We start from the raw sequence: 121,896 nt of genomic DNA, 5'->3' as shown, positions 1-121,896 counted from the left end.
ATTCACTCAATAGACCTTGATAGTTTTGTACAACCCCTCAGCCTGGACAAGTTGTGTAAGAGTTCTATGCCCAAGGCAGCATGTTTAAAATAGAGATCAGGCCTTTTTTTTTTTTTTTTTTTTGATAATGCTTTGGTAAACCTCAGTGGAAGGTTCTTTATGTATGACTAGAATACAGTGCCAAATTCAGCACTCAATAGCATAAGCATAACATGTGATTTATTCCTCTGAAGTGAAAATCCATTCCAATACATCACAATAAACATTTCTACATGCTCTTTAAACTAGAACATACTTCATTCCTCATCTTCTGTTTTTCTGCCCTCATTGTTTACTCATCAAGTACCAAATAAGAACATGTGCAAACCTCAGCAGATTAGAAGCAAGAAAACTGCAGCACCAGGGCAAATATAAACATTCTTTGTTGAGCTAGGCATTTAAGAATATACAGAAACAAAAGACATGAAACATTAAGATTAGTAATAAAATAATTGCAAAATCTAAGTTGAATTTACAAGAAATTACTTCTTTTACACATTACTCTGCAAGGTGTTTTAGACACATATCAGGATCTGATTATTGTACATTTCTGTGGCCATAAAGTGCTACATACAGCTGCTACCAATGTGTATTAGAACAGATATGTAACAATCTTGCATCAGCTTTTTTTAACATGAATTTGCTTTCAACTTCTGTTAAAAACTGATGAGTAAGGACTTACAAACCATCATACAATGATCTTTCACCAACAGAATAAACATTTAATTGATATGCACAGACAAGAAGTTTTTAGTAATAGTTTCTAAGTAGGCAATTCTTAATCAAAGAGAAGCTTTGTCCTATAACCAGGCTTATTTATTATTGCTTACCTTAAAAAAAGAATACATCTATTATCAGAAAGAACTAAACTATCTTGTGTCATAACACAACTGTAAGCTTAGCCTTGCTTGCTTAAACTAACAAATTTAATTTGCTCTTGTATATATTGTAATTCCTACTATTATCAAGAGAGGCTATAGCATCATAGGTAAATTATCAGCTTTGCTTAGTTTCAAAGCCTCAGCACAATAATCAAAATTCCCGTGGAGGATGAGCATGTGAGGTGAATATTATAAAGAGCAGTTAAGACTAAATCAGAGCTGTATTTAAGGCCCAGTACAGTATCCAGCAGATTAAAAAAAAAAAAAAAAAAAAAAAAAATCGCCTCAGACCCTTTGTCTGAACTCTTAGATAGAAATCACTTAACTCAGACATAATGTCCTAAATATTACAACAATACTGCATCAGTGATGCACTGTGTTGGGGACACATGTACTTTTCTGCACCATTTGGAAAACCAAGCATCTCTTACAGCTCTGTGGAGACCTACCCTAACTGAAGGGTTACAAGTCACTCTCACACATTTATATTTCCATGGTTAACAACTTGGGAAAAAAATGTCCAGAATAAAGCTTTAAGCTAAGAATCCTGAACAATCAATCTTTCTAGCAAAATTTGGAACAGCACAGAAAGGAGACAAGCTTTGAATAGTACTTGCTATTGGGTCCTCAAAACCCTGCAGAGGGTATTGCAAATTTGTGTTGAAGAGATTGTTCTCTGCATGAGTGCAAAAAGGCTTATCCCAAAAGAAACAAAGTATAACATACAAAGGGAACTAATATTGCCACTGGAAGGCTGTACTGAAGAAAACAAAGTTCTTTTTCCCTCGGTCTTCAGTCAGTAACATTACCCACTGAAAAAAGTACACTGCTACTTGAAGCTTTGTACTAAACTTTAAAAAAATCAGCTTCTAATGTAATTGTTTATTTTTTGTTAGTTTTGATTTCCAACCCAAGTCACCCACAAAATATTAGCTGTAAGACGCTCCCCAGAAAAATCCAAGAGATCAGAGACTACATCATGCTCCTTCCTGAGAGTCTGTAGTCCCAGGCTGTAACTAGTCTAGAGTGAAGTATTATTTGGAACACAAACTATAGAAGTTTTACTGGCAATTGTTCCCATCACCTTCCACAGGAAAATGAAGCAGATCACAGTCCAATAATCAGATTAAACCAAAATAATCCTAAACTCAACATATAATGCCCACAGATGCATTAAAAGTACTGCCTGAAAATACAGCACACGAGTTTATGCTGACCACAGTTTACAATCAGATAAACATAAATCTTTAGAGAAGTCAGTTGGCAGCATATGCTAATCTCTGTTTTGAAGCTTAGCTCCAGTCAACTGAATACATTTTAAAATAAGCATGCTTATTTTATCAGTGATTCAGTGTCGCAGGTATCTAAGCTTCAAACCTACAGGTGCATAATTTTATACAGTAAGTTAGTTACACATTTAAAATAGGCACAAATCCAAACCAATGAAGAAAAACAGACTTTGGATCAGGTTTCCATTTTGAAAGACGTATTATGTTTTAATATTTTTTAACTCTTACTTCTCCTGTAAATATACCACTGTATTACAGAATTATAAGCAATTAAATGACCCGGTTATTTATATGACATAGAAGAAAACTGTGCTCTCAGTGACCTGAGAATTGCTAGAGCATTAACATTACACTGATTGTTTAGCTGGAAACTTAAATTACTCATTTACCAAGTACAAACTTTTCACCCATTTCTTTTGTGCTGATTTTGCTTGGGTGGAAATTAAGGGCAGCAAACAACATACATGACCATAGTTACTATGGATTTGCTGGGTGGAAATAAACATACTGGCATTGATAAAATATGCAAATGGCAAGTTTTGCAATAGCTAGTGAAAGAAGAGTAATTGGGTGTACACTTAAATAAAAATCAAATACATTCTTATTTTTAAGGACAGCTAGAATCTGCGTACCTAAAGAAAGGGGAAATTCAATTTGATACTGCTGTTTGTATGTAAGCATAAGAAATGCATGCAGTTACAAATATCTCAATTTTACTGCATATTTTTGATAGAGTTAGGCTAGAATATGCACAATTTCTTAACTGCAAGTTTCAAAGTGGCTCACTTTTTGATGCACAATCAACTTCCATTAATATGAATTACTTTCATTATTAGGAAAATACATAAAACTCCCAATTTTTTATTTACTTTGGTCGGGATCCGAGAACAGAGATGGGGTGCTGGACTAAAAATATTAAGAAATTGCTTCAAAAAGGAAAAGAACAATCCTTTCTCCAGATCCATGACAGGGAAGATGGGAAAAAATCAGCTTCAGTTGTGCCAAAAATTATTTGGGGTAGACATCAGGCAAAATTTCCCAGTCTTTCCTCACTGGGAAAGACATCCTATGTAAGTTCCAAAATGAATGTTCTCAGTGCAAGCTTTTTTATTTTTCTCTTTGTTTTTTTTTGTTAAACAGGTTAAATAAATCTGTCAGGATCAACTTAAGACTGCTGCTTCTACTTTAGAAAAAGGACACAGAATGATCTATTAATGTCCTTTGTAGCTCTGCTTTTCTACAACTGAAGAATATCCCCCATAAGCACGTATTTTGAATGAAACAGACCTGCAAAGACATCTTAACTGTTGCCCTGCTTAGCTTCACCTGAAGCCCTGCTTAGCTTATCTGACAGTGTAAAAATATTGCACTTCAGACAGGTTCATTGTGTTCCCAGAACAAAATTAAGTCAAAGATGACTAATTCTTTCCTCTGTAACATGAATTTCAGAGTATGATATGCCAAATATGGGTACGATTATCTGCAGACATTGCATTTTTGCTCCAGAGGCAAAAAAGTCTCAAGTGTACTGCAGAAAATCTAACTTTCAAAAAATGGAAAAATGATCACCAGTTCCACTGCATAACCAGCATCTGTTCTCATATAAAAAAATTAAAATGTTTTCATTAAACTTTATTGCACCATCAACTTTTATTTTAAAAATATCCCCCATTCAAGTCAAATATTAAATTATTTTTATGAAACAAAATATAAGGTCTTCTTTAAAACAGCATGTAGATACAGTATAGGCGCTATACAGAAAAAGAACAGTCTAAAGGAATGACATACGTCAAATCAGAAGTGACAGAAAACAATCACTATGTTCTTTCCTATAATTAAAAAAAGATTGCAAAAGGATTGTGTAGGCTATTTATTGTATGCAGGAAAAGCATCCCTCCTCATTCAAGGTGTTGAAGCAGGTGACACCTTCAAACTATCAAGTGCTGCATGAATTCTGAAGTGCAACCTGGACTCCATAGAGTATTCTTTGTAGTTGTTTCTGCAAAACAGAAAACTTATTTTAAGGAAACGATGTTTGGACTTGGTTGTTTCAGCTTCATATGTTTGTAAGTTAAAAGCCTTCATTCCTTCAACAAGAAACAGATATTGATAAACAGATGAGTTATGAGACATTTAAAGTTACATCCACAAATTGAGCAAAGAAGATTTATACAAGTACGAAAATTAAATGTCTGGATAAACTGAACCTCTCTTAGCATCTCCTTCACTTATTTTGATCCTTTAACTAGCCCTCCCAATTACTGAAATTTGCTGTGAAAAGACAAGCCAAAATACCACAGAAAAGTAAGGGTGTTAGCTGAAAACGAATGTTCCACCTCAGAACACAATTCAGCCAGAGGGATAAAACAGACAGAAATTGTTTTCTGTAAACCCCATCCCCCCAAAACAACCAAATAAAATTCAAAAAAGCCATGGGGGAACACTGTTACAAGACTGGTGTACTTCTCTGTGAACACAAGGGACGTTCTATCCCATGCTACAATCTACAGATGACGCAAGCATGTTGTTCTACAGTAAATTAAACTCTCAGCTGGTCTTCTGTGACAGGATGTGAAAGAAAAAAAGGGTGTGGTCAGACTGGTGTACTGGCTTTTAACCAACTCTTATTAACACCTTTAGTGCAGCAGATTTAATTCCCACAGCTGCCTTCTGGGACAGAGTGGTACAGATCCCTTCCCTGGACTCTCCAGTTTCATCCCACACATGGAGTGTAGCCTCAGCATCTCTGAAGCCCATATGAGAAGGAAACATTTTCCCTTCATACTGTGTCTTATATGAATCTACTCTACTGCATATGAATCTACTCTAGTGCATATGAAGGACAGTTCCATGAAACTGCAAAATTCAATTATATTGGACAAGTTCTCCAAATCAAGAACACAGACTTATAATTACTTATAACTAATTATTTTGTAAAGAAGCTGTCAGGAAGAAAAAACACATGCCTTCATTGCTACAAGTACCCAGCTATTCTTGATTTACAAGGTGATAAAGAAAAAAAATCCACTTACTTTGCAGTTTCTATGTATCTTATTGCTTTTTCTCTGTCATCTTGTTGTTTGTACAGAAGACCCAATTCATACAGGGTGAATGGCACCAAGTAACTGTCATATTTTATTTGCTTCTCACTAAAAACCAGAAAAATACAGAAATGGTTACTTACTCTTGAGTGACCAGTTAATTTTTAAAAGCAATCACTGCCTGTAACAATACACAGCCAGAAAAAACACTCTGGAACCTTTCTTACCGGTTAGTTCCGTACACATTATTAAACAGTCTTAAAGCACTATAGCAGCCCTAGACATGTAGAAAATAAAGCTAAACAAAACGTAGGTATGTAATTCACCAGAAAACTTTTCCTTCTTACCCATGCAAAACACACATTTAATGGAGAACTGCTGTCTTTAGATTTTTTAAAATATCTCAGCTCTAAAAGCCTGCCCATTGCCAATTACCTTTGGAAAAAGATTTTTCAGAAATAACATTCCTTTAACTTGCAACCAATCAAACCCCTCTGCACCAAAACTTGTGAAGTGCTTGACTAAACTCACATGGGATCTTAGACACGGTAAGAGAAAACAAGATGGCAAGAGAATTAAAACACATAATTCTGAATAACAAATTCTATCACTAATTAATAATTTGTCTACATTACGTGTTAGAAAAATGGAACATGTAAAAATGTTTCTTCAGCCCAAATACTTAAAAACTTCTAAGAACTCTTCAACTACAACCAGTACCTGACTCACATTGTATATAGAAAAGCTATTACAGCTGGTATGGCTCTGACACCTGAAGTATTTGGTAAATCCGTAACACAGGAAAAACAAGTTTGCAACTGAAATATATAACAACGTCTTATCTACATGGGGAAGTATTCATTACTGAAATATTAAATACTGAATAAAGAAAAACAAACAGGAAACCCATATTAATTGTCTTTGCTTGCAGACAGCTCTGCAAATGCAATTCCAAATGTATTTGGATATGGTACCTGACAGTCGGACTTATTTAGTCTAAAAGAACAGATATCTAAAGCAACAATAAGTGATACATTGCTATAGAAAAATACAAGCAAAGTTTTCTGGGTCTCTAAGTACTTTCAGAGGAATTTTAATTCCAGCATCTTAACAGAATATTTAATTATTCAAAATTCTACCATGAGAGCAAGTACCGGAGTATCAGCAATGTCACCAAGAGCAAGAAAATATAAAGGTTTAAGATCTATTTCTGTTATTTTTTTACCTTTGAATTACTTTACTGAAACACAGTTCAGCTTGCATGAGTCTTCCCAAGTGTTTCAGGCAGAGGCCTTTCAGTAGCTGCAACATGCACATATCATCCCCATAGTATTCATTGTGATCTAACAGCAAAAGTGAGATAAATCAAACCATTTAAAGACATGAAAAGGAAAATTAGATTTTCAGTAGGGAATATGTATTCACACTCAGAACTTCATTTCTCATGGTTTATACCTCAAAATGTACATAACCTTCAGGCACAATTTAAAATACGGTCTACTAAAGAAGATGTGCCCATGACATCCATACCTTTCTCTTAAAAGAAGGCATAGAAGAAATAGGAAGAAATTGAAACATCCAACAAACAGGCATAAACTGTCATTAATTAAGGATTTCTGTACTTGCAACAGCAAAAACTACATTGAGACAGAAACCATAACACTATCTCAATAGCTTCCCCAGTTATAGAGCGCTGGCAGACCTCCAGCAGCACCAGTAACCTTAAAAAAAAAACCCCACGAAACCACACCATGACTGCCTTACAGAACTCTTCAGAAGCACCATTTTGCAGTAGCAACTCAAGAAACCATGTTTATTAGTAATTCTATAATCTGTAATGTTTAAGAAGCCTCAGTAGTAGTGTACAACATTTGAAAAATTCAATAAAGCTGTATGTTCAATAGGACTAAAAATACCAGATGAGAGAGGGTGTTTGAGTTAATTCAAAATTTACTTAACAAGTGTGATCCTTTTTAGTTCCCTTAGTTTGTAGCATGTGCTGGTACAAGGAAGGAAAAGAAAGAAAAGAAAACACATATGGATAGACAGATGGCAGCATATACATTAACAATTCAGGAAGCAAAACACTCTCCCTTCAGATCGTGTTGTTTACAACTAATTACCAGCTCTCTAAGGTCACATTAATTTTTTCCTTAATAGTCTGCCAAAGAAATCCTACGTAAACAGTTCTGAAACATGCAAGACTAACGCATTTTAGAATTCAGCAAAGTGCTTTGCCACTACATTCAGCATATTTCTGTCTGTGTTTAAATCCAGAAAGTCTTGATAGATTGTAACTGACAGACTGCGCTTTTAGTGATAGCAGAAGTGCAGTGCATGAGTACTTCGCATTTCACTTGTTTAACTAGGCTAAGGTATTCGATTCTGCGACTGTCTCCTGAAGGACTCATTCATTGAAATTACTGGGGGCCTTCACTGATGTCAGTAAGGGCTTGCCAGTCTTTAACAACTTCAGCTACTATCTCCCTGTTATTTCCCAAAAGAATAAAAGCTATTATGCCAAAACATTAACACTAAATTACAACAAATACACAGGCCAATTTAATAGAGACAACCTTGCAATAGATGTGGGAAAACCATCTTCACAACTGCAGTGCTCTACACCAAAGGACATATCATTACCAGAAGAAAAAACATGCTAAAAATGAATTTTTCTTTAGTTACATATTCCTTTTTTATATATTAGAAATTAAAAAACTGAAAAATAAGATTTAAAAAAATCCTGTTAAAAAAAGAAAAAACAACAAAAACCCCCCATCTCTAATGTTTTCCATTTGTTCCTGCTACCATCTCTATTTTCAGCTCTATATAACATAAAATGACTTTCAATCCTTCAGAGATTCTCTGCTGTGCCTGTTCACATGCAGCAAATAAAGAAAAAACAGTTCTAAGAAGTCTCAATCCCTAAGTGACCTTTGTGTATAATCAACACCCTTTTTTCAGCACCTTAGCAATCCTTTGACGCTACTACTACTAAAAACTGTCTCTTAATATTATATTGTAACCTTGTCATACTCTGCTAGCAGACTTAATCACTTTTTCTTAGGGATTCAGCAGCAACTCTGGTAATCAGAGTCTTTGTCTTCTCTGATTCCGTATCTTTAAAAGCAGACCAAGGTCACATATGTGAAGTCCAGAACAAAATTACATTTGACTGAAGTTCTTGCTAAAAAAAGACACAAAGTATATACACTTCCATATTGTATTCTTTTTTGCAAATAATGAATTTCCTTAAAAAAACATGGCACTTTTATTTCCATTGCTTCTATTTTGCTACCTTGTACATCTCTACTTAGACATTTGACAGGAAATTTACTTCACTGTTCAATGGATGGGCACCTCTAGTACAAGCCTCTGCATAATACAGAACTGGATTTCCAAAATGTTCTGCCAGAACCCTCCATGTGGAGCTCACGGGAACATTACTTTATTTGCAAATATCTTGCATATCACTACACTTTCATTTTAGTATCACAACAACAAAAAAAGGAAAACATTTAAGCTTTAAAAGGCACACTACTGATTCTGGAGAAAAGTGAAGAGCAAAAAAAAATAAAGGAACTCAATTCAAACGCAGCCTTGCAAGTTACTCTCATTTAGTTTATTATGCCACCCAGATTTGACCATTATATATTTCTTGCAAGTCCTTGTACAACTTCTTATGCATTGCTTCAATTTACATCATAAACCATACTTAGATATATGTTATGTTTCATAATTGCTGTTTTAACCATTAGTAAAACTAAGATGCTAAATTGTTGGTAAGTGTGACTAAAGTCTGGGTTCAATAGAAATTATTTTTAGTGAATTATCATTAAAAAAATTTCACGTGCAAAATGATAATATTTATTCATTCTAAAAAAGCTCAAAAGAGAATTCTACCAAAAAATTAACACGACAGGTGACAGCACCCACCTGAAAAAGCCAAGTACTTGTGCAGTAAATCAGTTGCAATAATGGAATTTAAATTCTTTTAGGAATAAGTTACGGGCTGATTACCTAAATATTACCCCAAGATGCAAAATCATGGTCAAAGTTTATTTAAGTATGCTTTATTTTACAACTAGCAAACGTGCTTAATTTTGCCAGAAAGTAAAACAAAAAGCTAGATAAATTCATGCATAGCACTTCATTGTCATTTTTTATACTTCGTCATATTCTACACAGCAAGTGCTCTCTGTAGCAAAGCTAAGTGTGATACAAATTGGTTTAGAGAGAGTGTTCTGCAGACATTTAGGACATTAGCAGATTATGGTCCAAGAACACTCTCAAAGACCAGAACAGCTAAGCTACAGTAGTCATGTTCTGTAACAAATAACCTAATGTCCTTGAGTTTTCTGTATTTGTCTGCAGCATTAATTGAGCTGGATCAAGTATATATTGAAGAACCACACCTAACTTTCACATGGCTCCAAAATTTCCGTACTTGGACTTAATTAGCACATTGTCCACGTCAACACTTACTTGGCAGAATATTAGAAGACAGAATCACAGAAAAATATCAGCATTTCATAAAAGATTATTAATTCCACCTTAATTGATCACTTACTAGTTTCATTTTGTAGAGCAGCTTCTTCTTTTTCAATTGTTACCAGTAAGTTTTCAGTGAGGTCTGCTCTTTTGCCCACAATTGCAAATCCATTCCAGACATACATCATTTCCTGACCAAAAAAAAACAACCCCAAAGAAAAAAAAAGGGTAAGACAAACTCAAGGAATTGCATCAATATTGAACTAAAGAGTACCTCTGAAAAGGCTGTTGTGGAACATTTTGAGTACATAAAAGTACTACCAAAACTTGTTTTAAACAATACAAAAGGTCTATGAATAGAAAAGCAAAAATTACGTTGAACGTGTGTTGACAAAGATAACCTGTGTTTCTAAGTTTTGAATGTTTTGACACCATTTAAATGGATTCTACTATCATGTATTTTCACAGATCTTCAAAAATTAAACTGAACAGATTTTATCACGTGACAGTTTACCATAATCCACATAACACATCAGCAAAACTGGTTGGTTTAGGTTCAACTTGTGGCCTCTGCTGCATGAACTAAAGACTGAGCTGCAAGTAGTTTCTTTCTAAAGAATGGTAGATAAATTTGGTGTGCATTTGAGTGCGTGCATGTATGTACAGTATACTTTTATAAGTACGCACCCAAAATCACTCTTGTGTTTATATATCTATAGATGCTCTAATCTATAGACCATTATCTTCCATACAGAACAAAACTGGAAGTAGATACAACTTTCTGCATAAAAATGTGGTTCCAGTAGGCATATCCAACACATGATTTTAATACAATTTCTACAAAATCTTGTTGGAAAAAAGCCAAGGCAAATCCTGGAAACAAATCTTTCCAGATGCATCACTACAATAGTATGCAATATGCTAGGTTTGATACATTACCACACTGCAAAGCTTAAAGAGAATGCCAACGAAATGCCAGGGTTAATGCCAACCAAAAGGAGCTTTGCCAAAATCTTTACTCAGTCATCACAAACTAGGGTATTATTTGTTCTACTGTAACCACACCTCTGAAATATGAAGCCCAATGTCAATACAATACATTTTTGAAATATTTCCACTTGTATTTCTATTGTAAATATGTGGGTTTTCAGAAGGAGAAAAAATCCAGCTCTATGAAAGTCTGAAACAGTGTTATTAACACCACCAACTACATCATGCTAGATTTGTTTCAATTCTGCAGTCCTGTCTAACTTGTGCTTACTGAAATACACCATACACCATGTTTGGTTATGCCTAATCCATGATGGAAACATTCTTAAATCAAAAGATCCTGGACTTGACAGCAAGACCAAATATATACACTCACAACCTACAAGCAGTCTGCTGTACAAGCCCAAGACAACTTTATCACTTAGGTCCTCCACATGCAATTTAATATAGAATGAATTTTAGAACTGGTGAATTAATTTTCTTTTGACTCCTCTTTCTATATCAATGAGCGGTATTAACATAAGAAACTCATTGAATTATGTTTTTCAAGTACAGCTGTTGGTAAATGGTGGATGTACAAAGATTTTAGCACACATACGAAGAGTGTCATTGTGGTGCACATACGAACAGACTGTGCAATACTAATGCCTCTGAAGTTAAAATATCGGAAATTACAATAGATTTATAAAGTATCTTTAACTTCTGCACATTTTACTCAGACTCATTATAAGTAGAAAAAACAAAAAGACAAAAAAAAACAACCACCACTCTTCATTTTCATCAGAAGAACAGAAAGTACTGAAGTACTCCTTAACTTCCTAATGAATCCAGAAGACAAGGACTAAGATCATGCCAACCTAAAGAATGTGAACGCAGGTTTCTAGCTGAAAGGAGGTTTACAGCCTCAGGGGGCAACAGCAGTCATTCTCTATATGACTGAACTTTCAGTCATATAGAGAATGATTGCTGGCGCTTGTTTTGGACTGGCGCTTGTTTTGGACTGCTCCTAGTTGGTTGTATGATCCAGCCCAATACTTTTCACAAAAATCCCACTGCATGAATGCAGTACTTCTTAAAAAAAAAAAAAAAAAAATTAAAATGCAGACACATAATACCTGACAATATCATTCCTTCCCTCTATAATGAAGTATACTGATTTCTTTTCTGTTTGAAAAGGATGAAAACAAAGAACAAATACCAAGGCAGGTAGTATCAGCTTCACTGGTTGAGGACATGCATAGCGTCGAGCTTTCCTTACTGCAAACTTCTCAGTTGGGATAGACTTTCCTGCAATTCTCTGTTTTAGACCATCCACTTGTCTATGAGAAGGAAAAATGGAAAACAGAAGTTGTTTATGGGTATTTTTTTTATCTCATTTCAGTTAGCAAGATTTACTGTTTGCCTCTGAAGTATAACATCTTAAAATTTCTTTACAGCACACAGAGCACAGCTGTTGTGTTGTGTATATCTTTGCTGATAAAAGCAGTATTTTAAATATTTTAATGCTAAAAGCAAAGAGAAAAACTGAAAAGTTTATGGTTATAAGCAGGAAGTAAGTCACAGAAGACAGAGGCACAGGAGGAAAAAGTGTGCACATCCAGTTGCTTTATAAATGTTTACCTGAATAAAGACACTATGTCCTCACCAGTCCTCTTCAAATCATCCTCAGAAAGCATACACAGAATTGCTGCTTTCTGGAATACATATATTGCCTATTTCAAAAGGAAACAGCATCATATTACCATATCTAATTCACTGCTTTTAATCAATACACTAAGAACTTAAATCTCTCACTCCAATTGCTGCAGCAAAGTGTTTCCAATAATTCTCAGGCAGGTACAACTATAAAAGTCTAACATTCCTTTTGTCACATAGTTAATGCTTTAATTTTATTTTCAATGTATTTAATAATCTTTTTCATTAGTTAGTCAGAAGATTAAAGGTGTCTCCTGCAAAGAACAGAAGTTATGAAGCAAACCACTGTTAAGGAGAGGAAGTTGAATGATCTAACTGTTCTAAAGTCCATTACTGTTATTATATGATCTATTACATGTACAGACATGCTTGAAAAAAACCATGTACTGATTCAAGGAGAGTTTAATAACTGGGTTATGCAGATGAAAAGAAACATAGAGCCATAATTCTGTCCAGGACATTTGCACTTCACATTGAATATACTATTCTTTTCCTCTTTTACTAAGAATTAGATGCGTATTTTTTTATTAGGCATAATAAAACAGTAATCTATACAGGAGAAAACAATAAAAAAATTATTGACCCACTGTGCTTAGTTCATACTTTGAGAAACATTTTTAAAAGGAAGTTATCTGATAGCCCAGCTTTTCTTGTGTGACCCTGTCCCCAGCAGCCTTCCCATTTTGTGTCACAATGCATCTGCTGAGTAGGTGTGTCTGTTTCTAAACAACAAACACAATTTCTTCAGCCAAGTTTTACTAGTGAGTGTCAGAATTTGACTTGAAAGACAAGTTAACAGTTTTCCCATCCCTTTTCTTTTTCTCAGTTCAGGCAAGGACCTCTGTTTTTGGCCAAACCATTGCTGCTTATGGCTCTGGTGCTTAAAAACATGAAATAAAAATTCATCCTTAACCACCCAGTTAAAACATTTTGGTACCACTGTGTCTCTGCTTATGAGTTTCACAAGAAGGTAAAAGTGACACTTATTGTGCAAACTGAAAAGTAACTTTAACTGTAGAGACCACTGAATATTACAACAATGTCCACCTGCCAATTTACCTTAGACCACCTGCTCTCTTTGCTGAGCAGGTCTGCATACCGATATGCTTGAAGCCAGTCCTGCTGGAAGGTGTAGCACCACATCAGTTCCCAGTAACAGAGATGATGGATCTGTTTCCACTCTTGCTGTGCTGCTATGCAGTCTTGGAACCTCAATTGTGCCTATGAGTAGTTAAGGAAGAATGATGAAAACTGGCTCAATTACAGCTCCATGTGAGACTCATGCCTAATTACAGAGCAAATTCTTACCTAGCACCCAGGTGGAGAACACCTGACAAGTAAAATGAGTTAAACTTCCCTTTCAGTCTCACTTAGGGAGGACTGGAATCAATACACTAAATGTTAACAGGGGGAAGACCACAGTTATCAGTCCAACTAGAGTATACTTAGATGAAGTAATTATTTTTTCCCCTCAGGTTGAATATTAAACTAATAAAAACCTTAGAAAGACAAAACTGATTTACCTTTTCAAAATTTCCTTTCAGTACATCTATTCTGGCAGCATAAAATAGAATAATGGAACCCTTGAAAGGAGATGGTAAAAATAATCAGTTAGGATTTTGAGCTTAGGGAAGTACATTTCTGTTATAAAATTTACTGAAAATACGCACATTGGGAAATTTCTGGAGGTAGGGTTCAAGGAGAGTGTCTGCTTCCTGAAGGTTGGCTTCCCCTGTACCTAGGAAACATAACAAACCAACCTCAAAGCACTTAAAAACCCCCAAGTTTCACACATTAAGATTTTGTTTTCAAATCATATTATGACTGATAGATCAATGGATTATTGCTTTTATGTGAAAGCAGAATTATTTCATCATATTGTGTTTCTATAACACTAAATTCTTGTCCCAAAGGTACTAAGTGCTTTTAAGATACTAAATGTCTAAGTAGAAACAGACTAGAATTATAGGAATATTCTATAAACTGTTCCATTGTAGATCCTAGTTATATTTTTAAATCTCTTTAATTGCTTTAGCAAGTTAGGAAAGCGTTCCTCAGCTGCCTCTTCTAATTTTGAACTCAGTAATGAAATACAAGTGACACTGGAAGAAATGAAGTTCTCCTTAATTTCATGATGAGCCTGAGGGACAAGGACTAAAATACTTGAAATTTAAAGAATGTAAAAATATATGGCAAAGAAGCATACAGAATTAATTATGACTTTTAGCATTATGTGGCAAAAGCATTTAATTCTGGGTGTATAAGCTTTTTTCTGGAGACAGTTTTCACAATATCTGATGTTAATTTATGGATAATGACTTTTCTGAACTTAATACTGTTTTACAATATTTTGCTGTCACATGTTGAAACAGCCATGCAAATGGAGCAAGATGTTGGTATAATGCTATCTACCTATCTGCTATCTATGTTTCTGAAGACATAGCTTTGTGACAGATATTAATTTCAGATCATAATTAAGCATACAGCAAACTCCTATTTGGCCACAATTTTGAAATTCAATTATAAAAATAAATCACAATATCTTAGATAAGGTGTAGCATGACTGAAAAGCTACACAGTGGGTCTCACCAAGTATTAAGGAGACGTAAGTATGATAAACCAACAGGGTGAAAGTACACAGAATGGCCCTCAAACTGCTGCCAGATGCGCCTTCCCGTAGTTGGCAGAGGCCCAACTCCTAAGAAATATCACAAACACATGCAGAATTAACTATGAGTACACAGAGTTACTATTAATTTTTTCTGGCTAACCAAAATTCAGTTTTCCTTTCAGATGTAAGTATTCCATAATTCAGCACTTTATCACCTCAAATCCAACACAACCCTCTACCAAAACAGTTCTATCATAGCTAAGTGCACTCAGAAAGGAGAAGATTAATCTAACTGAATAAAATCACCCATGCATTTCAGTGCTCTGGTGAAATGGGAAATCCACAAGAACCATGCAGGCACACAGGTCTACAACCCTTCCCCATTATTTTCTGACTATGAGCCTTTCAGAATAGCACCCTTCAATCTACATTCGGTGGGAAACTACCACAGCTGTTGCAGTGCTACTTGTTGGTGTAAAGCTTCCTTCACAGAAAACCTCAATTATCCTCAATTCTCTTCCATCAAGTCAGCCACTGCTTTGGTGGTTCTGACTAAAATATTACCTCTGCTGATACATAAATGTCTAAACACAGATCCAGATTCATGGAACTTTATGCAGCTCTTAACACTAGAGACTTCCCTTACTCTCCAGTTTAGACCCACTACATAACAGTTTGACGAACTGGGGGATGTTGAGATGAGCTCAGAGCTTCCCTGCTCAAGAGCAATGACTCTTCAGAACCATAATTTTGCCTCAAAACAAATACTAACACATCAGTTTATTGCACAGCAATTTGACGAATTACAGGAGAACACAAGCATCACAGCAAAACGCCTGTGATTATATTCCAAAATAGTTTGTTCTTTTGTTTTCAGCCTTTATTGCTTTTTTAGTCAGGGAAAAAATTGTGTACTATGGAAGAGCTTCAGCTTGAACCAGGTCTTTCAGAGGGAGAAACAGAATGAACAGGTCTCTAGTGAAGTCTAATTTTACAAAAGGAGAACCATATTGTGGACAAGCTAACAGCGGTAAGACCATATGGACTATATGCTACCATATGCAGCATTAATAACTTGAAGTTTAATTATGTACAGTTCTGTGGGTTATTTTGTTAGGGGTTTTTGGCTTGGATTTTGGTTTGGTTTTTTTTAGTTTCTTATGGGCATTTAAAGGAGTTTTAAAGAGCTGTAAAATACTTAAAAAACAAGGCTAGGTTTACAGAATAAGGCTAAGGCTACAAATTTTTTTCTCACCCATGAGAGAAAGATGGATTTAGAATCCAGGCTGACACACAATATTCAGAAATTCTTTCTTCCAAAGAAATGGGCTGGGATTTTGGGTGGCAAAACACAGAACCATGATTCTTCCCTCAGTTACTGGTATGAGAGACATTAATTTCTGACTACATCAACTAGAAAAGAAAGGTGGTATCCTCTACTTCAGGATCAGCAAAAGGATAAAAAATTGCATCAGAAAAATCTCCTCTGAAGCAGTCTGGTAATTTCCCATGGTTGTTAAAGAACAGGGTATCACCCTATGTGCTTTTGTGCCTGTATCATCTAGCCCATTTATCTTATTAACAACACTAAAATACTCATAAACAATAGAGATTATACTTTTACTGTGAAATATATTACATTAAATCCATCCAGTCTTTATGTGAGAAGGTAATTTGAAAAAACAGTATCAAATCAAATACCCTATTGCCAGAAAATCCAATAAATTCTAAAAGTCGGAGGATCCTTCCTGGTAACAGTGACAGCATCTGAAATATAATTAAAAAAAAAAAAAAAAAAAGGATAATTAAAAACATGTACACTTCAAAAAAAAAAAAAGTAAAATTGCTACAAACATGAACCGAAAAGGCCAGCTACCATGTTAAATGCTATTACACTTTAGAAAAATAGTCAAACACAAAACAACTTGAAAGTAGACATGCATGCTCAGAATTCTGATGACCATCCAGCACGAAAAAAGCAAGACAGAGTCCAGCTGTGCTTCTCTAGAAAATGACAGATGTTTCTATCTTCAGCTGGTCAGAATTGCTTCAAAATTGTGGGTCTTTTGGAACACAAGTATTATATCTATTTTAGTATTATTTACAACCAACAACTGTCATCTTCCTGTACCATTATTTCATTTTACTGGTAGTATCACAAAAGTATCCACTTGTTCCTCCTGTGGGAGCACTGAACTAGCAGATCAGCAAGCATAATGGTTTTAGAAATACTGGCTGCTACTATCATCTTTTAGCCCTATATTATAAGCACTTTTGTTCCCTCTGTAACTGCATCCTCCATATCCCACACAACAGAAAATGTATAAACATTATAACCACCTTTTCTGTGAGCATTAAGCAGAAGGTCTACTTGAGGGTAAATTTTTAAAAATCTCCATTCACCCTAATACCTTCTGCCCAGACACCTTTTGTGTTAAGCCTCCTAGTCAGAAGACTCCATGAAGAATAGGAGAGATCAGAGCATTTATAAAAACAGTTGCTTGAATTTTAAAGACTAGTGCTGTTAGACGTGAGTTCTTCTGACCATACTCAAAATCGGCCATCTCCAGACTAGAATGATACAGAAATTAATATACTGGCAGAAATCAACTTTCACTGGTGCCACGACAGATGTGAAAAGGTAACTGTAGCAAATTGTAAAGAAAATGCAATTTTCTTTTGCACAATCTCAGTAAATCACTGTTCATTCTTCTAAATATAATCATCTATGTGAATCTAGAGCAAAAGAATGGGATACATGGGGGAGCTAGAATTAAATAGTCAGTCCAGGTATCCTATAACCAACAGCATAAGCATCTTAAAAATTTCTTTTACGCACAGGTAGATACAGGTGCTTTTCCAACTTCAGATACACATACGTTAGCTACTCCCAGAGAATGAAACAGCTCAGAATAAACCAGCAGAGACATCTCAGAAAGCATGCATGCCAGAAGCCTCTACTGTTTTCATATTGCATAAAACCTCCAAAGCCTGTGCCTCCATATTACAAATGTGTAAATATGCAATCAGTTGCAGTACTGTATATGCAAACAAAACAGTCCTATAGAATTATCCCAATGGACTTTCCATAGTGGAAGAAATCATACCAAGTTGAATGCTCCAATTCCAAGCTTCACTCCTCCTTCAAACTGGTAGTAAGTTTCAATTTTGCTTTTGTTCCCCTGAGTCATCTGTAGCACCTGATGACATTCTCTTGCGATGGAGAAAAAAGAGAGGGGAGGGGAAACATAACATAGAAATTATATTAAGTATAATTACTATGATTGCTAAAAATATATTTCTGTTTACTTTGGGGGCATTAATGCCACTCAAATTGCTTACACCAGTGTTGAAACTAAGTGTTTTCTAAGAGCTTACTTGTATATTTGGTAACTCGTCCTAATTTTGAGGCCACCTTTGATAAAATTGATCATATTTTCATCCTGGAAGAAAAAAAAATTAATTGTAAAATATTTTGCATTCAGCTATTACACATAACACATACAATAAAAACTTCCAGCTACATTTATATTTATTTCTAAGTTAACGCTCAATGGAAACACTAAAAATGTTTTTTGGTTACTAGATGCACCTCTAAGACTGACATTAACACTTGCTTTAAGCTGTCATGGAAACACCTCTTTGCTGCATGGTACAAATTTTAAAACTGAAGAGAGAGAGGGGAATAAGAAGGTCAAAGTGTCACTTTTAGCAGAATTCGCAAAGTATGTAAGTGAACCAAGAAAGCTCTCCACCAGATGGTGCTGTAGGAACTGTTTAGAAAATTTGGAAATGGAGATTGTCATAAACAAACCTACAGAAACTGGCAGAAGACAAACTGAAGAATCCCCTGAACAGATGAAATCCCACCGCTGATCAAAAGTAACCACACATATTAATTAATATATGTGCTTACTAACCTCTAGAAAAAATCAAAACAAAGCCACAATGTACTCGCCATCAAAACCAAATTCCTGAAAAGCAAGACTGTATCAGTTCAACAGGATGGAATTTTTTCTCCTAGAATTCACACAAAAGGGGAACATGTGCTGGCATTTCAGAAATGCAAATTTAAATACCTAGGGACTGTATAAACGATGTGCAAAATGAAAAAGCACAAAAAAAAAAGCCTCAGAACAGTGAACCAAAGGAAATTCGAGCTTTTATAGAAGGATCATCATTTCAAAAGACTTCCTCTGCTTTGTCTGCAAATCTGAACACCCAAATGTAAGTGTTTCAGTAAAAGCATTCTAGTTCCCTCTTTATGAGTGATTACATTTTTGTTATCATCATTCTCACATGAACCATGGTCAGCCAAAGATGAAAAACATGGGACAGAACAGCAATCAGCAGAGTGGGGTATTACAGTCAAAAGCAATACAGAGGTGGTGTTTTAGAGGAAAAGACACATCTAAAGGGGTTTTTATGATTTTATACAGTTCTAACCTCCTTCAACAACTTTTTCAAAATTCTTTTCATGCTTAAAAAAGATGCCACCCACCTAACAAAAATAAAGAGGGTTGCTTCCATTTGGTTAGTAAAGGAGAAAGCCAGTTATAGGAAAGACTGGTATTCCACTAATAATATTTCCTGACACTTCTGGCCAAACAGTAAACCAAGTAGTTTATAAATATTTGCCAAAGGAGTTATTTGACCTTAGTATCTGTGTTCCTCGCTTGTTTCTCTTAATTTATATTGGAAGAGATTATCTAAAATATATTGAATAAACATTTGTTAAACACTCACATATGTTTAAAAAGTATGACTAACAACTCCTGTTTTCAGGAATCAAATTTCAAATTGAATTTGAAAACTCTGTAGTATGAAGTCCCTGAACCACAACCTAAATCAATAGCATCAGACAGCATAAAATACCAGATCTTTCTGTGAGCTGTACCTTCAGCAATGATAAGGCATGTTCATTTTATAGTCATTCATCACTATATTATTCCTGACACCACAAAGTGCATAGAGAGCAAGACGGAATTGGAAATTATATGTGTGTAACAGCGAAAGGTTTGTTAGCTGGGAAGCATTCTACCCATTAGTGCAAAAAATTACTCACACTTTCAAACAACACACTTCCTCATACTTGAACATATTTTTATACAAGCACTAGACACTGTCCTATGTGATACAAATAATTTAAACATACCACCTGTATAAAATACAATATACCTGGGGGTGATACCTTGGTACCTGAATATCAATAACATCTCTAGTTGTTCATAGAAACAAAGAGAGAACTTTGATGAGCAGCACAGGATTTGCCATACTTCCAATCACTGCCATGAAATAATATTCACTAGCAAAAGGTTTGTTTTTAAATAGCACATCTATTGTTGAAATTATGTTTTACAAGTACTAATTTCTCTCCATTACACGGCCACACAAAATCAAAATTTGACTTTACCTGTACGAAGGTGAGAGCTGCTTTCTGTAATAAGCATTCAGCATAGCAGATTTCAGCATGCATTTCCTCTATATAAGAAAGAAAAGTTATTTAGTATCAGCAAAGTCATTGTCAATATTGTCTTCTTGGGGTCAATGGAACGAACAAAATGCTGCCAAGACAAGAAATAAAAAAAAAAAAGCAAAATTCTGCTGTTGCCATTTTGATAACTGCTGAGTAATAGCTGTAACACACAAATCCCAACAGAATTCTTCTATTTCCCTTCTTCTCAGACAAAGTCTTGCCCGAACTGACCTTGGTCTATGGCAAAAGCTACTTGACATTCTGGTAGATAGTCCCCTGTACTTTTCATTGATTCTAAGCTTAACTGCCTACAGCAACGAAGCCTTTCAGCCCTCCTTCCATGTCTTACAAGAAACTTCTGGACACGAATGTCAACCCTCACTGAGGGTTTTCCTGCGTCCACTAAGACATTATGAACAGGTTTTCACCAAATCATGCTCAACAAACTGAAAGCCCCAGGCAGACTTTCTGTCTTCATGCAGCACTAAAGTACATTTGATTTAACACACATGACACGAGTTGCTCTGCACCCATGCTGCAAGACCAGCCACATGCACAAGGCTGCTCTATGTACAGTGCATACGTGGTGAGTTTGATGTGTCCAAGTATTAAAGAGGATTCTTGTGCCAGGTTAGAAAAAAATGCATACTTGATTCTGCCCGAATCAGAAATAGGAGATCAGCATTTTCAGAGCCATGAACAATGTACTGATACCATTTCCCAAAACACCTTAAGGCAAAACAGACAAGCACAAAACTTGTTAATATATTCAGATTCCAATGCAACTAATGACAAGGATGTATTCTCCACATCAATGATTCTTTAACTTTTGGGAGCTGTCTTAAGTCAAAAAAAGGAAATTTCTCTTCAGTCCCACAATGTGTTGTGAAAGGCATTCCTTTCTTAATTCATGCATGCTCAGAGACAAAAAAATTGGGCTGAATTCCCCACTGAAGCTTTGCATTCAAATTAGAAAAAAAGAGATTATATACATGGTTTATACGTTTATTACTGTAAGACACTGGTCAAGTTAGAGTTAAGCAATTTTGTTCACATTGGTAGGGTAGTTTTGAGCTTTTTTCACTTTTTTATATTAACCGTATTATAATCCACTTACCTTCACTCAACTGATCCACAGTCTGTTTAGAAACTAGATTGGACAAGGATTCCACCACTGTGCTTCTCTTCCTGAATCTAAGTAAGTTGTGCACGGAAGAAAAGAAATCCATATATTTCAACACAAACCTGAATTTAATTATTGGAATTCTTAATAATTTCCAACCAAAATTTACAGAGATTCTTAGCAAAATGATCATTTGCCAACTGTTTCATTTCTTTCAGTAGTCTAAAAACTTCTATGCTTCGAGGCTAAAAAGCCTAGCAAGAAATGAATGTTTGTAACTTCAATTCATCTAGTTTAAATGTATGATAACTTCAACCCCACTTCCACTCATCAGCTGCAGAGTTGTCTCTGATGCTGGGCAAGACACTTGAGCTGGACCTTGAAGTTTTATGAGTTGCTTTTTTCTGTTTCTTAAACTTGCACTCAGAATGAAATAATCATAAGGAGCTCAGTTTTCAACATAAAAGCTTCAGTATTTTATGGTGGTTTATGCCAGATAGAATACTAAAACAATCACATATTTACTTTCAAGAGATCTCAACTGTACATGTATTAATTCCAAAAATTAATTTGTCAACTACTTACAAACAACTCAGCTTTATGAAGAAGCTAAAGAAGGAATTCTACATTCAGAAAATGAATTCACTCTGTAAGCCAGGGAGTCACTGATTATAAATACAAAGCATTAGCTTATTATATGTTTACACTACTCTTCACACTGACAATTGTGGTATTCTGAAAACAAGATTGTAACACTACACATTAACATAACGCATACAAGAAAAGAGTCAATTAATGTACACGTAGTTCTGGTAATTCTTCACCTTTGAACGTTTGATTGCCTTTCTCTTGCATTTTTATGAGTTTTGCAATAGACTAGACAGAGTACTTATGAATTAAAGTTCATATCCTGCAGAGATTAAATTCTTTATTGAAGCTCTCTAGACTACAGGGATATCTAATCTTCAGACATACTAAACAACATAGTTCAGATGAAACTGCAAATTGATAGCACTCCTGAAAAATATGAAGGAACTGCTGATCCTTTCTTTTCTTCGACAGTATCTGATAATTTTTTCTCATTTCCTTTGTTGGTTTGTTTTTTGGGGTTTTTTTGTCATTGCTAGGATGATGATGGTAAATCTCTAAACTAACATTTGGCACTCATTTCTTGGGAGACAATTTGTGAAAAATTATGACCTAACCAGTATGATGAACTGGTAAAGCAGAAATAATTTCTATTTTTGTCAGAAGTTTGTTTAACATTTTAGCTTTTACAATCCATTTCCTACTTTTTTTTTAATTAAAAAAAATTATCACTAATAACTTTTATTTTTTATTCTTTTTCATTATTGTTCAAAGAAAGACCAGAGGCAAAATGTTCAGTTGCAATAATTTCTGATGTGAGTAATAGCTCTTTAATTTTAAGGTAAGCTAAACACATTTGTAACAACAATAAAAAACCTAATTTGGTTTTTAGAAGAAATCTTAGAACAAGCTTAATTGTATTAGACAATTGGTTCAACTTTTGGAAACAACTCTTTAAAATAGATTGTTTTCATGCGGAAAGGAAAAATTCAAAATATAGGCCTTCAAATGGTTGGAAAACAAAAAGTTACAGCTGGCAGTAGCTCAGACAGTTCAATCATGTAAAGTCAGCTTATGTGTAGGTGACATAGTGAACCAAGCATTTAACTAACTTTAGCAGCTATTAATACCCAAACACGACAAGTCTGTTGTTTCCACAACACTATGTGGAAAAATATCCTCACCAGTAATAATTGTGTAGAGGGACTTCACCTTTACAAATTTAGATCACTATCATACATACAAGAGTCTGCTTTAAAAGCAGAGAACAAGAGTATCTCATGAAGAATGCTTATTGGATTTAGTATCTCATAACAGTCATTGCTTGGGCTTACCTTTGGCAGGTTTGCAAAGCTTCCTTCATTGTAGAAATTCCCATTTGTATATCCTGCTGTTCAAAGGTCATAGCCGCTTGCATAACTAAAATAGTGCTGTATCCAAGTGCATGGTACATACTATCTTTGGACCTAGGGAAAACAAATCTTGTGCATTTAAGCAACACTTTACACTACAATACAAAACTAAATGCAGAGGCACTCATATTAATTTGTGAAAAGACAAGAAAGTGAAAAGAAGAATTAAGCATGAAAATAACAGACATCATAACATAACCTAGCAATAGCATCTTCCCATGGATGCTACAGTCTGCCTCCACAGGACACTGTCACAGTAAGTTCCAGAAAATATCCCACTAGGGTTACACAAACATTTACACAACATTAAATACCACTTATATTCCATTGGTATATCTATTTAATTTAGTTAAGCCTTGACATAAATACTCATTCACATACTTCCACTTAAGTAAGGACTAACTAAGGTTCTTCTAACATTATTACATGATCCAATGACAAAATGCATTTTGTGTCATGGAAACATCAGTACACACATTTGCTCAGTTCAGCATAAAAGACTACACTGAACTAGTGTGGCTTTCACAACATAATTATACCATTACAGAAGCAATTGTTGGAAAGTGCTTAGGGAGATCACATACAATTGCAGCAGCATTATTGCCCACATTATGTCAGGCAAACTCAGGTTTTGCCTAACGAAGTTTCATGTTGTTCAGGAAAATGAAGACTGCATACTCCTTTTGCAGCCACTGTGGGTACTGTAATAGTGATGTACATTCTCCCAGTGTCCAGTTTCAACCTCTCAAGCCTCATCTTGTGGAAACTTGTCTCTTGCTTTACCATCTGGCACTTTGGAGAAGCATGCCTCTGCAACTTTCCCTCAGCAGATCCAGACTGCCACTAGATTAATGCCCAAGTCTCCTTTTTGTCAAGCTAAACCAAATCCATCTGAATGAGTCATATGTTCTAGATATAACATATCTTCTAGATATGCTGCTAGCTCTCTATTGGATCATCTCCAGTTTCCTCAACATCTTTTCTTCCTTCTAAAACAAGGAGCCAACTACCAAATGCAGTTTTGAAGGCAGAAATCTTAAGCAAAGACAGACCTCTGGGCTAAGTTTTTATTTCTCAAATACATCAACACCCTACAATTTTTACATTATTTAAGGATTTGACTTTCAATAAAAGATTTTTTCAGTAAAACAGTTGGGCTTTTTTTATTTAAGGCAGCTTTTTGTTTCTCTGCTAGGATAGACCAACCTCTGTATTACACTAAATAATAAGCTCAGAGTTTATTAGCAAACAGCAACTAAAACAAATAATTTGCTGTACATAAAAACACTAATACAAAACAAGGAGGTTTTCTGTTTTACAATGAGGAATGAAATATACAAAAAAATTTATGCAATATGTGTGTGCATGTATCTAGAAGTACACTCAGACACAATCCTTGCATGCAGAACTTATTTTGCAATAGTACCAAAAATAGTTTTAGCACACACACAAGTGCAGGTGGCCTTTCTCAAAGCATTGCTCTATTACAATGAACACTACACAATGCTCAGAAAAGAGTGCTTGACCCTACCTACAGCTACGTTCAAAAGATGATATCTCTGCCTACCACCTTCCTCACCTGAGCTCTCCATACCCCTGAAAGCAAACACTTGATAGCTGTGTCATCCTTCTGAAATTTCATTTAAAGCTGTTCTTGAACTGTTCATACAACATCAACACATCACTTTTAATCCATTCTTACTAGCACCAAACTGCAGAGCAAGAACATTACCTTGCTCTGTTAATATAGGCTACATATCTCTCTTGCCAGCACATCCCTCAATATAATGACATGCTTCTTTCTGACGCACACAGGAGAACAGCAGATGTGGTTCAGATCCCAGTCCTAAAGATCAGCCAGCCAGACTGCCTCCCCACAAAGTCACAGATAAGATAGGTTTCACTTGTGAACCTTTCCATATTCTTTAATTCCCTACATCTGCACTGCCATGCTTTTCTTCTCAGTAGAGCAAAAGCAAGAGGGGAACAAGCAGAATTAGTCAGATGAATGAAGGAGGAGCTTAAAGATAAACACACAGACTCAAACACAATATAAAACACAACAAAAAGAGTATTCTGGAGTTTTGTTCCAGTTCTTCCATATTGTCAAATGTTGCAGTGGCCTTGGCTCAGATAAGCTTGGAGGCAGATATACCTGAGGAAGGGCCCTGGGTCTGAGGAGACCTTTAGCTTAGGGTGACAAAAAGATGCTTGCCCAGGACACCTTGCAGCTGGCCTCCTTAGTATGCATCAGAAAACAAGAGTATTGGTTTTTGAATTTCTCCTCCTCTTTATCCTATATGGAGTTAATAGCTAGAATGTTCTACTCTGTTCCTTCTACCCGAGATTTACTATTGGTTTTCAAAGTTCTGTACCCTCCCTCCTTGTATCCCCATTCTGTGGCGTCCCTGCCAATCCTGCATCCCTCGCGTCCCGGGTGGTTCTCCCATGCAAACTACTCCCATCCTGCTCCCCCTTCTTAACCCCGCATTCGGCATTGTTCTGGGCTCTACACGTCCTGGATCCAGCTTGCTTCATCCTCTTCAGCCCTTCCCACATGCCCTCGCCGCCCCACTGCTCCTCAATAAACCACTGGATCCTGACCAGAGAGACTACGTTTCTTCAATTGCCTTGTCTCCTGCCTGTCTCTGTCTCAGAGCCACTCCACTCCCGCACCCGCAGCACCCACAGCAGCGCCCAGTCCGACACGCGTGAGAGGCTCGCGGTGGCAGCCTTCTTTCGTGTGGTTTCGGGGCTTGCCGCCTTTCCCAGAGCAAGAAACCACAGTCAAAAGCAGTTTCATTGTAGAAATTATTTGATCAAAGATGCATTTGAATAAGGTCTTGCTCCCCAGCTTTTCCCATCTAAGTTAGAGAAGACAGCTTGAATGATAAACACAACTCAGTGCTTCATCAACAGTTTTTGAGCTAGTGTTAACAACCCAAAAAATAAATAAACCCCAAATATGGAGAAATGCTTTTGGACAAAAGAGAGTAAGTTAAAGTTACTATCTTCAGAGCTTTAATTACTCTTCAGGGACTAGATACTACCTGTTTACAACAACTTCAGCAAATAACAGAATCTCACCATGGACGAAGCAGTTCCAATGCTTCAGAGAACTTATTGTTCAGAAATAAGTTCAGTGCCATTGAACATTCTTCCAGAGCACACTTGAGATCCATCTTGGATGCCCTAAAAAACAGATTCGTAGTTTATTCAAACTGTACATATAAACAAAAAATGGAAATGTATCTTTTCCTTATGTAACACAGAAGGTCTTTTGTAGCAATTTTGTTTTATTTCATTTTTAAAATTTAGCTTTTCAAAAACAAGTCATATGCCTAATACTTTATCTCTGCTACACAGGTGCACCCTCTGCATTTTAAGTGATGTTGACGGCTTTGTCCTCCTATTCTTACCAGAAAATTTCTCAAAATTTATCACTGTGTCCAAGCTCTCAATCTTTCCCATCAGTACAAATGCTGTTCCAGACTCTATATTCATATTGGAATCTCAAGAGAGGTGCTAATATATTTTCATTAAAAAAGCAGTAACCAGACGCTCATTCAGCAAACAGGTATACTAAAAATAGTCCTGTCAGAGACCTATAGCTATGCCAAAAACTTCTGTTCACCTTAATTCACTTCAAGTAAAATCACTTGCACTTGCTTAAGCAGAAACCCATCTAAACAAACCCTTTCTTTGGCCAGTTCTGCCTGAAAGACTCAGGAGCACTCACAAATTATTCCATGGGCCAAATTGGGCACACACTGGACAATCATGGTAGTAATGTACAGCTAGAAGTTACACAGCCATCAATGTGCACAGCTGGATCTGGAAAAGATAGTCTCTCTACAGCTTTAAAACAACAGGTTTAAACTAGATAATGGGCTTTATCCAAGTAAGGTTAAGCAGTGGTAAGCAACAGATCATGTCAATGAGATAAATATTTAAGTACTGACCAGAAGAGAAGAACTCTAAAGGAGGAATTTAAGAAGAGAACAGATGAGTGCAGCTGCTCTAAATCTAACAGTAGTACACACAGAGAACAAAGAAAGAGGTGGACATGAAAATATGACTGGCAGCTCTTTTACCCTCCACAGAACAGTGTTAAGGAATAAAAAAATACTCATTTATGAAGACCAGAAGTCTTATAAAACATTCCATTTTATTAGCTAATTCCAGGAATACCATCTGCTAGCAAATAACTGCCAAATAACTATTTTTAGCTAGATTTAACGGCTGATTTTTTTTTCTAGTACACAAGTAAGGACCTGAGTTAGTCCTTCAATAACATCCTCTCTACCCACTGTGTGTTCCCATGCTTCTATATCTTCATTTCATATTTGTGTTTAACAGAACTCCTTCACTCAGTTCATGTCTAGTTAGGTAACTCCTTCCATTTGCTCTGCCTTTCCTGCTAGGAAGAATGGTTAGCTGCTTTCAAAAGGTTTTCAAGAAGGTAGAAAAAAATAGTGGGAGGAGAGTGGGGAAGGGAAATTTTCCTTCTTTTAAATACCAGATTGGCAGTGGTTGTCTTTAGGGGAGAAATAAAAAAAAAACACCACCATCAACAAAACACCAGTAACTGACATTCGTATCTACTGGACAGCAAGAATGAGGTTTTATTCTTTCATACTTGCACACTGCAACTATTTTGAACCTAGTAGTAAAGCAGTGGCCTGTTCCAAGTGCCTCCCCATACAAACGCCAAGGTCCATACTAAGCTGTGCAGAATCTTCAAAATTACAGAGGAGAAGTGGCCGTTTTGGTCTTCTCCACCTTGCAGCATCTTTACTAACTCCGTGGTGGGCCAAGAACTCTGTCAACTATGTTAATAGAAAAACCCAATGCGAGGCCATGATCTGCTACACAGAGTATGGAGAACTACAAACAGTCATCTGAAATCAGAGAAGGAAGAGAATGGTAAGTGAGACACATATAATCATACAGTTCATAAAGCATTCTGAGGGAAGGTGGATCATTGATAACTACAGGTAATTTAACAATTGATTACTGCTTTATACACCTAGTTTCAAAGTATTTGTGTTCAGCCTCCAAAGAATATGCTTCTCATATGGGAAGAAACAGCAGAGAAATAGATTAAAGTACTCCACTTTAAGTAATAGATTACAGTACTCCACTGCTGTAGCATTTTTCCAAAGGCAAGAAGCAAGGTGTAAGAGCTATGTTTTGTTTCCAACTGCTTTACTAGGCCTCATCTGAGTGAACAGAAATACATTTCCTATACCTGTATGTTGTAAATCTCCACACTTCCTACCCTGCCATCAGCAACTGCTGGAATTTCCCCTCAAAGAAAAATCTAATCTTTACTTCATTTAACATAGCCATGGACATGATGGCATTTTAGCTGCAAGTGTGGAAGGTTTTCCATCAGGCTCCCTTTCATACCACCAGCTCTAGTATCACCACAGTATATATCAGCATTTGCAAAATTATTCCATACAACAAGGTTCCATAAACAACCTGCCACCATGTTAAAACGATGTTTTCCTAATTAAATGGGTAAGCAGCAGATGTCTCCAGCACTTACCACTTTTTTTCCCTCTATTACAGGCTAGTTCCCTGCCTATATGTGACCAAAGCCTGCACACAATACAAACACTATTCCTTAAGTTAATGTATTTACTGTTCCCTACATCAAGCACGCTTATGAAGTTACTCTGCCACTTTAGTTATAAAACTTGGGAAGCTAGTTTTCTCAAACTGTTATTTCTGATAAATGAATCATATTCTCTACAAGAGTGCCTCATTCCTGTTTCATTACTCTTCACATATATTTTCTACTGTTTTCCCACATCCTGCAGCAGAGTAATTTAACCAGAAGGATTCATTTCAACTCAGATTCATAACTTGATACCAGACCAGTCAGAAGAAAGAAGCACACTGACTCAGAAGCAACTTGGCTATCTCTGCTGGCATTTCTATGCAGAGGCTCAGAATAAGCACATTTCCTCTTCTACTCCCAAAACATCACAAACCAATTTCTACAGCAAGTTATCAGACTTATGAACAGTTCAGCCAGTAATGCTGACTCACACTCTCTTTGTGACTCATGTTATTTTCCTTCTATCTTATTTTTTTCCTTACCATTTTCCTGGAACTGTCAAGAACTTTACACATTTTATCACATTGGATAAGCACATTCTTTAATTTACCCCACAGCAGATTAAATTAACACTACTTCAGTGACATTATTAGGGATTTTACACCTAGTAATGTTACTACGGATTTTACACCTGGGGTCATGGTTTAACCCCAGCTGAAAGCCAAGCCCCACATAGCAGTTTGCTCACTCCCACACCAGTGGGATCAGGAAGAAGACTGGAAGGGTAAAAGGAAGAAAACTCATGGGTTGAGATAAAGACAGTTTAACATGGAAAACAAAAGCAACACAAGCAAAGCAACACAAGGAACTAATTCACTGCTTCTCATGGTCAGGCAGCTTTTCAGCCATCTCCAGGAGAGCAGGGCCCTATCACATGAAATGGTGACTTGGGAAGACAAATGCCACCACTCCGAAAGCCCTCCCCTTTCTCCTACTTCCCCCCCACCTTTATGCACTGAGCATTATGTCATAGGTATGGAATATCCCTCTGGGGACCCAGTTTGGGTCACCTGCCCCTGCTGTGTCTCCTCCCAGTCTCCCACATATAAGCAGTGCCCTCCCCAGTGTGGCAACATGAAAGGCAGAAAAGGCCTTGGCTCTGAGTAAGCCCTGCACAGCAATAACAAAAATATGTCTGTATTATCAACCCCATTTTCAGCACAAATCCAAAACACAGCCCCATACCAGCCACTGTGAAGAAGGTTAACTCTACCCCAGCCAATACTAACACTTATCCACCCCTTATTCTACACCCATTATGTCACACCAAGTTTTACGCTTCCCAATATCCCATCGCCTTCCCTACTTACCTGTTTTGACAGATACATACAGACATCATTCCCCTAGTCTCTGTCAGGTGTAGGAACACCTCTGTCAAATGTTCATAAAATGTCCACCAAAAACACACGTTTGTTGAATCCATGCAGTCTGTAACTTTGGCCTTCATCCTTGGTAACAGCCTTTCCAGTCAGGCGATGTCTTGCCACACTGTAGGAGCCCATATAGGTTTACCCCCAGGCTGCCAGTTATTCCACTTCCATTGCTGCCACCACCCCCACAGGGCCACCATCTATTAATCAGTACAGAGGTAAAAGCACTGACCCTTTCTCTCGCTCAGGGACATCTAAGGCCAACCAGATGGCTTTAATCTCTGCAAACAGACTCAATTCTCCTTCTCCTCCAGCAATTTCTGTGACTTGTTATAGTGGACTCCATACAGTTGTTTTCCCACAAGACAGAAGGATTCATCAGTAAACAGGGCATATTGCTTCTCGGTTTCTGGCAATTTATTACACAGCAGGGCCTCTTCAGGACATGTCTGGTGACATCCCAAAAATCTTTGCCTTTGGGCCAGTCCCTGATTAGATCTAACTTTCCTGGATTTCAAGGGTTTTCTATCCAAACTGTTTGTATGATCAGTGCAACCAATTTACTTCATGTAGCATCTGCTGCACGATGCATAGAGGAAACCCTCCCTTTGAACATCCAACTCAACATGGGTAACCGTGGTGCCAGAAGCTGTGTTTCAGTACCAATCATCTCTGAAGTGGCTCAGACACTTTAAAAGCTACCAGCTTTTCAGTTAGAGTATAGTAGCCTTCAGATCCTCTGTACGCTCGACTCCAAAAACCTAAATGTCAGCCTCAAGTCTCCCCTCCTGCTTTCTGCCAGAGGCTCTAAGTGGATCCGTTCTTCTCCAGCTGCAACAAAAAAATACATGTTTTACATCTTGCCCTGTTCAGACTGGCCTGAGGGATAGAGCATGAACTAACTCCTACTTGATTTGTTCAAAGGCTTGTTGCTGACTCAGGGCCCCATTTGAAATCATTCTTCTTCTTCCAGGTCATTTGATAGAGAAGGCTTATGATCAGACTGCAATTTGGAATGTGCATTCTCCAAAATCCCACAACATCTAAAAAAGCTAGTGTTCCTTTGTGTTGGTAGGGACATCACTGTTACCTTATTAACAACATCCATTGGGATCTGACAGTGTCCATTTTGACGTTTGATTCCTAAGAGCTGGATCTCCCTTTGCCTTACTCTGTTTTATGGCAAAACCAACTTTTAAAACTATTTGGATTATTTGCTTTCTTTTCTCAAAACTTCTTCTGCTGTATTTCCTCCCAAAATGCTATCACCAACACATTGCAGGTGTTCCGGAGCTTCACCTTGTTCCAGTATAGTCTTGACCAGTCCATGGCAGATCATACGGCTGTGTTTCCAACTCATGAGCAGTCAATTCCAGGTACTAATGGACACAGCTCCAAACAAAAGCAAACTGTGACCTACACTCTGCTGCCAAAGGGATTGAGAAAAACACAATAGCAGTATCAATTGTGACACCACCCAGCTGCCTTTAACTCCAGCTCATATTGAAGCTCCAACACAACCAGTAGAGCAGGACTCAGAGTTGGCATGACTTCATTCGGGCCACAAGAGTTTACTGTCAGCCTCCATTCTCTGTTGGACTTTCACACTGGCCATATGGGGCTGTTAAAGGACAAGAAGGTCCTGCAGATCACTCCTTTGAGCTCTAGATCACAAATTTGCTTATAAATGGGAATTAAAGAGTCTAAGTTGGTGTAATACTGCTTCTGGTGCACTGTTGTGGCAGCAATTGGCACCTGCTGGTCTTAAACAGTGGAACAAGGGAGATCTGCAATTTCCTCTACCTCCAGGTCAGGTATACCAAAAGCCCACCAACGGCCTTTTGAATCCTTGAGATACCCTCTCCTGAGATAGTCTATGCCACAGATGCACATACCTTTTGGTCCCAACACAATAGGGTGCTTTTGCCACTCACTCCAGTCAGGCTAATCTCAGCTTCCGATATAGTCAGCTGTCTGGATCCCCCTGTCACTCCAGAAATACAAATCGATTCCATCCCTACACAGCTTGATGACATTAGGGTACACTGTACTCCAGTGTCTACTAAAGCCTTGTACTCCTGTGCAGCTGCTGTGCCAGGCCATCAAATCCACATAGTCCAATAAACCTGGTTATTCCTCTCGTGCCCCTGGCTGGAGGCAGGGCCTCTCTAATACTGGTCATGAGGTTCCCCACTAATAATCTATAGAAATGGACTAGAACTTCTCTCCATAGAGTCAGCAGTATGATCAGACCTATCATTCTGCTTGAAAAACTGTTCACTGGAGACTGGAGCAGCAACTTTCCAGGAAAAACTCCCACTTATGGTTGTTTTTTCCCTGCAATTCCCACACCCGTGCATCTAGCATCATGGTAGGTTATCCATCCCACTTCCTTGTACCATTTCCATGGTCCCCCAGGTAAAACCTTAGGGCACCTTGTGGTGTGTATGTTCTATATCCTCTCTCTTGAGCATGAGGATACCTGCTGTCAGTTGTTGAAATACAGGCACACACAGATGGGGAGTACAACATATTCCCTCTGAATTGCCTGAGCTGCTGAGCCAGTTTATCAGTTAGCTTGTCCTCAGATGCAATGATGGAGGAAGGAATACCGTCTTCATATCCCTTGAGTTGCCAAACTGCATCAACCGCTGTTGGTGGTGCATCATCTTTCCAAATTACTGCTGTCAAGGCGTTTCATGTGCCCATGCTGCACTCTGCAGAAATTTCTGCCGCATGGGTAATTGACACAAGATGTGGTCTGGATCCGTGGGGACCTGGGCATTGTCCTCATCAAAATACATAATTTCATGCACAGCTAATTCTCTTAGAAACTGAGTAACTTTCTCTGTTGCAGTCCATTTGCCTACGTTACATGTAATATCATCCTTATAGGGATACGTTTCGCCCTCACAGTCGGTAAGAATTGACTACAGAGACTGAAGACTTACATCTTTTTTCTCACTGCTTTGTCAGTGTCTAAGTACCTTGAAAGTGATCCAGCCACCAGCTGAGAAGCTTCCTTAGCCTCTCATTCCACATTGTTGGCTCCATTGTCCCACCAGCAGACCAGCCAGGAAGTAATACACTCATGGATGATGGCTGAAATCTTTTTGTATCTCCCAGAGCTTGCTCAGGGATAGGGATCAAGTAATGTCTCTTCTGTCTCCTCTGCTAGTTCCTGTAATGGCCTTGATAATGGCTCTGAAAAATTGCCCTTGTGATGGTCCTGATTCATCCCCTTCACCCTCCTTGACTGTTTTTGCTAAAGCATTTTGACTGGGTGACCTTCATATACATTTCTTCTGCTTCTGTGCAGGGCCCACAGAACAGGCCCATGCTGATTCTCTGCTTCAGTGGTTTCAGTGGCAGTGCCGGTCAGTGGGAGTGGAGCAGTCAGAGTGTCTGTCAGGTGGCTGGGGCAGCTGCAGAGGCTGTTGCTGTCTCATTGTCAGATTTGTAGACCTTCTTTCCCTCCTGCAGGTACTGAGCACTGTTGAACATGTTGAACTGGGTCAGGCCCCTATACATTGTAGTGATCTGGGTCCTCTCTGGTGTGCCAGAACACTATTTTTTCAATATTTTACTAGTTGTTCTGGATTCTGCACTTGGTCAGGGCTAAGTTGCAAACATATTGAAGGTGCCAACTGTCCGAGGTACTGGCCCATACAACCCCACACACCCTGCCATGCCAAATTATCCACCTTTTGGGCAGATCTCTGAATAATGTTCTTAATTTTTTGTCTGACCTTAAACAAGACCAGAACCTATGCAACAACAACATGACTCTTAGCAAAGAGCCCAGGCTGGTTTCAAGGGTGGTCAAAGCATAGTCAAAAATCTTTGAAGTCTTGACTACTGTAACCAGCCTGGAAGATATGGAAGGTAAAACAGGAGGGAGGAAGAAAAGATATAGGAAGGAGTCTCACCCACAGGCTGTTCCTCTGAGGAACAACAACCAAAGACAGAATAATTAATTGTTCCCAGGTGAGTCCCAAAGCACAAATGTGCCTGAAATACTGAATATAGACACCAGATTGGTACCAGTGACACTATCACATGACAAGCCCATCCTCTAAAACACACCACACAGAATATGTACTGCAAGTAAGGTATTACTGATATAATATGGAAAAAATGCCACAAGTATGAGAGCAAATAAATTTACATTGTAACTAGCAACTATTAAACCAATACAATGAATGTTTATAGTAATTTCATCTTAACACAATCTGGTCAAATCTGTCCTGATCTCAACCCTTTTTACCCCACACTGGGCACCAAAAAAAGATTGTCATGGTTTAACCCCAGTGGACAGCCAAGTCCCATGCAGTTGCTTGCTAACTCTCACACCAGTGGAATCAGGGAGAGAATTGGAAGGGTAAAAGCTAGAAAACTTGTGGGTTGAGATAAAGGCAGTTTAATAGGGAAAACAAAAGCTGTGCAGACAACTAAAGCAAAACAAGGAATTAATTCACAGCTTCCCATGGTGTTCAGCCATCTCCAGGAGAACAGGGCCCCATCATGCATAATAGTGACATGGAAACACAAATGCCATTACTCTGAATGTCCTCCCCTTCCTTTTTTCTTTCCCCCACTTTTTTGTACTGAGCATGATGTCATACAGTCTGGAATACCCCTCTGGTCAGTTTGGATCACCTGAATCACAGAACCACACCGAATTAAATAGGTTGGAAAAGACATTTGAGATCAAGTCCAACCTGTGACTGAACACCACCACATCAGCTAGACCATGGCACTGAGTGCCTCATTCAGTCTTTTCTTAAACACCTCCAGGGATCGTTATTTCAATACTCCTCTAGGAAGCCCATTCCAATGCCCAATCATTCTTTTTCTGAAGAAATTCCTCCTAATGTCCAACCTGGACCTCCCCTGGTGTCAGAGACTGAAATGTTATAGTTTATGGCTTAAACATCTTCATTAATCATTTTTGCCTATTATAGTAAGACTGTACAAAAGCTGCAAAGTAAAGCCATCAAAAACCTGAATGGGACCCTGAACTACACTGCTCACTGCCCCTTGATGAAGATAAGATAAAGTGACTCAGCCCAGGACTGGGGGAGAAGAATACATTCACAGAGGGATCAACCTTAGCACCTTTGCAGTGGAGACCACAGCCCCAGGGCTATCAGCTGCCAGGCTCACACAGACCTGACACCAAAGTGTAAGGGGAGGAGAGGTTTTGGGTGTGTGGTGAGAAAGCCTCTGGTCAGAGGCAGTGAATGCTCACCCTTTGCTGTGCAGTGGAGCCAAGCTGCAGGGACCCCTTCACCCCGGGAAAAGCTTATCCACAGGAGGGACAGCCGAGGGGCTATCATGGCCCATCAAAGGCCCCCAAAGTGTCCCCAGACCTTACACCAGAGATGATGCAACAAACCCACAGTGTTGCAAGGGACAGTGTCAAACTTGCCCTCCCCAGGGGAGGCACCTGGGCATTCCCAGCTGGCCCAAAACATATATTAATCCACTGGATTCTATACTTTTTGGTGCAGCAGCAGGGACCCTCACCACCCAGAAGCCCAGATGGAGGGGAACAATGAGATGTCATTGGGACCCCTGGAAGGGTGATATGTTTCTATCTAACCCCTGTCACTCTATCCCTGTCCCCCCTACCCCCCACGCACACTTCTTTTCTCTATTTCTTTATTTTTCCTTCTCTTTGCCTCTTTTACTATTAAATAAAATATATGGAATTTTTTGCACCAACATCTAACCTCATCTGGTTTTAACTGTAGTTTTTTGGTATATTTCGAACCTTTCTGGCTTCAATCCATTTCATTCACAAATACTTCGTTTCCTTTGCTTTGTGTGTTTAAACCAATTCATAACACCTGGTGCAGCTTAAGGCTTGCATCCTCTTGTCCTATTGCTGGTTGCCTGGGAGAAGAGACCAACCCTCACCTGGCTACAACCTCCTTACAGGCAGCTGTAGAGAATGATGAGGTCTCCCATGAGCCTCATTTTCTCCAGGCTAAACAACCCCAGCTCCCTCAGCTGCTCCTCATAGGACTTGTGCTCTAGACCTTTCATCATCTTCACTGCCCTTCTCCTTACACACTCCAGCACCTCAATGTGCTTCCCAAACTGGGGTGCCCAGTGCTGGACACAGCACTCCAGGTTAAGCCTAACCTATGCCAAGTACAGAGAGACAATCCCTGCCCTGGTCCTGCTGTTGCAAAACCATGAATAAAGACTTTAGTAGTAGTCATGCTAAGGCTTGGAGGGATCAGTAGGCCTGAGTGTAAACAGTGTTGTGTAGCGAAGTTGCCAGTAGCGATCAAAAGGATCAATAGAGCATACTGATGAGGGTAGAAAGACTTGTCTAAGGAATGTAGCTATAGAACAGTTTATTTAAGTAATCTGCTAAGTGGAGTGTGTGACTTATCTAATAGGGTGTAGTAGATGAATGATGATAAAGAATGTTCAGTTAACGAAAAACAAAGTCACAATGCAATCATAAATCAGGTAGATGTGTCTAGAAATCAAATTCGTTGAGATGAAGCAATTTGGAAAGAAAACATATATATACTCAGTGATTTTGTAGCAGGTTGGGGGCTCTGACTTTTGGACGCGAGTCCCAGGTCCCCAGGGCCCTCAATAAAGCACCGCATAAAATAACTTCGGTTGTTTTGTGTTTCCTCGGTTCGGACAACACTGCTGGCCACTCTATTGCTGATCCAGGCCAGGATGCCATTGGCCTTCTTGGCCACCTGGGCACAGCTGGCTCATGTTCAGCTGCTGTCAGTCTGTACTTTCAGATCCATTTCTGCCTCTCCACTATCCAGTCACTGCCCCAGCCTGTAGCACTGCCAGGGGCTGTAGTGGACGAAGTGCAGGACTCAGCACCTGGCCTTGTTAAACCACACATCCCTGGATTCAGCCCATCAATCCAGCCTGTCCAGATCCCTCTGCAGGGCTCTCCTACCCTCCAGCAGATCAACACTTGCACCCAGCTTGGTGGCATCTGCGAATTTGCTAATGGTAGCATCAATCCCATCATCCAGATCATAAGTAAAGATATTAAACAGGACTGGCCCCAGCACTGATCCCTGTGCGACACCACTAGGGACTGGCCACCAGCTGGATGAGCACCATTCACCACCACTTTCTGGACCTGGCCATGCAGACAGTTTTTAACCCAGAGAAAGGTGCACCTGTCCAATCTGTGGGCTGCCAGCTCCTCCAGGAGAGTGCTGTGGGACACAGTATCAAAGGCTTTGCTGAAGTCCAGGCAGACAACATCCACAGCCTTCCCCTCATGCACCAGGCAGGTCAGCTGGTCATAAGAGGAGACCAGATTGGTCAGACAGGACTTGCACCTCCTAAATCCATGCTGTCCTCGTTGTGACCACTCCCAATCTCCCATGCATACCTAGCCTCCTTACTACTGTGGCAGCACAGAAAGCAGAAAAGGTCTTGGCTCTATGTAAGCCCTGCTCAGCAGTAACAAAAACATCTCTATATAATCAACCCTGTTTTGCAAACCCAAAACACAGCCCCATACCAGCCAATGTGAAGAAAGTTAACTCCACCCCAGCCAAAACCAGCCCGATCTCATTCACTTCTAAATGAAAACAAAAAACAGAAAAAATGTGCTATATTGAATATTACACAAAGATAATAATGTCACATTACAAGGAGAATAAAACACTACTGAGTTACTGTCCAGGAGTTTTAGGGATACTTTTTCCCCAACACACAGCATTTTTAAAGTTTTCCTCTCACTACTATTGCAAACCTCTTTTATGAAAGAGGAAATGTTGTGAATTCCAGCAACAGTTTGTGTATCTTGAGCTTGGTGCTGAACTACTCATTAAATTGTTCCAATTCAGTGGGGATATACTGTCCATAAGCAAGTTATTAGCAGCTTTAAGTAGGTTCTTCTAATAAACTACTTGGAACCACAAGAGAAACAAAGCATGAGAATATGACCTGAAAATCCCCAAATATATTGGAATATTCACTGTTAGGATAACAATCCTCAGGATGTACACCAAGCAAGAACATTATTAATTTAAAATGTCAAAACAGTTTACAGGTTATGTCACTTTCTTCCCCCTCTACAGATATGTTAAAAAGGGAGTATAACTACTAGCCTAAAACAAATGAAAAGTCACTGCATTAGTATGGAAAAGTTATTTAAATATGAGTAATGAGTTAGACAATGACATCTATCTCTCCCCATCAGGGCTCAGTGTTAAAGAGTATTCCTGAAAAGCCATTATATAACTCAAGTTAAACATTAACTTGGTACACGTTGCTGGTGTTGTATTTGCAGAAGATTTAGTATGCTTTTAACAATCACCCCAGGCCCAATGATTTACCAACTCATCTCTTGCAAGGGGATTCTGGAGCTAGAAATGGGAGAACTGTAGAAAAAAAAATACCTGTGATCCACCAATGCCTTCCACATTTTAAATTACACAATTAGGAGTGAGTCCCACATCATTTTACTAACATCAGCTAGACTCAAATGTTCAAGCAACACTTAGCCTGAATAGGGATTGAAGAAATTCATTTTTAAACTTCTAAACTTCCTTTCATTAGCTCTTTTTACAACACAGCCAAAATAACCAGCCTTATCTGATAACATATAATTGCCAGCAAGTTGGTTTTGTTCAGCTACTGTTCTGATCAGTGGAAGCCTCACTGGACTATAGTTACTGAAAACAGTTGTAGTCGTTAGTGGGAATAAAGGAAAAACTTCAAGTAATAAAGACCACAAAGATGTGAAACTAGCAATAACAATTTTGTTTTAACATAGTCATATTAAGATGCAAATCTGACACAAACTAAAGGAGTAAAAATAAGATTCTCTTAAAAATGCAGGGTATATAAAGAGTATGTTATTTTGTGTATAACTATCAAGAAAACAAAATGCATTGCAATTATGAGAACATTTTCCCAGGACACAAACACTTTAGCAAAAAAGTGAGCCTTAACATTTAGAGAAACTTAACCAGAAGAAGACTGTTTTAGAGGCATTTGTTTGCACAAACTTATATAAAAAACATCCTGTATGTGAATTACAGTATCAACAGGTAGGGCAGCAGGAAGCTACTATCTGCAGTACTCTTCTTGAGCAACATATATGCAAGCATCTGCTGGACTATTTACTGCCAAGCTAACGATGACAAAAGAGCTCTAAAATGGATTGCTCTCAGATGGTTCTTGTCTTCTGTAGAAAAACTGTTAACACAAATATTCATAATACACTACCAAAATCTGATAGTGTCACTATTCTGAATATTTCTATACTTCCTGAAGTAGATCTTTCCCTTCATAGCAATCAAAAAACTCAGTATTGAACTGTTTATGTTCTACCACATCAAAAAGAGTAACAGTCTTGTTGTCAGTCTTAAACAGCCAGGATATGACATCTTAATGGCAAATAACAGCTGATCCTCACTAGAATCTCTTCCATAGCTCCATTTTCTGGGCTAGAAGGCTCTGGGTATTTTTGAACACTGCTCTATTTTAACTTAATTGATCATTTGGAGTGTCCAAGAACAGCGGTCATTTTAAAGCTTTTTGGCTGATAGGATCCCTCTTCCCCTCCCTTCACATATCAAAGGCACTATGTGCAGACATGTGGTTGTTTCACACATGTGGCACTGAGCTATGTGCTGATGTGCACTGCCATGCACACTTACTGTAAAATGAACTCAAATCTTCAGCATACACCCGTGAGGGCTGGAACCCACTGTCTCTCTGGAAGACTTTTTCCCACCCAACATCAAAAGATGTACTAAACTACAGTATCAAAGGTCACAGTTTACAGCTCACAAAGATATCATTAAATCATCACTTCATGTCTTGTATGGCTTTACATTGCCAAAATGCACTTGATGTCCTCTTGCCTGGTTTTACTATATAGCAAAGATCCAAAACATTTGAAAAACTGTCACCAACACATTACTACCCTTTTTTTAGACTCAAATGACTGAGACATTTTGTCTGTTCCTGGCCTCCTCCTTTTCACTGTACATTTTAATTTTAAACTACACTTCAAATTAGAAGTATGTCACTAGGAAAAGGATACTATCCTCCTTAATTCTGCAATATTTAAAAATCATGCTTTAAAAACAAGGGAATTGTTAATGAAGAGGTTCTTTGTTGTTGCTTTCTGTCAGTCATCAGACACTCAAACACTGTAAGTCCTGTTATAGCCTACTGCTACTTCTACTGCTACTGCTACTCAATGAAGTGGAAACAGTCATTCTTTTCTATGACAGAGACACTTCCTGTCTTTCTTCCTAGCTCTGTAAAATACCAGTACAGACCCCGTATATTATTTTCTTCAACTATTTTATCTTTCACCAACACGTGTCAATTCCTCTTGAGATTCAACACCTTGCCTCTTTAAGGCGTCACATTCTTTCAATAAGCTTTAAGCATAAAATGCCAACTGTGTCTCTGTCTGTGAGTAACAAATACCATCTCCACCATGTTTGTTTAAGGAAACACCAGTGAACTGTAGTTCTTAGTACCTATTTAATGTTCATCCAAATAGAGGGCAGTATCCTATGTCTATGAAAAGTTTGCAAGTTGCTTATCTCCTTAGGAACATTTTTTTAATGTTTTGTCCTTGAAATATCTATTAAAAGGCTGCATTTGATGTTTTTATATGCACAACTAGCAACTGCAAAGATTTGAAATGTCCAACAAGAACTAGTTTCACATTAAAAGTAGCATACATCCATGTGTATTCATTATATCTAAGCAACCATACAAGAAACTCAAGTATTACTTCTGCTATCTGGAAATACTTCAAGTAACTTTCTTTGTATTTTTAAAGCATTGGACTCCTCACCATTATGTTTGTAATTTGAAAAGGAAAATGGCCTTTGTTTCTTATCCTTCTCATCTATTATTCATATACAAACCAACAGTAATACTTCTATTTTCTGCCTAGTGCTGTGCCACAGTTTAGCTTGGATCCTTTCTTAAGAGACCATATTATCTGCTATCACTTTTATCAGTTATTTGCACAGGCATCAAGGTGCAACACAAGTCATCAAACAGAAGGTAAGATACTTGCAGCAGTACTACCTACCTACCTACCAACCACAGGGCAGCGGGTTGCACTAGTTCTCATGGCAAATGCCCACCAAGAGCATTATGACATGAAGCAAAAACCAACATAAAATACCTTGTTGTTAAATCTTACTGAGATATTCTGTTAGGTCTACATTTTATGTTCTAGACAGTTTAGTGAAGGATGGCTGAAGGCAATACAACCCACTGACACATACAGAAAATGTTCAGAAAAACAAAAGAAAGCAGCCTTTTATTTGTGTTGGATTTTCCTATTACAAAGGACTACTCCTTAACTTCCTAAGTGTGAAACTTCTGTATGATTTGTTTTCAAACAAACACAAGCAGAAATAAATGACCCTTAGGAACAATTTCTGTATCAAATCTGAAACTCAGGGATTGTCATGAACATCCGTTATTCTGAGGGACTACTGACATATGCAAGAAACTGCACACACACCTCAACCCCATACCCTGCTAGAGCTGGCACATGTCTTTCAGTATCTTGTTGGACAGGTACAGAACTCAGCCTCTGAAGTGCATCAGGCAAGCCTCATGAAGCTGAATTTTATTCTTTTGCCTATATGCATGCTATGCATACCTCTCACCCAGTGAACAATTCAGAAATGAGGATTCAAATTGAGTAGCCTGTCTCACAGTTGGACATTTCTTGCTGCTAACATATTAAAGCATACTAAATCTTTGACATTAAAATGATCACAGTATTTTTAAATGGCCAATCACAGCCAGTTTATGAACAAAAAGGATTCTTAAACCTTTTTTGTTAAAGTAACCAGGGAAATACAAAATATCACGTGACCAATATTTTTTCTAATGCAAACAGAAAAGTTGTTGCAAACCCTTTTACCATTTTATCTAAAACCCAGACTTCAACACCACTTGTAATCACACAACAGAAAAATGGCCATAAGAAAAATGCCTTAAGCCATACAGCTTGGTGTTTGAAGTTATTTACCATTTATGTCAATCAGTTCCTATACTAGGCTATTACCATTAATAGAGAAAGTCTGAAAACTCCAGCCACCTGGTCAGTATAGTAAGCAGTAATTTATTGTACCCATGTATTAAATTCACTAGTCATATCTCCCCAGCAAATTCTGCACTCATTATGCATGCATCCCTTTTTATGAGAAGCATGAATTTTAGGTAAATAAAATATTTAAGGTGAGCACTGAAAAATATTTCTTGCCAATGCAAGACAAGATTTTATTCTTTTGAAGGTTCAGTGTCTTCACTGTTTCAGAACTTCACCAATGCATGCGATACTCTGTTTGCAAAATAGCCATTTAAAAAACCCCAACTGGCATCAAAACTATGCAGTGCTGTGCTAGCCAAATTTGCAAACTGGCATAAATTACTTTAAAAGCTCACCATATTAAAATGTGTTCAACATCAGGCAATTTTTGAAAAGAAGGAAACAAACAAAAATAATCAAAAAAAGCCACCAGAAAACATTCAACTGAAAAACAGCCCCTAAATGCTCATTTAGTTTAAGTTACATTAGTTTACATAGCCTGGTATTCTGACAAAACCATCAGGGTAACACACTTACTTTCACTTACCCCTCCCTGAGGACTTCCTTACACACTGTATTTAAAATCCCATTCTACAGCAGAGAGAGGCAAACAGCATTATCCTTACTGAAGTCCTTCCTGGGCAGTAGCTTTCCCTTGAATTTTTGGAGACACCTATTAACCCACAGAACTGGTAACTGCACATGATGAAAACACCATGGTAGAAACCAGTTCAGATCAGTGTGGTTGCACCTTCCTCCTCAACACTACCTGACCATGAGATAGTGGCATTTAGCCAGCTATTTGTAAATCTGTATCCATTAATTTCTGGATCATTGCTGCAATACCAAGGGATCTGCCTACATGATCCTTTGAATGATCAAGCCATCTCACCACTAGGGCATTTTCTTTTCCTTTAATAGGACTGAGGTTTTTGTTTCATTATTTTGGGGGTTTTGTTTATGGTTTGGTTTGTTGTTTGTGATTTTTTTAATTAAATTATTTCTTCTCCTTCATCTTACAGCTGTGACAGAAAAAAAGATGCAGAGCAAAAAAAGAACAGGAGCTAGGTATACAAATTACACATTTGTATACATAAAGCACTGGAAACTATTTTTCAAAAGCAACAGCTGTAGATAAGGAGTTGCAGCTCTCAGAAGAAGAGGCAGTGAGAAGTGAAGAGGTAGCTGAGGGAGTCAAAAAGAGGTAGATGCCCCTATTTTAAATCAATCATTATTAAAATAAAATGCATAAAAATGAGCTGATAATGACCTTTAAGTTTTAATCTGTACCTTAGCATTGTCAAAAAAAGGTCAAACTGATAGCTTTTCATAGACTATTGGAATTTCACTAAGAGATGATTTTAATTGATCCATTGTTATATATTACATGTAACATTATACCTGTTAAGGTAACAACAAAGCAAGGACAAGGATGGCAGATAAAGCTCTGTCTTACAGACCAGAAGCTGGGGGCAGGGGAATATGCTAGCATTTTTGGAAAAGTGTTTGCCCTCTCTTTCTTTTTAGAGATGGAAGTTCCAGTTCAGGCTCTGCTAAATTAAACGGATTTATGTACAGGAGACAACGTTTTATTTTAGGAGTTACTACTGCTCACAGCAGCAGAAATATTTGTAATGCTGTCTTATGACTGAAATGCATTGAAAGACCATCAAATACACAAAAACTACATACACAAACAAAAATTACGTGTTAGAAGTCTCATCTGATCTTGAAATTTAAATGTCAGATCACCACATGTCAGGAGACCAATAATGTTTATTTGCTTTACATTCTGCATGCAAGTTTTGTTTGCAATCTCAAACTTAGAGGGCACACACGGATTATCTTTCTTCTAGTCAGAAAGCAGCCCAGCACCCACAGCACTGCTTCATGTGAATCTAACAACTGACTACAGGAAACTGATCAGGAGGTTTAACTTCCAAACATTTCAATGACTGAGGGGGCTGGGAGGGATGATGAGACAAGAGAACTTTCCTAGTGGACTGTGTTATTTAAAACATGGATTTTGCTTATCTACGTATCTATTATCAATGCAGCATCTAAACACCGCAAGAAAATACTGATGGGTGTATCCTCACGTATTACTACTCTACAGATACAATGAAGCAACAGAATAAATGCAAAGGAAGAAAATATAAGCGAAGTTGACCATCTGCTTGACTGTCAGGTGCCACAGGAAATAGTGCCAAGACTAAGCTCATCTTGCTGGCTGACCATCAACCCACCATTGCCAACTGAGTCTACTCCTCTGCAAATAACAGAGGAGTAGACATTTCTAGCCACTTTACTGTCTTATTTGTACTTCTAAAAAGAAACATGAGCGTTGCCAAATGTTTCAGATTTTGACTTATTATTCAGATTCAGTAAACCAATAATCAATTTATTGCAGGTCAGGTGTTTTTATCATCTGAGAAACACAGGAAGCTTTATCTGAAACCAAGTTCCTAATTTCAACAGCAAATTGTACTGCACATGAACAGAGAGATCCAAACTTCCCGTAAGGACAAAGCCATATTGTGAGAGCAAGATGCATGCCAACTACTTAGGTTACTATTTACCCACGTGAATAGGCACACACAGTTCATTTGACCACTAAAATGATTACAAAATTATCCTATTTAAACATATCAAGCCACTCCAGTACAAATTTGACACAGCACTGCAAAATATATGTACACCAAGAAACTGCCAACAAAACAAGCAGATCACAGACATTTAGAATTGACCACAGTCTGACAGAGAAGGCAGAAGAATCAAATAACTGTCGGTATTGGTTTGCAGGTAGAAGAAAACTCTGATTTACACTATTCTGTTCAACACTGCTAGGAATACATACCAGTATAAAAGGTCACCAGATTTGTTTAATAGAACTCTGTGGTTAGACAGGATTTTTAGATGTAAGTTTTAACACGAGATCTTTGCAGGTAAACTGAAACTTTACTGTGTTTGAATACTCCTTATCAGACTAATAGTTTGTATCAAATAATCCAGCTGAGGTCAATACATGCAATACTGTGTACAAAAATGATGACCTGAATATGGTAGACAGCGATACTGCCAAAGCTTAATATATAGCAAGTAGATACAGACACATTGATGTTCACCATAAAAAAATATGTAATTTTGATCTGTTCAACATTTCTGCTAGCAAGTAGGTTTAAATAAGGCATACTGGAAAGAAAATAGGTTGAGAAAGAACCTCCTTGAAGAGCTAGCATATATAAATAATAATGACAGCTTACTGGCAGTTTTACATGAAGTGAATAAAAATTTCACTTATCTTGCCATGGAAAAAAAGAAAAAATAAATCATGCTGCAAGTAGGACAGCAGATCAGGCCAGATGTTTATGGGACTAACACTGCGTCACACAAATATTGGCCCAGATCCAAAGTGACAATTAGGACACCATGATCCTAGCAAGACACTCTTCCTAAACTTCAAACCAATTTACTTGAATTTATTACATAGTGAACTTACAGCCCATGCTGGAGGTATTCTGAAATAAATGAAGTCTCTAAAAGTACACGGCATTTCACTTAACATCTTGTGCATTGAAAGCACAGCACTCCATCCCATGAAATAAATTATTTATGTTTAAGTAAAAAATTATATAACCCCAAATGGTTAAATCAGCACGGCTACCAGGAGCGGAAGACTCAGTCTATAAATGGAAAAAAGTAACTGTAAATCTGATACTGTCCTTAAATTACCACATTTTAAAGAATGGCATCCCAAAATACACACCTTGCAGTGTTCTACAACCTACAGTATCTGAGCTGATTAAGCACTGACATCAGCAGAGAAGCTTCTGCTCTCTAAAAGCATTGTTCACTGCTGCAAAGTGCAGAGGAGAAACAATTATTTCATAATCCCATTGTGAATATATTGTTTTTTCTTTATCTGCAAGAGAATCCATATAAAAAAAACAATGTTGTAGTTTGACATACCTGCCAAAGCAAATCTTCACAGGCAAAATCCCATAAATCTTACTACCACATTCATAATTTCAAGGACTATTAGGCAGAGATAATATACTTACAGGATTAATTCAGTTAACTTCAGGTATGTAAATATAGTCCTTGTGTAAAAATAAGTGCTGCTTCTTTCACTCTTTTTCCACTGTGCGCACACACAGAGAAAAAAAAAAAAACAACAAAAAGACGAAGAAAAGCATAAAGAGAAAACTGATTCTGTTTTATGTCTCAATATCCATGAGGTTTCATTAATGAGTTACCAAGCAAAAAGAATAAAAGTTTCCATGCCAGCAGCTGGCAACACAGGCACTCTCCATAGCCGAATTCAAAAGAAATGTCAGTGAGAGTGGCAGCAGCTACAGTCAATGCTGGAAGCTGATGCCTCTGCAGGAAGAGGATGCTGGGAGATTCTCCCAATCTGTGCTGCAGCCTAATTCTAATCCATCACTCCTAACTGCAAGGAGAAAATGGAGACATGAGGAACGCAAAGTAAATTATATTTAAAGACAAAAAAGGAGTCACCTCAGTACTTCCTGAATATAAAAAAAAAGCCACAATTAAAGTCAGACAGAAAAGGACAAGTATGCTAATGAAACTGCAGTAAAGTATATTAAAGCAACAGCAGAAAAGCTAGATCAAATATATGAGAGTTGATAGAAAGGAATACTGAAGAAAAATAACTAGCTCATGTTTGATTTTCTGTATTTGACAGTACTCAAACATATTACCACTTTTTTTAATTAACCCTTTGACTTTTTTTCGCCCCAGAAATCCAGATTTTTAGCTAGAGTTCCATAACCAAAACAAATCACTAGCACAGAGAGGCTGCTAATAACCAGTTCTCTTCAAGAATATCAGCAGCAATAGGAGAAAGCAGGAGTCAAAAGCAAAACAGCTACAGCATAGATGTTTCATCCCCTTGGTCTAATCTCTTTAGATGAGATATGATGAAAGCATAGCACATGGGAGTCAAGCAGCAGAAAATTAAACTATGTCCTCCACTATTACCTTCAGAAAGTATTCTTTAAAGCTGTACCAACTGGACTAATAGTACCTATTTCTAGCTATGTTTACAAAATACAAACTGAGATTACAAAAGACAAACTGAGATTTACTCAAAACAGTGTCTCATACAAATCTTTTAAAGCAAAATGCAGGAAACTGTGTTTGCATTTACTTATTTCTGCTGCGTGCTAAGTAGTATCAGCAGTAATACCTCAAACCAATTTATTTAAACAACTTACTTTTGTTAAAACGTTTTTATTTGTAACATACTGGGAAAGAATTGCACAGTATTTCCGAAAACAACTGTGGAAACCAAGGGCTATGATCAGGTAAAAAAAAGTTTTGTAAACCTTGTAAACCTTTCAAAGAGATGAGATTGACAGCTGTAATTTATGGGCAACAGCACCTTTAAAATCAGGACATTACTACCTTTTCCATATAACTTCACCCAGAAGTGTTAAAGACCAAGGAGTTCAGAGATATATACATCCAAGTTCTCCACCATGTCACTAGAAGCAGTGCTAATGCTTATTGTCAGTTAATATATTAACAATATTGGGGGCAGGGAAAGTCACAGTGCCAGGATTTCTGTGATGTTGACTACACATGAAGGGTAGGTGAGTTTCAATCAAGGTTGCACTGTTTCCTAGAAATCAACTCAATTTCCCCATAAAACATACAGTGGTCTGTTTTTAACACAGCATAAGTTCCAGACAGTCCACACTTGATGGCTCAGAAACTATTTTCCAGAAAAAGCTGAGTGAGTCAGAAGCATATTTCCACAAAGCTGACAAAAGCAAGCTTTCTGTCTGCAAATATCAACCCATGCTCAAAAGTTTCTTCCCTGGGTTTCTTAATGGAAAATGAACTAATAGGCACTCACTATGCATTCTACTCTGATTGTTTTCCAAAATGCTCGGAGACAGCTTTTAATGGTTAGGACAGGTGAGGGAAGGGGTGGACATGGCACAACCAAATCAAACAACACTTAAAAATCAGGACTTTTTTTTGTTTGTTTGATGTTGTAAAATAAAGAAAGAGGCAAATCTTGGTTTCAATCTGTTTTCCTTAAAAACAATCCTCCTTCTCAACATCTGACCAAATCACAGCCAGCAATTTATTCTTTTTCTTCATTGATGAATTAAAACCCATCTTCCCATTTTCTTATCTAAAGCACTTCTGTCTTCCTGGTTGTACCCCCAATCTAAAAATCTACATCACTTTCCTAGTCTTTGAAGTTACTCAGAGAAGGCAATTCTTGAGCTGCATGACTACCAATAGTGTCATGCAGTCTTTATTAAAGCGTGGAACAAACATTACTTTCCTGAAAGACATTTAATGAAAGAAAACACAGATGTCATCATGCATTCCAGCATAATATCAAGATTCCAACATGACATTAAATAAATTCTAGAAATCTCCAGGAACCCCCACCCCAAAAATAATATGTGCCTTTAACACCATGGTGTTAATTCATAATGAAAGAACAAGCCACAGAGCAGCAAACAAATACTTAGGCTCAATTAATACAGATTTCTTTTGGTGAACATGTGATAACGGAAAACCAGGCTGTAGTATGTTTCTCTGCACCAGCCTTTCAGCAAAGGCTTGCAAGAGAATAACTAGGTGTGGAAAACATGCAGAGTTTGGGCAGTTCTGTGTACAATGTCCCTGAGATGGTTTTTTTGGCTTTGGGTTTCTATTTAACTCCTCACTTTCTAAAGAGCTATAAACACAAGTGGAATCGCAAATTTCAAAGTGAACAGAAGATATCAATACAAAAAATAGCTCAACATGGCCTTAAGTCTTCTACTCAAATACAAACACAGAGAAATCTTACACCACAGGCGAAAGGTGTAGTTGCAATAAACATGTAAATGTTCGGAATTACGTAATTACTACCCAGTCAAAACCTCTCAAGATTTAAAAATTTATAATCTTGGAACTGTTTGGGGTAAGGAAAGATCAGTGAGATAAGGCTGCTGTATCACTACTGCTGTTCCAAATCTTGAAACTGACAATATAAAACAGCTACTCTGTCGTATTTTTATATTTATGCAGCCATGAAAATATTATCTGCTAGAAACAAAAATTGCCTTTACTGAAAATTTTTTCCACTGACCTTGAGGGGCAAACATAAGAAAAATAAAATGTTAATCATTTAAATTGCCACAGCTGCTTCTCACCATTTTAAGATAATGTGAGTTTAATGTGAGTTTAAATTTATGAAGACGGGAACTGTTTCTAAAAGTTCTTGGCTCCCTGAATTAAAATTTGAATTTTGAGTCATTCCCTTAACTGTTCAATTTCATTCACTGACAAAACACTCACATGTGCAGGTATAACTGAAATCTTAACTACACTTCTGAGATTACAAGGATAACCTCCTCTAACTTCCTTAAACACTTCTGGCCCTTAATCTATCACCCCAGTAATACCACACAGAGCTGCTTTGGTAGGATCAAGGATTAACAGCATCGAGCTTTGGGTAGGCAAAGAAAATGCAAAAGACAATCAATGAAGTTTGCCCCTTTTTGCCGAAACTTTTAAAGACAAAAAATCCCAAGAATTCCATTCGTGATCAAAAATCATCTGTGTGCTTTGCCTACAGAATGCAAGTTCCCACTTTTTCAATACGTAATGCTTTAAATGTGTTTAAATGAGATCTCACTATCTTTCTACTGATGCCATAATTCAGGGTCTGGTGTCAGAAATTTCTATATAAATAGCACAACATGAAGACTTCCTCCACTTATGAACTGCTTCAGCAGTCAGGCAGACTACTGTATTCCTTCCTAAAGAAGAAGCATCTTCTATAAACATACACACACAGCAACCATAATACAGCTATCTAAAGGCTGCTATTTATTTGCATAAGCCTCTGATATCGGGGTAGGAAATAAAGCCTCCATCTTTGCCTTTACCTCACAGAGAAAGACTGGACGGCAATCTGATGAAGATTGTATGGACAAACACAAGAACTTGATGGCTACTTACTCCTGTCACATACAGATGACATTTTAAGGAACAGCAAGTATAATAAGATGGGCAGAAATACCAACAGAATTAATACTTCATACACGTTCCAAATTGAGAACTTCAGAGGATAAAATACACACAGAAATCAAAATAGCAGTGGCAAAGTCAGTACATGCTCAGCACAATACAGGGATGGTTAAAAACTGTTGAGAACTCAAACCACTTTTAATCCAGTCGTAAAGCCAAAGGTAAGATAATTTAGAAAATTATACTCTGGCCAGAGAAAAAATACATATCAGCATTCTACAAAGAGATTTTCTGAATAACTTGAGTAAAAAGGTAGCAGAAATACATTGAAAAAAATTCATAGAAGCTGAGAATTATCTTGTTCACTAAGACTAAATTTAAAGTTGTAGTTTTGCCTCAGTAGGATTTAGGTATTGATAAGGGATATTTTGCAAGTACTAAATAAAAGAATAAACCAAATAAAAATCTGTTCCATCCACACATGTTTTTGAACCTGTAGATGCTTGGCAGGCATCAAGTAACCTTGTGAAACACAACCACCCAAAACTTAGAAGTAAACAAACACTCCAGTGTAAAAATGGGGAAATACCTGGTAAAAAGCAGTCTACCAGCACCAAATCTCTTGCCAGAGGCTTGAATTTCCACAACAGAAATCACAGTCCACAGTTATTCAGTTCCTTTTACAATAGAATATGCCAATGAAACTAGTTCTGAGTTAACACAAACAAGTAATAGTGAATTTACTTTGACGTGTATCCCACCTATTCTCTTTGGAAGGTTGAAGATGCTATATCAAGAGTTATTATCAAACCAGCACTTTGAAAACTCAGTTACTTTTGTTGGCAGAGAAGACATTAAATGCTAATGCTTGCTTTAAGTAAAATGGCAGAGTGATCTACTGTAACAACCCTTCTTCAGCTTTAGCACCAGGGAACAAAATTTACAGTAAACAACTCTATTTAAAGGTTCCTTCACATTTCTACAAACAAGTGTTTTGAGATCATGACATGTTTTGGAGTTGCTGCTTACATCTAAAGTACCTACCAAGCAGAAGATGACAAAAGAGTCTAGACAGAGAATCTAATACATTTAAACTACTGGAATGAAGACTGTTTTCCTCCTGGGCCTGTCCTCAGATCCAATAGCCAGCACACAAGATTCAGGAAAGGGTTTTATCCTATTAGGATAAATCACTGGTCTTTCAACATCTAGCCTGCACAATCTGGTATCCATAGGTAAGCAAAAATATTTAAAGAATAAAGGCAGTTAAAGCCAAGTTGAATTAGCAAAACCATTTATTAGCATCTACTGGTGCAAAATACAAAGCAGTGTTACCCTATACATATTTTACACTACGAATTGAAGAGTAACGTATGAAATACTATGAAGATCTGGTTGTCATTTATTCTTTCCCGATTCTCTAAACAAACATGATTATCTGACAGAATCTGAACTAAAACTATCTCAAAAGTAAACACTTTTGTCTTTGTTGACACAAGTCCCTATGAAACAACTCCATTTGAGTTAAATTCAATTGGATATAACTAACTGCAAAAAAGCATGCAAGCCAATGCCAGGCATATGACCACAGAGCTGTAGCAATGCCACCTTCCTATCCAAAATAAGGGAGAATGAAACACTGGCACAGAAAAATGGTGAAAGTGAATGTTATCAACAGCAAAATCAAAAAAATAGATACAGCTTCCCAGAAGCTTAAACCTCTGGCCATGCATTGTTTCAATACAGTAATGAAAAAACTACTATTAATTCTAGATAGAGAAAGGTCAGGAACAACCAGTTCGGACTGGTTACATTATGTTTAGGAAAAGCTTTCCCTCAGGCAAACTACCAGCATTATCTGAAAACAACAATCAAAGCATTTCAAGAAAGATAAGATTGAAGATTTCCACAAAACATTCCAAGATTTTTTCAGTTCCTTAGGCACATTTTTTAAAAACAGCTGTATCTTCTACAGAACTGGAAAAAGGAGAGTCTAATCCAGTGAAGAATCCCACCCGTATACAAAAGTATGGACACATTCACTATGTTCAACTAGTGAAGTTAAGTAACAACATGACTTTTTGTCCCATTAATATTCTCTCCATTATCCTACACCTCTCTTCTACATAATGCTTATTACAGGTAGAAGCAATACCAGCCAGAATAAACTAACATGCTAACTTCTAACTTCTATAATGAAAAGTGTTTCTGTAAGACAGTTATGAACACAGAAGAGACACTCAGGAAGAAAAATCAAAGTTCTGCATGACAAAAATAAACAACCATGCCCAGCTAAGACATCAATAAAAAACAACAAAACCACTTTCTCATAGAAGGAATGAATGTTGGATAAATATTCTCATATAGTACTTCAAAGTCACTCTCTTCCCTGTCTCAGGGGAAACGGGGGCCAAAGAGAGAAGTTACTCAATCATACAACAACTGCTAGGCAGTCGAAGGAAAAAAAAGCAATCATTAAATTGAAGAATTTACAACCTGAACATATCAGGTTCTTTTTCCTCATGGCATGTCAGGAAACAATATTTAATTTTTCTCAATTCTACATAGAGATCAGACCTTACTACTCTAGGTAAGATACAAATGGAGGGTCTGGCAAATCCATAAAATACAATTTGCCGAGACCATGGATGTTTTGGCAATGAATTTCAGTCCAAAGCTACTGCTAGGTCTAGAAGTGTTTTAGCAATCAGGGGACATCGCCGTAAGTCCCCTTCTTATCTGCTTCATAGTACAAAAATGAAATAAAATCCTAGAAAAAACAAAAACCATTTAGTGCTTCATGGCACAAAAACGCAACAAAATCCTAAAAAAAACCTAAAACCATTTATGAACAGCATAATGTGTTTTCATCACAGTTTAAGAAAGATGCTTCATCATTGAATCTAACGTCAGAGAAGTGATTGTAGCTCAATCCATTATGGGAAAACATCTGTGTAGCAGTACATTATAAGATATAGCAATTTCCATTTGAAAATCCTGATTAGATGGTCTTGCACAATGTGTGATACAAAGTTTTCCTAATAATGTTAAGGAATTACTTTTTCACCACACAAAAATATCTAGAGCTGTCAGTACATAACTAAGTTACTATATTTCCTATTTTTAATTCTTTACAATTTTCACATTTGTTGACAAATACTTCATCACATAGATCAACCTAATTACACTTCCATTTCTCAACTCTTGCGGACTTCAACTGTTCTGAAAAATGGGAAGGTAGTCAGAGCATATAAAATGATGTTTACCTGGAATGGTGTGCACACAGTATTCCATTTCTGTATAAAGAGTTTTCATATACACACACACACATTTTAGAAAATTCTACTTACACAGGGATGTTTTCATAGGCATCTTCAAAGTTCTCCTGCAGAAGAAAGAAAACAGTTTCAATCTAAAGTGCATGTGTTTTGTAACAAAGTAGAAATTTATCATTACCAGGTAGCACTTACTTCTGCAACATACAGTAATTATCAGAATATTCACAGTCTACTGACTGTTTGTTAAGCTTTCAGTGCAAATCATTACACAGAGAGATTTCTTATGGGCCTACTACATCAGACTATAGCTAAATTAAACCAAAGATCTTTTCTTTTTTAGACTCTAAATTTCCACCATGTAACTCACAGAAGACAACACAGACTTATGTCTCAGGAGTTTGTGCAGCACATCTGATGTGTTCAGTATGCACTAGCTGAACAGTATATCTACACATGAAACAAAAAGTGTTCTGTGCATATACCTGATATGTAGGTTGGCTGAAGTACATACACAAGAGGTCTGGGATCCATGACAGATAGTGTGCATTTTTGGCCAGCTCACATATTAAAAGCAGTTCTGTGAACAGAACTAGTTGTTTCCTTCCACCTAGATTCAAAGTTCTTTCAACCTAGGTTCAAATTTCAAATCAAAATAAAGGAAGAAATGCACAAACGTGAAAATGAGCAGAATGGCTCAGCTCCAAGATCATTCATTTCTGTGTCCAGTTTCCAAAATTGGGCTGTAGATATGTGTAGCAAAGATGAACGGGCAAACAGCCTTCCCTCATATACCCCTCTCCACCTCACACTTTCCACCTTTTGGTAAATCCAGGAATTCCAGGCGTAAATACAGTTTGGCCATCTGGTGATTTTCAGGAGATCTCTGTTCCAAATACCAGTCCAATTTCCACAATCCCATATAAGACTTTGTTTTATTCATGAGTTACAGCATTAGTAAGGAACCTCATGAGTCGGGCATTCATTTTGTGCAAAGTAATGTCTACTTGAACCTGGCTCCTACTACCTTTGTTTAACAATCCCTAGCTTTATATATTCAAAACCAGTAAAGAATCAATTTGTACTTGGTCTTTCCTCGACACCTAAAATTTTGAAAGCCTCTGTTACATCATTTAACTTATCTCTTTGCCAAGCCAAAGACTGCTACCTTACTCAGTCACTTTTCAAACAGAAGCTATTTCCTACTTGTAACTTTCTGCTCTTTCCATAAGAAAAACTGGAAGCATGATGGAACAGATTTTTAACACATCCCAGGAAGATACCTCCAGGACACTGACCCCCACCTCCATACAACCTTTTACAGTTACATGTAGAGAGTCATAAGACCTCTCCCGTGTCTTCCTTTCTCCAGGCTAAACACCATTTCTCCTAAGAGAACAAACTTAAAAAGCAAAAGTCTACTTTTAACTGTCAGATACTTAATAAAGAACAGTAACGACTGGGAAGTCACATGCAACAATATCTGTGATGTGAACCCTTTGTGGGCTCTTTCAAACCTTCGAACAAGAGCAGCACCTACATACAGGAAGAAACAGAGAAAGAATTTTCATTCTGTCTAGGTAAATGCCTCCTTTGCTTGGTGGCTTCTGAATTTTGATCCCTGTCATTCACGTTGGTCAAATGGCTATCCAAACATTTAAAATGATGAAGTACAACCTTGGTGTTTTTCCCCAAATACCAAGGCACAGGGAATAGTCACAGCCTTTCAAAAGACTCCCCAAGGGAGTCAAAAACAACATCACTGAAGGCGGTTTCTATGCTAAAAAACCCAAAAAAACAAAAAACAAAATCCAAACAATAAAACAACAAAAACCCAAAAACACAATTCATAGGTTTTTTCTGAAGTTTCCCATGTCTTCCTATTCCCACTGCATGTAAAATGGGTATTAGAAAGTATTCAAATTAATATCTCAGTCCCATTTCCACAGACTCACACAAGTTTGCAGTTGTCTCTACAGACTCTCAGAGATTCCCTATGAATAGAAAAAAAGCTGGAGGCACTAGAAGAGCATAGCCATTTTCTACAACAAAAAAGTTACAACATTCTAAGGTGTGAAGAAACGGACTGCATCAGAGGTACCCAGAATAGCTTCTCCCAGATTAGGTTCTAGGACTGATATACTCCTACCAAGATATTAAAACTTTAAAAAGTACTCAGAATATATTCACTTTTTTCCAGTAGTCTGTTAAAATCTACTTGTAAATAAAGCCTGTTCAACAAATAAAAAAAAAAAAAAAAAAAAAAGAGTTAATTAAAAATACACAGCATCTTAAAGACTTCAAGATGCATTCAATATACAAATGTGTATAGGTATGCACATAGTCAATATAAAAATAAAATCAGGTTATTTATAAAGTTTGTCTATTCTTCAGAGTACAGAAGCAATCCAAAAACATGGACAGACACACTCTTGTGCATTCAATAAAAGTGTAGTAAAGTCCCCATTTTCAGGTGCTCATTCCAACACTGCAAGTTCCAGCTGACATAGCTGAAATGCCACAACAGTTTCCAGAGGTGCTCGTGCACTTTGGTGTACAGCAAAGCAGAGCACTTAACGCAAGGGAAGCATTTTTATTTAGCACCAATGAGGGGCATTGTCAGGCACCAGCCTTGACAAGTTCCTCCAAGACTGAATGTGACCTCCACACTTCAGCACAGCTAGCATAAGAATACCATTTATATTATTTACATGGCTGAAGAGACTGAGGTGGGTGCACTCCTTCATTCATTTCCTTCACCTGACCCAGCTAGGTCCTGCAGCAGGTCCAAAAGGTCCTGCTCCAGTATGTCCTTGCTATAATGGTGTCCTGTCCACAGGACATGCATACAGGAGAAATCTTCAGGAGATATGAACAGTAGTTAAATCCCCAAAAACTACAACAAAACATTTTTTCAGACATTCTAATCCGAGAAACAAATATATGAACATGTAAGTCAGTACAAAGAGAAACAGTTTAACAACTATCTCTCTCAGTACAATGCTGGCTAATGCTGCAATCCACGGATTTTTAGTGCACTTTTTCCAGAGTACACGTCAGTCCAAGAATTTAAAACACATAAATGTAAGTAAAATTGCCACTAGATGGCATGTCAAAAACGGACCCAGACTTTTCCACAGACTTCAGAAAATCATTAGCACAAAATTCAACAAAACACAGCTGTCTCAAAATTATGTTTCTTGAATCACACAGTCTTTTTTTCGGTGGATAATTGCATAATTTCTTTAAATATTTATAATGTATCCTTTTCAAGATGCAAGTGATGCCTTAGCAATTCCTAGTTTTTTACTCTTCATATATCTGTAACTTGGTGTAGTTCTGTGCTTCTTATGAAAGTGCTAAAAACCTCTGTTCCCAGTGCCTGCAGCCAAAACAATAACTCTGAATAGAAAATCCAAGGACACATTCATTGCCCTAGAGCCTGAAAATATGTAAACGACAGTGAAATGGGAGGAGCAGGCCTGGGGTGGTTAACATCATTGCCTAAGGGTGTGATCGGAGAATTGGGGGCCAATATGTTAATAGGACAGAACTTATAAAAGGTGAGGGCTTGTGACCCTGCATCCATTTTGGGTGTAGTACCTCGAGGGGGCTTTGCTTGCCCAAATGTACCTTGAAGGCCTTGAATAAATTTGTCCACTTTTTATACTCCTAATTTGTCTTGGCCTCTGTTTCAGGTTGCCTGTTTCAGGCATCACAAACAGGCTTGAAAACAATGAAGTTTACATAAGTTAGAGATACTAACGTTTTGTGAAGCAAAGAAAGTCAGAGTCAGTCAGAGACATAAATGGACACTGTACTTATGCAAAAAACTCTCACAAGGAGAGCAGAAACCATTCACCATGAGAGCAGACAATTCACCTCTCAAGCCTCTCAAAAGCAGCATGTAAGGGAGACTTTTCAACTAATCTAGGACATCTACCAGTATCTACACTTTTGTTCTAATGCACTGGCAGAAGAAGAAACAGCTTCCTGTCTTACTTATTACAGACATCCTAATATCAAATGTGAACTCTCTTTCACATTTATCATAAATTAACTCTAATTTAAAGGAAATTTCAGACTATATCCTGCAACTCTTAAATTGCTGTTTCAAGTTCACTAACTGTTTCATCAATCTGTTTCATCAAGTGTTTAAACACTGCCCTTCTCCAAGAGAAGCAGGCCAACTTGATCAATCTAAATTATTCCTTTAAAATCCAGATTTATGACACAACATGACTACCAAGTTGGGCATGAATCACCTAGGTTCTCCCCATTGATAACAACATAACTTCAGAAAACTAAATCCAATAGCATTTAGATACACCAGCCACAATTTGGAGTCCATACTGGTTGGGCAAAGGAAAAAAGCCCCACTGAAAGCTTTACCTCAAAAACATAAACACAACGTGAATAGAGGGGCTTTATTAATTCAACAGGCAAATGAGACCACAAAAAATAATCACAAAAAATACTACCCAGAATTTAATACTACTGCTATACCACATTACTTGTCCTGCCATAGCTTTATTTTGCCAGTATTAAATAAAGAACAGTTTTAAGAAGACTTGAAAAACCATAAACTTAACAGTTTAACGTAAAAAAACCCATAAACTTAACACCCTCCTTGGGAAGCCCACATATTAAGACATTGCAAAGCACAGGAATCTATGAAGACAGTTACATATCTAACAAGCATATGCACTTCAAGATGCTTTTGTCAAAACTTCTATTCAAGTACGGGTACATCTAATTACCTTTTTTTACTCTTTTGTCTTCTGTAATTCAACCCCACACTATCCTTCTTCTCAAAAAAGAAATCAATGTGAGGTGAAAATGATGCACAGCAAACCCAGTCTCTGGCCTCAGGCATGCTGAGGCTGCCTACTCACTGCCTGCAGCTGCCTGTGGGAAGCTCAGTTACCAGTTTGACAGTCAGTGACTGGTTCTACATAAAGAGAAAAGAAGGCTTCCCTGAGAAATCTAAAATTTCGCAACTGATGAGAAAGAATAACACACCTTTCACTGCATTCACATTAAAATTATCCTTCTGTATAGGGATTCATCTCACAGGATTTAAGGGATTTTAAATAAAACTTAGCTGACAAGCTCAGAAGCAGCTTTTTAAAATCACACGAGATGTTTCCTATTGACCCTGGCCAGAAGTTGGCAGACTCAGATGAAATAGCACTAGTATACACGTTACATGTGGAAGTATGGATTAAACCTCTTTTCCCTTGGTAATACTGAACACAGGAAAAATGTGTGACTATGGGAAGAGATTGAGTGAGGTATAAGAAGAAACTGACCTATGCTGCTTTTAATACAGAAGAGATTACAGAGGAAAGACCTTCCATATACTCTTCATTTCAACAAGGAAAGCAGTTTCCAAACAGCTTCTTTAAGACAGCAGTCACTGCAGTTTTATTACCAAATGGAACAGAATATAAATATATACATTCAACAGAATCTAAGTAAATACACTTTTTTTCCCCCTTTTCTGTTATGAAACTTTGTGAATATTTGTTTCTCCTTAGCCAGTACTGCACTAAAAATGATTCAAAGAAACTGGTGGCTAAGAATTTTACATTCTAGGCCCACAGGATTCACAACTTAAAATCACCGTACATTTCAAACTTACCAAAGATTACAGCAGTATGAAAGCTCCTAAGACTATTACCCAAGGATACCAAACAACAGCATGCTATTTCTCCTCTTAGTTGACTGAACTGAGAACTGCTAACAGAGGCTGAAAAATAAGAAAGAATAGCAACAAAATTTGCATAACTCCCAGATGTGCAAGTCAATAAGACCTCTGGTCAGGTGAAGACCCTTCCCTGTGATTACGTAACTTGTATGGAAATTACTAACCACACATAATAGAGGGGCTGTACTTGGCAGGTTGCTAACACTGAACTCTTTCTGTAAATAATGGCATAGGAAGCCTGGAGGGGGAGCATACTTGATTTGTGGAATGCCACTGAGCAGCCATGCTTGTACAACTCAAATAAATAAATAACTAGTCAACGTCTCTCATGTAAATTATTGGTTCATTGCACATCAGTTTATGAATCTGATTTTTGCAGACAATGCACTAAAGAAGCAAATATCAGAAATTACTACTTCACAAAAAAAGAATGATGGAGATTAACAACAGTGCAACTCAGTGGTCTTAAATTATGAAAGTTTAGCTTGCAATACTGTTCAGTCCAAAATAAATTCACTCAGCTAAGAAAATTCGGTTTGATCCACCTGCAGTTAAGGGAAGTAGGGTAATACACCTACACACACCTACAAACTTCAGACAGTACCTGCACGAACTAAAAAAAGAAAAGTAATTCTGACGACCTGACTTATGAAACATAATCTGTTATGGACACCTTTCCTGTATACTAACAATCGGATGAGAGTGTCACATAAGGACAGAATTCAACTGTTGCTTAAATGGGCAGTTGCATGAGAAAACACTATTTGCAACTGCCTATTTTTCCAGGCGTTAAGAGATAAAGCGATTCCCAGCATTAAAGCAGGACTCAAAAGCTAATTTGTCACATATCTTGAGCTAATTCATAAAATATTGATGTAAAGAATATGTATTTTGATGAGCCACATAAAACTGAGATGTCATCTCAAAAATATAAGATGCTTTTCCCTTCCTAATATTTATGCATTACTGAGAATACTTTGCATTACAAAGAGCTTAAAAAACACCAACTTTTTAGCTATGGTTTCATTAGATTTGACATAGTAATTTCTTACAGAAAAGAGCAGTGTACTCGACAAACCAGCAGAAAAGCAATGTGGAAGTTGAACTACATTTTTATGTTTACTGTCAAGAATAACCCCAAATATAGGAGAGAAACATCATTTCAATGTTGTCTTGGCAGTGAGACTACTTGGGGGAGAAAAGGAAGGAAAAGATATCCCCAACTCTTCGTCTCTGTCACCTACACATGCTTTATTTGACACTTTGACACCAGATCCTGGTATTAAGAATTAATAGCCTAGGAACAGAAACACATGAATAACACTCAGTTCAAAGGGGAAGGAGATGATGAAGCTGTTACAAAACAGGAAAATTATTTCCCCTTGCCAGAGACAGAAATAGCCTCGAGGCAGCAAGAACGGAATGGAAATGCACAAGTTCTGTTCTACAGAGTACAACCAATTTTCACATGAAAAGTAAAAAGTGAAATTCATGTCTCCAGAAGAAAAAAATGCAGATATTTTTGTGCTTACATTTGATTTCAAACTTATTTGTTTGAACTATAAACATAACTCATCTGCTTTTTAAAAATTGTTCTCAAGATCATTTGCTTAAAATACCAGTGTTTTTCCAGAGAACTGAGTGGACAGACTGTGGCTGTTTTGGAGAAGCTGTGTTTTCCTAAATGTTTTCCACTGCAGATGAAGGACTTCAGCAGTCAGAAGCCAAAGATCAAGCTTGGTAATTCAGACTTACTTATTTAATCTTATCAAAATAGAACACACAACATCCAAGACATGGTTGGAGGTCATGCTTTAGCAAAAAAAACCAAACTAAAACCAAACAACAAAAACAAGACATCAAATACCACAAACCCAAAAACACACCCACACACCAAGAAGAAACTAGGAATTGGTAAGGTAAAACCTATTTTTGCTCAAAGTTAGTTTAACTAAAAAGCTGATGAACAATTAGAAATTAGAACAAATCTCAGTGTCATTTAGCTACAAAATTAGACATCAGTAGCCACAAGAACAAAGGTTTCTCCATCATAGTGATACAGCTGGTCACCCAAAAGTTTCCAGAAGATAAAGGAAAATTGATTCTTAAAATACTCTACCCTCCATTTTTTTACAGAGAAAATACATTTGCAATGAAAACAACTGCAATAATTAAATGCAGCTTATCAACATGTTATAAATTACTACTTTGCCTTCAGCTGCACGCAAGCCAGACAATTCTTAGACAGCCATACTGTACAAACCAGGGCAGGACCAAGAACAAACCTCAGCCAAAGGAATTGCAGACAGCAACATCAGACATTGTCGGTCAGGCTGGTTGCATGCCAGAGACAGCCACAAGATGAAGATTTTTCGGAACCTACTAGTAAAGCTAGGGCACAAGACAGTCACATTTCAGTAAACTGACATCAGTTTCCCTCTGAACAACTGGATGAACTTCTGCTGTTTTAAATTACACCACTCTCTCGTGACTGAAAAGTGGAAATCAGCAGATTCAGTTACACTCACCAAGTAAAGCATCATGACTACTTCACTTTAATTGACATACAAATAGCTGCTGTCAACAGTTATTCATGTTCAGATTCATATCCAACATGGTGCACATAAAAGCAAGAATACAGCTTCAGTTAAAGGTGGCTGAACACCAAGACAGCTTTCCTTACTGTTTACACTGGCACCTTCTTGCTATTTCACCTGCAGTTGTTTCTGCACAGAAAGCACTTCTCAGAGGCAGAAGAATAGGGTAGTAGCATAGAACTCGACTGCTGCAACAAAGCTTTGATCTTCCCAGTGGATCACCTTTCCTGTCTGTCTCACGCAAACCTGGTTATCCCCAAGACCAAAGGAGTGTTATGCAGTTTCTCTTTGTTTGAAAGTGGTACCAGGAAAAAAAAAAACCAAACTGCAAAAGAACAAACAAACCACATACTCAAATAGGAGTTCAACATCCAATACATTTACACCAAAGTAAACTCCTAATTGAAAATCTATACAAACATTGCGTATGTCTCTATTCTTGGTCAACTTCATTAGACAAAAGTGATCACCAAGCAATTCTAAACTGAAAGGCAAATACAAACAGACAGTTTGTCTGGATATATCTTCCTTTTCCTATTTTAAGAAGAGAGACTTGAGAAGAACGTGAAGGCAGCTAAGGAGCCTGAAAAGATAGAGAGTAACGTAAGTATTCTTCTCAAAACACATGGGGAAAACACTAAGTTTGTCCTCCCCAGCCATATGAAAGATTATTCAATCAAATAAATTCTTCTTGCACCAGACAAGCCTCTAATTATTGCAAGAGCTTTGTGCCAAGGTCATTTGTTTTGGGTAAAAGCTTCAGTATCATTATTTAGTCATTTCACATTTGCATAAAGTGCATAATTTTGTGTAAAAATCCACTGAAATAAAAAAGAATTTACGATGCTATTTTTTATGTCTATTAAGTTGGTAAGATCTCTGCAACATCTTTTTAGTCCTAATACTTCCAACACCATAACCAATAAGTACTAGGTACATCTGTATTTTCCAGGACACTGGTTGCAAACATGGATGAGATACTACTGCTGAAAGAGAAATCTGGTGAAGACTTCCCTACTTTCAGTCACACAGGTTAAAAATAAACCTTTAGCAAATTTCTATCGGCTTCCAAATCAGTCTATTCAGCTACTATTTTTCACTCAGTAGAAGAGGTAGACACAATGAGATTTCAGAGACACAAACAGAGGATACTTTCAGACACTAACTGAAGGTAGAGCAACATAAACAGAACAAGTGTTTCTATCTTAACTTGCTTGCATGCAGTCAAGGCATGAGCGACTTTAAAGTCACTAGCCACACTTCAACTCAAATCAAAAACCTTGGTCTTACCAATTCTGGCAAGGTTAATATTTCACAGGCAGTTACTTATCATCTATTCTAGTTTAGAACTGGCTATCTTTCACCAACTTTAACTTTCCATGGCTGGGTAACATGCACAGAAACTTCAGCTCAGTTTAGTCAAAGGATCACTAGACAGTTTGCTGAAAACAAAATATCACTTCAAGACGCAGGGTATCAATGCATAAGAAGCCAAGATATCTTTTGCCCTCTCTTGAGTCAACAACCTACCAAATACAAAAAAAGTTATGTGAAGAGGAAAGAAAAGCATGGTTAGAACATCCATTTAACTAACGCCAGACAACGCTGCTCTTTTTGGAGCTGGAGTATCATGCTTCCTCCTGTCTCACAAGGGTAGGTCTGTTTAGCAGTCTCACCTAACCTTCCCACCTTCATCCCATATTTCAGTGTTCATGATGTGACTGATGAGGCAGAATCTCAGAGTTTTTAGTTACACATATCTCACACATATCAGAATGGATCAAAGACATGGTGAAAGTCGAGCTACAGCTACAAATTAAGAGACAGTCTTGAATCAACATAAGAAATAGACACAGTGGAGTCTACTTTCCAGTAGAGATAAAAGGGTAAAAGATAGATAGTGAAGAGGAAGAGCCAATTGCATTTTCCTGAATTTTACTAAGCAATTTCATATAAAGATGCTTAATACTTACTGCTTCCATAGATATATAAAGCTACCTAGAAAAACTCTAATTATGGTTCACCATGCACTTAATACAGACCTATCCAGACAAAAGCAAATTACAGCTCCCCTAGAGGGATATTTTGACAGTGTTCCAGAATGCTTACAAATTACAATATAATCAACAATCCTAAATAAGTCCCATTGAAGATGCACTACCTTGCAACTGCTGATATTAATACTTTCCAGAAATGACTCCAAGCTGGGGAACAGAACAGTTTTACCTCATATTAAAAATGATTTGCCTATAACTAATAAAGGTCATCTTTGCCTAGAACTAATAAAAAAAGAAAGATGAAAGGGGCATAAAAGTTAGCATCTTTGGTTTTACCCTTTCCCTGTCTTGACTATACAGCTGGTTACTCATTTGTGAAGAATTTAACAACAGTTGCTGTGTATTTAGCATCACAAGGTTCTATTTTATAGTGAAAAACAATTTAAGTGTTTTTTCTTAACTAGCTCATTTCCTTTAAAAGATCTTGCTGCAGTAACAGTAATTCCAACAACCCTGTTTTTGATAAAATTGTTCTCACTTCAGAACTTCAAAGTGTCTATATTTTCTAATGCATTAGCAGTACTAACTGCAGTAACAAAGGAAAGCTTTAGAAGTCAACATCATCTAGCCTTAAAAGTGGCTGTAATACACAATTAAAGCAACGACTTTTGTCCAGAGCACAGCTTGTTCCCTATGTGCAACACCAGCTTCCATTTCTTCTGGAAACAACTTTATTTATTTTCACTAACAGAAAAGCATTGTTTCAAGGTTGTAGTAACTTAACTTCATTACTAGTATAAAATTAATTATTAACTGATTTATACATGTGTTCTGGAGAGTTCATTCTTTCCACCAGAAAAAAAAGTCAGACGAACACCTAACACAGAAATATAGTGTCACATTCAGACCAAGTGTAAGTTAATGTGACCAAGTGTCACATTAAATTACACTAAGCAGAATCAGATCTTGACTTAACCAGCCAGTAAGCTAAAGTGTTAGTTCTTCCTGGTCTACTTACAGGCAAACACAAAAGGAACACAATCTCATTCAAAGTTATCATAATTCTTGCCAAGAAAAAGAAATAGAAAAACCCTACAAGTAACACAAAAATTTCGTTAACATAAAATAATAGTTAACCTAGTAATGCGCCCCTTAAATTTTCATAATGTGTCAAGTGTCCATGAGAGTCTACAGATTCCTTCTTCAGTGAATACTACCAGCTTCAATTCTTCATCCAGTCCACCCCCGAGCAGAGCATGGTGTATCTTCAGGCACTGCAGGACAGCTGCAGGATCCAGAGGAGATGACACCAAACTGACTACACATGTGCACTGAAAGCAGCACATGTTTCCCATGTAGAAGTTGTAACATCTGACACACACTGACAGACAGGTGTAGTTCCACCCCCCAGCACGCACACTCCCCATACAGCTTACTGACATCAAGGGGAATTTACAGTCTTGGAAAGTTCTAGCTGGCATGTGATAACAAGGACAGGATAAATGAACAGTTGCCACCAGATCTGTCACTCCTTCTACCCAAAGGGCCACTCTACCACAAATATAAGTTTGGGGTGCAAGTGCCTCTCAGCAACCGTTCATGCACACACACTACCTTCTCCTCCTTCTACTCCTGGGTACCCATGAGCAGTCAGAGCACTGGTTCCTCTACAGCAAGCCCACACCACAGGAGTGTCTCTGGCTGTCATGACTCATGCTGTGTCAAAGGAAATCCCACATGACCACACGATCGTCCAATCTAAAGCACTGAGCCTCCCTTTGCATGCTTTTTCCTTCCGTCAGCACCCAGAGACACAGAACACAAAAAAGCCAAACACATTACATGAGGTGCAGAGAACTTCTTTTACATTATGGAAAGAGAAGTATCCAACAGACAATCTGTCCAGGTTGCCAAGAAACTATTTATGTCAGAGCTGATCTCTCCCTGTTGCTGGTATCCTTATCCATTTTCACTAACTATAGCCCACAATCATTATATACTAGAAAGTTTTTATCAATTTGTGAAAGTTGTTGCAAAATTTTTTGAAATTTCACATGGATTTTTTAATTACTTCCTCAGACCACGCAAACACCGACCAAAGGGCGAGTATTTTTTACTTGAAGAAAGATACCATTTAGGCTAATTTCTGCAACTATTAAAATTTGAGTTCAGTAGCTACCAAATCTCATCTACGCAAACTGAAGAGACCATGTGCTGTGGTATGATCTACAAATATACAACCCACAAATCTAATAGAGTTTACCTTCCCACCATAAAGCTGCTTTATTTCCCTTACAGCAAAGACCAGACCTAAAACAAATAGGTACAAAGTACAAGAGGAGCATGTTTCAGAGACAACTGTGAAGGCAAGCTCTATATCCTTTGCCATCAAAAGATGTAACCTCAGCTTCCCCTCCTCGCACTCCGCCTGTCCTCCTAACACCAGAGGACTTCCACAAGCATCAAACACAAAGCAACACATTACATCGATTTGGAAAATAAGAAGAAACTAAGCCAAAGTATTAACAACACTGGATGTCAGCTCTTTCAGGGATGTCAGGTGACTTCCTTTCTCTGCTCCACCGGAAGGACAGACGCACAGAAACGCTGACAGGAATTCAAGGCAACCGTACAAATCCCAGTGGCCAAGACAAGCTGCTTTTTGTAGCTAATACAAGATCACAAACTACATCCCATGTTGCAACTCTTGAACTATTCACAGAAAGCACATAAGCCACTTCTACTATGCAACCTCAATTCCATGTCACCATTATATTTTTTTACTACTCCTTCTGTTGTGCCCATGCACAGCTACCTGTAGCAACACGCCAATAAGGTGAACATCCTGGATAATTCAGAACAAAACCCCCAACGCAAGGCACCAGGGACACAGGGCTGTACAGTCTATCCAGTATTTGCCTACTTTCCCTTAGAGACCTGAACATACTCCTCTTCGCTCAAACACATTAGTATTTAAAGCTACAAGCACACTTTTTCACTGCTGCAGTGTACAAACTCACAACAAGCACTAATTCAGAAAGCAGTTAGAAGGAGTCTTCCACGGTGGAACTCTGAACTTCAGAAGACAATCAATACAGAGCATGATTTCCAGGAAGACCCTCCTACCTGGGACTTAATTTGTGACGCTGGCATAACTCTGTACTTTTGTTTCCACTTAACAAAAAAGAACAAAGCTGGGAAAACCTGCATTTAGTTTGCACTTCCACTCCAAAATGTACCTTATTGAACTCAACAGCTAAAAATCCCACCATTCAAATAAGAAAAATTAATTTCTAAACAATCTACTGTAATTTTTCTTTTTACTTGGATCTTAAGACTCTTTTGGTGTCACTTGCTGGGAAATATATCCACTCTGAAGCTTAACTATACAACCTCGGCCATTCCTTCAGCATGACTTGAAATTACATAGTCCGCATTTAGCAGAAGACACAGCACTTTCGCAAAGCATCAAACCAAGCACACCATTTTGGACATGAAGGGCCATGAACTACCCCACTTTTTCCAGAGCTACAACCACATATGGCTCTTTAATCCAAATTACATTAAAAGACAGACACTGACCTGTTGCTGAATGTCTCCTTCCCAAGATTTTAAGGAGACTTGCTTAAACTCGGTAGACAACACCTTAACAGAGCCAGCTACTTCAGTGGTGTGAAGTAGGACTACACAGGCAGGTATGTTCAACTGGATTTCCCAGAGCAGCAAACATTTTTCCTGCTAAGATTCTCCATCTGGACATGGCACAGATTTAAATATTCTTTAGCATTATGCTTAAACCACCAAGTCATACCTTAAAGTTCTTCCTCTGGTCCAAGTAATACACTTAAATTTAGGTAGACTGCTTTGTGTCCAAAGCTTAGCTCCTAAGCTTTTCACACTTCCCTTGAAAAGGAACATAAAAATTAACATCACAAGATTACATCTTTATAGTGTATTAACAATAATATATTATTTAGGTTAAAATGTCTCAAACACCACTGCTCTCCCTCAATGCAGTTAACAGAATTACTTTGCAAAATACTTTTCTTCTGGTAAATACTACTTCTGGGAAAAGCCAAAAAGGTTGTACTTCATAAAATACAGTTATGCTGCAATTTAACAAAAAAGTAAAAAAGAACTTAAGCTTCATATCTCATATTATATATGACTCTTCTCAAAGTTGTTATTTTGTTGTTTTCTTGGTTTTGTAACAAATTAGTCTCCCCAAATAAAAGTGGGAGGGTTTTACAGAAAATGTGTAATACTTCAGCTTTTGCATATATCTTCAGCTCCTTCTAGTCAGATGAGCTAGAAGAACCTTGAAAATCTGTGTAGGATGCCTCACTCTGCTGATTTTGACTGGGTTAATTTTCTTCACAGTGGCTGGTATAGGGCTGTGGTTTGGCTTTGTGCTGAACACAGACTGATAATATAGAGACATTTTTGTTATTGCTGAGCCAGTCTTATACAGAACCAAGGCCTTGTGATGGGGCGCTGCTCTCCTGGAGATGGCTGAACACCTGCCTGCCCAAAGGAAGCAGTGAATTAATTCCTTGTTTTGGTATGCTTCTGTGCACAGCTTTTGCTTTCCCTATTAAACTGTCTTTCTTTCAACCCACTAGTTCTCTGCCTTCTATCCTTCTGATTCGCTCCCCAGTCCCACTGGTGAGTGAGTAAGCAGGCAGCTGTGTAGCTCTTGGCTGTCACCTAGGCTTAAACCGTGATACTCACCTAAAAAGAGGTGGATTTACCAAATTCCCTACTGGTATTTCTACTTCTCTGTACTTCCAGTGGCAAGTTCAGGTTTTGCCACAGGACCTTAGAGTAGCCGTTTAACCATAAATTACTACATGTAGTAATAAAGAAAAAGAAAAATTAACTATTTTCCAGCCCTGGAAACTTAGTGAGTTTGCAGAAAAGGAAAAAAAATACAAAGAAGCAAACAGAAAAAAATATGACATGGACATGAAATCACAGAGTTTAACTAGCTGCACCACTGGATTTGGTAACAGAAGTCCTAAGGGACAGAATCCAGATAAAACATCTTCATCCTAGTCCATTATTTCTTGGTGAAAATAAAAGCCAGTGTGATGTATTCTATAATCACTACAATCACACTTTATCCAACTAAAGCTAGTAAGAATATTTTTTTCTTTCCTCTGACCACCTACTACTAGTTACCAGTATTCCTACTCACCTACCCAACACTACACTTCTTAGAAGAAGCAGTACAGCCAAGAGGTGCCAGACACACAAATTACTACCTTTGGAAACAGGTTTTTCAGAAACCCCCTCTCTCTTTGGATGACAGACTGTCCTCATACACCCTCCAATAAGAGGATTTCTGGAAAGCAACAGTGTGTGTGATGTGGACTTCTGGGGAAAACAAGAAATCAAAGCAGTGCTGCACACCCAAACACTGGCTTGCAAAAGTTTATATACAACTTTTTTGCAAAGTGAATGCATAAGAGAGCTGGAATAAAAACATGATACACTCACTGCATCATAACAAAAAATACTATTGCTACTAAGATATTAGATTATTAGATTATCTTGCCTTAGTATGTGGTAACAGCATTACTTCCTTACTCCAGAATAAGATGAAGGCAAGTCTTTACTTGCTTGATAAGAAAACTTTGCCATTAGTACTTGGTGTTTGGGCGTAAATCCGCAGGTCTGTGATATTTAGTTACTGTTGACTTAGCAGATATGATTTTTTGAACCTCAGAGGGTTTAGAAAAGCAGAAGGAATTTTCAGCTCTCACACACAAATTCTCACATTTCTTTTTATTTAAGCAGACACTTGACCAGCTATGGAACACAGGTCTTGGCCATGCCCAGGGTCTAGTTAGAAGGCACATCAACAGCAGCATACATCCAACTCTCAGAACTGATTCTCAAGTTTTTAGTTGCAGTTTTGCTCCCTTTTCAAAATGAGTGCAGTGATCTACCCTTTCTGTTCCCTCTACCGTAATATTGTTTCTGCTAATCCCAAAGAAACAGCATGTGTTAAAATTACTGCCCACCAGATGGGCATGGTGTGCTGGCCTGTATTTCTGCCAGCCTGTAACTGGCAACTGTGATCTTATCTCCACCTCCTGTGCTGGTGTCACACGGGAAAGAAAGCCATACTAGTTGCAACAGCAATGAAAGTTTCAAATGGTTATGGTTAGGCAAGCTATAGATTTACTTAACAAGACAGAAGGCATAAGATCAGACACACCTATCACCTACTCCTTTGTTGAGTCATCCTTGTCCATGCTTCTAAGTAACACACGGTCTGACAAGAAGCAACGAAGTTCCTTTTCTCTTTCAACACACAACCTCTTTGCCAAGAGAGGGGCCCAACAAGAACCTTTATCCAAGCCAAGGTACCAACTTCTAGCAGTTTCAACAAGCTCATCAGGTCTGGAGGTTTTCCCAAGCATAGTGGTGCCAGTCTGTCAGCAAAAGAATAAACATTTGCAGAACCAAACATGCTTCCACAAAGTCATAACTCTCACACAGATGGACTGGAACGACACAAAGCAATCCATTCCCCTTTAAGCTTATATACGAAACATGAGAACTGTCTTTCCATATAGGTTGTGGAAGAAACAGAACTGCCTTTCCAGACTTGTGGATGGCCCAACTCTGGTAGTGTTCAAGGCTAGGATGGACAAGGCCTTAAGCAACCTGGTCTAGCGGGAGGTGTCCCTGCCCTGGGAGAGGGAGCTGAGTCTAGATGATCTTTCATGTCCCTTCCAACCCACAACATTCTGTGATTCTACAGTGAATGGCAAGCTTTTAGCTACAATTATCAAGACAACTGTACAATTTACACTGTACAATTTACTTCCACTGCTCCAAGAAAAGACATTAAAGGACACTGGATGCTACTTCCCATACCAGAATAGCAGCAGTTCAATACACAAAGATTACCCAAAATCTTAAGAAAAAAGCTAACTCATTACACTGGTTTCCATTCATATACAAGTCAGTATCCCCACCTAACACCACTCCTCCAAAAAAACCCAAAAACAAAACCAAAAACAAACAAACAAACAAAAAAACCCCAAAAAAACCCTCAAACCTCAGAAAAGAGAAGTAAAAGCAAATTTACTTGTCTTTTCAAATTCACTTCATAGATACATAGCCTTCCCAGTTTATGTCAGCTCTGCCTCCCTAAGAGGCACATAGTGCTTTCCACAGTAACCCCACCTTTTCCCACATCTTCTGCACCTTCTGTCTCTTGCTCTGAGAAGAAACAAATTACAGGTTAATCACAGTGAATATTAAATAAGAAAATTTAATTGGAACACTACTTACTCCTTTTTCCCTCCAGGAAATCAAAAAATACTTGTTTTTTTATCTACCCAGTTTTCAAATTTGGTCAGTCAACCAAGGAACTCAAATGCATGACCCTAGGAAGCCAAATAAGAAATGGAAAAACACAGGGGAAAAAAAAAAGCAATCTCAGGACAACATAGGCAATATATAATTGGAATATAGGTCCTTACTCTGAATAGGTAACCAAAAGGAAAAACAGTACCTCTCAACAGGTACACCCATAAGCAAAGAAAAGTTTTATTTCAACTTAAAAACCCTAGAATTTTGGAAGGAGAGACAGCAACTTAATTTTATTTAACAAAGAAGAAATTACTAGTCGTTTAGTTTTCCCATGGTCTCGTCTGTGCTGCTGAAATAACGTGCGCCTAATCCTGGATGCAGATGTGCTCTGACAGTAGGAAATACAAACACTGAACCAGGAAAAACAGATGAGCCATGTGCCAAAGCACACCACTTTGGAAAAAGCAGACAAGAGGAGTGCAAATTTTACATTCTTCAGTTGAGCAAAGTCTTCTTCTCAGGGAAACAAAACAATACAAGTCAGATGAGGATTTTCTAAAAAAAAAATTATCCTTCATGAGAGGAAGCATCCCCACTACCCCTTCCAAGCTCCATATTTCCAATACATTCTTCAGTTTTTAAGGTGAAAAAGGCACCACAGTAGCTTGCTTTCAGTTTGTTAAAGTCTCTGTGGAAATGCAGCTACGGCTGTCTCTCATCACTGAGAGCCTTCTTCCAGGCTCAAATTACCAAACAAAACTAGTGAAGAATCCTCAGTGTAAACATGAGACGGAAAACAGACAGTGCTGCACAGTTAATTAATTCTAATAATTTATTCTGAAGTGCATTATTATATTAAGCTAGTGATGTAAAGAAGCACACTACAGGCCAGTTATTTCATCAGAAGTGCAGCAGCTGCTGCAGCAGTAGATGAAACTCTTGAGTACTTAAACCAAGTACTAACCGGCTTTTGAGTTAAAGACGATGCTGGTTTCACTTGAAATTAGCTCTGAAGATAAACTGTCCAGGCTGCTAAAGCCAGCCTATACCGTGTTTATCCCTGCTTGGGCAGTTCAAGAGAGTACAACATGCATCATAAGACCTTCATTACCTAAATTTTCCTTAATAGCTTAGTTTAGAGATGAGGCACAGATTAGATGAATTGGCCAAGCTGTCCTTAATACAAGCCTGTCATGGCTTATACCCACAACTAAGCCAGCAACTAAACACCACGCAGATGCTCTCTCACCCCACCACACCTCACATCCCCCACCCTTGTCCCCCCAGCAGGGCTTTGTTTCAACCTCAGGGCAGTCAGTTCCAGGTGTACCTGACAGCTCCCCAAGTGAAAGCGAACTGTGGCATACACTCTGCTGCCAAAGGGATTGAGAAAAATGCATTAGCAGTATCAGTTGTGGTGCCACTTGGCTGCCTTTGACTCCAGCTCTTACTGAAGTTCCAACGTGTGCACTACAGCAGCACTCCGAGGTAGCATGACTTCATTCAGGCCACAAGAGTCTACTGTCAGTCTCCACTCTCCATTAGTCTTAACTGCCCATATGGGGCTATCAGAGGGTAAGCAAGTCCTGCTGATCATTCCTTGGCTCTGGAGTCAAGCAGTCAGCTCCTGGATGAGAATCATGGTGTCTCTCCTGGTGCTAGACAGCAACACCAAAAGCCCCCTGGTACCCTTTTGCACCCTGGAAATGTTCTCTCCTGAGGTAGCCTGTGCCAAGGATGCATGGAACATCTGGGGCCATCACAGTAACATGTTTTTGCCCCTCATTCCCAGTCAGGCTCACTTCAGCCTCCTACACAGTCAACTATTGGGATGCGCCTGTCACCCTAAAAGTACAAATGGGTTCTGCCTCTTTATAGCTTGACTGTGCACTGGTGGCTGCTAGGACCCTTTACTCCTGCCGGTCTGATATGCCAGGCCATCACATTCACGAAGTTAGTTGTCCCTCGCCTCCACTTGGCTGAAGCAGAGCCCCTCCACTCCTGGTCACTGGACTGTCCATTTACTTCATATAAAGAAAACAAGATTAGAATTTCTTTCCATAGGATCGGGAATAAGATAAGCCCTTCCACTCTGGGGAACTGCTCACTGGAGACTGGAAGCGAAACTTTCCTGGAAAAAAAAAAATCGTGATTTTTTTTCCCTAAAACTCAGGTACCAATGCCTCTAGAGTTGAAGGCAGGTTTTCTATGCCACTTTGTCACGTCCGCTCTATGATCCCTCAGGTAAAAACACAGAGCAACCCACTGTGTCCACCCTCTACATCCTCTCTCTTGAGCAGAAGAACACTTACTGTTAATAGCAGAGATACTGGGTCACACAGATGGGGAGTAGGATCTATCTTCTTTTTGTTGCTGGAACTTCTGGAACAGTTTTTCCCACTTTTCAAGCACTTTGCCCACCATCACTGCCTCTTTGTCTCCCAGCTTTGTCTCATCACTACCAACAAATTGGCACACAATGATGGTGTATGGTGTGCTCCACACAAACTACCACCCCATGGGTCACGTGCACTAGTTCTTACCTGGATCTGTGGGTAACCACACATTGTTCTGGCCAATAAATCATCTCTAGCATGGCTAATTCTCTCAGGTACTGACTGGACATGGTGGTCCACTTGCCTGGGTGACATATAACATCTCCCTTGAAGGGATACCTTTCCTTCCCTGTTGACAAGAGTCACCTTCAGAGGCTGATGACTTCTGTCCTTTTCCTAATCACCTTGATAATGCCCCCTTCTGTAGAAAGCAATCCCAGATTGCTGCCCTAAAATTCCAGGCTACTAGCTCTGCTATCCCAGCAGCAAAGTAGGCAGGTAACAGTGTGATCATCTGGATGATGGCTGAAGTCTCTCCACTTATCCCACAGCTCACATGGGGATAGGTATTGAACTGTTCTCTCTTTTCTGTCTCTTCCTGCTCTTGGGATAACCCTTCACCTTCCCATACTATGAGCTGATTGCTGTGTCCATTTCTTCTTGTTTATAGGAGAGACTGATACCTGTAAGGGTTATTTTGGCTACAGTGCCTGCAACTGGGGTTGGAGCCTGTCACCTTCTTGTCAGGTTTAAAGACCTTCTCTTCCCTCTGAGGGTACTGAGTAGGACTTTCCCCTCATGAAGCCATACTGGCTCTGACTGATACCTGCACTGTCCTTCAGGTGTTTTTCAGTAATTCTCAGAATAATCTTCTCCATACTTTTACGGGTCACTGAAGGGAGACTGAGAAGCCTGGAGTTTTCAGGATCACCTCTGTAGTCCCTTCTCTTGGGAAAATGTTAGACAGCTTGCAATCAACTGGCACCTTTCCAGATTCCCAAGACCATTCAAAAATCATTGAAAGCAATCTTGCAATGAATGACATCAGCCAGCTCTTTTGAGTACTCTTGGATGAATTCTGTCGCGCCCCACAGACTTTGAGGCATCCAGCTAAGAATTTATCATTCTCATAGCCCTGGTTCTCCAGGTCAGGGTGCTTGAACACCCTTAGCGCATCTTCAATGTTGAAGAGAGAGGCAAAGAAAGCATTAAACATCTCCGCCTTGTCTATATCCCTGTTTGTGAGGTGACCATCCTCATCCTGTAATGAGCCAACGTTATTCCTGCGCTGCCTTTTGCTACTGACAGATCAAAGAAAAATCCTTTCTTCGCTGTTCTGACAGTCCTGGCCATCTTTAACTCTAGCTGAGCTTAGGCTGCACAAACGTTCTCCTTACAGTAGGGAGCAGCATCTCTGTATTCCTCCCATCTCACTAATACAATGAATGCTTTTAAAAACTTGTTCTAACACATTCTACTCAGATACGCCACTACCTGCACTCATCATACCTCCTCTACTGGGCAGCAGAAAAAGACTGTTGGGGTTTAACACCAGTCAGCAACCAAGTATCACACAGCCACTTATTTGCTCTCCCCCCTTGCCAGTGGGATGGGAATAATATTGGGGAAGAAAAGGTAAAATCCACGGGTTGAGGTAAAGACAGTTTATTAATTGAAATAAAGTAAAATAAATAATAATAATAATAGTAATAATAATAATAATAATAATAATAGTATAGAAAGGGATAATCATAATAACCACAATAATAGTAGAGAAAAGAGTGATGCACAATACAACTTTTCACCACCTGCTGACTAATACCCAGACTGTCCCCCAGCCCTGTTTGACCTCTTCTAGCCAACTCGCCCCAGTTTATATACTGGGCATGATGTTCTAGGGTATGGAGTATACCTTTGGGCAGCTCAGTCCACCTGTTCTGCCGTGCTCCCTCACAGTTTCTTATGCCCCTGGTTGCTGGCAGTACATGAGACACTGAGAAAGTCCTAGGTTTAGGGTAAGCACTACTTAGCAACAACTAGAAATCAGTGTGTTATCACCAGGATTCTCATGCTAAATCCAAAACACAGCACTGCACCAATTAACTCTATCCCAGCCAAAGTCAGGACAAAGCCTTAGTTAACCACAGCAAGGGCACCAAATCACCTTCAGATCTGCATATAATCCTTAGTCTGGCTTCCTTTGGCCAAACAAGAAATTCTTTTAGGTTTATCATCAAGAAGCATCTAGATGCTTTCTGTCTAGCCACAATCCTCACATGCACAAAGACCCAGGTTGGGTTTGTGGGTTTGATTTTTTTTAATTGATAAGGAATCCCCAAGTAACCAATTAAGCTGGCTTTAAGACTTTGAAAAACCAGGGCAGCAAAGAGTGAACTTAATGGGAAGCAGATCTGGCCCGCTATTTTAAGTAATCTTTAGACAGTGGGGGGGGGATGGGAAGAGGGTGGATGGGGAGAAGAATTGAAGTTTTGCTTGAAGACTCTCCAGTGGCTGGAAATGCTACTTCGCCCTTAATGTTAAGTGTATTTGTCCTAGATTTCCAACCTGGAAAGGAATTCCAAAGGAATACCATTATGACTTCTTTTAGGGGAAGACTTCAGTTTCCTACAGTGGTTTAAGTGTTGATGGTATATCATGATCTGAGTTCACAACTGACCACACCACAGATGGACACTTCAATCACCTAGCAGTCAGGAAACTGCTTCCTAGTAGAGAATGACCACAAACACACTCCAACACCAGGGAAGCAACACTGCACTCAGGAAAATCCTGACTATAACAACCATTTGTTTTTCCAGATGGCATACCATAACACTATCTCATTTACACAGTTTCTTACTCTTAGGTCTCTGGTTCCTCTTGGTGGGTTTCTTTTCCTTTAAATAAAAAAACAACAATGGACTAATACACTTGCATTAGTTGGATTTAAAAAAAAATCCAGAGATTTATTTACACTTCATACCATTTTCTCGCCGTTCCCACCGGAAAGCCACAGCTGCAGGACAATGAGACATAAATCAGAAAAAAAAAATAAATAAATAAACATGGTATCTGGCACTTCCTTGAGCTGCAAGAAGCATAAGGAAAGGCACAAATTTTATTCAGGGACAGACTACAGCAGGGGGCAGCTACCTAGTACCTTATGCTTGGACTTTAGAAGAAGGGTTCTTGCTGGTCTATCTCCTGTTAAGCAGGAAACAACTTCAAGGTTTAGCTTAACATATTCCTCTTCAAAGCTTCAGGGGTGAAGTATTCACAAGTCACTGCAAAGCAAAATTCTATGCGAAAAGCTATGTTCATATGTACACTTAAATCAGAAAGCAGAGCTCCCATCTGCCACATTCCATGTAAACAATATTATTTAGATGTATGCAGCTCTTAAAAAAAAGCTAATAATAGTGTTCTGCTACCTCTGATCGCCAGCACCATAGCCACTGCAAACACCAAAAAAATGCTAAGACAATTATCACATGCATGAAATCACAACAAGCTTTTTAGTAAAGAGACTGGTTTTGCCTACAGGTTCACTATAGTCTACAGTCATCTAGACAACTGCTGCTAAGAAAGCAGTGACCTTCCACAAGATCAAGATGCCATCTGCTCTCCCCTCCTGAACTCTGCCATCTCACCAGGAAAAATCCAAGTACTCTCTCCATTACCACTACAGGTCTGTTTCAGACTCCAGAGAATCAAGCACAAGTCTCTAAAAAGAGCATGAGGTCTTCTAGCTTTACATTGAGAAAGCTGTACGTTTTTTGCAGAGTATCGGTCAAATAATGCCTCTTTTCTGTGCTTTTATGTCTACCGTTCCATTTTTTTGCATGGCAGCTTCTTTTCCACTAAAAAGCATTAACACTTAACAAACTCAGTGAAGCATATTCTTTCCTACTGTTCACACAGACAAGCTGGGCTACAACAAAGTTGCTCAATATCTGTTTTAACAACCATGAATTCTGACAATTCCGATCACGAATTGCTTAGCGAGAGCTAGTAAATAACTTTTTTCTCCCTACTTTGAAAAAAATCTCAGCTTCACAGAGATGACTATGATTTTGCAGTGATTCACTCTAGTACACAATGAGATTCAAGCATTTCACATCCTCCTCACTGCTGCCACGTATAACCCTAGGAAGCAGAAACCTTCATAGTATGCTCCGAAATATAGGCTAATAAACATCACAATCTTCTAACCATGAACAAGAACAAGCTAATTCCACTAAACTACACAGCACAGCAAGTCCTACATAGACATTAGTCAGCTGCCCTGTTGTATGAAACACTGCCACATCTGAGACACTGGGCACTGAATAAAACCCAGCCTATTACGTACTCATTCATAAACTGTCTTCAGCAAAATTTGGGCAGATTCGCTTTGCAAATCTTCCTGAAGAAGCTGCTGGATGCACACAACGCTAAAATCGTTCATTCTAAGAGACTGTGCAGTCAGAAATCAAGTCAATATTCCCACAAGCGCATGCCAGGACTGCAATCTACCGTGTTTAAAAGCACGCTCCAGTTAAAACTGCATCAGTTTGTCAGTACCGTTCTCAAAAGCTCATCTAGGACAATTCTTTACAATCACCAGTTTCCAAGCCGTGTTGTCAAGGAATCCTGCTACTGTATTCTTCTAGACTGACAAGATAACAAAGAAAATCTTCAAGTTTAAGCGATAGTTTTAGGGATTTGTGTTTGGGCTGTTTGAAGGACCTTTAACAAAACAAGGGCGAAATTATAGACACATGTTACATCAACTACAGATCTAACCGACTGTTATTTCCCAGACAGAGAAGCTGCCCGTGGAAGAGCCCAGGCACACGGGGCCCCGTCGGACACCCCGACAGCGAGGCCTCTTTCGGCCGCTGTGCAGACGGGGCTGGCCGCTGCCCGCACACCTGTCCCTGCGCGGGGTCGCGCCGCCGCCGGGAGGGACGCGCACCGGAGCGGCGGCGCGGCACGCTCGCACGGAGCAGCGCAGGAGCTGGGGCTAGAGAAAAATTAAAGAAAAAAAAAATGGAAAAAAGGAAAAATAAAAAAAGATAAATAAAGCAAAGGAGAGGGTGGCGAGGGATGACGGCAGGGGCTGCCCGCGGCCCTGCTGCGGCGACAACTTTCCCCAACTCCAGGCGGCAATTCGCCCCACCGGCGGCCGGGCCTGCCGCTATCCTGTCCGGGCGTTCGCCTGTCAGCGCCACCACGGAGCAGGTGGGCGACCGGGACGGCCGGGGCAGCGGAGCCCCAGCCTGGCTCTCCCCGGCCGCCGTCGCGCCGGCAGGGACGGCCGCTCGCTGCCCGCTCGCCCGGAGCCCCTCGGCAGTCGCCCTCCGTTTACCTCCTCGCCGCCGCCGCCGCTCTCCTCCGTGCCGTTTCCTACGCTCGCCATGTTCCGTCTCCGCTGCCCGCCGCGAGAGCTCTCTGCAGCCGCCGCGCCCCGTCCACCTCTCTCAGTCCAGCGGCGGTGCCGCCCCCCACCCTTCCCGGCCGCCCCCGCTCGACCCGACCCGGCCCGGTCTGGCCCGGCCCCGCCGCTCCCGCCCGGTCCGTGAGGGGCCGCGCTCCCGCCTCCTGCCGGCCCGGCCGCCCCGCGGCTCCGCGGCCGCGCCCCCTCGTTTGCATGGCAGGACCCGCCCCCGCCGGTCGCGCCCCGCTGGCCCTGGGCGCCCGCCCCCGCCGCGCCGCCCGGTCTGCCTTGGGCCGGGGCGGCACAGGATGTCTCTATCCCGCCTGGCCCCGGGGCGGTGCGAGGGTGCGGCTGGACGGCTCGGAGCGAGCGGAGCGTCGTCCCAAACTCGCGCCGAGGCCCCTGTCCTTCCTCCGTCCTGCAGCCCCACCTCCAGCCACGCTGCGGCTCCGTGACAAGCTGCACTGGCCGACCTGTCGCAAAGCTTCCCGCCGCCGTTCCCGCCGTGTGCCCTCGGTCCCCGGGTTACCTGAGCGGCAGCCCGGGCCGATTCAGCACACGTGAACCAGCGCCGCCGGACTGGTGTTCTGTGCCCGGCGCCAGCAGCCTCGGCCGAGACGTGCCGCGCCTCCCCGCCGGCTGCTGCAGGGAGCGGGCTGTGCTCGTGTTCGGAGGGGCCTCGGGTAGCACTGCGTGCACACCTGGCCGTCCGATGTTGGCTGTCAGCTACAGGTACTCAGTATCTGATGTCCGGGAGAAACTTGCACCTGCAGTCCTTCAGCTCCCAGAGGCCAGGCTCTGTGGAAGAACGACTTCATCACCAGGCTGGCTGTCGCTCTTAAAGAAAGTTCACGAAGCAACCAGCTGTCTGAGAGCTGTTGGAGTCTCCCACCCCGCCTTGTCCTCTGTTTAGTTCACAGTATCGTCATGCTCTGTGCTCAAAATCTACCATTTTTCATATTCTGCCAGCTGAAGTCAATGCCTACTAAAGGGCAGGTAGCATGATGCCCACTTCCTACTTGTTAGTTCTCTGTCACAGTCCTTATTAAAAAATACGTATAGTTTTGATAGTCTAGCTTTTATTAGAGCCAGAGAGACATTAAGAGAGAAAGAGAATAGAACAGATTCAACTAACCAGGAGGTAGATACAGCCTTAAGAGTTTTTGTAATATTTGGGAATACAGTCTAGATATACATCAGGTCCTTCAGTCTAAGAAGCAGAAGTGCAGGATTTCAGTGTAGACTAACAACTGAACTGTCCCTACTACTAATCTTAATAATAGACTGCATTGCTTTATCTGCTATTTTTACCTAGCTCAGCTAAGTGAAAATGACAGGGGAACCTAACATGAACATGTTCATTTTCTTGCAAAATTCAGTCCTTTTTGTTAGAGTACCACAGACACACTCTTCTCCCGTACTCATGTTGCACTTGAATGAGTTTCTTCACTGGTAACTTGTTGGATATTAATGTTTTCCCAGGATTGAACTGAAGCATATGAAATATACCAGTCGTGCAAAAGCAGTAGACAGGCTCATACATGCTTTGTATTTGACTCACAGTACAGTCATATCTGCCCACGTGTCAGCTCCACCTGAAACCTCTTTTTATACTGTTCACAAGAACTATTCTGCAAGTTTTCATTCTCCTTTGAAGACATGATTACCTTTCTATTTTTCATCTCCAAAGGCAATCCCTTTGAGGTATCCTTTAGCTTAGAGCAGCATATTACCTCCATTTTAAAACCAGTTTTTAACCACTATTATTATTTAACAGAGTACTGTGGTACACATAGTACATGAGTAGGATAACTAATACATAAAATCTGGATGAGAACCAGTAATGCCATTCCGTAGAACCCACATATCTAAGCAGTTATGCACTGTCAGGTCTAGCTACAGAGAATAAAAACTTATCATGACCCCTTATGTTCTTGTAAATACTGTTAATGGAACTAAGCACCAGCACTGCTAAAGTTAGGTGGGGGGAATCACACTAATGTGCAGCATTTTTAGTCATGGGTAGTTATTCTGTGTGTGGAAGATGTAGCTGGATGAGTCAGAGGTTCAGTTAATGTACTCAGCAAGCTTAAGATCAAGGTCTAGTTCAGTACCACTTTGTCAAAATTACTCGTGATCGTTTTCATTTATATTATTGTATTCTTTCTTCCCCACCAAGTGCTTTAGCTCATTTATATTCTTGGGCAGATTTAGGGCTGTATGTATCAACGGCCTTTCTCCAGTCAGACCAAAGATGTATACTAAAATAATTGTGGTAGAGGTAACTACATCAAATCATTGCTGACTGAGGTAGCTAAGACATGGAAATTGCTACTGCAGTCTCAATACAAGCCCTGTGAATGGCAAAGCCATTACTGAGTTTTGGTTGGTCTTTACAAGCTTCTGCAGTGCATTTACTAAAGTCATTGTAATAATAGTCAGAAAGGACATCTCAAAGCCCCACCCCAGCTGGCTTTAATAATATTTAATAATTCCTCCTCTTCTCACTTGAAAGGTAAGCATTAAATCTAAATTGTTAATTCCTCCTACAGTTTTCAATTCGTAAAAAAATAAACAAAATCAAATCCATCACTTCTGAAGGAATATGAACAAGAACTGATAAGTACTAATCCTCTGAGAAGCCTGCAGCAGTTCTCAGGCAGCTCTAGTTTCTATCCATTTGACTGTAGGTGTCTTTGCAGCAAGAATTAGGAAGATTACGGGCTGATTACTAATCTTTCAAAGAGCATTCAGGGAACATTCCAGTGGATGTGTGGAAAGGATTTTGCTGTGATCTGACAGAGGAGGCAAGACCTTGAGAGTCTGTTCTCCTCTCTCAGGTATAGCTGGATAGAATTCCCACACAGGAAAAGTCTGCCTACATTTTCCCCATCTTCACAGTCATCACTTGCATGCTTTTGTGTGTTAACACTATTTGGATATTTGATAACTATTCTAGTGTATCCTTTCACAGCATAGCTATTCACTGTGAATTTGCCTCATTATAAGAATTCATGGGACAATTTTGAAAAAGAAGTATCATTCTTTTTTGAGGTTTTTTTGAGCTTCAGTAATTAAATACAGATCTTACAAGGATGAAAACTCCTATTCTGCCCCTCATGATTAGATAATGTACAAAGATAAAATTCACCTCAGTGTAAACACTTGGTACTAATACAGTTTTCTTGAGGACTAGAAAATAATCCTTGAGAATAGGCTCTCTGTAAAAGAAGCCTAGGAAATTGCCTGAACATTCCTTCAGCTACTTTCCAACAGGGTTACTCTGTCTTAGACTCAAACAAACAGCAGAGCTGTAAATAACACTCATTAAACAATTAGCAGATTCCCTGATGGAGGTAGGTCAAGTGAGAAGGACAGAAACCAAATCCCACCTAGTTCCAGAAGTACTGTTTTGTAAACTACCTATTAGAACAGTGAGTACTCTGTGCAGTACAAACTGTATGTGACTCTACCCACAAAAATATTCTGTGACATTTTTTTTTGAAAGCCAGAATCACCATATTTGAGGAATACCTTTCAAGATCAAGAGAACGAAATTTCTTACTGCTGCACTGAGTTAGAAGCTGGCTAAACAATAGAAAAAGAATGGCAAACCGCAGACGTATATTTGAAGTAACTTGTCAGACATACCAATTCATAAAAAAAACCATAAGAAAAGCAAGATGTAACAACCAAGAGCAAAAACCTGCTGACAGTGTATTTCCCTTCGGATTATAACTGCCATGTTGTAACCTCTAGGCAATCAGGGATTTTTAAAATCAGCATTTATTTTGCCAATTGACGTGAAACGACAGCTTTTCTTGACAGGAATCTGTATGAAAATACTGGTTTTCCACAAGCTGAGCTAATCTGTGGCTCACAAACAGTATTTCAGTTATTACTATAGCAACAGCAGTAATCCCTTTAGAATTAAAACACATGAGAGTGTATTGATGTATATATGTAGTTGTATGAGGGTGCTAAGATAGATTCTAAGATAATTTCAATTCCCGCGTATACACACACACAGACACACACAGAGACACACACACACAGAGTCCTTTGCCACTACCCAGTCCTGCATCAACTAGTCTCAGGTTTTATCCTAAACTCTAGAAGGAATATTAATTCTCAGTGCCAGCACCCATTTTTCCCCATCCAACTGAGAGTGTAGCATGCCACAAAGCAGCCCACATAGATAAGTAAATGCAACAATTAAAGGCACTACAATAAGGCAAGTCAGTATGCTCAAAACATGCTTTGGCCTTCGGCCCCAACAAAACACCAAAAGGGCTGAACAAAGGAATTAAACCTTTACAAAAGACCTGAAAGAAAGTTGGCTCTCCAAGATACCTTCTGGCATGCATGGAGGCAGTACTACAGCCTAGAGAACTCATGTTCTGCTGACTACAGATATGGACATCAAGTAAAGCTTAAAGTGTAGGGTTGTCACACTTAGGAGTGAAAGTGCTCTACCCTTGGTGAGCTGATTTATCTAAATCGTTTTTATTAGACCTCTCAAGAACGTTTTTCAGAAGTGAAGAACCTAGGTGCAATTTCTTTCAAAAGTACATCTGTGCAGTAATTTTATTTGAATACTTGGACTATCACATTCTACTAGGCATTCTTTTAGAGTGCCAGAATGGTTTCAAACTCCCAGATCTTGCTTCCATATTTAAATGTGGTGGCTATTTTGAAGTAAAGCCTCTTCTTTTCATGAGACAGACATATTTGCCTTCATTCACCATATTAGCATGAAGCAAATATTGCAGAGGTGGAAACACATAAAAAGCCCGAAGACTGTGAGAGAGCTATCAGGCATTTACCACACACACCAGTGCAAACAGGATCTTGAACAAGATACATAAGAAAGCCTCCTCTGTTCAGGGAGGCCTTGCCTCTTTCACAGAGCCAGGGGAAGGACAGCAATGAACTTTGAACATGGTACAGAGGTTTACCTCGGTTGCCATGTGACTTGTTTCTGTATACCTAAGCCAGATTGTATAAGAGATCCTCAGTGAAAGCATAATGCAATTAACCCACCCAGAATTCTGGCAGTCTCTAGTTATTTTACCAATCTATCTACAGAGACATTGTTTGCCTGATAGTTTTAGCAGCATTTCTACAGGTGCCACCTCTAACTTACAGGCTGTATTTGGATAATGTTCTGCATGCCGTATAAGCTTCTTGAAGGAGAACCATGCAAGATGCCACTAAGAAAGACTACTTAAATTTTCTAGCCCTAGAAACGGGCAAAAGCCCCAACATTTATTTGCCACGTCTTTCCAGCTCCAGGTAGAGCCAAGCTATTCTTAGGTGGACACCATTTAAATTGGATTTATCCACAGCCAATGCACAACTTTTCACAAGAGTGTAACGAGGTAAGTGACAGAGTACCTGATCCACCCTCTGCTGAATGTACAGCCAAGCTCAAGGTTAGAGCAGGTTGCACTAGGCAAACACCTTTAGAACAGCTAATACACCACCTAAGTACAGACCTCCAAGCAAAACCTCAGAATACTTGGTCAGACTCAGCAAGATGATACATGAAGAAGTCAGTAATCCGTGCACAGTGAAGAACACCAATAAATGAAAAAGAAAAAAAAAGCCCCAAAAATAAGGAACTACAGCACTATTATCTTTTAGGAGGCTTAAAAGTCACTCTGTTTTCTGTCATTTTAGACAACCAAGACCAAGAAGTACCTGGTATTTCACTACATTTGGAAGGGCACGTAGACATCCCATCACCTACACTCTTCCTATCTTTACTGGCCAACATTCTCCCTTCTCAACATTCATATCCCATTTCACCCTTCTCCCATTCTCTGACACTCTATTCTATTTCATTCTATTCCATTCCAGCACATTCCCTTTCCCACCACCCAAAAGAAAAATGAAAAGTTCCCTTTGTTTTTGTAAGTTTTTATATGTTTTCTGTTTATCTCCCCTTATGCTCATTTATCCAACCAAAAGCATTTTCTAGCAGGTGCTTGAGAGGTCCCCCCTGTAACTCCATGCATCAGACCAGATGATCAAACCTTTCCTGTCCTATGGCTGATGTAAGTTATTTATCTTGGTATGTGATGCCTCACCTCTTTGCAATTTTCTTCCCTTCTCTTCTCTCCTTTACAGCTAAGCAGTTCTCAGCTATTTCAGCAAGATATTCAGCAAGATATTCTCCCAGTCTTGTCTCTAAGCCTCTGGCTGTTTATGATCATTTCATCTCATTGGAAGTATTTTGATGTTCTTTTTCCCAGCCTCTTGTCAAAGTGCATTTTCACACAATTATAGATGAATAGAGGTAAGAAATGACCTCTGCAAGTGTCCTCATCCAGCTGTCCTTTTTCTAAGACACAAAGAAACCACACTAAATTATGGTACTTGTTTAGAACATAAAATTCATTAATGTGCCATCACTACCCCAGACACTAGCATGATGCTTGATGTTTGCATGCCATATTTTAAATGACAGAACACCTCTTCCTGCAGAATATCTTGTTAAATAAACCCTTAAGGATGTACCTGGATTGCTGCACCAGGGTTAATTTTTAATTGGCTCTTTTTTCCCTTTGAAACCTTTGGTCCTATTAACAGTCTAAACTGTGTTTTGTCATTTGATACTTTTATTAGCTTCAAGAAATTTGATACTTTTATTAGCTTCAAGAAATTTACAGCTTTCCTGTATATCCTGTGATAACTAGAGCCAATGGCATCTTTGAAATTATATTACTTATGTAGCTGAATCCTTTCCATGTGTTTTTTTATCTCATATTGTACTATTTGAAAAGCAAAGGAAAAAGGAGTAACTGCACCTAACAGAAATGTTCTTTGCCTTAATAACAAAAGTTTTCAAAGATATGCTTGCCAGAAAATATGTCATATCTTTTGTCTATTCATTTTGTTGTTCTTTCATGGCTCTGAAGACAACATGTTCAGGAGTGAACCAGCTGAACAGATGGTTGTTATGTGTCCAAATCATCAGGAAATGAAAATGCCTGAAAGCAACCCCTTCCTTCTTCCTCACAAAAAAAAAAAAAAAAAAAAAAAGAAAAGAATCCCTGAGACCAAAACAAAAATGTCACGTGTACAGATCAATGTTCTTCCCACAAAGAAAAAGGATCCTCTCTCAGAGAGCATTTTATAATTGCTAAATTGTACCAAAAGGCGTTCCCTTCACATTGTTGGAAAATACTTTTATTGATTTATTTATTTACATAGTTGTATTTTAACTCTTCTTAATTGATGTGTTATCCATGTTATAGATGCTTTTTTTTAAAAAAAAACAGAGATCTACAAAACAGACATGATCCCTTCCTCTTGGCATGTAGGCTGCCATGTTCAGAAGCTCCTACTCTAATGCTGGGTCTGGTCCTGCTTCAGTGAAGAGATTTTGCTGCAAAGAAACTGTCTCTGTGCTTTGCAGCTAAATGCATACATTTAGCTGAGAAAAGCCTAAGGTGTCTCATCTGAGAACATAAACCTTGTTCTCTACACCATGGCATTTGGCCAGCATATTAATTAGAGCTCTTGAAGGTTGAATATAACTGTTCTGGCTTCAAAATTCCACATTAGCCAATGGAGAGAGACACACATGTTAAGAATAATGCAAGATACTGTATTCTCCTACTAATATTTATTAGAGTGAACAGTATTCATTAGTAACTTAAATACAAGTACTGTACTTTGTTTCTTGAGTTTGCTTTGAGTTTTGACTATATCCATTATTTAATTAGATAATTCAAACTACCTGTTATCTAAGAAGTTCTAAAAATGCAAGACTTATGTAACAAATTTATTTAAAATGTTTTTATTTACTTTGTTAGTTAGAATTTAATGAACAGACTATGGACAGTTATAGATAAACCCAAGCTTGCCTTGTCCACGTTTTACATTGGTTGTATCTGATCTGGCTTTAACCAAAAGCCCAGTAGGCATGTTAGTATGGTGCTGTGCCCAAACTGATATGCTTCCATGCCACTCTGGTGTGCAGCTGTTTTCCAGTGTTCCTCCATTAGGGTTGAAAGTATGCATTCTGTATCCAAATGTTCACATGGTACTTTGCGGGAGCTCACTCGTCCAATGATAGTCTTCCAGACTATTTGGAAGAACTGAGATAAATACTTCACAAAGGGATCTGAGGATAAGTGGATTTGTAGAGGACTATGCAGAAAAAACAGGAGTTGAATTTACAGTGTTTTTGTAGCTAATTTTGTGCTTCTGAGACAAATGAGCTAATACATCTTGTAGAAAGCTGTCCTGTAGCTATGCTCTTTGAGAAAATACTTCATTTAGCCATATGCTGACTATAGGCCACATGCAGACCTTGGCAGGGAAATCAGTGTATTATTGGCGTATATTTACTGTGATTTGAAAAACAGTCAAACCATTAGGAATTCTCTTGGATGGATGGAATTCACATGGATGCTTCTGTCTGCAATGAGGATAAATTCTCTCAAGTAATTCTGGCTTGATTAATGTCCTCAGCTTCTGTGGCATGAGTCTAGGAAAAGTCAAACATAAAACAAAGGGTAGATATTTCCCAAATAAGCATTTTGTTTACTGGCCACATATAACCTAAAGAAAATTTTCTGTTCACGCACATCCAAGATATCAAATGTTGAATAGCATGTAGTCAGGGATTAATAGACTGAATACAAGCTCTAAAGAAAATATTTTGTCAGTGTTTCAAGTTTGGTTTACAGACAGATAAGGGGAGAAGATTTCATCTGAGCAATAAATTGGCTGGGGCACAGAGGTATTCTGACCAAAAAAAATTATTACAATGTTCATGTACCAGGACATGAGATCCTTTGGGGGACAAGGTGATTTGTATTCCTACCGATTATGCAGAGAACGGTTTCTTTGTAAGAAAATAAAGGTTCATACTAATAAAGAGACAGCTCAGACTTTTCATGGTACAGTTTCCATTCAAAACCATGAAACTACTTTTATTGAACAAAAAAATTTTCTAAGAGGACAGAATATATTTGGTTTTCTGTATTTAGTGAGAATGTAACTTGTGAATAGACAAGACAATATTTTTACCTGTTTCCAATTTCTATATTGCTTAGCTAAATAAGCTTTCAAAATTAATTTTTACCTGGAGAACATAATACTTATTAAGAAAAAGAAATATTTCTTTTTTTATTTCATTTAGAAGGTAAAGTTTAGAATACTTTGACATTTTGTGTTAACTGCTCCAATCTCATTTCCCACTTTTAAAAGTCCTGATTTCACTTTTGGATTTTTAAAGTTCACTATTTCTTCAGTGTGCTCACTCTGAGAAACACTCCAGCATCATGTGACTAAGCCAGGATGGGCCTTTACAACTCCAGTGCATGAAGTGCCTAGTCATTCTCAGAATGTGGGTACACAAAAAAGATACCATGAGATATGAATGCAAAGTGAGTTAGTTATTACAGGACTACGCATCCAGACACTTTCAGTTGTCAAAACGGCGAGGCAATTTTCTGGTGAAGGCCAGTAGGATAAGCAGCTTCTCATTCTCCATTGTACAAGTTATTGTCACTTAAAATGTTGTAAATCATAATAGATTACAGTAATTTGCTTGCATTTGTCTGTTATGTCATTTTCTCTATCCTGTCTGTTGTTCTATTACAGAATCACACAGAATCACAGAATCAATTAGGTTGGAAAAGACCTCAGAGATCATTGAGTCCAACCTAATACTGAAGACCTACTTCCATGTCAGCTAGATTATGGCATCAGGTGCCATGTCCAGTTTTTCCTTAAACACCTCCAGGGACAGTGATTCCACCATCTCCATGGACAGCCCATTCCAATGCCCAACCACTCTTCCTTAGAGGAATTTCTTCCTAATGTCCAACTTAAACCTCCCCTGGTGCAGCTTAAGGCTGTGTCCTCTTGTCCTATTGCTGGTTGCCTGGGAGAGGAGACCAACCCTCACCTAGCTACAACCTCCTTTCAGGCAGCTGTAGAGAGTGATGAGGTCTCCCATGAGTCTCATTTTCTCCAGGCTAAACAACCCAGCTCCCTCAGCCATTCTTCACAGGGCTTGAGTTCCAGACCCTTCTCCAGCCTCGTCGACCTTCTCTGGACACACTCCAGCACCGCAATGTCCTTCCTGAATTGAGAGGTCTAGAAGTGGACACAGGATTGGAGGTGTGGCCTCACCAGTGCTGAGTACAGCAGGACAATCACTGTCCTGGTCCTGTTGGCCACATTATTCCTGACATAGGCCAGGATGCTATTGTCCTTCTTGGCCACCTGGGCACAGCTGGCTCGTATTCAGCTGCTGTCACCAGCACCCCCAGACCCTTTTCTGCTGGACCACTTTCCAGCCTATAGCACTGCCAGGGGTTGTAGTGGACAAAGTGCAGGACTCAGCACCTGGCCTTGTTGAATATCCTGCTGTTGGTCTCAGCCCATCAATCCAGCCTGTCCAGATCCCTCTGCAGGGCTCTCCTACCCTCCAGCAGATCAACACTTGCACCCAGCTTGGTGGCATCTGCAAATTTGCTGATGGTTGCATCAATCCCATCATCCAGATCATAAGTAAAGATATTAAACAGGACTGGCCCCAGCACTGATCCCTGTGGGACACCACTAGGGACTGGCCACCAGCTGGATGAGCACCATTCACCACCACTCTCTGGACCTGGCCATGCAGACAGTTGTTAACCCAGAGAAAGGTGCACCTGTCCAATCTGTGGGCTGCCAGCTCCTCCAGGAGAGTGCTGTGGGACACAGTATCAAAGGCTTTGCTGAAGTCCAGGCAAACAACACCCACAGCCTTCCCCTCATGCACCAGGCAGGTCACCTGGTCCTAAGAGGAAATCAGGATGGTCAGACAGGACCTGCTTTTCCTAAACCCCTGGTATGTCTGGTCCTTAGTTGTACTGTGGATGCCATGTGATCACTCTCAGGATGATCTGCTCCATAACCTTGCCAGGCACTGAGATCAGGCTGACAAGCATGTGTCTATCCTGTCTGTCTATCTATCACATGCCATTGTATGTACCCTAGATTTATGGCATGTTTGGTTTATTTAATCAAGCATTTAAAGTAATTTCTAAATAGTTCTCATAATTCATTAGGCTCATAATGGTTTGTGCTCAACACACTTCGGGGACAATAAAGAGTTGAGGCTTAAGCAGAGTGGTTACACTATACTTATCAGTTCAAGAAAGTCACAAATAAAGCATGTGGCAAGCAGGCAGCAGACTCTGTTGTGCTGTCCATATCTGTGACCTTTCAAATCGTATCAGTCAATGCCTAGAGGTCGCCAAAGACATCACAAAAAAAGAGAAAAGTTGGCTGACAGCAATCAGTGAGGTGCTCTCCCTGCCAGCATGCATAGCGTGCATTTGCAAACACTTGTCACAGAGATGTTTTTCATTCAGACTCCCTCTCACCAAATGCCTTGGCTTCTTCCACGGCAGCAGCAATTCACCCTCTGGCAGTGGGAGCGGTTGTGCAGTGAACAGGAGAGCAGGGCAATCCCAAGACTGCTTCAGGAGCTGCACACATGAACTCTATGACTCAAGGATATGCTGGAATTTCTTCTTCTTTTCAACAACCATCTAACTTCCTTCCTTGTTGAGTCAGTTTACCTTTGTTAGATGTGGGCAATGTGTCTTTTATGAACAGGGGTAAGCATAAGAGTATTTCCTTGTCCTAGAGGTCATAAAATGGTAAGAACTGCTGTGCTTTACATGTTCCACAAATGTTTTCCTCTTTGCTGCCTGAAATGTCTGTGTGCTCTTAACACAGTAAAAAAAATACTGAGTCCTAACTTGATCTGAATTCCATTTGTTGCCAATGACATCTCTGGGAAGTCTTGGGTTTTAAGCCTTTTGCATAATCACATTCACAAATATATGCGTAGGCTAGCAGAAACATAATGGAGTTGCAAAATAAATTTTGTGGCTGTTCGTGGCACCAACACTGATGAGAAAGACAGTTTGTGGACAGTCTGAAGTCAACTGACATGGAGAAATAGAGCATTCCCAAATGCCAAATGGAGGTGTCCCCAGCACCCCTCACACATTTGGGAATCTCATGGCTTTTTCTCATTTACATTTTGACTGGATCTTCAATACCAACTGGCTGTCTGAATATGCAAACACTGCTAAAGGTCCAGGAAGAGTTTTAGGTGGCTAATAAATGCTCCCCTAGAACTAATAAAAACAAACTCACAATCCATTCATGAACCTATATTGTAAAGGCATCTTTGAAGCACTCAGAGAACTGTTAGATACCTTGGACCTCGAAAGAAAAAGGTATCATTGCAGACAGTTATACCTGTATGGAGACACACTGAAGAGGAGAGTATATATGGAAAATGAAGGAGAAAAAAAGAAAAACTTTGGGGTTTGGTACTGTTTACAGACTAATGCATGTGGGCGATCTCTTACTGTAAACACAGATGGCTGTGAGCCATACTAGGTCATGCTGAGAAGCCAAGCATATATTTGCAGGCTTTCTATTCCCCACGGAAGCAATGATTACTCAGCAGAAGGGCATATATTTGTAGTTCTTAAAATAAAATCTTTTTGATTAGACAGCTTTGAATGAAAATAAATTATAGATCCATCAAGCTGAAGCTTACAAATGGTGTGTCTGATCATGTTTTCTTTACTGACTGACACTAAGGCCTGCAGATTTAGGTTTCAAAATTTCCTTATAAAGATAGAATAGAAAATTCAATGTCATGGCTCATGTGTTTACAAGATTTTATGCCAGCTTGAGCCAGTATGCAAGATAATCCATAATTGAAAATAAGGTAGAGCATGGGATACAGCCATGTAAAAAGGCAGATGAATAGCAAGGAAAAGACAGAAGACAGAAAACTAGTATGAGGCTTGAGTAACCAGTTCTACTGCCTTTCCAGGTACATACTGACTGGATGACTGTGTGCTGGCTACCTGCTCTTTCCATGCCATAGTACTGTAACATGGCATAACAAGACTAACTTGCATAAGCAGGGTGTTACTAGGTTTGATACTCTCACAGGTATTTGCATAACCACGTAAGACGATACAATTACCTAGAATATATATACACTACCTGCCTACAATAGGTAAGTATAGAGATAGCGCAACCTCGAAAGGTCAATGGGCTTATCTCCAGATTAGTCCTGGCTTAAAACTACATATTCCTCTCACTGGGAGCTATGAGACCACAGAGGCTGTCTTCTACCACTAGCTTTTCCCTGGGTCAGTCAAACCACAGCAGCAGCCTTTCTAGCGAATAATAACCAAAAATCTCCTAGGGAGCAGCAATAGTACTTAAACCTGTGTCTCCATACCATAAATACCTAGGACAGCTGGCATGGTACCAATTAATTTACTTTGTAGGACTCACCCCGTACACTGGCTACACGAATAAGATGCCATATCATGAGGTTTCTGCAGTGCAAAGTTGTTGCTTCTATAATGGGAAACACAGGAGAGCTCAGGGAAGCAGTTGACCAAATGGTTGGGTTTTTTTTTTTCTTTCCTTTGCATTGCTGGGCTAGTCCATGGCTCAGAGGAGGATGTGGAGAGCATCATCAGTTAAGAAGTCCAATATGACAGAGAGCCAGGCTCAGTCAGCTCCTGTCCAGAGGGCACACTGCCGCAGGGCGTGTGGTCAGCAGACATCCTGGGAACCACAAAGTGGCAGTACAAATGCAGCCAGGGGAACAGTATTTTGAGGACCAAATTAGATTCATTCTTTGAGGGCACAAACCATCTGCAGCCATGCTCCTCTTCATACTGTTTATTTCAGAGTGTCTAGTTATATACAGTAACTCTCAAACAATGCAATCAGTTGAAATTGTCCATTTAACAGAATGCAGATTTATTAGCACATCAATAAGAGATAATTATTAAATTTCATGAGTTGTAGAAAATCTTATTAATTGAAGCATCACATAAATCTGCAAATTACCATTGGAAAGAAATTGAAGCACTTTTCAACCCACCATTTAAATGTTCAAAATTTTCTCTCACATCTACAAAGCTTACCGGCATGATCAGTGAAAAGAGGGGCACAGAGAATGCCCTACTTGAATTCTTTGCCTAATTAGGCCTCCCTTGAGGCCTAGCAGTGATTGAAAACTGTAGTCCTCCATCTCATGTATTCCTCTTCTCTCCCTTTCATTGACAATAGTGCTGCTCTGGTCACACAGTAGGATGAACTCCGTGTTCCAGATGAAAAGAGTGAACAACAACAGCAACAAAACCCCCAGGAATTAGAAACAGTTTTCAAATGGTTCACATGGACCGCCTTTTCAGGTTCCAGCTGTGCCATCTGGTCTCACAAAAGATCTGATTTCTTCCAAAAACGTCATGCAATGTTCTTCCAAAAATGTCGTAGCTTCCATGGTAAAAGTGAATTATAACAACTCCCTGTTTTCCTTTGACCTAGCCTAAATCTCTTCTGCATCTGACATTCTTTATTTTAACAGGCTTTAGGCAAAAATTCCTCCTCTGCCTCCTAGAGTTCGATTTTTTTTTCAAGTTGAAATACTATGTGCCTTTGAAGTAAATACGAAACAGTATTAAACTTAGGCAGTACAGATTTCAGCTACTGAATCATATTTTTTTTCCTAAGCAAGAGTATTGTTAGAAGTTAAAAAAAAAATTAGCCTTCATGTCCATGTGAAAAACTGACATGCTGTCCCTGTTTTGGAATGTCTAAATCTAGAACACATTTGCAATTGGTGAATAATCACTAATAATTATCATCACTGGCATTCAACAGATTTGTTTAGAGGAATAGCTTCCAGTTTCTGATTGCAATGTACCTCCCTGAATTATGCCTGCACAATGAGAAATGTGTGTGACTATTGCCAGTCATGTCACTAACAGCTGGGGTTTATTTAGTAGATGGGAAAGAATTTTGCTGGCAATGGAGTGGGAAGCCTATGTTAATGGAGGTTACTGTGTATTTTTTTTTCAGAAGATATAAAGGTTGGCTTTTATACTACTCTAGAGGGGCAAATGAATTTGCTTGGCAGCATGAACTGCCTCACACAGCTGATATTTTTAATAATGAAGTGGGATGTAGCTTTCATGCCATACCATAAGGAGAAGAAGTGAGATCATCTCTCTAGTAACTTGGTCCACAGCAAGGTATGAAGAGGATGATTGGGATGATGGATTTTACATAGAATTCCAGAGAAAGCCACAGATGAAACAAAGCACATTGAAAGCAGGACAAAATCACCACAGAGTTCTTCAAAACTCACTTTTATGCTTATGGTGTTTTGTCATGGTTTAACCCCAGCTGGCAATGGAGCACCACAAAGCCTCTTGCTCATTCCCCCACCAGCAGGCCTGTAAGGAGAATCAGAATGGTAAAAGCTAGAAAACCCATGGGTTGAGATAAAAAAAAAACAGATTAAAAAACAGTTTAATAGGTAGAGCAAAAGCCGCACATGCAAACAAAACAAAACATAACAAAAAATCTGTTCACCACTTCCCATCCCTAGGAAGTGGATGCGTCATCCCTAGGAAAGCAGGGCTCCATTGTGCATATTGGCTACCTGGGAAGATAAAGACCACTCCTCCAAATGTCCTTCCACTTCTGGCTTCTTCCCCTCACTTTGTATACTGAGCATGATACAACATGGTCAGGAATATCTGCTTGGTCAGCTGGGGTCAGCTGTCCTGGCTATGTCTCCTCCCAACTTCCCAGGCATCCCCAGTCTTCTGACCAGCACAGGAGTATGGAAAGGGGAAAAGGCCTTGGCTCTCAGTATAAACAAAAACATCTTCTCAACATTTCCAGCACAAATCCAAAACACAGCTCCATACTAGCCACTTTGAAGAAAATTAATTCTACCCCAGCCCAAGCCAGCACATTCTTCAACCACCAAGTGAAAAAAATCACTTCATGGGTTGTTTTGGGTTTTTTTTATTTTGTTTGTTGGGGTTTTTTTAAACACACACACACACACACGCACAGAAACTCAAACCAACCAACCAAACAAAACCCAAAACCAACCAAAAACAAAAAAACAAACCACAAAAACAAACAAACAAACAAAAAAAAACCCCACCACCCTACCACTAAAAACCAAAAAACCAAGAACAAAACATATGCTCTCAGTTCCATGCAATGACACTGAAACTTACAAGAATGTGGATCCATTTGGAATCACCACCCACAGCTGAGATTTTTCTGTCTCTGGCTTTTTGGATACTTAAATATTGAAAAGACCCACTTAGAGGGCAGTTCTCAATATTCAGGATCAGAGGTCATAAGCTCTCAGCAGAGCATGTTATACTGTGTTCTCTTTGCCCCATCAGAAACATTTCACACTCCGCAGCTGTGGTGATTTTGCTTGGCCCAAAACATCAGTAAAGTATTTTTTAATATCTAGGAGAAATCTAGCCCTCAGAAGCTGTTGTGGTAGGCCTGGGGAGGTGTCTGAGGGGTGGGGAGTGGCACAAAGATAGCTCCTGTGTGTCCTGAGTGAAAGTTCTGGAAGTTTTTACATCAAGTCCAGCAGAGCCAATCTCTGATGGCTCTGAAGGTGATGGACATGCTATCGGCCAAGTCTGGGCCAATTAGAGGTGCTGGTTACGCCTCTGTGAAAACATATTTAAGAAGAAATCAAAACAAGGTACACGTGCACTTCTTTGTAGTTCAATGAGGAGGAGGAGGAGGAGGAGGTAAAAATATGTGAAGGGAGAACAGCATGGAGACACCAAGGTCAGTGAAGAAGGTGGGGAGGAGGTGCTCCAGGCGCCGGAGCTGAAAACCCTCTGCTAGCTGTGGTGAAGGCCATGGCGGGAGCAGGAGGTTCCCCCTGCAGCCCATGGAGTCCACAAGGATGCAGAAATCCACCCACAGCCCATTCCAGAGGAGCAGGTGGATGCCTAGAAAAGTCTGTGAACCAGTGGGAGTCTCATCTAAAGAGTTAAAACTGCAAAGCCCTTGCAAGGGAGAGAAAGGCCTTTTCCTTGCTCCTGGGATGTAAGCAGCCTGGCCTCAGCTCGGGAGAGTCTGCACAGCACCCTATGGACAAAAAGACTCATGTTGCAGCAGAATTCGGGTGGGATGTTGCTTGTGAGATTGGACCCATGCCAAAGAAGTTCCCAGAGGACTGTCTCTCGTGGGAGGGACCCCATGGCTAAGTAGAGGACCCCTCTCCCTGATAGACTGACCAGAGAACAAACCCCTACCCTGCCCTCTGCCCATGTTGTTGGTTTGGAAAGAGGGAAGGGGGGTGAGCGGAGAGACTGCTTCTTAAGAGGGTGGGGGTGAGAGCAGAGAAACTGTCTGGAGACAGAGATAAGTAGAGATAAAGAGTATTTGTAGTAGAAAAATTGTGGTGATGAATAGATTTATGGACCTACTCTGTGGACTGAGAAAATACCCCACACCCTGCCTCCCTACCCGAGCTGTTGTTTGGAAGGAAGAAAGGGGGTGAATAAAAATGGGTTTGTGTGAGGAAGGGGGTGAGTGAACAAAATGGTGTATGAAAAGTTTATTTTTCCTTTACATTTATCCTCCAACTCTGTTAGGTAATTAAACCACTTTTTGCAACTTTAAGTTTGGAGCCTGTCTGCCCTTTTCTTCCATGTGTCCTCCTACCAGTGTCCCATCTCACTTAAGTCATGAAATTGGTGTGTATTTTTACAGCTTTTTTTCTTGCAGCAAGAGAGAGTCGAAGTGCCTGGCGTTTAGTCAGGGTCAAACCCCGACAGCAGCAGTGACCTTCAAATGAAAACTTTTCACAAAAACCTCAAAATTTTAGGGTTACTTTTTGTGCCAAAGGAAGAGCCAGTATACTGTAGAATGTTGTTTGCCTATTGCTAGCATTACAATCCACGTTAGCCATGACTTTTCAGAAGAAGAGTGACTTCCCAAGCTTTGATTTTATACACTGTTTACTACAGAGATAGAAAGTGGTTTTCTTGAAGACAGCACTGGTAACTTGTCTATATGTTAGAGTTTAGGATGCTACATGGAGTGGAACACTCCATTACATCTATACAGCTGCTCAAGACAAATCAGACTTGCTGGTCTGGATACAAGGATTAATATACTTTACTGTACCTTAGTATATGGATACGAGGGACAAAGAGGGTGAGTGGTGCAGCACAGGAAACAGTCTTTCTCTGGACGTCCATTCAGGACCCAAGACAATATATCTTCGTATAGGCAAACTGGCTTGCCTTCATATTGATAGCTGTGAGGGCTCTCACTGACCTAACTGGAGAGCCTGACAGCCTCAGAGGAGCTTACTAAGCAAAAGTCTAACTGTACACAAAAGGTACTCTTATCTGAATGTACTTGAAGCAGAATTCTTCCAGTCAGCTTTGCTATCTAAACAATGCTGTTACTTTATCATCTCTCCACTCAGGGCACCTCAAAGATTGATACACAAGAAAACACAGCATTGATCCTCTTCAAAACAACTCTGCCATAGGACCACCAGGCACAAAGCAAGAAACAAAAGTTGTCCCCTGCAAAGTAAACTGAAAAATTTACACACAATTTTTGCTAGATGCAGACACTTGTGACCAAAATGCTGTCCAGAATGTATTCTGTTCACTGACACTTGGTGAGAGAACAAATGTACATGGACAGTCTCTGGCACTCATCTTGGCAAAATTGAACATTCATTGCTTATATTCTCAAGAAATGGCAACAGCCAGCTTTCAACAAGGAGGTTGTATCATCACTTGGTGTAATAGCAAGCCCTTTAAATTGCACAAAAATTGTTGCTAGGGGTAATCTGGTACAAAGAGTAAGATGGGGACAAGACCCTCGGGTGCTGTCAAGAACAATCATTATCATGCTTGGATAGGGCTGGAATATGGATAAACTCTTCAGTAGGATGTGACTGCTGGCACCCTGGGCAGAACATTGTGTCACAGCTGCCTACTCAATAAACATGCACAATAGTCCTGTCCTCTTTTCCCTATTTGTTCTGTGTACAGGATAAAATGGGGTCCTTGACTATGACTAAGGCTCCTGGGGGAGAAAAATGTAATTAAAAAAAAAAGAAGAAATAATAGTTTGTTACCTGACAGATGAAGAGCACACTCTATAGACCAACAGAGAAACAGAGACTTCTATATGTGTCGCTGTTGAGCAGCTAGCAGAGTAATGAAGGCACCAATTCTAAGTGGCATGAAGGAATGACCTTTATTGTTTTGATTTCATCACATATATAGAGTTCTCAAAAGTCACCCAGATTGGTCAGTCAGAAGCCTTCCCCCAGGCCTGATTGGCCAGGCCTGCACTGTCCAAGTTCTGGGACACTGTTCCAACAACATCCAAACTTTATCTTTATTTATAAAACACAATAAAATTTCTCATGGGAAAAACCTGTGCTAGCCACATATATGTAGATTTGAAAGTCAGAAAAACAATAACCATAATATGGTCTATAGGCTACATCCATCTCTTTAAGTGGACACCTTAACCATAAAAGAATAACAAAATTTATGGCGTTACAATGTGTTTGGATCGGTGAGAATATGTCCATTAGTTCACTCTGTTCTTACTTAAAAAGGCATCAAACATTCCAAACACTCATTTGGAGTGTTTTCAAGTCAGTCTCTGTTCAAAACCATTTCTTTCCTTTCCTTCCATTCTTTTTTTTAATTATGCCAAAGTGTACACATTAATATCTGATGACTGTAGCATAATATAACCATAAGAATTACCCAGCTGGCTCATTGAAATGCCTTTCTGAAGTCAAACACAGAAGGATGTTGCCTCCTACTAAAATTTCAAGGCAAGTTAGTTGAAATTTGTTCCTTTCTTTAGATTTCACAACTAAACTATAACAGTTCAAAACATGGCATTTTTTTATATAGATAAAGGCTTGTGTATTTCCAAGACAATGAAATTTATGCTGATATCAAATGCATCTTACTTTTCTTTGAAAGATGAACTTCTTTTTCCCAGAGAAGTAGAGAGTACTTCTGTAATCAACCTTCCAAACCTATAAAACATAAATTAAAAACTCCAGCAATGAATTATAGAGTTGTGTGACAAGACTCCCTTCATAGTCTTTAAAGTTCAGAATTGGAGGGGGCGGTTATACATTGCGCAAATTAAAGATTTGCAAACTAATGATTGCTACTGAGTATTCAGCCAAAGGGAGAAGATGGATCAAGTAAGATATCTTGTAGAAGCTCAGCTATAGTCCTGCTTGATATGCCATAAAATTTTTGCATGCTTTGACTAGGAAATACTTCAGCTAGAAGGGGAAAAGTGCCTGGAAGGAGCTTATTGCTCCTTAGGTCTTGTACAAACACAGAATAGTTGACAATGGAAAAAGGCTAAGTTATTCGTAGTGCAACCTATCCCTGCAAATCTGCATCTTTTGTGTGCTATTTCACCTTCTTAGGTAAACTGGTATGTAAAACTATACTAGTAAATATTTTCTTAGTCTTTTGTTTGGTGTATTGCATAGCTAGACTTGCAAAAGATTCCTATGCCATAAACCTGTAGTTTGGCCTTAGAAAGTGAAGTCTTGTTGACTCTCATTAAGATTCAGATCAAATTTTCTAGAAAGAAGACGTCAACTTTTGATGATGGAAAAATTTTGGCAGAAATTTCCTGGAAGAAAACTGCATGTAATAAAGACTAGTGTGAACCTTGAAAAGAGATCCCACCAAGGTGGATGAAGTACTTAATATATCCTACATCTTACAATTTTTTAATGTAATTGTCCCCGTTGGCTGACTTTCTTCCTGATTCCAATATTCTATTCAAATTCAGCTGTCAGAATGACATGGTTCAGCAATATCTAAAGACTAGACCCATGTTTTGTCTGGTTTGGATTACGTGCATCCCTGTCATCATCTTTCTCTTAAGCTTCACTTCTTCAACTTTCATCTGTTTTAATGGCAGACAAGAACAAACATTAGAGAGAGATGAAAACCCTCCTGAAATCATTCTGACTACTCAACATTCATGAGATGAAAGTGCCCTGTATTCATTTTATTCTCAATTGTGTTATGCAAAAGCAATATTCAGACATGAATAAATGCAAAAATTACCATTCATAGATGTTTCCTTCCTTTTTTGTTTTTGTTTGATTTGGGTTTTTCTATTGCTTCTGTTTGCCTTGAGTGAGATCAAAACAACATACTGTATACCTTGGCAAAACAGCATGCTACCCTTGGGAAGTGCTCTCACTTTTGAGAAGAGATGCCAAAATCACCTGAACCAGACATGAACTGAAACAAAATTCAGTTAAACCTCTGTCTTGGGATGGAATTACATTTTAGTTACACAGCTTTCAAATTGCCTGCAGTTTTTCATGTTTAAACAAAGATCCATGTAGAGCCATTATGATGTGTTACTATGCATTAATATTTTACTGTATTTATTGTAGAAGTAATGTAAGCTAGATTTTAGGAATGCATCATTCTTGTTCAGGTGTAACAGTAAAAGACACTGGTGGCTGACTTTGAGAATCTTTGATGCAAATATTTTTACACCCCCAGACTACTGTTCATTGTCATGGGAATTTTGGAAGCAGTGACAGGACAAATGTTGCTAGGCCTTCCTTATGTTCCCACTCCTGGTGAGAACTCCTGCTCTGATGCAACTCGTGTGAGATCATACTGTAAATATTACGGCTTAGCTTGGGCCAAATTAAAAAATGCTTGCACTGAAGGGTTTGGTGAGCGCTTTTAACTGGATTTGACCAGTGCATTGGGTCCTGCTGTCCAGAAGTCAGCAGTATCCTCAGAACAAAAGCCAGAAGTAGAGTGCATAACAAAGAAAAAACTGACAGCTGCTGAAAGCTCATCTCCTAAAATTACAGCCCTTTGCATAGCTCTGTAATTGCTGTGCTGAGTTGACCAGTGCTTAAAAAACAGTGACAATGTTCCTTGTCTGCCAAGGTACAAAGATATCATAGAGCTTGAGCTTGGTGTAATGAACAAGGATGAAGGTAATTCTAAAACATTGAATAAAAATAATGCTCAGCACCAGTTTCCCAAGGGTATTTTTGAACTACCTACAAACATTAAGTTTTTTAGTCATGATACTCTTGCTGGAGCTGAAGTGACAATCATGGTCATTTTTCTGGTTTGGAGTGTAAGTAAGCCCAGTTAATTCAGTGGTGTGAGACAGGGCTGAGAATAGCATAATATTTTATTTATGATTAAGCCACAAAACTATGCTTTAATAAGCATTCTCACATTATTATATTAAGCCTATGACTATTAGAGGAAGTACTATTCAATACTGCCATGGAATATGATTAGCTTCACAAATATTTACGCGCTTCTGTGTGAATCAAGAAAGGAATGAAGGCTGTTTCTTGTGTTAAAAGACTAGCCTGGAACTCAAGGGTTTAGTCTTTACCTTAGATTCAGGACTGGCTTTTATGGTTATAAATGGTTATGTATCCACAGCGTTTACTGACTCTAGCTGTAGTTGTGAACATGGAAGCTCTGAAAATCAAAAGTCTCTGAAACTCACAGGATACTACAGTGCTACAAAATACAGGCTACCTGATTACTTCAGTAGCACATTAGCTGCATTTTTTCTTGATTCATCTTGCATGTGCAGTGCTTTTATTAGTTTGTTTTCCAGTTGTCTTTTGTGGCTAGCACAGGTCATTCTCGTGAGAACATTCCGCTGTGTTTTATAAACAAGGATAAAGTCTCGATGTTTTTCAAACACTGTCTCGAGATTTGGACAGTTCAGGCCTGGCCAATTAGGCCTAGGGGGAGGTTTCTGGCTGACCAATCTGGGCGACCTCTAAAAAGTCTATATATATATGGAAATCAAAATAATAAGCGCTCTTTCTTGCACACTGAGAACTGGGGTCCTTTTCTCTGCTAGCGGCTCAACAGTGACAGTCTTTTGTACTGTCTTGACTTCTCTAACTCAGTGTTCTTTCAGTGCTCTTTGGATTTCAGCACTTCTTGAAGAATTCAGCCTAATACCTGCAAAATTTACACTCCTTGAGTTGTTCATATCTCCTTCATTGCTTTATTGTTGAATTATTAAAGTCTTTCCAGCAGAGAAAAGTAAATACCTCTTGAAAACCTTGAAATGCCCATGTGCCTAGTATATAAAGGGTAGATTAATTCTAAACTATAAAAATAAGTAGCTCTCTTTGTTCTTAAGAGGATTTGGATTGAGTGGAGTGGCTTTATAAGTATTTGATTGCTTAGTATTGAGGTTTGGAAACAAAACAGAAAAGCGTATTATCCATTCATGGTTAAAAATTACTGGCTTTGGTATTTTCAATTTAACTGCTCCTTGAGCTTCTTATGCATAGACCTCTATACTGCTTGTGGTCTATGTCCTTTAAAGGTTTGGATTTTTTTAACAAATAAAGAGCTCCAAAATCAAATCCCCCAGTAGGAGAAGGAAGAGAGACAGTGAGGGAAATTCATATATCTAACTGAAAAACCCATGATACTATTCCAAAAAGCATGACTAATTACAGGGCAGCAGCTTCTAGCTACTTCCAAACCTCTCTGCCCTCTGTGACAGTGCTGTGGTTGGCAGTGACCACCCTCATGCCGGGGAATTCTGTGATGTCATTTTCACATGGTCTTATGAAAAAACCCTGACCACTAATTTCCACACAGTTTAATGTGTTTGGTTTTCCAAAGGTTTTTGAAACGAGGATTGTTGGGGGAGATGAAATAGGAAGGCCTTACAGATATGATAGCCTTGCAAAAGATGATGAGAATATGGGAAATATGAGCGAGATTAAAATGAAAACAAGATTCGAGTTGTAGAGTAACTAGAGAACAATGGTATGGCCAAGGCAGGTAATCCCCCTTTCTGATTGAACAATGCCCTCTGCCCAGGCAAGTCCAAGGGCCAGGGCTGACCTTACCTGCCTGATAGAAATCCCAAAAAGGCAGTTTTTCTAAGGTTTGAAACAAGACCCTATATGCTAATGTGATGACTCTTATAGGCTGTATGTAAATGCTGTAGGACTTGTAGTTTGTCTTAGATTGGTTAAAGAAGAGTTGAATATTCAACAGAGAAGACAATTTATTGTATTGTAAACGGAAAATCGCTCTCTTTTGGCTCTCTTCTTTTTGCTCTGTCTCTCTCTCTCTCCCCTCTCTGCTGGCCTGCTTGGAGTCGCGTCTTGCGACTCACAGGCCTCTCACCCCCACTCTATTTCGCAATAAACCTTCATGTTCTAAAACTCATCTTTAGAGATCTCTTGTCCCTATTTTTACCCCCATAACTGAACCCCACGGAGTCAATTCTTACAGAGGATCTTACTTCCTTTCTATGAACACCAAAAATCTCTAATAGCTTTCTGGAAGGGTAAGGTTTTATCCTGCAACTCTTGGCTGAAAATCCTCCTACTTGTTTATGTCAACACTGTGCTTAGATTGGTACAGCCCTGTCACTTCCACCCTAGATGTGGCTACATCAGATAAGTAATGGGGTGTTTTCAAATTTCAGGTAATGTTGCAAGTACACAAAGGGAAAAGGTATGTTCATAATATAAACAGGGCACAGGAGATAATAACAAACACATAACAAGGCAGGCAGGGCCTTGGAAATTGGAATGAGATTCCTCACTGGACAGCTAATAGGTTTCAGGGAGGATACAACAGGAAGTGAGGGCAACAGCCCTTAATCAAGAGCTTCTTCCAGAGCTGAGGACTGTCATGGAGCACAAAGGTGATGGATGAAGAAAGCAGAGGGTGTAACTGAGGAAGGAAACAGAGACTACCAATACTTACTGGAAAAATGAAGCTCAGCAAAACTTTCATAATCAGGAATAATAACTACAATTAAAAGGCAGAGGTGAGTGGGAGTTAAAAAAAGAATTCAGCATTGAAATGAAATGCAAATTTAAATATAACTGGGGGAGGTATAAGAAGGACTTTAGGCCAAACTGTTATTGCTAAGCAAAGCAAAATATGCTCTTATACCATCTGGCTGGGCTATTACATTCTTAACTCCTCCCTATATTACTTTGCTTTGTGAAATTAACAGGCAAATCTCATAAACTTCTCTCTCAGCATTCTGCCCCTTCCACACAGCATGCAAAGACCCAGTCTCCTTTCACAAATTTTTTCTGGTCTTTTCTTTACCATCTGCTTCAAACTGCTTGCTAACACACCTTTCCCTCCATTATTTCTAATATTTTTTAAATAATCTTTTCCCCACCTTATTTTTATAGTTAGAGAAGTAAGAGGAATAGCTGAGATAGATGGAGTTGTTCAGCATGGAAAAGAGAAGGCTTTAGGGAGACTTCGCTATGGTCTTCCAGTCTTTCTGTCAGACACTAAAAATAGTTCATGCCTCAAACATTGATATAAGTTTTTGCTCATTATAACAAAAACTGTATAGAGAAGCCACAACCAAAGAAGCCTTGGTGAAGGTACCTGACTGGGACTTTGGACTGCTGAGTCAAACTGCTGAGATTAGATAAAGGGAAACCTATTGTTCAGTCATCTCAAGAAAAGGAAAGCATCCACAAAGGCCAAAGCCACCAGCTGCTCTGAAAACAATCTCTGGCTGAGTATTCATGTGGGGGCAGACCACAATTCACAGAAGCCAGGTTTACACAGATTTTGCCCCCAGCTGAGGAGGGAGGAGAAGGTTTTCAGGTGCATGGTATAACCTCTGGTTCAGAGGCAGTAAACACCCATCCTCCCTTACACAAACTGACCCAGCTGTGGAGCCCCCAGCCCCACAGACCACATCCACAGGACTTTCACGTGAGAGGCAGCTGAGGGGGAGTCACAATCCATCACAGACCCCTCAAAGTGCTCCCCAGAGGCCTTGCACCACAGGAGTGCACATGATGCAAGCAGAGTCTGCTGCAAGTGACTGTCCCCTCCCCCGGGGGACATGCCTGGACATTGACCCTGGCCTGAGTGTACATTAACCCATGGCATTCTGTGCTTTTTGGGGGGACCACCACCACCGAGAAGACCAGATGGAGAGGATCAACACAACATCGCTGGGATCCATGGATGGTGATATTTGGTTTATTCTGTCTCAGTCACTCTCTTTCTGTCCCCCCACCCCTTTTTCTACTTCTCCTTTTCTCTCTGTTCCTCTCTCTCTGTCTCTGTCTCTGTCTCTCTCTCTCTCTCTCTCTCATATTTTCTATCAAATAAAAGCCATACTATTGACTGGCATATGGCCTCGTTTGCACCTTAATTCAGGCAGAGATATTTCTAAAGAACCTTAACAACTGGATCTTAACAGAACCTCAAGGAGACTTATGAAAAGGAAAAAGAGGGAGTTTTTGTAGAGGCACATAATGACAAGACACAATGATTGTAAATTGAAAGAGGGCAAGTTTAGATTAGATGTTAGGATGAAATTCTTTACTGTGAGGGTGAGGCACTGGAGCAGATTGTCCAGAAAAGTTGTGGATGCCTCACCTCTGGCACTCTTCAAGACCAGGCTGGACAGGGCTTCGAGCAAGCTGTTCTAGTAGAAGGTATCCCTGGTCACAGCAGTGAGGGTTGTAACTAGATTATCTTTACAGACCCTTTGAAATCAAACCATTCTTTGGTTCTGTAATTCCATTAATATTTTGTTTCAAAGCAAGTGCAAAGGCTGTGGTTCAACAGGTATGTGCATCAGGTATATCAGGTTAGACCAATCCAGGATTACTTCTGCATCTTCCTTAAGAGGTTGTGCTCATAACACCTGTGTCACACTATTCCAGCTGGGCATTCCCAGATAGTCAGCACATATTTATAGCATATTTAGCAAGGTAAAAGGTTTTGTATCTCATTAGCCTTGTTCGTTGTACTAAAAAACACCCTAATGCTATGACAGGAAGGGTTTCCAATGCATTAAGTTCTCACTTTGGGAAGAGAAAAAGTAGTTTTTCAATAAAGCATATTAAAGGAGTTATCCAGGCAGGGACTGGTCATTTCTCCCAGGTAATAGGTGGTAGGATGAGAGGACAGTTTTAAGCTGTGCCAGGGGGGCACTGCTAGGTTGGGCACTAGGAAGAAATTCTACAATGAAAGGCTGATTGGGCATTGGAATAGGCTGCCCCTATTCCTATAGGAATATAGGGGAGGTGGTGAAGTCACTGCCCCTGAAGGTGCTTAACGAGACTGGACGTGTCACTCAGTTTCGGCAGTTTAGATAACAAGGTGGTGTTCGGTCACAGGTTGGACTGGATGATCTCAGAGGTCTTTTCAAACCTAGATTCTGGGTTTCTGTGATTCTGTGCAAAAGCGCGCCGCTGTAAAACGATGGACACGACGCGTTTTTTAATGACTTGAGAAATTATTTCTGGGGAGTGGTGTGCGCTTTTTATATGAGTTTTGCTATTGGGAGCTGTTTTCAGCCCAGCAAACGCTACCCGCTCTTTCCCGCCTGGCAGCAGGAGCTCCGCGCCGCCTTCCCTGTCACGGGGCAGCTCCCACTCCCGGCCGTCCCCGGGCCGGAGCCTGCCCTCGGCCCGCCCGCCCGGCAGCACGGCCCGGCAGCACCGCCCCGCGGCCCGTGACGCGTGTGGCGGGGCCGGGCGGAGGGAGGGCCGGGCGGAGGGAGGGCCGGGCGGAGGGAGGGCCCCGGCGGAGGGAGGGCCGGGCGGAGGGAGGGCCCCGGCGGCGGCCATGGCGGAGGCGGCGGCCCCCGAGTACGAGTCGGCGGAGCTGTACACGCGCGCGTTCCGCGTGGGCACGCTGGGCTGCGGCTGGCGGCGGCTGCTGGGGCCGCCCGACCTCTCGCTGGCGGCGGAAGCGGCGGAGGAGGCGGACGCGGCCGTGGCGGCGGCTCTGGGCTGCGCGCCGGGCACGGCGGCCGAGCTGCGCGCCGTCTGCAGGTGGGGAAGGCCGGCTGTGTCCAGGCCGCGGTTTGCGGCTCCGGTGCGAGGGGCACGCCGGTGGGCTCGCTCGACGCTGGTGTGCGGGAGGTGGCTGGTAATGTCCCTCAGACCGCAGCGGTTTCTCAAGAGAGGTGGGAAGTGCTCGGGCAAAACGGCTTCAGGGCAGCCTCTTCTGGGCCTGTGCCACGTGTTTGTTTCTATTTCCCCAGTAAATTGTAGAATCATAGACTGTCAGGGGGCTGGAATGGACCTGAAAGGCCATGTAGCCCCATGCCATGTGCAGAGACACATCCCACCAGACCACACAGTTTAGAGCTCCATCCAACCTGGCCTTGAACACTGCCAGAGTTCCAGCATCCACAACTTCCCTAGGCAGCCTGTTCCAGTGCTTCACCACCCTCACAGAAGATAATTGGCTTCCTAATAGCTAACCTAAATATCCCTTTTTTAATTTGTACCCATCGCTCCTTATCCTGTAGTACAGCTTCGTTAGCCAAATAGGCAGTGGAAAGGCAGTTTTTCTGGAGGGTAGTGCTCCCATGCTGGAAACTATGTTACATTCTTGAATTTGCGAACAAACAGTGTTTGTGCAAACTGGAGAAGTTACATTGGTAACCATTTTGCAACATAGTACTGGTTTGGTAAAACTTAAGGTACCTGAACATCTGCCTGGTTTTAGGAGACCCCAGTTGCGCAATGAAACATATACTTTACATGAAACGATAAACCAGGCGTCTGTTTATATTAACATAAAATCATAAAATCACAGAATTATTTGGGTTGGAAGGGACTTTAAAGATCAGCTCATTATCCCTCCACCTGCCATGGACAGGGACACCTTCCACTAGAGCAGGTTGCCCCATCCAGCCTGGCCTTGAACAGTGCCAGGGGTGGGGCATCCACAACCTCCCTGGGCAACCTGTTCCGGCGCCTCACCACCCTCACAGCAGAGAACTTCTTCCTAATAATAATCCAAACCTACTGTCTTATAGTTTGAATCCCTTAAAAACAGCGTTTACATTAGTTCAGGTAGCTGGCAGCATACAGTACCTGTAGAGCATCTCTTCATCCTTAGCCTGCACTGAGTTGTTTTTTCAGGGTGAAGTTGGAGCTATGCAAGTGCTTTGTGGGTGTTGAAGCAGCAGCAGCATCTGACGTTTTATAGCTGGAAGGCTTTCAATTCACATGGATAGTGAAAATTGTCTCTCACCTGAAAAAGAAAGGTAGAAAAGGCCTGATTTCAGGCAGTAGTTCCTGCAGAAAGCAACACAGCTGGTGATATATCTGTAGCCCATCAGTAAGGAAGACTGCCAGAGTTCTGTTCCTATCTGTATAGCTTTATGCTTGAGCTATCACAGTTCTGGTGACTACCATAAATTTTTACCATTACTAGTCTTAGTAAAAATAGAGGGTGCTGTTGTTTTTTAAAAAGTGTATTCTGGTGTGGCAGAAACGGTAAGCTCTTTAAGCTCTTACTCTGTAAACTCTTCTGGTGTAGATGGAGTAGTCTCTGATTGCTGCTGTGCTGTGGCTTATTCTCTGCAGCAACTCTGTTGCCTGAGCCTATCTACTGCTGTTTTCACTTGAATTCCAAGCAGTTTCTCCTTGCTTTCTTTATTTTTCTCTACGTCCCTTTTGCTTTTTTCTTCTGTTCTGCCTCCTTCAGTTTATAACTGCTGCATTTCACTTGCTCTCTGCATTTGATGGTGTTATAGAACAATGTTGTGTGTTTGAAGCTGAATGTACTGTGAAAAATTGTTATTGGGGAAAGAGAAAAAGGACTAGGTGGTCTATGATGAGGAGAGAACTGATCATCTGGCAGCTGTTTGTTGGCTTTGCAGGAGAATGAAGCTAAACCTGCACAACCTGGTGTGATCTTTCCCCTGTTCAGGCTAGAAATCCCAATCCCTAATCTCCATGTGCTTTTGCTTTTAAATTAGATAGCGCTAGCCTCTTGAGTCTCTCCTTAACATTGGCCAACCCCAAATCTCTACATCTGATCACTTTCATTCACCTGCTCTGAGCTGCTCATATTCCTCTCTTAAGGAGAGATGAAAACACCTGGCTGTACAAAAATCTATTCTATTATTTATTATTGTTATTTATTGTTGTAATATTTTATTGTTATATTGTTATAAATATAACTTTGTAGGTGCTGAAACACATGAGCAATGAACACAATGAACACATCATGGATGTAAACAGATTTTTCTGACTATGAACTACTTCTAAGGAAACTTCTGACAGACTAAATAGGTCTTCTTTGGATACAAGAGAGATGAGAAGAAGTGGATACTCCTACACATATTTTTAAAATAGTGTTAGATTAAGAGAATCTCTCATGAATTCAGGATGAAGTTTTCCATTTGCCATCATTAAATCTTTTTTGGAGCACAGTGACATAGAGTACATTTAAGTATTCCTTACAATTTAGTTTTCTGGTGCGTAGAAGACTAAATAGTTTAAATGCTATTTACCTCTTTGGATATCCTAGTGCATTGAGGTTGTTATGGAGGGTTTTTTTGTTTGGGTTTTTTTGGGTTGGGGGGGATGTTTGTTTTTGTTGGTTTGTTTGTTTTTGTTTTATTATTTTTATGTTATTCTATTTTCTTTCTGTAATACATTTTTCTGCAAACAGAATGCAGGAAAAAAAATGTGTCTTTATTGTGTTGGTTTGAAAACCAGTGGGAGATCACAAGTCCAGATTGAAATTAAAAATAAGTGAAATAATACAAGGAAAAGCACTGACAAAGTCAGATACAAACTGACATCCGGTTAGGGTGGTAGTAGCAGTCCAACTGAAGTAGTTCAGTTGAAGCAGTGATCCTGTGAAGGTCTGGTCTCCAGCTGAAAATCCAGTGGTAGCTCTGGTCCTCTGGGAACCCAGTAGACAGGGCTAGCTCAGGCAGTTCCAAGGCCAGGTTATATCCAGGTGGGAACACCTGGCTCCTCCCTCCTCGGCAGAGCATCCCACAATGGGATGAGATAAGTCCATGAGTCACACGGTGGGTCCCTGATGGCCCATTGCCTGTCATGCGGGGTGGGTCATTAGCAGGTGATAGCAGCTAATGGCCCACAGCTGGTGGTAATAGAATACTTAAATACATCTGTATTGTAACCTAGGACACTTTATTCACTTGCCTTTGACTCTGTAAGAATGCTTTGCATATTGCTCAAGTTGCATGCTGATAATCATTGCGGAGATTGCTTGTGTTTAAATCAGATCTTAAACAACTGTAAGACTATCCTTTTCTAGGAGATTCCATCAGTAATTCTCTTAAATAACCAAGGTGTCATTAGTTTCAAGTTCTAGGTTTTGTTCAAGTGCCTCAGCAGTCTGTGAGCAAAGAAGTTTACCGTGGGATTTGTAATTGGTGCTTGAGTGACTGAAGTCCTTGAATGTTGGAGACACTGAGTTATGTTACTCTGTTTTGTCTTCTGTCTGTTTTGTTGTGTGCATGTAAAGGGCAGGCTGATCCTCACATCACTGTGGATTCTAGGTAGGTCAAGAGAGGTGAGACTTGCAGGTACCTTGTTCCACTTCAGCCCTAGTTCACCTTCTTGTTTTATTAGAAGAGGTAGTAGTAAATATCTCTAGGGACGTGTTATAAAGCTGCATTAAGCTAGCATTAACGTCTTAACGTATTAGTAGTTAGTGTCTTGTGGTATTAGTGTCTCAAAGGTGATGAAAGTACTGCCTTTAAAATATGTGCAATAAAAAGAGTAATATGAACACTGTATCGGCTTATTATAAAGTATCAGGCCAAATACTAAAATGTCTTTGAATTTCTAAAACTGAGACAACTCATTGTGCTGCTAGAATATTCTGGGAGAAGTCACAGTGATTACAGGCTTTACTGGTAGTCTGTTTCCATGCCTATATTACTAGACAGTTGTCTTTGGCCTTTTTATTTCTAACCACCTTAAAATATTTTTCTAGGGGACATAAATTTGTATAACACCTCACATTTTGCTTTTTTCAAGTGAGACCTTCAACTATTGTTCCTCATCACTGGCCTTCACTTTGGTTTCCATTAGGCAGCATGGCCAGTGTTTTCCTCTCTATTGTAACTGTGTGCACTGAGTGTATTTGTTGTGCACGCAGTGAAGTCTCTGTGGGGAGACGGTAGGATCTTGCGGCAGTCAGGAGTGAGGTGTGCCCAGTGCAAATTGTGTACTGCATGCCTCTCTGTCTCTGAGGTGTCTGACACTGATTTAGGCTTAATTTCTGGAGGTATCAGCATATACTTCCTGTTCGTAAAGCCTGGTGTCCTCAGGACCATGGACCAAGTATTGGTTATATGGTTCCACTGGCAGCAGTGGAATTACACAGGGGGAGCTCCAGCATGGCCTGTGTCTAATGCCATATAGCAAAGCCTTTCAAGACTTCAGTTCATGTGATACAATGACATGTGTAATTATTATTAGATTCATTTTTAATACTAAAAAAGGTGCTGTGTTTTTCCTTTAGAAATTGGGTGTTTCTGACTTTTCAGGAGTGAGAAACAGCAGTACCAGTGCTTGCCAGGTTCCACAGAACTTGTCATGAGTTCAATGTCAGTTTCTCTTTACACTAGCTACCTTTCTGTCCTTACAAGGAAAGAGAGGAAGCAGCGTTCATGTCAATTATTTTACACTTTGTCTGCCTGTAGCTGCTTTCTGGGGACTGTTAGTTTTTTTCCCCTGAAGAAGGCAATTTGTGGGCATGGTGTGGATACCACAGCCAGGGATCCCTCCTAGGGCTGTTAGAGGAAAGAAAAGCACAAATATTGTTAGTGAATTCTGACATATTGTTGGTGGGTTCTGGTACAGAAGGCAAATGGGAAACTGTAACCTTTGACACAAGTGCAACTTCACAGTGGTAGGTAATAGACATTTTCAGATCCTGCAAATAACATCTGTGGTGTTTAAAGAACTGAATACTAAGTAATTTCTTCTAAATGGCATATATTCAAGTGACTTGGGGCTCTTTGGTGAATGGGATCACTGATGCATGTGCCCAAAGGCTTTAGATAAATTATCTGGTTACTTTGTCAATTTTACAGAAAGAGTCAGTTGTGAGTTATTTGTCTGTCAGTATAGTTTCTTTGATTAGGTGAGCTGTTCATAGCACAGCTCTATGCTGCATGGAGAACAGCCCCACCTAAGAGGCGAATGCTTGAAATGTGTTCTCCAAAGTGCTGTAGTGCTGTTTTCCATCTTTCTGTTAGTTAAATTTCTATTTTTCAGCTGTGTTTCAATCTACACTTTACACAGAATTCACTTGGTTTTCCCTACCTCCAGTTCCTCAAGTGGGAGTCTAAGGATAAGCTTGATTCTGTTTCCAGGAGGTTGTAGCTAATTACAGCAAAGTTCCTTTTAAAATGGTTCTTCTGAAGGAATCCCATTTTCTCAATAACTTAAAAAAAAATATTTTCTGTAGAACAGAAAGTTTAAAACTTTGCATATTGCTGGATGGTAAGTAACTAAACAAGAGTAAATTCAAATTACTCTCAATACGCAGTGACTTTATTGGCTCATCAGAACAAGGCCATCTGTCCACAATCAAAATTTCATCTCTGACTTTTGCTTATTGCCAGCTGATAACAGTTGATTCCAGACTTCTGTTTCTCAATTACTTAGTATTCCTATGCAGTTCCTCTCAAAAGAATTATTGATTACTACAGTGATACTATTGTTGACATGGCAAATGTTATCAGATTGTAATGAAAAAGGATATAATGAAATCATAAATGTTATTGAGAATAAATGGTACAATCCAAAAGTTTCTCCTGGACTTCATCAGTGGTAGGTTTGTCCCATAAAGAGGTTGGTTTGCACAGGAGTTTGCTGGGATTCAAACTACAGGTGGACTTAGGCTCTGGTGTAAGTCCTGCCTTTATATGGTCTGCAAAAATGGAGAGACAAAAGCAATCAAGTCTGATTCAATGCGGATGATACTTCTGTGTTTTAAATATTTTTTCCTCAGACTATTTTTAAGCTGGATAAAGTTCTTCTGTGATTAGTTCAAAATGCTTCTGGGAAGGACTGCAGAGGAAAGGATGCATATATGATTCCTCTGAATCTGGTGTGCTGTAGTGCACAATCTGAAATGGGAACCCATAAATGGAACCAGGTGATGAAGCCACCTTCAGGTTTCTGCCTCTCATACTTCTCCACAGACTGTGAGAAATCACTGCCATGTCTAAAGAGGATAGGTCTAGATTGAGATTAGATTTTAGGAAGAAGTTCTTTACTGTGTAGAGCGGTGAGGCACTGGAACAGGTTGCACAGAGAAGTTGTGGATGCTCCATCCCTAGAAGTGTTCAAAGTCAGGTTGGATGAGCCCCTGAGCAACCTGGAAAAGTGACAGATGTCCCTGCCGGTGGTGGTGTGGGGTGGTGGGGGAGTGGAACTAGATGATCTTTTAAAGTCCCTTCCAACCCAAACTGTTCTATCATTCTGTGATTCTGTTATTTTTTTATTGTTCTAGCATTGATATGTTAATGTCTTCTGAAAAAGAAGAGGACCCAGATGTTATTCCTGAAGATAGCAATCTGCTCACTCTTCGGTATGCTGTTATGGTGTGCTTGGTATTTGGGGTGAGGTGGAAAATCAGCACAGAAGTATGGCTGGCTGCTTGTTCCCTTTACAGGCAGTGGTGTACTTTCTGAAGCAGTCTACAGAAATACCGTAAGGACAGAAACACCAACTGATGATGGGGTCATTGGTATGAGTCTTCTGCTTGAATGTTCCTTAGGAATTTTTTATTAATATATGCAGAATATGCTGTCTTTCTCATTGGAAAAGCTTAGAATTTCTGGATCTAGGTGCTTCTGAAGTAATGCCTAAGCTTGGAGTGTGCAGGGGCCTTCTGATAATCATGTGTGGGAGGTTCCTCCAGAGCCTTCTGAAAGAAATCTGTATCTTACACTTCTAGTAACTCACAATCACACTGTAGCAGCCAGAGTGTGCGTCCTGATTCTGTATCCAGATAACATCTTTATCTGAAACCACTCCATTTCATTGAACTTAATTTCATTAATAGAATTCATTGATACTACTGGTACATTTCAGAGGTTAAACAATCTAGGTTAGGTTTCTATCAGTTTAACTCATAACTCATGCTTGGCCAATTCAGGCCTTTGCTGTACTTTATATAGCACTAATGTGAAGAAATGTGTTTAGATTGTGATCAGTGTTAAGCCTGATTGTTACTGAAAATCCTTAGGAAGGTCTGGAGGGTAAGTAGACTTGTCCTGGCTGTTAAGGATTTGGTGTTCATGCAGTGTAAATACATGTATTTTGACAGGTATTCATCATACTCTTTTCTTCTACAAATGCTAATGAAGTTTGATTTTTTTTCAAAGTGTCTATGCTGTGGGGCTGAGAAAGAATACTTGTGGGTTGTTTTGTTCCTTGTGTTTTGCTTGAACATGAATTCAGTTGTTTGAAGTGGAAGGGATAGTTGAAACAGCTTCCTGAAAGGTCGCAAAGTGTTCTGTCTTAGGACAGCCTCTTCAAACAATATTTTGCTGTTTTTTCTTGTGAGCATAAAACTGCTCACAAACAACCTGTCTTTTGCACATAAGGGGAAAAAAACCTTCAAGATGAAATCCACAAGCTGGCCTGTGCACTATCAGGTTTTATGAGTCAGGAGATGAGTATTTTAAGTGAGTCTGTCCCACTAAGACAGACAAGAATCCTGCTCTTTGAAAGCTGCTCTGTAGTAGTTTGTGTCATTTAAAAATATGAAATTCTACATGGAAGTTGCTGAATGAAATTTTGTCTTGTGTTCCTGCCCCTCAGAATCAGAAAGAAGGCCTTAGAGAGGAGAGAAGAAACAATTATTGTGGATCGGGCTTGCAGACAAGAAACTCTTGCCTATGAGATGGTAAGTTGCTTATCATCTGATATGCTCTCAAGATCGCCAAAATCCAACTTCTGGTTGCTTTTTTATTCTCCACTGTGAAAAGTACACTGTAAATGTCTACAGATACAAATTTGCAGGTAATGATTAAGGATAAAGACATTTTATAGAAAGATGGGACAGGAAGCCTGCTCTTAACTGTCTATTAATATTGGATGTAGTTAAGAAAGAACTCCAGCTCATTACCACTATATGACTGCCTTTTTTAAATGCTGTGAACTTAGAGCTAGACAAAACGTGTAATGTTTTTGTTCCTGGAGTTTGGTGTTAGAAAGTAAGCTTCAGTGTGTGCATGATTGTGAGCTAGTTTCTGTAGGGCTGAAAGTGGAAGACAGTAGCAGCACAGAATTTCCTTATTCTGAGCTTGGTAACCCATATTGTTCAGCCATTCTGAACCAACAGTGTAGTAATCAGCCCCTCAAAAGCCTCACTGGAATTTTTAAACTGTGTTTAGTACCTTTTTTTTATGATTTCTTCACAACCATTGAAGTCCTAAACAGGAAAGCCTCCTTTTGTAAATGTTCATAGGATCATTGAAAGACCTTTAGGATTATTGAGCACAACCGTTACCTTAAAACTGCAAGATCCTCCACTATGCACATATAGACATTCTTTGAAATCTTCCAGGGACACTGAAGTGCTGGAGTCCATGGCTTGCAGAAGCCATAAACGGCTGTAAAAGTTAGGGACAGATGTGTTCTGAGGAAAGAACCTCATGTGACTGTTAAACTTTTATTTCCCTTGATGTTTCCTGGTCTGTCATGAGTTATCATGTTTCAGCTGTTCAGAGACCCAGGCAGGTTGTGTAAACAACGTGATGCAACAACTCTGCTGCACTCTTAGCCTGGGGAATATCTGAGAAAATATTAGCAATAAAACTAATAAAGTGTTTCAATGAGTGGTGTCTTACTACTATTTCTAAAGAATGAGCACATGGTCATTCATTCCGTTCTTTAAGCAAGCTGTGCCAGAGCTGTGATTCTGTGATTCTTTGCTTGGGACCATGGTGTCTTCATAGAGGACGAGAGGGCTAAGAAACATGAGTTTGGATTGTGTCACATGAAGAAAGCAGATGGCAGGAAAGAGAGCACAAGTATCTCTGAACTGAAGTCTCACAGGAGTACAAGTTCCTGACACTAAATCTGAGGAACCCTCCATGCTGGTGGGAAGTGTTTGTGCAGAAAGTATTCTTCTCTCTTAATTTGTTGAAAAGGGGGAAACTGCCACAGAAAAGTGCCCTCCTTCATTCTTACAGCTGATCTATGTATTAAATAAAAAGCAGGATGGAAATGTAGAGGTGCTTTTATTTTTTTAAAACACAGTACTGCGGCAAGGGCAGTGCTGGGTTTTGATTTTGGATTTTGGAGAAATTGTGGCCTCCAGTTATGTCTAGCTTCCCCAATAAGAGAAAGTGTTGCACTAACTTTAATTTTCATGCATTTTCATATATTTCATTCTGTGTATGTTTTCTAGGTCATTATTTCTCAAGTTGAAGGTCGCAATCCTTCAGTCCGAAATCCAAACTTTTTACCTGAAAGCATTCAAAGAGCATTTTGAAGCATTAAGTGGTGGAAATTGGTAGCAGCTGGGTTCCATGAGGGCAGAATGACAGCAGCCTCTAATTCCTTTATGTGGGGCTTCTCAATAGCCGAGGAGTAGCCAGCTATCTTGTAACAAAGCTGAGAAATGAAGGAACATGCTTGAAATCAGATATTAGAGTGGTTTATTACCTTTCCACCTTGGAGGAACTAGGCTGTTTTCAATTCAGAAGGCTACACAGTCAAAAATGAGTTAGCATTTCTCAGCATTTCTCAGACAGTTACCCCAGGGGCAGATAAATAGATCTATAGATCGATAGATAGATGGATAGATGCCAATATTTATATATATATATATATATGTATATATATATGTATATGTATGTATGTCTGTCTGTGTATTTTTCCAGGAGTCACATGCTACTGGAAAGAGGCCAGACAATTCAACAGATCTAATTGAGGAGGGAGAACTACTTTTAACTGTGAACATCTTTTATCCTGTTATATTTCAGAAGGTTGGTATGAAATTCTCTGGGTTGTATTCTGATTTTTCCCTATTCAGGTAATATCTTGCTGTCCCAAGCAAGTAAAATCAGTGAGTCTACTGAAGACATGTGGTAAACCCTTCAACTCTGGTAGTTTCTGAAGGCTCTTTCAGAATCTGGCTTTCATTCTGTTAATGGTTTACAGGAAAAACACTTTTACAGTAATTACTCAGTAGTTAATTTATTTTACAGAAAGCTGAAAATCTGAAACTGTGTACATGAAAACTAAAATACTTTTTCTGGATTTGTGATCAGTGAGCTCAGACTTTGTATCTATCATGCACTTTCCAATGGAGAATTTAACTTTTGAGCTTCTGAATAAAACTAAAAAATACCAGTCTTAGGAGAGGCTGCAGCAAGATGCTGTTTAAAATCTCATGTAGAGAAGTGATGTGCCAGATGCTACCAGTAATGACCTTAAGCTGTCAACTGAGGAGCAGTGCTGATGCTGACAAGTGATAATTTATCTGAAGTTTGTATGCTGTGTTCTTTGTAGCATAAAGATCACAAACCCTACCAAACAGTCCTTGTACTGGGCAGCCAGAAGCTCACTGAGCTGAGAGACTCGATTTCCTGTGTCAGTGACCTCCAGATAGGTGGTGAGTTCAGCAGTCAGCCAGATCAAGCACCAGAGCATGTCAGCAAGGTAAAACTTTCTATGTGGAAATGTTTACATGTGTAGTAGTCTTGAAAACATAGAGAGGGAAACAGAATTTTGTTTTGTTGGTTTATCTTCAGCACTAAATTCAGCTGCATTGGTTCTGCCTGATGGTTGCACTGCAAGTAAATACTTTATGGCGGCATTACCAAGATGATCTGTTTGTGCAACATCAAGGAAACCATCATTGTTGCTACCTCTAGGAAATGGTTATGTTCGTTATATTCCTTATATATATGTTCCTGTTCTATGTTATTGTAGAAGTCCATAACTGCTAAGACAGGGAAAGAAATAAGAGAAAAGCACTAAAGTAACCTGTCAGGGCTTGAGAATAATACCAGCAGAGTAGCTGTGTAGTTGGCAATCATATGAGCCTAATTGTCACATCAGCATCTACAATCAGAGCAGAACTTTTCTTAGACACCTGTAGAATGAAGTCCCTTAATATAATTTAGATACCTAAAATGCTTAGATTTTTGACATGTTCTTGTCTAAAATGTTTAACCTCTCGTAACACTAATGCAGACTTCTCTGTCTCTCAGGAGCTCTACAAATCTGCCTTCTTCTATTTTGAAGGCGTCTTCTATAATGATAAAAGATACCCAGAGTGCAGAGATCTGAGCAGGTACAGTATTTGTAGATGTTGACTAAAGAAAACTTTAAGGATTGTAAAATTTATTTCCTTTTGTTTATGACTTATGGTGTTTCAGATACTGGACTGTCTAGAGTATGAAGTTGAAATGGACTTTTCCTACTCTTTTTCCATGTTGAATTGATTTTTTACATAGAGGTTTAACTTTACTTGCTCTTCTTATTCCTTCCATTCATTTCCCCTTTGAAAGGAGTATGAATCCGTTTTTTAACCTGCAAATCTTGTTTTGCTCTGTTGGGATGGGATTTCTGTGTAAGGTGACAGGTGGCAGTTTGTACTGGCTTTTTAAGTGCCCTTCCTACTCGGGATGGCAATCAAAAGCCTTGCCTGCAAGGCAGAAGATGGGTCAGTAAGACAACGAGCTCAGCTTTGTGGCAGTGGTTGTCCTGCTCAGTCTTGAAAATATGCTGAATGCCTTCATTGTAAAGCCAACATGGGGTCTGTGTGACTATTCAGGAAACAAACCTGAGATTTTAAGGAATTGTCTTGCTGACACACTAGTGAGATTTAGGAGACCAAGATGTTTTAAAGGGATAGTATGGAAGAGCTGTGAGTTTGGACCCTGTTTTTCTACCAGACTTGGTGTGTGACTTCAGGGAAATTAATACTTTACTTCTTCTCTTTCTGTCTGTGAACAGCAATGATCTTCACGGAAGGGCTTGTCATAGCACACACAGCTTGTAGAGTTATATCCCTTGTACGTAAGAGTGTGCTGAAAAGCAAAAAAGTAGTTGACAGTAGCCAGGGCCCTTCTAGTGCTAAATTTTGGAAATGTAACTGTGCTTGTCAGCTTTGTGTTTCTCCTTTACAAAATCAAAAGAAAAAAAAGCCTTTTAATACTTTAAAACAAAGTTATTGACCAAGAGGGCAAAATGACCTGCTAATAACTTGAGTTATTGGACTACTTGAGAAGTATTGTTCCATGAACAGTCTGACCTGGATGGGTGCCATCAGGAGCATTCACTGACTAGAACTCCTCACAAAGCTGCCTGGTGGGGACTTAAAGGCAGTTGTTGTGGGTATTGCTATGAAATCACCTGAAGTTATTACAAAGTGTTGTGGACTGTTTTGATTTCCATAATTTAACTGTGTCTCAGTGACGAGTTTTGCACGTCCCCCAAGGCATCTTTTTCTGTGTATTCACAGTTCATACTTTTGCTATGCTGATGGCCTTTCTGTTTTCAGAACAATTATAGAATGGTCAGAATCTCATGACAGAGGCTATGAAAATCTTCAGTCTGTTAAAATGGAGGACTATGTATTTAATGATTTATGCCTCAAAATTGGCTTTCCATACCTTTTCTGCCACCAAGGGAACTGTGAACACATCATTATAATCACAGATATAAGGTAAGTTACTATTCTTCAGGAGTCCTTAGGCAAATGAGAGCAGTCCTTCTCTGGACAAATTTCAGACATTAAATGCTGAATGTTTGTTAGACTAACTTACTAGCTTTTAGGATTATTCTGCTGTCTTCTACAGAGCTTATTTTTTTCTTCCATGTACTTTGGAGTATCTCTGAAAGAAAGAGACTAATTTTCCGTACTTTTTTCTTAATTTGCATCTACAAGGACTACTTTCTAATTAGTGTGATATGACTATGTATGACAGGAATGGCAACCACAGTGTCAAGATATTTCTATTCAGAGCCCACGTGTGGCAGATTTACATGCTCATTCTGGAGCACCAGGGAGCGGAATGCTGTAGGCACTGGCTGGACTCACCTGAACTAGTTAGTTTGAACTTGAAGCTAAGGGGCAGGAACTGGAAAGAGAACAGAGGAGTGGAAATAGTGGATGGAGGTGGATAGGCCAGGAAGAGAAGGAGGAGATAATAGTGACTGTGAGGTGGCATCCACATCAACAGTACACACTCTGTGTGTACACTCTGCTCAGTGCATAACTAGAGAGAGAGCACTCCTCTGGTTGCGTGTAGTGGGTGGCAAGTCATTTTCTGTTCCCAGGAACCTGATGTACCAAAGCATTGATAGTGCATGCTGCTTTCCAAAAGGAACACAACTCAAAGAAGAGCATAGATGTTGCATGTAGATGATTCCACGTTTATGAACCTCCAAAGATTCAGCTGTCAATGGCTTATTAGTCTGTACAGGAGATAAAAGCTTACAAAGACCATAGAAAGGAGATGGTCTGAAGACTTCTGAGTTACTGCAAAAACTGAATTTACTTGTGACCATACAATCCACAGATGGTGCAACTAGCAGTCTGTCTCCAGATCTTCATCTGTGTTAAGAAATGTTATGCAGAAGTCTAGTCATAGTTTACATGGGAAATTAAATCATGCCTTATCTTCAATGTCTGTGTTTATATTCTGATAAATTTCAATATGGCAAAGTCTTTATTGTCTATTTGTATTTATTTATTTCCCTCAAGGCTTATTCATCATGATGACTGTTTGGACAGGAGCCTATATCCCTTGCTAATCAAGAAACACTGGCTATGTACCAGAAAATGTTTTGTGTGCAAAATGTATACAGCAAGGTATGCTACGTTCTTGACCCTATTGTCATCTTACTTAAGTCTTTCTAGTTGCTGCTACTAACTTTAAAAAAAATAGTAAAAGTCAAAGTATGTGTATTATAATGATAACAACAATAACAATAATAATAATAATAATAATAATCTTCATTCTTCAAGCACTTGACCTCTTTCTAACCAGGAAAAGGCCTCTTGCAGGAAGTGTTCTTTGGGAGTTGATTCAATAGGTTCAAAAGGACTGAAATTATTAAGAATTAATTATTTGACTCATGCTCTTTTGCATACCTAGAGCTTGCCTCTCCTATCAATTACTTTCGAAAATCTTGTGTTTGGGAGAAAATGCTGCATTTTGCCCCTCTGCAAGACATGTGTTTCAAATTCATTTATCAGAAATCATACAGAGCTTTTGTTTAATCTAGCATCTAAGCAGATATAGATCTGTCCAACTTTATTATAATAAAAAGTTAATTAATGAATATAATAAAATAAATAATAAATAAACAATATATAACAATATAACAAGATTATAAATATAATAAAATCTAAAGATTTTTAAAAGGCATGTAATTTTCCCCACAGGAAACTCCTAACCTCTACCTGAAAACTGTGGTCTGTAGTTGTTCTTGAAGAAACTCTTCATGATTTTCTGCACTTAAGAGAGCAGAATGTGAATTTGGTGCTCTTTATACACTGTAGTGATGTTAATTTAGATACGAGACAGACTTTCAATATAGAGTAGAAATTTCTCTAAAGGCTAGACTAGGCTCCCTTGTTTTATAGATTTGAATGATTTGTTTGCGAAAACACTGGTTGCCTTTTTCCCCCCAAGAACAGCTTATGCTCTCAGCCTCTGTTTGACACAGCAGCTGTGTCTTGCTTGTTTGGCCTTAGACTTCTCTGGAATCAGGCAAAGAGCCAATTCCCCTTGAGATGGGAGTCCATCCTAGT

The 121,896-nt window shown here is 39.4% G+C and overlaps 2 protein-coding genes across 4 annotated transcripts in view; one reads left to right on the top strand and one right to left on the bottom strand.

Moving 5' to 3' along the window:
- Positions 1-202: 202 nt before the first annotated feature.
- On the bottom strand, positions 203-79,513 carry TTC39B (tetratricopeptide repeat domain 39B). Of its 2 annotated transcripts, XM_085043653.1 has the most exons (19): positions 79,331-79,513; positions 54,087-54,121; positions 26,724-26,828; positions 23,559-23,690; positions 21,631-21,707; positions 20,451-20,518; positions 18,416-18,480; positions 18,145-18,250; positions 16,739-16,804; positions 15,016-15,124; positions 14,097-14,164; positions 13,950-14,009; positions 13,486-13,647; positions 12,352-12,443; positions 11,930-12,050; positions 9,821-9,932; positions 6,476-6,593; positions 5,242-5,358; positions 203-4,208 (listed from the first exon to the last, which is right to left on the bottom strand). In XM_085043653.1, the coding sequence occupies exons 1-19, from the start codon at positions 79,379-79,381 to the stop codon at positions 4,112-4,114; spliced, it is 1,761 nt and encodes a 586-aa protein (XP_084899779.1). In that variant the 5' UTR covers positions 79,382-79,513; the 3' UTR covers positions 203-4,111. The 2 variants fall into 2 exon arrangements, with proteins under 2 accessions (XP_084899779.1, XP_084899780.1); XM_085043654.1 differs by lacking the exons at positions 54,087-54,121; positions 79,331-79,513 and adding an exon at positions 46,791-47,016.
- Positions 79,514-106,911: 27,398 nt separating this feature from the next.
- SNAPC3 (small nuclear RNA activating complex polypeptide 3) overlaps positions 106,912-121,896 on the top strand; it is a 20,560-nt gene continuing 5,575 nt past the window's right edge. Inside the window, exons 1-8 of one of the 2 annotated variants that reach the window (XM_085042370.1) lie at positions 106,912-107,147; positions 113,623-113,700; positions 114,939-115,023; positions 117,008-117,112; positions 117,639-117,788; positions 118,343-118,425; positions 119,638-119,802; positions 120,844-120,951. In XM_085042370.1, the coding sequence (XP_084898496.1) occupies positions 106,939-107,147; positions 113,623-113,700; positions 114,939-115,023; positions 117,008-117,112; positions 117,639-117,788; positions 118,343-118,425; positions 119,638-119,802; positions 120,844-120,951 (983 nt within the window). In that variant the 5' untranslated portion in view covers positions 106,912-106,938. The other variant, XM_085042371.1, reaches the window with a different exon arrangement.

The sequence above is a fragment of the Lichenostomus cassidix genome, chromosome Z (assembly GCF_008360975.1).
Source record: "Lichenostomus cassidix isolate B80296 chromosome Z, HeHo_3.0, whole genome shotgun sequence".
Lineage (NCBI taxonomy): Eukaryota > Metazoa > Chordata > Aves > Passeriformes > Meliphagidae > Lichenostomus > Lichenostomus cassidix.
The sequence above is the reverse complement of the archived record's forward strand: the minus strand, read 5'-3'. Positions and strand labels throughout refer to the sequence as shown.

What these genes read in the sequence shown, in the direction of transcription:
- TTC39B (XM_085043653.1), bottom strand. Translation starts at nt 79,381, where the DNA reads ATGGCGAGCGTAGGAAACGGCACGGAGGAGAGCGGCGGCGGCGGCGAG. An exon ending in TGCTCTACAAAATGAAACTA is followed by an intron (nt 6,594 to 9,820) that starts GTAAGTGATCAA and finishes TTTTGCTGTTAG; the next exon opens with ATCACAATGAATACTATGGG. An exon ending in TTCAGTAAAGTAATTCAAAG is followed by an intron (nt 5,359 to 6,475) that starts GTAAAAAAATAA and finishes TCTGGTTTTTAG; the next exon opens with TGAGAAGCAAATAAAATATG.